This window comes from Populus nigra, chromosome 3, assembly GCF_951802175.1.
Source record: "Populus nigra chromosome 3, ddPopNigr1.1, whole genome shotgun sequence".
Classification (NCBI taxonomy): Eukaryota; Viridiplantae; Streptophyta; class Magnoliopsida; order Malpighiales; family Salicaceae; genus Populus; species Populus nigra.
In genome coordinates, this window is record NC_084854.1 from 3,774,960 (window position 1) to 3,905,790 (window position 130,831).

General features: G+C 33.5%; 17 protein-coding genes across 26 annotated transcripts; 8 read left to right on the forward strand and 9 right to left on the reverse strand.

The window, feature by feature from the left end:
* The first annotated feature begins 10,560 nt into the window (after positions 1-10,560).
* On the forward strand, positions 10,561-12,840 carry LOC133689078 (aspartyl protease family protein At5g10770-like). The gene is made up of 3 exons (XM_062108801.1): positions 10,561-10,891; positions 11,035-11,457; positions 11,657-12,840. The coding sequence occupies exons 1-3, from the start codon at positions 10,717-10,719 to the stop codon at positions 12,478-12,480; spliced, it is 1,422 nt and encodes a 473-aa protein (XP_061964785.1). The 5' UTR covers positions 10,561-10,716; the 3' UTR covers positions 12,481-12,840.
* Positions 12,841-15,370: 2,530 nt separating this feature from the next.
* On the forward strand, positions 15,371-17,320 carry LOC133689310 (aspartyl protease family protein At5g10770-like). Of its 2 annotated transcripts, none has more exons than XM_062109123.1 (3): positions 15,371-15,717; positions 15,825-16,241; positions 16,346-17,320. In XM_062109123.1, exons 1-3 carry the CDS (start codon positions 15,531-15,533, stop codon positions 17,161-17,163), a joined length of 1,422 nt encoding a protein of 473 aa, XP_061965107.1. In that variant the 5' UTR covers positions 15,371-15,530; the 3' UTR covers positions 17,164-17,320. The 2 variants fall into 2 exon arrangements, with proteins under 2 accessions (XP_061965107.1, XP_061965108.1); XM_062109124.1 differs by having other exon boundaries at positions 15,371-15,711.
* A 2,038-nt stretch (positions 17,321-19,358) lies between these two features.
* On the forward strand, positions 19,359-24,133 carry LOC133689308 (serine hydroxymethyltransferase 3, chloroplastic). 2 transcript variants are annotated; one of them, XM_062109122.1, is made up of 12 exons: positions 19,359-19,482; positions 19,635-19,887; positions 20,265-20,460; positions 20,548-20,722; positions 20,815-20,932; positions 21,025-21,137; positions 22,072-22,194; positions 22,430-22,534; positions 22,639-22,725; positions 22,806-22,913; positions 23,472-23,544; positions 23,646-24,133. In XM_062109122.1, the coding sequence occupies exons 2-12, from the start codon at positions 19,671-19,673 to the stop codon at positions 23,918-23,920; spliced, it is 1,590 nt and encodes a 529-aa protein (XP_061965106.1). In that variant the 5' UTR covers positions 19,359-19,482; positions 19,635-19,670; the 3' UTR covers positions 23,921-24,133. The 2 variants fall into 2 exon arrangements, with proteins under 2 accessions (XP_061965106.1, XP_061965105.1); XM_062109121.1 differs by having other exon boundaries at positions 19,365-19,500.
* A 1,898-nt stretch (positions 24,134-26,031) lies between these two features.
* Positions 26,032-27,485, forward strand: LOC133688706 (uncharacterized protein C6G9.01c). Of its 2 annotated transcripts, none has more exons than XM_062108280.1 (2): positions 26,032-26,172; positions 26,807-27,485. In XM_062108280.1, exon 2 carries the CDS (start codon positions 26,844-26,846, stop codon positions 27,303-27,305), a length of 462 nt encoding a protein of 153 aa, XP_061964264.1. In that variant the 5' UTR covers positions 26,032-26,172; positions 26,807-26,843; the 3' UTR covers positions 27,306-27,485. The 2 variants fall into 2 exon arrangements, with proteins under 2 accessions (XP_061964264.1, XP_061964265.1); XM_062108281.1 differs by having other exon boundaries at positions 26,035-26,172; positions 26,833-27,485.
* A 3,004-nt stretch (positions 27,486-30,489) lies between these two features.
* On the forward strand, positions 30,490-34,125 carry LOC133689219 (ferrochelatase-2, chloroplastic). The gene is made up of 9 exons (XM_062109009.1): positions 30,490-30,747; positions 30,888-31,245; positions 31,339-31,482; positions 31,682-31,783; positions 31,886-31,989; positions 32,084-32,210; positions 32,316-32,468; positions 32,655-32,755; positions 33,538-34,125. The coding sequence occupies exons 1-9, from the start codon at positions 30,677-30,679 to the stop codon at positions 33,851-33,853; spliced, it is 1,476 nt and encodes a 491-aa protein (XP_061964993.1). The 5' UTR covers positions 30,490-30,676; the 3' UTR covers positions 33,854-34,125.
* Positions 34,126-34,659: 534 nt separating this feature from the next.
* Positions 34,660-37,867, reverse strand: LOC133689221 (uncharacterized). Its single transcript, XM_062109010.1, has 3 exons — positions 37,721-37,867; positions 37,245-37,436; positions 34,660-35,136 (listed from the first exon to the last, which is right to left on the reverse strand). The coding sequence occupies exons 2-3, from the start codon at positions 37,424-37,426 to the stop codon at positions 34,950-34,952; spliced, it is 369 nt and encodes a 122-aa protein (XP_061964994.1). The 5' UTR covers positions 37,427-37,436; positions 37,721-37,867; the 3' UTR covers positions 34,660-34,949.
* Positions 37,868-41,264: 3,397 nt separating this feature from the next.
* On the reverse strand, positions 41,265-43,720 carry LOC133688368 (uncharacterized). The gene is made up of 3 exons (XM_062107837.1): positions 43,538-43,720; positions 43,260-43,448; positions 41,265-41,647 (listed from the first exon to the last, which is right to left on the reverse strand). The coding sequence occupies exons 2-3, from the start codon at positions 43,439-43,441 to the stop codon at positions 41,461-41,463; spliced, it is 369 nt and encodes a 122-aa protein (XP_061963821.1). The 5' UTR covers positions 43,442-43,448; positions 43,538-43,720; the 3' UTR covers positions 41,265-41,460.
* A 2,806-nt stretch (positions 43,721-46,526) lies between these two features.
* LOC133690207 (uncharacterized) lies at positions 46,527-53,191 on the reverse strand. Its single transcript, XM_062110432.1, has 6 exons — positions 52,770-53,191; positions 51,839-52,134; positions 51,439-51,528; positions 51,282-51,353; positions 50,949-51,065; positions 46,527-47,899 (listed from the first exon to the last, which is right to left on the reverse strand). The coding sequence occupies exons 1-6, from the start codon at positions 53,098-53,100 to the stop codon at positions 46,736-46,738; spliced, it is 2,070 nt and encodes a 689-aa protein (XP_061966416.1). The 5' UTR covers positions 53,101-53,191; the 3' UTR covers positions 46,527-46,735.
* Positions 53,192-55,821: 2,630 nt separating this feature from the next.
* Positions 55,822-58,553, reverse strand: LOC133689745 (NADH dehydrogenase [ubiquinone] iron-sulfur protein 7, mitochondrial). The gene is made up of 2 exons (XM_062109752.1): positions 58,038-58,553; positions 55,822-56,351 (listed from the first exon to the last, which is right to left on the reverse strand). The coding sequence occupies exons 1-2, from the start codon at positions 58,442-58,444 to the stop codon at positions 56,117-56,119; spliced, it is 642 nt and encodes a 213-aa protein (XP_061965736.1). The 5' UTR covers positions 58,445-58,553; the 3' UTR covers positions 55,822-56,116.
* Positions 58,554-66,531: 7,978 nt separating this feature from the next.
* Positions 66,532-68,800, forward strand: LOC133689019 (probable inactive poly [ADP-ribose] polymerase SRO2). Its single transcript, XM_062108720.1, has 3 exons — positions 66,532-67,208; positions 67,420-67,911; positions 68,498-68,800. The coding sequence occupies exons 1-2, from the start codon at positions 66,742-66,744 to the stop codon at positions 67,703-67,705; spliced, it is 753 nt and encodes a 250-aa protein (XP_061964704.1). The 5' UTR covers positions 66,532-66,741; the 3' UTR covers positions 67,706-67,911; positions 68,498-68,800.
* Positions 68,266-71,692, reverse strand: LOC133689018 (probable inactive poly [ADP-ribose] polymerase SRO2). 2 transcript variants are annotated; one of them, XR_009841243.1, is made up of 3 exons: positions 71,135-71,692; positions 68,863-70,672; positions 68,266-68,708 (listed from the first exon to the last, which is right to left on the reverse strand). XR_009841243.1 is itself a non-coding variant. In XM_062108719.1 (2 exons), the coding sequence occupies exons 1-2, from the start codon at positions 71,587-71,589 to the stop codon at positions 70,135-70,137; spliced, it is 993 nt and encodes a 330-aa protein (XP_061964703.1). In that variant the 5' UTR covers positions 71,590-71,692; the 3' UTR covers positions 68,266-70,134. The 2 variants fall into 2 exon arrangements, 1 of the variants encoding a protein (XP_061964703.1); XM_062108719.1 differs by having other exon boundaries at positions 68,266-70,672.
* A 6,007-nt stretch (positions 71,693-77,699) lies between these two features.
* LOC133689123 (pentatricopeptide repeat-containing protein At5g66520-like) lies at positions 77,700-81,933 on the reverse strand. Of its 3 annotated transcripts, none has more exons than XM_062108876.1 (4): positions 79,985-81,933; positions 79,728-79,867; positions 78,777-78,823; positions 77,700-77,954 (listed from the first exon to the last, which is right to left on the reverse strand). In XM_062108876.1, exon 1 carries the CDS (start codon positions 81,870-81,872, stop codon positions 80,064-80,066), a length of 1,809 nt encoding a protein of 602 aa, XP_061964860.1. In that variant the 5' UTR covers positions 81,873-81,933; the 3' UTR covers positions 77,700-77,954; positions 78,777-78,823; positions 79,728-79,867; positions 79,985-80,063. The 3 variants fall into 3 exon arrangements, with proteins under 3 accessions (XP_061964860.1, XP_061964858.1, XP_061964859.1); XM_062108874.1 differs by having other exon boundaries at positions 77,700-77,964; XM_062108875.1 differs by having other exon boundaries at positions 77,700-77,964; positions 78,777-79,623.
* Positions 81,934-83,222: 1,289 nt separating this feature from the next.
* On the reverse strand, positions 83,223-85,245 carry LOC133689201 (probable inactive poly [ADP-ribose] polymerase SRO3). The gene is made up of 2 exons (XM_062108990.1): positions 84,506-85,245; positions 83,223-84,057 (listed from the first exon to the last, which is right to left on the reverse strand). Exons 1-2 carry the CDS (start codon positions 85,018-85,020, stop codon positions 83,529-83,531), a joined length of 1,044 nt encoding a protein of 347 aa, XP_061964974.1. The 5' UTR covers positions 85,021-85,245; the 3' UTR covers positions 83,223-83,528.
* Positions 85,246-86,340: 1,095 nt separating this feature from the next.
* LOC133688367 (serine/threonine protein phosphatase 2A 55 kDa regulatory subunit B beta isoform-like) lies at positions 86,341-92,871 on the reverse strand. 2 transcript variants are annotated; one of them, XM_062107835.1, is made up of 14 exons: positions 92,307-92,871; positions 90,897-91,000; positions 90,710-90,808; positions 90,449-90,568; positions 89,953-90,159; positions 89,734-89,825; positions 89,243-89,361; positions 88,738-88,861; positions 88,446-88,569; positions 87,763-87,831; positions 87,561-87,652; positions 87,385-87,462; positions 87,100-87,167; positions 86,341-86,945 (listed from the first exon to the last, which is right to left on the reverse strand). In XM_062107835.1, exons 1-14 carry the CDS (start codon positions 92,440-92,442, stop codon positions 86,809-86,811), a joined length of 1,569 nt encoding a protein of 522 aa, XP_061963819.1. In that variant the 5' UTR covers positions 92,443-92,871; the 3' UTR covers positions 86,341-86,808. The 2 variants fall into 2 exon arrangements, with proteins under 2 accessions (XP_061963819.1, XP_061963820.1); XM_062107836.1 differs by having other exon boundaries at positions 89,956-90,159; positions 92,307-92,870.
* Positions 92,872-102,455: 9,584 nt separating this feature from the next.
* Positions 102,456-106,625, forward strand: LOC133690115 (uncharacterized). Of its 2 annotated transcripts, none has more exons than XM_062110306.1 (5): positions 102,456-103,376; positions 104,066-104,121; positions 105,012-105,178; positions 105,263-105,414; positions 105,765-106,625. In XM_062110306.1, the coding sequence occupies exons 1-5, from the start codon at positions 102,626-102,628 to the stop codon at positions 106,226-106,228; spliced, it is 1,590 nt and encodes a 529-aa protein (XP_061966290.1). In that variant the 5' UTR covers positions 102,456-102,625; the 3' UTR covers positions 106,229-106,625. The 2 variants fall into 2 exon arrangements, with proteins under 2 accessions (XP_061966290.1, XP_061966291.1); XM_062110307.1 differs by having other exon boundaries at positions 104,069-104,121.
* Positions 106,626-115,062: 8,437 nt separating this feature from the next.
* LOC133687786 (protein NDL2) lies at positions 115,063-118,705 on the forward strand. Of its 2 annotated transcripts, none has more exons than XM_062107108.1 (11): positions 115,063-115,271; positions 115,886-115,985; positions 116,451-116,548; positions 116,686-116,774; positions 116,965-117,025; positions 117,131-117,217; positions 117,316-117,393; positions 117,473-117,532; positions 117,671-117,726; positions 117,946-118,081; positions 118,173-118,705. In XM_062107108.1, exons 1-11 carry the CDS (start codon positions 115,212-115,214, stop codon positions 118,392-118,394), a joined length of 1,047 nt encoding a protein of 348 aa, XP_061963092.1. In that variant the 5' UTR covers positions 115,063-115,211; the 3' UTR covers positions 118,395-118,705. The 2 variants fall into 2 exon arrangements, with proteins under 2 accessions (XP_061963092.1, XP_061963093.1); XM_062107109.1 differs by having other exon boundaries at positions 115,068-115,271; positions 117,476-117,532.
* A 3,448-nt stretch (positions 118,706-122,153) lies between these two features.
* Positions 122,154-126,375, reverse strand: LOC133689328 (homeobox protein ATH1-like). Its single transcript, XM_062109148.1, has 5 exons — positions 126,294-126,375; positions 123,652-125,104; positions 122,950-123,305; positions 122,769-122,829; positions 122,154-122,631 (listed from the first exon to the last, which is right to left on the reverse strand). Exons 2-5 carry the CDS (start codon positions 124,870-124,872, stop codon positions 122,467-122,469), a joined length of 1,803 nt encoding a protein of 600 aa, XP_061965132.1. The 5' UTR covers positions 124,873-125,104; positions 126,294-126,375; the 3' UTR covers positions 122,154-122,466.
* Positions 126,376-130,831: the final 4,456 nt, after the last annotated feature.

The window sequence follows — 130,831 nt, forward strand, 5'->3', positions numbered from 1 at the left end:
AGGCTGGGACCCATCCATGCTCTCAACTGGCGGAAATCTATACAGTGTGCCCTCCTCGTGTCAGGATACATTACTTGAAAAGAGAAAATAAATGAATGTTCGGTCCCTCGCCAAAGCAAGAGTTGAAAAAAAGAGATGGGAGTTGACCCTTGACCAACTTGTTGCCCTAATTTAAAAGCTTGGATCCATGGAGTTAGTTACAAGTCATCTGACAGTTGAGACAGGTTCATCGAGAGATTCAAACAGCCGGTCACCCTATCAAGCTAGAGCCATGATGAATCCTGGTTTTGTAGAGTGGAATTATGCTTTTTAATGCCTTGAAGCAAGCATGGAGAAATAGAGCAGGGACCCGTCACACGAGCCATGCACGTCGTGAAGGTTAATCAAACAATCATGGCCGTAGAGAGTGGGGACTTTCTTCAAGATCATTCATCGAGGATAAATTGGCGGGTGTTGATTGTAAGAGATAATCGAAGTTGACTTGTGATTTGAGGCAGGTATATGGTAGCTTATTAAATCGTGGGTTCTACTCCCAATAATGTTGTGCCGTTGGGCAACCAATATTTTAACTCTTGCGTGATTGGGAGCTGGGAAAATACCATGTGCTTTTGGAGCCATTGATGAAAGGAGGAGTGGGTGGAGGGAATTTCTTGAGTAAAAAATCCTTTTTAGCTGGAAGCAGGAACTTATTAAGAAGGGTAAAAAACACTAGAAATACAAATGCTAGCGACATTTGAGGCTACCATTCCTTTTACAATGAGAAAAACCTTAGCCCCTAATGAAATGACAAGTGATTAGATGAAATGTATCGAAAGCTTTCCCATTCATGTGGTGGTGCTGTGATTGAATAGCACCTTCACTTTTACTTTGACATCATGATCAAGCTCGACCGGAAAAAAAAGAAGCCCGGCCGAGTGTTATTTATTTAGATAATAAAAAATTATTTAATATTTTTATTTAGTTTGACTTGGTTGCTCAATTTAGAATTTGTTTTATTTAATTTTTTTATTTAGTATAAGTTTAAAATTAAATCATATAAAAGTTATATCAATATAATCTAATTAATTTGTACAATTTAAAATTATTCTGTCTAATCGGTAAAAAAATATAAAGATAAAATTGACATAAAAAACCTCTTAACTCAATTTATTGACTCGCTTAAGTTTATGTGGAAGTTGTTCTGATGTAACTTAATCGATTTGGCCGGTATAAAAGTAATGTGGTCAATTGGTACAAAAGATGCAATGATGAAATTGAGAAAAAAATAATGAAATTAAAAGGAAAAAAATTTGTTAACCTGATAATCTAAAATAAAATAGTGTGAGAGTTGTTTTGATGTGATCCAGTTTACTTAATCGATTCGTAATTAATTTGGATAATTGTTAAAAAATTTGAAGGATGAAATTAAAAGAAATAATATTGAACAAAAAGGAAAGGAAATGGGCAAAATTATATAAAAAAAATATAAACAGTGAAATTCTATGATGATTTATAGGTTTTTTAGTTGGGTGTGCGTGTGCATTTATATATATATATAACTTAATTCTTGGAAATTTAATGAAAGCACGGGACCCCTTTTCTTTACAATTAATCAATGGTCGAGCTAGAAAATATCGGAAGTACAAACATACAGATTAAGGTATGAATCACCGAATCATATAATTTTGTGATTCTTCTGTGCTACAAGAAAGGTCGCCTCTTGTAATCTCTAGAGAGAAGACCCTAACGCCATTCAATCCACTCGAGCGACCGACCGACCGACCGACCGACCATGCCATGATGACGCTTACGGCTGCAACCCTAATATGCAATATCCTTTTGGTGCCAAACATTTTACAGCGCACTTGACACCGCATGTTCAATGACCTTGAATAATTCGGTGCGTCCGCCGAATGCCTTCTGCTTTCTTATCGTATGTAACCGTGCCATCTTGTCAAGAATTTCAACTCCATCCACAATGCTTCAGCTCTTTAATTTCCATCGAGGAACATGGTCCCTCCTCCTTTTATTCTCAAACGTTAATAAGAATCGAGATACACACAACTCATCTAAAAGTTAAGTTTAATTATTGGGGATGGCATCAAAATTTTGATGATAATATTGTTATGAGTTTTAATTTTATTATTTTTATTTATTTAATAAAAATTAAATATATGATAATACAAGCATGTGAAAGTTTCAAATTTAAAGAGTTTTCATTCAAAAAAGTATATTAAAAAATAATATAAATTATAATTATAATTTTACCTGAAAATTTAAATTTTTAAATTGAATTGATAGATACATATACTATAAAAATAATAAAAACTATTCAACTACTAAATAAGCTTGTTTGATTCCTTTTCGGTCACAGGTTAAATTTTATGGGGACTCTTATATAACTTAAGAATGTTTAGTGAAAAAAAAGGCAGGGAGACTTTATAAACGAGGGTAAAATTTATCCTTAAAATGGGTAAAAGTGGGGTTAAAGTTAGGGTAAACTTTAACCCTCAATTCTTTAATTTATATTCTCTCTTGAAAAAAAATTTTATTTCTTTTTCTCCTATTATTACTAATATCCTAACTAATTCCCTCTTAGCATGTTATCCTCTCGTTTCTTAATACATCAAGTATTTTAAAAAATAAATCAACCTTTACAACCTTAAAAAATGTTATTATAACAATTACTCATGTAGCAATTTAATTTAATTTTTTTTATCCTCTACCGAACACCATATTGGGGTTGAATTTTAACTTCCAAGTTTTATCATTTCGTTTCTCTCTCTCACTTACTTTTTACATTAAAAGACACTTAAATAATCTTAATTTCTCTCTCTCTAATCACTAATGATATTTCAATTATTTCTCTCTCTCTCCACTGCTAATTTACCCTTCAACTTATTAATCCAATAAACATCCTTGAAAACTAACTCTTATACCATTAATTTAATAATTACTCTATTAAATTTCTAATCTCATACCAAATATCATTTTAAGCAAATAAAATAGGCATGTCACGTGCGGGCCATTTACGTTTTAGCGGAAGTGGATCCAACGAAATACATGTCGTTCATACTAAGTATTGGGTCTAGGCTCCAGGGGAGGCTATTTGTTTATTAACCTAGGTAACCACTCCGATTGTCTTTTGGGCTCAGGGTGGCAGTGCCGCCACCATCTCCACCTCCCCAGCCCACTCCAGGGTGGCTATTTTGTCCATTAACCTCCTCTGATTATCTTTTGGATTAAAAGGGTGTTTAGTATCTAAAGAGAAGCCCAGTCCAACAACAACCGGCAAATTTAGCCGGGCCTATTATCTCGATTCTGTAAAGATCCTCCGAGACAGTTCTACATCTGGAAGAGGAGACCCAATTCAGACTCTTGGTGAAACATTTGTTGTGTTTTGAACTAAAAAAAAACCTTGAAATACACAAAGCATTTATGTTCCAAATTAAGTTATAGTTAGTCCTACCTTTGCGTGATTTGAAGACCAATATATTTGAAGCATGCAATAATTTTTACAGCTCATAGGATACATATGTAGATCAGAAACAACTAGTTTCACTTCAAGAATAAATACATATTTGCCTTATCATGGACTTGGGTCGACAAATACTTATCCAGTATTTTTAATTTTGTGTGATTTCACATGGAGATACCCTGATTCTTAAATTTCTTTTATGCATCTCCGATTTTTACTGTAATGTGAAGTGTGAGATATGTACATAGGCTGTTGGATTCCATTATCAATTAGTGGGTGATAGTGGGCTCAGAATGCACGTAAAACATTAGTCTCCCATTAAAAAGAGCTGAACACTTGGTTTAATTTATCCTTTTTTAGGTAAATTGGCATGCTTAAAGAAACTTCTTTGATATCTCCCGCATCTTGGTGGATATCACAGCATGGTGAAAAAATTGAGAGTTATCACCTCATAAATAGAGAAAAATTCAAAATCTTAAAATATATATTGTTCCAAATATTCAGATAAAGAGATTATTTATATTTAAAAAAAGAATGACGTTACCCTTATAGTATTATTTCTCATGAAAGGTTACCATTAGTATATGCTTTTCTCCTAAATTGATTTTGTGATTACTATTAATTATCTTTATTTTTATTTTTAATTTCTACTTATTAAATTTTTTTTTAACATCGATCTCTAAAAATAAAACTCATTAAAAAATAATTTTAAAAAGGGATATTAAATTAAACTTGCTAAAAAAAATAAGCATTGTACCCATATAGATGAAAAGAATTGGACTTTAGACCTCAGGAGTAATAAAAATAGGTTTTGGCCCTTTTGTAAAAAAAATCTTGTGAATTGAGAATTTTTGTCATTATTTATTTATTCATTTGTTTTTTTTTTAAGAAAACATTTGTGTTTTTATTTTTTTTGGTATATAGACCCAATAAACCAATTTATTTGACTTTTTAATGGGCTTGATAAACTTGTTATCAGGTTTAAAATACATGCAAAAACAATATACTTTTTTGAAGCTGGAATTTTGGCTGAATGTTTAGAATTTAAAAAGCTAAAATTAAGGGATTGTGATTCTAGGTTTAATGTTGGGATAATTTGGCTATAATTGGGAGATTGAAATTGAGTTTTAATAATAAAAAGATTTTGAAATTGATTGCTAAAAATATGGTTTAATTAATTGATTAATCTGGACTAAATTGAATCAATTAAAGACAATTGAATTGAAATGAGTTAATTTGGTATTGAATTGAATTAAATCGGTTCAATTGAAATAAATTGGATTGAATTGATTAGATTAAAAAAAATAAGATCGAAATGAAGTTATGTAAATAGATTTAATTGGTCCTCAAAATGTTTTTTCCTTTCCATTACAGTCCTTGGCTTTAAGATGTTTCCATTAAGATGTTTAATTTTAAAATTTCTTTTAATTTAAATCCTAAATTGAATTAATTGATATTTCCGATTAGTCTTCGGTTTCCTAAAATCCTTTAATCTTATTTTTTTTCTTTGATTGTGTCTTTAATTGAATCAATTTAGACCTCCATATTTAACTACTTATTACAAATTCATCCTTAGTTCCTTAAGTTATGCAATTTTAACAAATCTAATTCCTAAATTCAAATTACTATTTTGATTAGGCCTTTAATTGACTTCTAACTTTTCAGAATCATTCTTGAATTTCAAGTTTCTTTTAATCTTAGTCAAATTAAATCATTTTCTAAATTTTCTCTCCAATTGAAACGGCTTAAAAATTCTGAAACTCAATTTTTTTTTAATTTATGATGCTTAATTGTTGGCCCAATTTCAAACCCTAGTTATTTTTATATATTTTTATGGTTTTCAAGATTTGTTGACACACAAATATTAAATAGAAAAAGAAAATAATAAGATTATTAAAATAAACTAAATTACTGAAAATATATTTTTTGAATGTTTTCTATTTTTTCAAAACATATAGAAAAATAGAAGTAAAAATTCAGATTACAACAAAAAAGATCAAGTAATGAACAAAAAGTACAGAACTCCCTCCATCTCCATACATTCATAAAATGGGATGCTAGTGGCGCACTTGTCACACTTGGAAATGTATTTTTCTTTTACTAAAATTTATTAAATTATATATTTACCTTTTTTTTTTTTGTTCATGATGTGTAGCTTTAAACTATCATTTCACTCAATATTAATCTATTTATTTCGAACCCACAATTTCAAACATGAGTGAAGCTTCCATTTTATTGGATACCAGAGCTTAGACATTAGCTAGATAGTTAAAATCTGTTTGTTTAGTCATAGCAACACCAGAGAAGTGTCTATATAAATATATATACTTCGGTGGTGGTAAGGTTTAAGAATCCACTCGTTTGCTAATAGGTTCCTGATTTTCTGAACAAGTGAAGCGTTATCCCTGAGAACTCAAATATTGGGGTTAAGAATGAAATATATGATTGTATTCTTCAAAATGAGAAAATAAATCTTATAATAAGATGTGAAAAATTCGAGATTAAAATAAAATTATTATTAATATTTTTGGCATTAATTTCTAAAAGATGCTTTAGGAATCCATTTCTGTTTTTGTTTTAGCTGTTTAGATATAACATTAATTAGCTCGATCACAACCAGAGGGTTGTAAATGGCCATGTTTCAACTAGCAAAATGACAATGAGATCTGGGACTATAATCCTTTTTTTCTGTAATATAAGTCAATAATCAACATGTATTTTTTTTCCTGGAGTCTAAGAGCGTGTTTGGCAGTGTGGTTGCGGGTGCTTTTCAAATAACTTTCCGTGCCAAAATACATGCCAACGATGTTTTTTTATTTTTTAAAAATCATTTTTGACATCAGCACATCAAAACGATTCAAAACGTACAAATCATATTAAATTTTAGCAAAAAAAAAAAAATTTCAAATTTTTTAGGAACGCGGCCGCAGCTACATTCCCAAACGGTGCCTAAGTAGGACTAGAAGCTTGGAATTTCGGACAGTTTTGCAGCTACATGTGAATATAGGAATTGATTGACGTGACCTGATTAATTTTATAAATATAAAAAAAATTTAAATAATTGATAAAAACATGATTAAACTTAAAAATTATAAGATTATATTTTTTTTTTAAAAAATATTTAGATGTTTTTATGGTGACATATTAATTCGACCAGGTTAACTTATTAAATTCATAACTCGTATTATGAACATAACTATAATAAGTTAACTCGATTGAGGTATTTGTCTTTTTTTTTTTGTTATTTTCTTTCTTACTCAAATATTATTGGATTCAAATGAAATGAAATTTAAGGAATAAATTGAATATTTATTAAATAATCACATAGTATGTTAAAAGAAAAGAGTAAAAGTTGTTGGTATATGCAACACACATTAGCATGTAAGTATTAGAGAATAATATAAATCATATCTTGAGACCTTACTTGATAGCTTAAGTTATTGGGTTGATATTGTTCTTTGATATTGTATCAGAACCTTAATAACCCAACGATCACGAGTTCAAATCTTACTATTCCTATTTATTTAACAAAAATTAAGTATAAGATAGTGTTAACTTATATAAATTTCAAATTTAAAAAATTTTAATTTAAAAAAATATATTAAAAAATAATATATTAAAAAATAATATAAATCATTCACTATAACCTTTTCTGTAGCCTCCTCTGACAATTTAAACAATTAAATTAGAATAATTCTTTGTCAATAAGAAAATCCACTGCATTAGGGAGACACATACGACTCCCTCTAATATTTGATGGTGACCGTTTATGTTGTCATTGAAATCGTCTTGACGATGACTTTCTTACACAATGGCGCTACAGTGTGGCTATGACAACTCAATTTTTATTATTTATTTGTCTCTTTTTTCATTTCCCCTCTTATCGGTTTATGTGCCTGATTTGTTCTCTTCTTCTCTTCGGGGAAAAAAAGAGCTGCATATTTTTTCAAGTTTCAATTGTAGTTTTTTATTTTCAATCTTCTGAAAAATAAAAAATCTAAATAATTTTTTTATAAAATCAAGCGCCAATTCAATAATAAGATTTTTTTTTATTGCATGGAAACCCATATCAAGTTCATAAAACAAACTATAAAAAAAATCTCAAATAAATTAACCATGAAAGAATAAAATTAAAAAAAAAACTTCATGACCAAACAAAAAAAATTGTAATGTAAATCTACAGTGAAATTAGTTGGGGAGCTATAGCAATTGAAATAGTAGAATGCTTAGCTATTTTATTTTTTTGTTTAACGGTCAAATTGTCCAAGATTGGTTTCACATCAAACAACAGGCACGAACGAAGATCATAATATTTTATGTTTTAACTATAGTTTTGAAACTCGATTTGAGTTAATGGATTAACTCAAAATTAAAATTAGGTTAAATTAAAAAAATAAAAAAATAAAAAATTTAGTATGACTCGACGACGCAGTTGCAATTCGTTGTTTTTTGTTTTATTATTAAAATGATATCATTTTAATTTTTCTTTATAAAATAAATTAATCTAATGATTCGGTCAAAATTTAAAATTTAAATCTTGAATCAAGTTGATTATCAAATCGGGTCTAAAAACCATGGTATCAAGAATGACTTTCTTCCATTGCCATCATCATGACGTAGTTATATTGCTTAATTGGAAGAACTTTAATTTATTTGTCAAAAAACAGAGGGACTCGTTGCTAAAACTTCAATCAAGAAATGTGGAAGACTTGGAAGTAAACGTTCTTGTCTGCTCTTACACGCGTAATCCTTGACTTTGTACAGTACATATATATGCCTTCTTTTTTGGTTTTGCATGTAAATGTGGAAGACTTGGAAGTAAAAATATTTTTTAATTAAAGTTATTAAAATAATTTTTTTTGTTTTTTTAATATTAGTGCATCAAAATCATTTTAAATTTTTTTAAAAATTAATTTAATAATTTTTCAAGTAAAAACTAATTTTATAAAATATTTTGAAAAACAAATAAAGTTTGGATATAGAACATTAAGGAATTTAATAACTTTAAGCAATCAAGAAATTATTTCAATACTCTAATCAAAGAAGATAATGAAGAATATTTTCTGTAATTTATTTTATTTTATTTCTCTATGTATCTTGTTACATGGTTTTATAAACTCTATATAAAAATTAAATATACCACATATATCAAATTATTGAATGACAACATTATATTTTATTATAAATCTCTTCTTAAATCATATATTGATGATACACAGATTAATTTGGTCTAGATAGATCAATCCAGTTACAATAATCCATGTACCTTATGGAAAATCCAAATTATAGTAGACAATATAAATAGTATTAATTATTTTCTAAACAATATAAAAAGAGATTATGAAATTTAATAATTCTGAGCAATCAAAAAATTGTTTCAATAATCTAATAAAAGAAAATGATAAGTATATTTTCTATAATTTATTTTATTTTATTTTTAATGTGTCTTCTTTTATATATGTCATTATAAACTCTAGATACATCAATCTAGTTACAAAAATCCATGTCCCTCATGGAAAATCCAAATTATAGCAGCCAATATCTAGGCTTTACACTATTAAGAAAATAACCAATATAAATATTATTAATTATTTTCTAAACAATAAAAAAAAGACTAAGAAATTTAATAAAGCGATGGAGCTTGTATGATCAACAACAATTGAGAAATGCCGTGCACTGACTTTCAATAGTTTTAAGTCTTTCCTGTAATCAACTTTTATCCAAAAAAGGAGTAACGTGATCCTTACTCCCATCTGTTTTTTTCCACATAAATTAATTTTGTGGAAATAAAGTTTCCATGTATTTGCCTGCTTTAATCCGTTGATTGCGAATAAAGTTTCTAACATGACTTGTCATGTTAGAAATTGCAAACAAATTATTGCCAGCCATATATAAACGTCTTCAAAGGGTCACATTTACTGTTTAATAGTTGTTTCGTAATGTAATAATAGAGATTATTTATTTTTTAAAGTATTTTTTATTTTGAAATATATTAAAATAATATTTTTTTATTTTTTAAAATTTATTTTTAATATTAACCTATAAAAATGATCTAAAACTAATTAATTTTAAAAAAAAATCATGAAAAATAGGTTGAATGATAGATGTAAACAAGCATGTGTTCTAATGTTTTTAATTTTAAGGATCCTATCAACTCTTTATGATCAGAAGCTGGTCCAGTTTGATTTGAACTATTTGACAATTGGACCCGACAACTTGAGAGAAAAACTTCCACGCAACTTCGCGTAAAGGATCCTATCAATATATTTTTTTTGAATGTTTTTTTTTTCAAAACATATACAAAAATAGAAGTAATTAAAAATTCAGATTACAACTACAGAGATAAAGTAATGAATAAAAAGTACAGGACTCCCTCCCCCTACGTACATTCATAAAATGGGATGCTAGTGGCGCACTTGTCACACTTGGTTTAATATATAAATATATTTTTCTTTCTCTAGAATTTATTATCTTATATATTTACCCTTTTCTTTTGTTCATGATATGTAGCTTTAAACTATCATTTCACTCAATATTATTCTATTTATTTTGAACCCCCAATTTCAAACATGAGTGAAGCTTCCATTTCATTGGATACCAGAGCTTAGACATTAGATAGTTAAAATATATTTGTTTAGGCATTGCAACACCAGAGAAAGGTATATATAAATATATATACTTCGATGGTGGTAAGGTTTAGTAAATACCATTTAAGGAGGTGGATATATAATGAAACTAGAAAAGTTATCATTGGCGTAGACTTGTCGCCCACGATGGAGCTAAGCGGTGGATGAAAAAAAAACATACTGTGCGCATGCATTGTTTGGAGAGTGTGGTTGCGATTTGTTTTTTAAAATACTTTTCGTGTTAAAATATATTAAAATGATATTTTTTTTATTTTTTAAAACGATTCAAAACATATAAAAAAATTAATTTTTATAAAAAAGTAATTAAATTTTTAAAAATCACAATTTATACCGCGTTTCTAAATGTTCGAGCACGTTTTATTACAATGGAGCTAAAGTTCGAGCACGTTTTATTACAATGGAGCTAAAGTGGTGGATGAAAAAAAAAACAGTCTATTGCTGATAATGGAGACAAGACTTCCATTTATTTAGTTGATCATCTACATTTGATTAGGTCACTCTTCATGATTTGTATATTGTTCATCATCCATAGCTTATGGTTTGTAGTATATAAGGCCCCTATGAGCTTATAAGTTGTGGAGACACAATTAAGAGAAGAACTACTTGTTTGCAATGGTCACCCCCATTTCTTCCATCTCTCTTACATTTTTTGTCAATGCTTTTCTTCTTTTGTGCTCTTTGAATAAGGGGTATGCTGTTGGAGAAGATGAGATTACGAAAGGCTATCTACATATTATTAAAGTCAAATCTCTTCTGCCATCAACGGCTTGCAACCAAACTTTTAAAGGTTTAATCTCCATTTGAACAATCATATCTTGATTTATGCTGATTCTATATATATATATATATATATATATATTGGTTTAATTGCACATATTTAATTGTTTGATTTTTATATAATCACACTAATTCAAGGTTTATGCATTTCAGTTTCCAACAGTTTATCCCTGGAATTAGTGCACAGGAGTGGCCCATGCATTCAGATATTAAATCAAGAAAAAGCAGCAAATGCTCCTTCTAACATGGAAATCCTCCTTCGAGACCGACACCGAGTGGACTCAATTCATGCTAGGCTCTCAAGTCATGGTGTTTTCCAGGAGAAACAGGCTACATTGCCGGCCCAGTCTGGTGCATCCATCGGTTCTGGTGATTATGTTGTTACTGTGGGACTTGGCACACCAAAAAAGGAATTTACGCTCATATTCGATACTGGCAGCGACCTCACTTGGACTCAATGTGAACCATGTGCGAAGACTTGCTATAAACAGAAGGAGCCAATGCTAGATCCTACCAAGTCAACATCATACAAAAATATTTCGTGTTCCTCGGCATTTTGCAAATTACTCGACACAGGTAAATATTCTGAGAACTTCTCGATTTTAGATATTGCAAGTTTATAAAATGTATTTGTTAATGGCATTTTCCTCAAAATGTTGGTATGGTTCTCAAAGATTGCGCAAAAAGTTGATTTTATTGTAGCAATTCTTTTAACTATATTGCCCACATTTTAGTGTTATGCTATTATAGCTGTGTTTGCCTATTATATATGCAGAAGGCGGAGAGAGTTGTTCTTCTCCGACATGCCTTTACCAAGTCCAATATGGAGACGGCTCCTACTCCATTGGGTTTTTCGCCACAGAAACACTAACCCTTTCATCATCAAACGTGTTCAAGAACTTCTTATTTGGATGCGGCCAACAAAACAGTGGCCTGTTCAGAGGAGCAGCCGGTTTGCTAGGTCTTGGTCGAACCAAGCTATCCTTACCATCACAAACTGCTCAAAAATACAAAAAGCTCTTCTCTTATTGCCTACCAGCATCCTCCAGCTCCAAAGGTTACCTCAGTTTCGGCGGACAAGTCTCTAAGACTGTGAAATTCACTCCGTTGTCTGAAGACTTCAAATCCACGCCTTTTTACGGCCTGGACATAACCGAACTTAGTGTCGGAGGGAACAAACTATCGATAGACGCATCAATTTTCTCTACATCTGGAACCGTTATCGACTCTGGCACGGTCATCACAAGACTGCCTTCGACAGCATACTCCGCGCTCAGCTCAGCATTTCGAAAATTGATGACGGACTATCCTTCCACAGATGGGTATTCTATTTTCGATACGTGCTATGATTTTAGTAAAAATGAAACGATTAAAATACCCAAGGTCGGTGTGTCCTTCAAAGGCGGAGTCGAGATGGATATTGACGTGTCAGGGATTTTGTATCCGGTGAATGGATTGAAGAAGGTTTGTCTAGCTTTCGCAGGAAATGGTGATGATGTTCAGGCAGCAATTTTTGGAAATACTCAGCAGAAGACTTATCAAGTGGTCTATGATGATGCAAAAGGAAGGGTAGGGTTTGCCCCCAGTGGTTGTAACTAAAATTGCAAAAAGAATCTCCAGTAATTAGCTCCGTATAATTAATAAATAAATGCATGGGTGATCAGCTTATATGTGGATATGAGCTGCAATGAAATTTATAGGGCATACAAGAAGGTGTGTGTAGCTAAAGAATGATTGCATGCAACATATGTATGGCAAATAATCTCTACAAAGGATCTGGGATTCCTTTCTTTGTTGCTTTGCTTTGTAAAAGAATTACCAGAAAAGAATTCTAGCTGAAAAGAGGGCTAGGAGATGACTCATATATGTGGTAGAATTTAGTAAGAGTGTTTTAAGCTTAAATTTTCCGTGGAATTTAAGTTTGAAATCAATTAAAGTAATCATTTTTAATATTCTTAATCAACTTTGCTTACGAATGTATGCCAAAATTATAGATCGACCAGCTCTCAATAAACTTGTTGAAGCTGGACAATCCACTCGTTTGCTAATAGGTTCCTGATTTTTTGAACAAGTGAAGCGTTATCCCTGAGAACTCAAATATTGGGGTTAAGAATGAAATATATGATTGTATTCTTCAAAATGAGAAAATAAATCTTATAATAAGAAGTGAAAAATTTCGAGATTAAAATAAAATTATTATTAATATTTTTGGCATTAATTTCTAAAAGATGCTTTAGGAATCCATTTCTGTTTTTGTTTTAGCCGTTTAGTTATAACATTAATTAGCGCGATCACAACCAGAGGGTTGTAAAATGACTAGAAGCTTGGAATGAGATTTGGGACTGTAATCCTTTTTGCTTTAATATAAGTCGATAACCGACATGTTTTTTTTTTTTCCTGGAGTCTAAGTAGGACTACAAGCTTGGAATTTCGGACAGTTTTGCAGCTACATGTGAATATAGGACTTCCAGGTCTCTCTATCTTTGATAATTTAAGGAAATTTTATTAGAAAAAAAATCATGATACACGCGGAGAGTCCAGCATCGTAGGGCTAGACCGCTCCCTTTTTATCTTTTCCAAATATTCTTCTTTACTGTTGGGAAAACTAGGAATAACCGGACACCAACTTACCCGGATTAATTCAGCGGAATACAATTCTAATTTTTTTTTCCTCTTGGTGCAGTAAAACAGAATTAAATAATGAATAAATATAATGCAACAATCACACAAATCAACACCAAAATTTTTAAGTGAAAAACTTGATGCGGGAAAAACCACGGGACCATAGTCTACCTAAAAACTTTCACTATCACAAATAATGAGTTCACAATTGTTCTTCCTCAGATTCAACTAAGGGTTACAACATATATATCATCAGCAACAACCTATTCTTGGAATACAACAAGATTAAAGAGAGTAATCTTAGAGAAAAGCTCACAACACTGACAGCCTCGTTTTCTATCAAAATGACCAGCTTTCACACTACCAATCTTCAATCCAACCGTTTAGAATTAAGAATAACGTGTCTAGAAGATGCTTTCCAAATCTCAGTCCGATCCAACGGTGAACGAACTGAAAATTAAAGAAATAAGATAGACTGCTTTGCTGTCTCCTCTTCTTTCTTTTTCACGTTTTTCTCCTCTGTTTTTGCTCTCTTTTAATTCTGTTCTCTCACTCTCTCTCGTCTGCCTTCTACAGTGGCAGACACATTTAAATTAAAGAGGCAGCCAGCTGACTCTCTTCTTGATTAATACGGTGGTCCCCCAATCACATGGTGCAGGACACCACACAACATTTACCTAGTTCGAAGGTTGTTTGTCTTGCATTTGCAGCGTTGGATGATCCATTTGCAATCTTTGGAGATGCTCAGCCAAGTCCTGCAGTCTTTGATCGTAAAAAAGAAAGGATTGGATTGTCCCTCGGCGGCTGTAACTAAACCAATAGCAATAAAATGTTTTCGAGTTCGAGTTCAAGTCCGGTTGGATTTTGTGCTTCTATCTAATCTATTTAAAGTCTCATCTGAATGCAAGAATATTTATTTCTAGTTGTTGAAAAAAACAGGTGGAAGACTCATTGCTAAAACTTCAATCAAGAAATGTGGAAGACTTGGAAGTAAACGTTCTTGTCTGCTCTTACACGCGTAATCCTTGACTTTGTACAGGAAGTAAACGTTCTTGTCTCATCTGGTCACATTTACTGTTTAATGGTTGTTAGAGATTATTTATTTTTTAAAGTATTTTTTTAAAATATATTAAAATAATATATTTTTTATTTTTTAAAATTTGTTTCTAATATTAACCTATAAAAATGATTTAAAAATACTAAAAAAAATTAATTTTAAAAAAATCATGAAAAATAGGTTGAATGATAGATGTAATCAGGCATATGCTCTAATGTTTTCAATTTTAAGGATCCTATCAATTCTTTATGAGAAGCCGGTCCAGTTTGATTTGAACTATTTGATAATTGGACGCGGCAACTTGAGAGAGAAATTTCCACGCAACTTCGCGTAAAGGATTAGAAAATCAAAACAAAAGTGAAAAAGAGCCAAGATTTATAATATAATTCATATTTATATATACAATTTCCGTTTCTTAAGATTTAAGGTGTTTTTTTTACACACACACACCATGCACAAATCCATGGCACTTCTCAAGGAGATAGGGTATGCGTGTAAGTTTACTTCTAGAGTCATAGCACCCTTTCATCTTATTGCCAACGTGATACATCCTTTTGATTTTTTTTTAATTATTATTTGTTACAACAGGGGCATTAAGGCTTAAAAAAACAAAAAGATACTTGAAATTTTTTTTTATTGATATTCGAGTCAGTTTATGTGTAACTCGACTAATTTTATAGGTTTTAAAATAAATGATAATGTAAGCTTTCAATGACCCTGAAATTTATAAAATTCAAAATAATAATTTTTAAAAATCAAACTAAAATCTGATCAGTTAAATTATACCCTTATAAATGAGAATGTCCTTCCTTCAAGTCTTTCATTGCGAGCCATGCCTTGCTTGTATATGTGTGTGCGCGCGCCGTGTGTGTGTGTATATAGAGGATACAAGGCTAGCTAGGGAAGAAAGCAGAGCACTCATGAGTTGTATGAGAACATAATTAGCAGCAATACAACTTGATTGTTTTCCATGGCCAACCTCATTTCTTCCATCAAATTTACCAGTTTCATCTATGTTTTTCTTCTTTTTCTCTGCCCTTTCTGTTCTCTGAAGAAGGGTTATGCAGTTGAAGCAAATGAGCATATAAAAAAATATGTTCATACCCTGGAAGTCAATTCTCTGTTGGCATCAGATTCCTGCGACCAATCTAGTAAGGGTTCGTGATCGTGTGACAAATACATATGTATATTTTATGATGTTGAAATGAAATTAATTTTCTACCTAATGCACTAAGCAGCACTAACTATAGGTTATGTGTTTCAGTGATCGACAAGGCTTCATCTCTGCAAGTTCTGCACAAGTATGGTCCGTGCATGCAAGGACTGAATGATCGGTCACATGTAGAATTCCTCCTCCAAGACCAACTTCGAGTGGACTCGATTCAAGCTAGACTCTCCAAGAACTCAGGCAATGGCATTTTTGAGGAGATGGTGACAAAACTACCAGCCCAGTCTGGTATAGCCATCGGCACAGGCAACTACGTGGTTACTGTCGGCCTTGGCACACCAAAAGAGGATTTTACCCTTGTATTCGACACCGGCAGTGGCATCACTTGGACTCAATGTCAGCCATGCTTACGGTCCTGCTATCGGCAAAAGGAACAAAAGTTCGATCCAACCAAGTCAACCTCATACAATAATGTTTCGTGTTCCTCAGCATCATGCAACTTGCTCCCTACCCGTAATTTTTTGTTTTTTCTTGACGTGTAAATTTCATAATTGAAAACAATGGTCTGGGATAAAAAAAATATTTGAGGCTTACTTCTTTGTCATGTTCATATGTAGGTGCAAGGGGTTGCTCTGCCTCAAACTCGACATGCCTCTACCAAGTTATATATGGTGACCAATCCTACTCCAAAGGATTTTTCGCCACCGAGACACTAACCATTTCATCATCGGACGTTTTCACAAACTTCCTGTTTGGGTGCGGCCAAAGTAATAAGGGTTTGTTCGGCCAGGCAGCCGGTTTGCTAGGACTAAGCTCCTCTTCGGTATCCTTACCATCACAAACTGCGGAGAAATACCAAAAGCAATTCTCTTATTGTTTACCTTCAACACCTAGCTCAACCGGCTACCTAAACTTTGGTGGAAAAGTCTCTCAGACTGCGGGATTCACTCCAATATCCCCAGCTTTCTCAAGTTTTTATGGCATTGACATCGTTGGAATAAGTGTTGGAGGTTCCCAGCTACCAATAAATCCATCAATTTTTACGAGCGGAGCCATCATCGACTCCGGTACGGTCATCACTAGGCTGCCTCCTACAGCATACAAGGCACTCAAGGAAGCATTCGACGAAAAAATGTCGAATTATCCCAAGACAAAAGGGGATGAGCTGCTTGACACATGCTATGATTTTAGTAATTATACAACAGTTTCATTTCCTAAGGTCGGTGTGTCCTTCAAAGGTGGGGTTGAAGTGGATATCCATGCATCGGGGATCCTGTACCCGGTGAACGGTGTGAAGACGATCTGCCTGGCATTTGCAGCAAATAAGGATGATAGTGCATTTGGGATTTTCGGAAACCATCAGCAAAAGACTTACGAGGTTGTTTATGACGGTGCTAAAGGAATGGTTGGTTTTGCAGCTGGTGGTTGTAGCTAAAACGAGAAAATACTGAATATCAAGTTGGCTTGAAATATATAGCACTATTATTGTGGGGTTTTGTTGTAAAATCAAATTCCATGTCTGAGCTCCAGATCCTGGAGCCAAAATTAATAAAGTGCTAGTAAATTTTCCAGTTTATGGATACCGAGGTGAATTTATTGCTTCTGCGAGGATCGCTTGAAACTTCATCTTTTTTTTATATTTTTTATGTTCTAACACTTGGCTTTTAAAATTGTATAAGAACAATTCTAGCTTCTTCGTTTGTTTGGATGAACACGCACCGTTTCGGGTCATTTTTAACATAGTTTACCACTTGCCAGTCCTCTGTCATAATCGTTTTATGTGCGGCAACGACAGAATGTTTGCTTCTCTTTTTTATTTATTTATAAATGTTACACTTATACCCTTGTAGTTTATAAAAGATATTTGAATTCAAAACTTTTTTTTTTATAAAAGATAGAACTATATTCAGTAGAGCTAGCCACAGCTTATTCACGATAAAAAAAAAATAAAAAAATAAATTAGTAATGGCTTAGTGTTATAAACCTGGGATGTACAAAATTACAAATTCCTTTTGAGATATTTATGCTTTATTTTTAAAAAAAATTTTGGGGATTCTTTTTGGAAATGAATATGCTTGTATTTAATTACTTTGTCATAATTATAAAGAAGCTTTTATAGTGTGTCGTTGTAGCCAAGCCCTCTTATGGTTCATGCCTAAGTTTTGACCATAAATGATTACCTGCGTATTTTCTAATAAAATAATAATTATAAATTTAAAACATGGTGTATATTGGGAACGGTATCTGTTTTAAATATTGATTTAATAATATATTATATGATATTTTTTAAAAATATTAAGACTGTGATATATTAAATTAACTCGGGTTAACCTGATAAATTTACGATTCAGGTTATAAGATCGTGATAATCCTATAAAAAAATCAAAATAAATTATGAAGATCAATTATTAATCAATTTAATGTTGAATTATGAAATTAAAAAGAAAAATATTAAATAAAAAGGGATAAAAAAATTACATGAATCAACTCGGATTAATTTGACAAACCCGCAACTTGGATTAACTTGTCAAACTCGCAACTTAGATTATAAGATTAGAATAACTTCATAGAAGACAAATAAAAAAATTATAAAGCTTAATTTTTAATTATTTCATTGTTGAAGGATAAAATAAAAAAAATAATTAAAAAAATTTGAAGTTAACCCATACTAATTTGTTAAACTCTTAACCTAGATTATAAAATTAAAATAACTTCAAAGTAAATTTTTTCTAATTGATCCAATATTAAAAGTTAAATTTTTTAATCTTGCTCATCTACTTTCCAAAAGGAGAAAATGTTACTCATTACATAAATCTTTTTTATTCGATTATGAAAATTTTTAGGTTTTTAAGTCTGTATTTATATATGAGATTTGTTTAGGTGTTTTATGGTATTTTTTTATATGCACTGAATTAAGTTGATTCACATATACTCTTATATATATATATATATATATATATATTATGTGTGTTCGTGAAAAAGAAAAAGGAGAGTAAAATACAATGGATGAATCTTGGTTGAAACAATCCTAAATTCTACAGACCATCTTGGACGAGAAGGAGATGCTCTTCCTACTTTATCATCGCAATTGCAAATACAGATTAAAAAATTGTTTCAGTCATATCAATTAATTTTTAAAAATATATTTTGTTTAGAAATATATTAAAATAATATTTTTTATATTAATATATATAAAAATAAATTTAAACAAATTATTTAAAAAAAAACATAATTTCTGAGAAGAAAAAGGAAGAAGCAAGACACTTAGATTTTTTGGCATATATGGAATAAAGTTTTTTTTATTTTGGCATGTAGAATTTTTTTTAAGGAAGACAATATGTTTACTATTTCAATAAAGTCCTTTAATACATGTCACGGATATAAACTTAAGGATAAATACTTTGTTATTGAATTTGTGTTTTTATATTTAATTATAAATTGTGTTTAATTTTAGAATTTCACTAACTTATTAGCTCGTGGTATGTCACGGGTTATAATAATAATAAAAGTAAAAGTAAAAAAATATATAAATATTGATAATGTATTTTTTAAAAAAATTGACTTTAATCATTAAAGATAGTTTGATTATTTTTAAGATATATCCTTAAAATAATATATATAGATAGATTATTATTATCTTCTCAAAAAGCGCGGCTCACACTTTTCAAGCAAAGACTAGGGTTTTTAGCACAATTCTCTCCAAACTTGCTTTATAATCGACTGCACACACGGCTCGAGACCCAGAGAGATAAAGGCAAACAAGATTTTGAAGGCAAGCTAGTTCCCTTCATATTTTTTTTCCTTTTTCCATTTTTGTTCCTTGTGAAATTGATGTTACTATGCCTGATAGTTCCGTTAAACAGAAATTTAAACTTTCTGATTGAATTATTTGATTGGAATTTGTAGGTGCTTTTTTGGTGAGGTATTTGTAAAAATCTAGAAATGCAAGCCACCAGTGGAGCCGCAGTGATGGGTTCTTTGCAACAACCTGTTTTGTCAAAAGGGCCAGCCTTTCCAATGAAAAGGAGTGTTGTCATTGGGTTTCCATATCAAGTTAAGCTTAATTCAGTGAAGCCATGCAGGGCTTCTTCCCTTGAAGGAAGTTTGGTCACTGGCAGACCCCCCTCTTCTGTTTCTGTGCCTATCCCTGAAACTGGAGGTAACCATAATATCTTTTGTTCTTTTCTATTGTTCTCCTGCTCGTCTCTTGAAGTCCGAACAAGTGAACATAGACCGTATGTAATTGTTGTGATTCTATTGAAAGGGTTGGTTTCTTAAGAAAAAAGTTGTGCTTTGTTGATATATTTTAGCTGTATTTCAAATGTTATCACAGAGTGTCTAGGTTTTAAGGGCTATCAATTTTCAACTAGAATACGTCAGTTATTTATTTAACTGTTTGGTTTAACTGTTTGGTTGGCTTTATGCAACGAGAATGACAAATAGAATGATATATAATATGATTCTAGATAGAATCTGTTGGTGATGAGTGGTGACACTGACTCTTTGTGAATGGAATTTTTTGTCATAATTGCGTAGCTGACATAAGTAGCTTCAAAGATTATGGACTTGGTGAAGCTGATCCTGAAGTGCTTGAAATTATAAAAAAGGAAAAGGATAGGCAGTTCAAAAGCCTTGAACTTATTGCATCAGAGAATTTCACATCTCGAGCAGTGATGGAAGCAGTTGGTTCGTGCTTAACAAATAAGTATTCTGAAGGACTTCCTGGTAAAAGGTAAATTTCTTTCATTTAGATGCCTTTCTTTTTTGTGTTGAAAATTTGAATGTCTTTTATAGCCTGATGATTGTCTATATATTGCAGATACTATGGTGGAAATGAGTACATTGATGAGCTTGAAACCCTCTGTCAAAAAAGGGCTCTGGCATCATTTAACTTGGATGGAAAGAAGTGGGGTGTTAATGTTCAACCATTGTCCGGATCCCCTGCTAATTTTGAGGTTTATACTGCACTTCTTAAACCACATGACCGAATCATGGTAAATTGTTTCTGTCTCTCTCTCTCTGATTAATGCTTTTGCAGTTTCACAATGCAAAATCTTTATATTTATATTTAATGTGATTAAATTAGGGTTTGGACTTGCCTCACGGGGGACACTTGTCTCATGGGTTCATGACTCCTAAAAGGCGGGTATCTGGGACATCAATTTACTTTGAGTCTATGCCATATCGACTTGATGAATCTACAGGTGATATATCATTGTTATCAGAATAGGAGAAAATGGTTGACTATATTGGTTTGGTGATGTTTATTAATCCTTTTCCCCAACATTTGTTATAGGCCTGGTTGATTATGATATGCTTGAGAAAACAGCTATCCTCTTTCGACCAAAACTCATTATTGCTGGTGCTAGTGCTTATCCTCGAGATTTTGATTATCCTCGCATGAGGAAGGTAGATGTTACATGCTGTTAATCTTGTTTTGCTTATTTTTTGTGTCCTTGTTGTTCCGGGCAGAAACCACCTTGTGCCCTTGTATTTTCAACTTTTAGTCATATCAAACTCTTTACTCTATTTTGAGCCATGCCAACCCTTCTACTTCAACTTTTGACACCCTTTAACCCGTTGATGAACTCTGTCACGAAAGTCTTCTAGTTCGACTAATGCTCTCATTTGACTAGTCCTTGACCAATTAGATGTGAACACATGTCTATTCTAAAGGTCATCAAATACCCCCTCTGCCATATAAGTTTGAACAAATTAGCCCTTTTGCAATAAATTAGGCTTAACTAATAAAATAAAGCAAAAAAATGAAGGATTTAATTATTATTAGGTATTTAAATTAGTTTAGCTAATAAAATAAAGCATGAAAAATTATTAAACCTAACCTTATAATTTTTCAATAATTTTTATTTTTTATGCTTTATTTTAAATAAAGCGTAAAATTAATGACTTAAATATTTATTTACATTTTTTTAGGCTTAAATTTTATTTTTGCTGATGTAACTTGATAATCCATAAATTAATCAAATCAATCACTTTATGCTTTATTTATTAGTTAAGTCTAATACATAGCAAAAGTGTTAATTTGGCCAAAATTGTGTAGTAGAGGGGTATCTGATGACTTTTAGAATGAATGCTTGTTGATATTTGATTGGTTAAGGATTGATCAACTGATAGCATTAATAAACCAACAGACTTCCATGACAGAGGTGGATGGAAGGATTAAAAAGTTCCAAAAGTTTAAGCAGATGGGTTGTCATGATGGAAAATGGAGTAGAGGGTGTGATATGGCTCTAAATTAAAAATATAGGGGCACAAGGTGATTTTTGCCCAGATTTCCCCCTGCTTTAGCAGCGAACTAACTACAATCTATGTGCATTGAAAGATTGCAGATGTTGTCGGTGCTTTTCTCATGATGGATATGGCTCATATAAGTGGTCTTGTTGCCGCTTCTGTTGTTGCCAACCCCTTTGAGTACTGTGATGTTGTGACAACTACAACACACAAGGTAAGTCCAGATGACTATTCGAGAAGATTTTTCTGGTATTTACTAACAGTTTGGGCCCAATGCCACTTCATGTTTCCTGGTCTAGCATGGGATATAGCATTGCGGATTTTGTATGGATCTTAATTTGATGTGAATGTGCCCTGCATAATTTTGTTGTCAATTGACATGCGAATAGCAACGCTTGCTGTGTTGATCTGCAAATAGACGACCTGAAAATTCTCTCATTTCTCTTCAGTCCCTACGAGGTCCAAGAGGTGGAATGATCTTTTTCAAAAAAGATCCTGTTCTAGGAGTTGACATGGAATCTGCCATCAACAATGCTGTTTTTCCAGGCTTACAAGTGGGTTGCTAATGCATGTTAGAAGTTGATTTAGATTTTCTGCTTTATGGAGTTTCACCTTCACATCATTCTAAAACTAACAGAGTCTGTGAAATGTTGTGCAGGGCGGTCCTCATAATCACACAATTGGTGGACTGGCAGTTTGCTTGAAGCATGCACAATCCCCTGAATTTAAAGCTTACCAGAAGCAGGTACTGTACTCTCTTGGTTAAACATGGTCCAAGATACGTTTTAATTCATCCAAACTTATTCTTGTTGCTTTTCCCTGTAGGTCATTTGTAACTCTAGAGCACTTGCACACCGAATGGTTGAATTAGGATATAAACTGGTTTCTGGTGGGAGCGACAATCATCTCATTCTTGTAGATCTAAGGCCATTGGTAAGTGTCTTGTTGCTTCATTGTCTCCGTTATTTTCTGAGATGTATTGCAATTTTTTGCTGGTTATCCGTCACCATCAAGGTTTTTCCCAGCATATGAATGCCCTTTGCTATTACTTGGATATCATAATCTCAAGTGTAAAATCAATTTATGTAACATGGCTGCAAAAGGAGCATAAGATGTTATGGTCAATTTTCGGAAGAATCCTAACCATATATTGTTCATAAACACTGTATAAGATGTTATGAACCAATTCTCAGAATCATCATATCCATATGATGTCACTTGTCTATGAATGCGGCAATGTAGTTTGTGTTCATACCTGTATTGTTGAGAGCACTTCTGTCTGTACATGGTCATTGTAATGCTTATTAATTGGTTCGGCCTGATTTTGTAAGCTTTGATTTTTATTGCAGAGTTTTAACCTGAAAGGGCATGGTCACTATTTTGACCACATAGCATCTTACTATGACAAACTGTTTTATGCATCATTTTTCAGCGGTGGCATCTGTCCCCATTTACTTTTCGCATATTTATCAATATATGTTCTGTCAACAGGGACTTGATGGGGCTCGGGTGGAGAAAATCCTTGACATGGCTTCTATCACCCTCAACAAGAATTCTGTGCCTGGTTAGCCTTGTTCTATATTCTCTTTCCTTGTCTCTCTCAATCCCAATCTCTTTCCCTTTATTGCCGCTCCTTGCTTATGGCTGCTCTGCTAATTTCAATAGGTGATAAGAGCGCCCTAGTTCCTGGTGGCATTCGCATTGGATCCCCTGCGATGACTACCAGAGGATTTACAGAGAGAGAATTTGTAGCTACTGCTGACTTGATTCATGAAGGAGTACAAATAAGTCTTGAAGCTAAAAAATCAGTATCCGGATCCAAGCTCCAGGATTTCTTAAAGTTTGTTAAATCCCCTGATTTCCCTCTAACAGATAAAGTATCAGATCTTCAAAGAAGAGTTGAAGCACTTACAACTCAGTTCCCAATTCCAGGATTATGAGCTGTATGACTGCGCTAAGTTGATACTTGAAGTGCGTGTTGTATGGCCAGACGAGACCTATAATTTTGTTAGTTTTTATGAGAACAGAGTGAGAGTGAAAAGCCTTGTAGCGCTCCATGTATGGTGCAAGAACAGTTATTTGAATGGATGATATACTAAAATAAGAAATTTTGGAATCAATAGCATTATTGCATTTGGGAAATGCTCCCTAAACGATTCAGCCTCCAAGAAGAAGATGATGCGGTTTGGTGTTGCATTCCGAATGTTAGCAGACTAAAATCATTTTTGGCAAGAGTGACGTGCTTTGATTTGATTCTGCTTTTCCTTGTGCATTTTTTGGGAGTGTTTGTTATGGTATCTGTTTTTTTTTTTTTTAATAATTTTAATATTTTTTTAAAGTATTTTCTTTTAAAATATTATTTTAATTGTATTATAATTTGCCATTCATGTACCCAGGCTCTAGGGGTGGGTTGATTTGGGTGTGTGTGTGTGTGTGTGTGTGTATTTATTTATTTATTTTTGAAATCATGGAACTATATTGTTTTGATAAAATAAAATCAAGTTTTTCATTAATTTGTCCGTTCCAGGTTCATAGTAAGTAGAAAAAAATATATTTTAAAACAAAAAAAAATTTAGATTTTTAAAACAAAAAATTATTTTAATTGTACTATAATTTTAAATACCCCTTTCATGTTTGCCATTCATGACTTCATGTACTCAAGCTCTAGGTTCCAAGTCAGGTGGTTCCAAGTCAGGTGGATGGGTTGATTTGGGTTTATTTTTTTATTTTAAATAATGTAACTATATTGTTTTGGTCAAACAAAATCAAGTTTTTCATTAATTTGTCCGAGGTCTGCTTTCAGGTTGATAGTTAATAGATTAGATTGATCTGTCAAGTTTGGTCCGTGGGGTTTGATAAACACTAGTCCTATAAGCATATTTGATTGTATTTACTTTAATTTAATCACATATATATATATATATATATATATATATATATATATATATATATAAAAATACACACACACACGCGTGATTATGTTCGTCTTATATTCAAAATAATAGGTTGAAAGACAATTATTTTACCCTTATATTTTTATAGATTTTTTAATTTTTAAAAAAGGGCATTGGAGTAACATAACAGAAGCAACATGGAAACATCTTAAATACAAGAGTGCCCATCACTTCTTATATTCCTTTTGTTTTGCGTAAAATGTTTTACAAATAAAAAAAAATCATATGTAACATATTTTTATCTAATATATTTTAGATATAAAATATTTTCTAGCGGTGAAATGATAATATTAGTGAAAAAAACAATCATGATAATGGTGGTGAAAATAATAATAAAATGATTGTGACACTAATAAAAAAAAAAGAGATAATGGTAGTGAAATTATGATGATGATAAATAAAAAGATAGTGATAATATGATAATTATGAAATAGTAGGGGTGATATAACGGTATTAAAATAAAAAGTGATGGTAGGATGATGTTGAAATGATAATGTAATAATCGTGGTGGATAGTGGTGGTGTAAGAGAAGGTAATAGTGGTAATAATGGTGGTGATTGAAATAGTTAGATGATATTGTAATTTGATTACTATTCATAAAATAATATATTTTATAAAATTTTAACAGCTAAGAATATTTTTTAATTTTTTAAAAATAAACACAAAAAAATCTAAAAAATATTTTACATGAAATAAAGAGACTCGTGGTTGCTTTACTGCTGCTACTAGTCCATGCTTGTTGCAGAATCAATTTCAAAAAAGAAAATAAATAAATAAATAAATCTCTTACAAATTTTAAATTACTCGTATATTTATGCAGTATTGGAGTGTTAAAAAAACAATAATTTCCCAATTCCCTAAGTGACATTCTTTTTAACTCTAAACAGGAAAAAATAAATAAATGACATGGTTGTTTTAGTTTGCAATTATATTATGTATATAGTATACGACAATTATTGTAGAAAGCTGTGAGAAATTCGTTAAGACTTACGTGGCAGTCAGGCTCACATGATATTATTAATCTCGGTTTGATTTTTAGCATCCTTAACTTCCTGATCAAAATCGAACCGTCCATATTTAACTCCTTAAAAACCGCATGGTATTATCATGGGGAAGCGACTTGAATAGCGTTTCCTATAAAACCACAGAATCCTCGCTGGCCCGCTCGCTTCTTTGCCTCTTTGCCTCCCTGACTGTCTGTCTCCAATCTATTCTCCTTCTACAGATTGCTACCAGAGGTTAGTTCTTCTCTCATATCTTTTCACTCTCTTATTTCTTTCTTAATTACTACTTTCTATTTGATTTTCATGCTAAAAAACCTAAAATTAAAATAAAAATTCCCAACTTGTTTGTGTTTGCTTTCCTGGAAACGTAGCAAAACCGAATTTATTTTCATGCAAATGATGAATTCAGCTCAGACAAATTAATCTCTCTTGCTATTGAGAACGAATTTGATTAATTTGACAATGTTTTTTTTTTTTTAAATTAAACATTTGTAAAAATAAATTTACACCTTTTTTTTGGGGTGCTAAACAATGAAAAATCAAACAAGTTCTTGAGTTTCAATTGAAAACTTCATTTTTTTTTCTGCTACTGAATAATGAAGAAAATGGCATTCGAAGAAATTCTCGATTTTGAACTATTTGTTGCATTTTGTGGCTGAAAATGTGCGAATTCAGCTTACTGATTTTGAGCTAGATGTTCCATTGTATTTAGCTGTTATTTGTTTGTTCCTCTGCTATTCTCCAGTTGGCTGACTTATATCAGTAGGTCTTTTAAAACACGAGTAATCTGTGAATTATTAGTGTACATTTTGTTGGCAATTGAATTGGGCGTTTGATGCTTGGTGATCTTGTTTTTCTTGGATTCTAGTTAAACAACTGGTATCAAACTTTCAGTTTGATTCAGTATGCCCAAAAAGAGTTCTTCAAAGAAACAACGAAATGCTGATATAGAGCAGGGAAAACCTTCTCCATTGAATGTGCCCAAAAAGATTTATTCAAAGAAACCTATACAAGAACAAGAAAATGCAGACGTAGAGGAGGCAAAACCCTCTTCAACACCAATGAAAGTAGGTAATGAGATAGATGAAATTTTCTCTGGAAAGAAGAGGAAGAAACCTGAACAAAAGAAAGTTGATAAGGCAAATGTGACTGGGGAAGAGAAACCAAAATTGACGACAAAGAAGAAGAAGAAGAAGAAGAAGAAGAGTAACGAAGATGAAGAGGGAAGGTTTACAGATCCACCTTGTAGGTCTCGGAAGAAAACAGAAGATGGGCTGAACATATATACGGAAGAGGAATTAGGTTTTAGCAAGAGCAGTGGTGGAGATACCCCTCTTTGCCCATTTGATTGTGATTGCTGCTTTTGATGATCCTTGCTGATGGGTTTAGCTGCTTCCTTGATAGAGTGGACTTATTGAGATATTAATGTAGTTTTGTGATTCTGAATTTTTAGTTTGCAGAAAATTCTGTGAAAAAAATTCCCGTGCACTGGAATTTTGGTTGTATGAAACTTGGTATTTTAATCAATTTTGCCAGCTTTCTTAGAACTCTTTTGCCAGGGTGGATTTGTTATATCTTAGATATGCTTCTGATTTTGATCCACTAGCAATTCCTGTACATGTTCTTTTATGATGAATTGACTATTGAGAACTCAGTGGGGCACTATGCATGGTATCTGATAGCCATTATTCATGCTACTTGCAAATCTGATCTTGGTCATTTTATGGAAACAACTAATGCATGCCTATTTGCAATTGTGAATTGGTGAGAGTTCCATTTATCAGCATCATTTAGGCTTGTTCTGATTATAGGGCTTAGTATTATGAATGAACTTAAAGGTATGCATACTTGCAATTGTGTCTGAGGGATGGTTCTGCATATCAACTTTTAGGATTGGTTCGAGTATAATGCCTGCTTCTGTGAATCAACTTAAAGGCACTGTGTGAGTATAAAATGTACTTGGTAGAATCACATTCACTAGATGAGCATAATACTTGTGCATGCTTTTGTATCAAATGCAAATATTCTTGTACTTCCATTTTCTAATTGACTCTGCTTGACGTTTTGTTCATTGTGAATTTCCAGTCTGGTAATTGGCAATTGGGTTCTGAACTTTTCACCTGCAGTTGCAGATTGAAACGGGAAGACAATAAGAAAACTAACTACAAATCTTGGTAACTATGTTGGAACTCCAAAAATGTCCAAATGTTGTGCCTATATGACTCTTTTGTGTTTTCTCCTTGGTGACGCTTCCAACTTATCTTCTCTTGCCTATGTTGTGTGCTCTACTTTCCTTTCATCCATTCCTACTTGTTCCTTCCTAGAACTGGAGTGTTGTTTTGTCACAGCAAGCTGGCATACTTGACTCCCATGAACAACCGTTGGTTTCTCAGCTGGAAAGCCATCCCATGTTCAACAGTTCAAGCACACTTCAATTGGTGTATTCATTAGCAAACTAATGCATTACTTAAAAGAGATGAAATTTCTTGTTTGGTAGAAATGAAAGTTCAACTTGCCGTCAAGCTTTTCATGTACACCTGAATTTTGATGAACGGAATTTGATGTTACCTAACCAATTTTTTTTAGTTCGCCTTAAGGCTCTTAACAGTGTGGATTTGTTGGATCTTAGATATCCCTCTGATTGTTAACCATTAGCGTTCTATCGTGCATTAACTTAAGTATTGTCCTTTGATCCCTTTGCAAGCAAATTATTTTCTGAGCATGTTCATTCAGTAGTCATGTTTCGCCTACATCTAAGCTTGGAGAGTTCCATTCATCACCAACAATTAAGCTTGTTTCAAGTTCTACGAATGAATTGAAGCTGCGCATATTTTGCTTTCATGAGCTAGTCACATGTATCATTGCCATGGTGCTTTGCTTTTGTGAATTAACTTCGAAGATTATTTAGAAATCTTGGTAACCATGTTGGAACTCCAAAAACACTCGAAGTAGCTCCAACATAAATTTTAAACACTTCCTGCCTGGTTTAAAGTCATTGTTGTTCAACACCTGTATTTTGATTACATGTTCGAAAGCGAGAACTAAGCATGACAGTCAGCTGTTAAAGAGAGCAGCAATGCCGTCGAATTCAAAGGCTTAGCCTTGATCACGGAATGCCGCTGGCAAAATGGAGATCTATATAAAGATGTATATGTTAAAACAAGATAAAAAAGATTTTCAATAAGGGAATTGAGCACCAAAAGGCTGGTGGATTTACCCATTGGGTTAATTTCCAGATTTAAAAAAAATATATGTTTTAAAGGGCTTTGAGTTATTTGAAATGGTTAAAAAGAAGCACAGTCGAAGGAATTTAGCTGCTTAGAATTTGAAGGAAGCCATGATCAAGTAATGACTCCCTCCAATCGTGAAAGCAGCTCAATTTGGGCACCATGCAAAAGGTGATTTGGCATTAAATAAAACCAATAATCACCCGTGTCTGACTGGGCGCCGCCATTTTTGCAAAAAAAGGGAAGAGAAAGACAGTGGTGAATAGAGATGTAACCGGATTATTGTGTCAAGAAACAACGATGAGTTTCAAGGTATCTTCATCCGGCCATGACTGAATTTTGGCTCTAAGCGGCAGTCAGGTCGCCATTGATCGGCGCCTGCTGCTGACTCTGTTATAGAGCCCATCCACACCTTAACGTAATCAAATTCATTCTTGCATATAAAAACATTGTTTTACTGTACATAAAATCACAGCTTTAACCAATCAAAACTCGGCAAGAAAGATCTTGTTACAACGGAACAAGCGGCGTTCTATAGAAGAGAAACAGATTTGTATTGTGGGTGCCGAAAAACCACGCAGGATGTAGTTGTGGAGTTAAGCTTATATAGTGGTTCACAAAAACCCTAAACTAAAGCAGGTTATGAAAGTACCATCTTAGACAGGGTTTTCATCCAGATTAGCTTCTAAACGAAGGGTAAATTAAGGAACACAAAAGAAAGAAAGATTCAAAACTTATTCCATCAAAACGACGCGGATTTGTGCACCTTTTTTCTCAGCTACTTGAAAATCAAACCTACCCTCTTTGACTGCCACCGAGATAAGAAGACGACAAATTCTGGTTGGTACTCTGATTTTCCAGTCGTGTCAAAATGACATCCACGCAATAATAATATGTTTTTCTTTTAATTTAATTTTTTACATAAATAGATGTTAAAAATAAATCTTTAAAATATCTAGAAAAAAAGAATTTAATTTCATACATCCTGATAAAAAAAAAATAGCATCAATAATCATCAATGACCTACAGTCCCGAGTTAATTTACTCTCAGTTAAAATTAGATTCTTTTAATAATGTATTTTTCGTATTAATATGATAAATAAATTAAATAAATTTTTTAAATGCTATATTTGGTATCCTATGCGGAGTATTTTTTTAAATATATTAAAATATTTTTTTATTTTTTATATAGTATATGAAAATTATTAAAAATTATTAATTTAATATTTTTTAAAATAAAACATTCATCTAAATTAAAAATTTACATCACTCTAAAAGTTATAAACTTATGAGACCAAAGAGGGGTGATAGGGAGAGATAACAGTCAAATCCCAGCATCCTGGAAACCCACCTAAATACCAAAGCCATTTGCTTTCTTCTTTGACTTTTTCCCTTATTTTATTTTATAAAAACACCCAAAACTCCATTTGCATCCCAACCTCCCTTCTCTTCTCCTTGTCTTGACCGTCTTAGCTACTCTTTTCCTTATTGCTATTCTTCAAATCGGAGCCATGGACGCCACGTCGTTCTGTGGTGCGCTTCCCCAGACGAAGCTCTCTGCTTCCAATCGTAATTTCTCAAGGTAATTCGTGTTTTTTTTTTGCATTTTTTCTTGATAGATTTTATTTGTACTTGATTGATAATTCATGATGGTCTGGATCATGTCGGCTGATTTTATTCAAATGATCTTAATTATTATCGATATTGTTGGTTAATTTGCAGGTCGTGCCCGCGTGCGAGATCTGTTGTTTCAGTAGGTAGGCAATCGTCCGAGGAATTTCAGCAGCCGGATAAACTTTATTCTCGAGAATCGTTAGTGGTTTCGAGTTCTAGTTCGGCTAACAAGGGAATGACAGCTAGCGGGAGATCATACTTGTCTGGTCCGGTTATGAAGAGAAATCCGGTTCGGCAAGCATTCTGCGCTGCCTCTGTAGTTGGAGTGGGCGCATATTGTGAAGGTTTTGTTGATTCTCATTTGCATGTGACAGAAGAAAAGGTTGGCGTGCTTCTTTTGAATCTTGGAGGGCCCGAAACGCTTAATGATGTCCAGCCGTTTTTGTTCAATTTGTTTGCTGATCCAGTACGTCGCTTGTTCGTCGATTCTTTATTTTAGACAACATTCGTAGTTTAGGGTTTGGTGTTGATCTGACAGTAGTAATGTTATATAATGCAGGATATTATAAGACTTCCCAGGCTGTTTCAATTTCTTCAGAAACCTTTGGCAAAATTAATTTCTGTTCTTCGTGCTCCTAAAAGTAAAGAAGGGTATGCTTCTATTGGAGGGGGCTCGCCTTTGCGTAAAATAACGGATGAGCAGGTAGAATGCATGCCCTTTTAAGAATTAAGATTCCTGGCTTCTTCTTTGGGTGATCGCTGCTTGTGGCGTTAGAGTTTTTCCTTGAGAAAACCATGTTCCAGTTTTTACATTCTGCTTTCTTTCCTTTTATCAGTTTTATGTGTACCATTGCTTCTTCCTGAAGGCAAATACATTTAGACTTTTGAGAAAATTGTTGCAGGCTGATGGAATCAAAATGGCTTTGAAGGCAAAGGGTTTGACTGCAAATGTCTACGTTGGAATGAGGTATTGGTACCCATTCACTGAGGAAGCAATTCATCAGGTGAGACTCCAACTTTTGTATTCAATTTATGTATCCTTCGAAGTTCGTTGTGAATCTCCTAATAACATTTACTTGATCAATCATACTTGTTTTATTTGGCAGATCAAGAAGGACAAGATAACGAAGCTTGTAGTGCTGCCACTTTATCCGCAGTTCTCGATCTCCACAACTGGGTCAAGCCTCCGTGTTCTCCAGAATATATTTAGGTGTTATATCCGTGTCAATTTTCTTTCCTTCTTTTTGCAGAACATTGAAAATATTGCTTAACTTTAACCTCTCTGGATGTGAGTGAACTTTCAGTGAAGATGCATATCTATCAAGGCTTCCAATTGCCATTATACAGTCCTGGTATCAACGAGAAGGTTATATCAAGTCTATGGCTGACTTGATTGGTGAAGAGCTGCAAAAATTTGCTAAACCTGAAGAGGTGAGTTCAATTATTGAATATTATGCATAATTTTGTGAGGCACAAAACTGATCTTTTTTTTAGATTGTTGTCCCCTGGTTATTCTAATTTTATATGGGATCTTAGGTCATGATATTCTTCAGTGCCCATGGAGTGCCATTGACTTACGTGGAGGATGCAGGAGACCCATACAAAGATCAAATGGAAGAGTGCATCTACTTAATAATGCAAGAGTTGAAAGCTAGAGGATCTTACAATGATCATACTCTTGCTTACCAGGTTGGTTATAATCTAATTTAATGAGGTTTACCATACAGTATTGCGCTTGCTACCCTGGCTGCTGTCTATTTTACTTAAGCATTCATTTTCTTATTTCCCATCATTAGGTTTTGCCTACTTTCATGTTTTGTTATTGCTAACTTGCAATATGACCTATCATTCCTTTGATTTTTTTTCCCTGACCAGAGCCGAGTTGGACCTGTGCAATGGCTGAAGCCCTACACTGATGAAGTTCTTGTTGAGCTTGGTCAGAAAGGTGTCAAAAGTCTTCTAGCTGTACCAGTAAGGTATGCAACTTGCATTTTCCTTTTTCGTGCAGTTAATTGGTGTTATTCAAGCTTCTTTCAGTAGGTTTGTGCATTCCATATATTGATCCAAGTAATATTTACTTCGCCAACTTTAGCAGTTTGTTTGTCGGTGCCATAAACCATGAATATATTGATCCAGTAACTTCTTTCACGATGTTTTACTTGTTAATATACTGCAGTACAATCATTATGAAGGCTTCACTCTGAAGATAGAGTCATTTTGTTTGTTTTTGAAAAGAAAGATAATTGACTAATCCATGAATGTTTTGGAGTCCAATTATGCAAGTATGAGTTTCCATCAATCTGCTACAGATGCTACTTTGAAGAATTTATGATACCAAAATGCATGATGGTATTATAGGTCTTAAAACATGTAGCATGCTGATCTTTTTGGATGTTTCATGCATCTATGGACATGAATTATTCCTGTGTGTTATATGAAATTATTTTAAAGTAGGGACCCTTGGACCTGCTGTATGGATGATATTTTGGATTTGACAACACAAGCTAATATTGATGCGCACATATTGTGTCAAGGCCAGAGGCCCTTGGTGTGTGTTTTAAGTTCTATTGTTTTTCGAGTCCTGTAAGACTGTTCTCAATAAAGTTGTCCTAGTTTCGACACATCATTCTCCCTTTATTAGTGGTGTGGTAGGTTGAAATATGTTTTAACCGGACGGGACAACTCTTCCTGCTCAATTTTAATCTAAATCAGAAATTTAACATTGATATCCCTTGTTAACTCCGATTTAAAATCTCAGCTTTGTCAGTGAGCACATAGAGACACTTGAAGAGATTGATATGGAATATAAGGAGTTGGCTCTGGAATCTGGCATTGAGAATTGGGGTCGTGTACCTGCTCTGGGTTGCACTTCATCCTTCATCACAGATTTGGCAGATGCAGTGATAGAAGCCCTGCCTTCAGCTAAATCCCTTTCAACCACAAGGAGCACCTCTGAAGAAGCTGACCGTGACTTTTTGAGCTATGCTATTAAAATGATTTTTGGTTCAGTCTTAGCATTTGTCTTGCTTTTGTCCCCTAAAGTGATTACGGCATTCAGGAACCGTCTCTTTTAAACGTGGAGAGTTCAGGGGAATCTGATACAGGCTGCCTAATACAAAAATTCTAATACAGGCTGCTTAATTGAAAATAATAGCTGCAGTATAAACTTATACATAATTCCCGTACTCACCCCGTCCTGTTTTTGATGCTATACAAGGCAGACATGAGGATTTTGAGATGTAATTTTGCAATTAGGGTTATATAATTGGCGATCAGTGGAAAACCTATTTTGTTTGATGAACCATGTGTAAAAACTATGTACTACTTCTATTTGCATTCTTTGTTACATCCCTGCGACTGCTGGGCTTCCTCTACAGAGGAACAGCATATTAAAATTGTGTTTGCAGTGCGAACATGTTTTTTCTTTTTAAATAATTTATTTTATATTTTTAAATTATTTTAATATATTTCTGAATAAAAAATAATTTAAAAAATTATTATCACCACAATGCATGGAAAAACGTTCACGCAGGCCAACAGCACAAAATGCCACAAAAACAATTCAATCGGTTCAGTTGCTTTAGCCAGAAACGAATGCGGTTAAACAAGTTTTACAGGATGGGTCGGCCACGGATAATTTAACTGATAAACATATATCAATCATTCCGGGTGCTAAAGTTTTGACCGGTAAATCACAGCTTTGTACGGTAGGTGGTACACATCCTGAGCCGCCACGGTATATTTTCAGATTCAACATGGAAGTCACGCACAGGCTTTAAGTCAGTGTCATCCCCCGTACTCAAACAAATACTGGGATATGGTATCATAAGAATACATGATATTTGCATTAACAAATTCAAATGCTAGAAAATAACTCACCTTCAAGAAAAATGTTTTCCTTGTGGTTTTTTTTCAGAGACATGTTATTCTGAGCAAAAGGAATAGAGCCTGAAGGACAGCCGCATGGCATGAGCGAAAATGCAAGGAAATATGTGAGGTACAGAAGATCATCACGGAAACGAGTTTTCCTGGCCTAGTTTTTCAATTTTTATGAAGGATAGCAAATTTAGTATATATGCAATGGTCAATTGCAAACAAGATGAACGTGAAAAACAGAAATCTCAAGCTTTATCGGTTCAAGTCCGGAGGTGTGTCGTCTTGTTGCAGCACTTAGACATAGTAGCCAGTGAATGTACACCCTCGACCAACAATCTCACCAGCACAGTACCATGCAAAACACTCCAGCCCAAACAGAGCAGCAATGCCAGCATCCTCAACCTTCAACTCCTGCCTGTGTTTCCAAAGGTGCTTAGCATAATCAAGCTCCTTCCAAAATGCTTCATAACGCACAGGAATGCTGTTTCACATACCCAAATGAATGGATTAATATGTGAAATAAAAGTCTAAACACAAAGTGCATTAACTGTTAAAGTAATAGTGCCTCCATCATTTTTGCATACAAGAAATCGTCTATACATTCACTAAAAAGATGCTACTTCAGTAAATGCACGCTCAAATATTTTTTATAAGGAAGTATGTTTTTTTTTTCTTGGTTCACAATGCAGCAGTGATTTGAATACTTAAGGAATATGTGCTGTTCAAAATCACCACAGGTTCAGGATATTTTTATCCTTGTTTCACGTATACAGCTTGCAGGCAACTTTATGGAATCTATCCCCAGCATCTCTACAGTATTTCTTGTTCCTAAAAATCAAATCATATGCCAAAAAACGCCATGAGATTTAACCTGTTCAGTAGCCAAAACATTAATGATGTCACCTACGCCTTCCAGATGAGGAAGAATCAAAGTTATAGAAGACTATCTCAGTGATTGTGTACTCCCTTTTTGAAAACACATTGTCATGACTTAAGAAACATGAATATGAGAGGAGAAAGAAAACATGTATGCATTGCTATTCTGGTTCCATCAACAAGATCACTAATATGAGCCATCGACAACAATAATGCATAATCCTGTTTTGAAAAACACTAATTGACAATACATACAGCACAAAATTACATAACCTTCCTAGAAGAAAACGAGGGGGACATGCAATTTTCTAGCTGGAAATAGTAGTTTCGAAAAGTGTGTTCAATTCTCCATTTATAGTCGATTTCCTTATGTAAACTTTGATTATGTAAACTTTGATTCAATCATCTCTTGAAAGATTAATTTCCAATGCATCATCGTTTACTAGTTCAACAGCAATTCTTGACTGGTGCACATAAATTTTCACATTTCAAGGATCAGCGACGCATAGTATTATCAACAATTTTCCTTTCTAAAACTTCGATTCCATCAGCACTTGAAAGATTAATTTCCAATGCATCATCGTTTACTAATTCAACAGCAATTCTTGACCATGCATGTAAATTTTCACATTTCAAGGATCAGCAGCTCATAGTATTATCAATAATGCCTTTTTACCTTCAACAAGCTGCTAGCCAATTATTTAAAATGGACAACTCAATTTGAACATTTAAGTCCAAATAAGTGAGTTCTTAAAAGCATATTCTTTTCAAAGTAACCAATAAAGTTCTTAGCCAGTTCACTCCCCTCAAAATGCATTCTTTTAGCAGCAGGAAAGCCCTCCCTGAATGAGAAATGACACTACATGATGCAGGAGCTAAAACAGTAGTAGTCTTCATATAATTAGGGTTTTTCTTTTAATAGTTTATTTACATATTTTTTATTTTGGCAGTTTGGACGGCTAAGATTTAGTTATTTTTAAGGGCTAGGGTTTCTTTTATTTAGGATTTTGCTAGTATTTAAGGGCTACTACTATTGTACTAAGAAACACCTTTGATATTTTGATAATTTTATAAGAGGTTTGTTCTGTTTTCTGGTTGTTCAACCCAGACAACCAGCCTTTGGCTGTGTTAGCTAATTGTAGCTATATTTTTCCCTTTTCATCCAACATCACTACCCTTCTGTCTAATCCTTTTTCGGTGCCTACAATCATTAGTTGGCTAACTAGTATAATCCACCCAGTTCACATGGACACACGCAAGAGTGTACACAAAAGACACAACATATGATCTATCTAACATGTTTACAAATCGAGCTAGTTCAATACTGTTTCGTAGGCTAAAAAATCTACATCGCATTGTTATATTACTTGATTCCATACATCGGTTTAATTTAGGACTAAAATGCAAATCAAACAAGCCAAAACAGATCCGGGCTAGCTGGTTAAGATCAGACAGATCATCTGATCCCAAATTTCACAATTAAGCTTAAATAGACACACAATACAAGATTCCTCATAATTCTGAATTTCATCCGCATCTGCAACACTTGGGTACCGTAGCAATTGACGACATTTACAAGGTAGGTCTTTAAAAAGAGAGTCCACGTTACTCAAAATAAGAGAAACAACTACTAAAAGCTACAAATACCATAATTTAAAAAAAAATCGATGAAGCTTCGTATAAGTTAAATGAAATGGAGAAAGAAAGACGAACCTGGCGAGGCGAGTGTAAAGCAATTGCTTGGACAAAAGATTGCATTTCTCAACAGTGGGTGGATCCTGGATATATTGCTTGTTCTGTTCTAACAACTGCTTGTAATATGCACCACCATGCTTAGACACAAACTTTGAGGCATGACAAGCCTTCGATTGCAACTGAGCTAGCTTTGAAGCCATTATGAATTACCTAACCCAGTCCAAAATAAAACGTAGAACACCATCAAATTCAGATCTTGCCTCGATAAAATCAAAAGAACAATTAATTTTGAATGATTACATTAAGCTTAGGGTTTCGAATCAGAAACCAGCCCGTAATTAGATGAGAAAACCAAATGAGTCAAAACCAAGTAGGAATATCTAAGAGCAAGATTTGATTTGATTTGATTTGATTTGAGAGAGGAATACAAAATCAAAATGAAATGAAAGGATTAATGAAAACCATTGCAGATTATAGAGCGCTAAGTTTCATACCTCTCTCTCTATCTCTTCTGTTGGTGATGAGACAGAGAGCAAGCAGGGAAGAGAGTGTAGTAGGGTTTGAAGTTCTGTGTTTGGGTCGGCTCTTGTACATGTCATCGGATATTCACGGATGCTATCTATATCCGAACCTGACGTGATCAGGTTTTGAATATTGGACAAATTTGACAATTAACACATAAAATTAAAATAAATAGTAAATTAATATATAAGAATTTTGTTTCTTACAAAATAGCATAATTTGATCTTTACAAGTGCATTGTGGTTCTTGAAATATATTGATTGAGAATTTATTTACTAATTATATTTGATTTTATTGAAATAAAATTGTCAGAAAAATGACAGAATAATTAAGTTGAAAATGATTGTGGAAAAAACAAGGTTGTAAATGATCACAACAGCCAGGATAGAGTTTAAAATAAGGTTGTATTGTATGGTTTTATAGGACAATTTTTGCTTCCCCATGGAAGCTTCTGAAGCACCAGGAAAGGGATTGTAAAATTCAGAAGTAAAGGCATTGTTTGAAAAGCATGAATTTAAGTTTGCAAAACCAAAAGGCACCCTTGATATCGGGAGATAAAACAATTAATATCAAGCCATACAAAAGCTTTTTATGTACAAAAAATAAAAAGATAGAGGAGTTTGTAAAATAGATGTTACAAAATGGAATTATTCAAGATAGTTGCAACACATTTGTTTCTCCATTATTGTTCGTTAAAAAGAAGAACAACCCATTATGTGTTGATTATAGACAATTGATTAGCTTAAGAATAATTTTTTTATTTTATTGTTTTAATGATTTCATGGATTTCTTAATTATTTTCTGAGCTGGATTTAAAATCACAATATCATAGTGATATAAAAGAAATATAGAAAATATAGATTTTAAAACTTATCATGGCCATTATGAGTTCAAGATATTTTTTTTTTGTTTGATTAATGCACCGGTCACATTTCAAGGTTTAATGAATAATAAGCAAAAATTTAATTTGGAAGATTTGTATTGGAATTTTTTTTATGACATACTAATATATAGCTTTACTCTGAAATTAAATATCTATCATCTTAAATTGGTGTTGAAAAAATTAAGAGATAACCAGCTCTTTGCGAGGCAATTCAAATGTTTTTTAGCAACAAGTGAAGTATTTGGAGTATATCATTTCAACTAATAGTGTAATTGTTAGGTTCCCAAATATTATACACACAATAAAAATAATAAAATAAAATTATTCAGGAGTCTCTAAGATCCTTTTAGACGGAACTGGGTTGTTTTTGGATTTATTATCTAAAGATCTGATCATCTTCGACTTTAAAAGCTAGGTTGTCGCAAACCACAAGTCGTCCAATTGTCTGGCCTCCAATGATATCCACACGAATTACCAATCTCTTAAATTCCTATTTAGAAAAGAGGGGTTGTTGTGCCTATAATGCTAACTCTTTATTTCATGACTTATGTAGTTTTTCTATCTAATATACAACCACTTTCTTATAAAAATAAAAAAACATAACTTATTATTTTTAGAGAAATATCAATTTATCCTCTGATTAATATTTATCCAAGACAATTTTAGAAATTAACTCAATCAAGTCCTTACTTAATTTTTTTAAGTCTATAAATATAATATTTGTTTCAATTATATTGTAGTCCTTAATTTCTAAAAAGATATTTTAATCAAATCATCCCAATTTAATTTCCGACTAATGGTTCTTGATGTGTGTGACCCATTAGGTTTCTAATATGTTGGCCCAAACATAAATCCAAACATAAATTGTAATTGTAATTAAATAGAATTAAAAAAATTAAACATTTTAATTTATTATCAATTCAATAATTTTTTAATATATATTTAAAGATTAGGTGCATCGTCTGATAATGTGTCATGATCCTCTAAATATTAGAAAAGTTATTAATGATTTGACTTAACTTTTAAGTGACCGATTTCTTAGTGTAATTAATATCATTTCATCAATAATATTTCGATTTAACATTAAAGCATGAAATATGTCTATCATGTTAAATCATATTTGTTATCTACATAATAGTCACTGATTGTTTGAATAATATTTTAAACTCTTTTCAAATCTCATTTTACATTGGCTAAGGATTTCTCAGTCAATACCACTCGAGAACAGATGAGACATTTTCCCTAACTTACATAGGATGATAAATCATATCTTAATCACTCAAGTACTTTTATATAGTTCATGTTATACCCAATATTTGCCTTTTTGTTACCTCGATTGAGGCAATATATAACAAGATCAAAACATAACATTTTATATATAAAATAACTTAGTAATCTCAAGTTTAAAGATCATTTATACAACCGTCACATGAATCTTTTCATAAACATAGGTGATCTTTCCATAAGATATTATCATACGTGCCAGTTCAGTGTACATGTCTTATAACAAGCATCTACATATTAATTCTAAGCATCCTTTATACCTTGGTTTATGAGAACAACTGCTTTCTCTCATAAAAAAAAGAACATAATATGTATTAGTTTCTATCACTCAAATGAATACCCACTATTTAAGAGAGTATCGACCATAGATATTAAAGATAAATTATGTTTTTATTAATTATAAATATGTATTTATATAAATATAATAATATAACGTATAATCAACTAATTAATTATAAAACATATTAAACTAATAATAGCAACTTATTCAAAGAAAATAGAAGCCGTTAAGAATTAGTCTGTTCCTCGTACAGTTAAAGAATTAAAGGGTTTATTGGGTTTAACATGATATTACAAAAACTTCATCAAGGTACCTGGAATTATCAGCAAACCTTTATCCACCATTATCCGATACATTGATGAATCATAGTTTCAATTAGACAGGCCCAAGAAGATTTTAACAAGCTAAAAAAATCTTTATGTGCAACACCAGTGGAAATTGATGTTTATGTGAATGGATTGGGTGCAATCTTAAGATAAGAAGGGAGGCCATTAACCTTATTTAGCAAAGCATTAAGAACAAGATATTTAGGATTATCAATTTATAAAAAGAATTATATAACCATATTGATGATAACTGGAGGATGATCAATTCATGATTAAAATTAATCTTGGGAGTTTAAAACATATTTTATAACAAAAGATTCATACTCCAACACATAAAAAAGAGTTGACTAAACTAATAGGATTCACGCATCAAATTTTATACGGGAAAGGTAAAGAGAGTTTCGTAGCAAATACATTATCTAGAAGTATAAGTGGTGAAGAAGGTTCAACAATTAGAAGTGAAAAAATTAAGGTGGATAATGACAGTTTGGAAGCTCGTATATTCGATAAGCTTCAGGTACTAGTGACGACTGTTATAAATTGGTTGGCAGAGAAAGCCAACCACATAGCTAAGTTTTGACCAAAACTGCTTTTTCCAGTAAATGGCACTAATCCTGAAACCAAGGTTATGTAATTTCCAAGTATATGTTGGAGGACTTAGGGTCATCCCCTCCCCACTCTCCTTTAATCTTTATTTTTTTGAAAAAAAAAAAAAACTGCTCAAAAGATATTGCACCACAAGCTAAGATGATCAAGTGACAGCTCTCGATCCATGGGAAAATGCAAGAAAAAGGAAAATCATAGCTGACATGAGTTTCCTATACCAGTTTTTTTGCAGGATGGCAAATTTAAAATGCATACTTGGCCAATTGACAACAAGATGGAGGAACAAGATTTTATCAGTTCAACTCCAATGGCACATTCTTCTTCTTGCAGCACTTAGACATAGTAGCCAGTAAATGTAAACCCTCGACCAACAATCTCACCCGCACAAAACCATGCAAAGCACTCCAGCCCAAACAGAGCAGCAATGCCAGCATCCTCAACCTTCAATTCCTTCCTGTTTTTCCACAGCTGCTTGGCAGAATCAAGCTCCTTCCAGAAGGCTTCATAACGCCCAGGAATACTGTTTCACATACCCAAATGAATGGATTAATATGAAAAATATTGAAATTAATGTCCAAGAAATAGTCTGAGAATTGGCAAGAAGCTAAGCAAACACAGATGTTTTTGAAGAGGAACACGTAGTTTTTTTGCTTGTTAAAAGACAGCAGCAATTTTGATTACTTTTTATGGAACATTTTCTGTTAAAAACTACCAAACATTTTTTTTTCAGGGTCATATATATTTTTTGCAAACACTATTTATGGAATCAACTGTCAGTCACTATTTACTTGTTTAAAAACTCAAATTATATGTCACAATTCTCATGGTATTTTGTTCAGTGTTTAGAACATAAATGAAAGACAAGGAAGAATGAAAGATACAGAATACTATTATCTTAGCGATTTCCGATCTCACTTTCTGCACTAGGAACATCAGTACAGATATTAAAAGACACATTAATATGAGAGGGAGTAAAACAAATAAGCATTGTTTTACATTCTTGCACTAAAACTCGGAATTCAGTCATGTATCAATTAAATCTAGAAATAATAAAAGCAAAAATCAAACACAACAGTGCACGAGTACCAGCCAGACAACAGATATAACCTAATTGGCAATAGACGAGACACAATTACACAACCATCCTGCAAGAAAAATTGAAAATGTGTGCAACCCCTTGCCGAAAGAGTTGAAGTTTTGAAAAATGTCCGCTTCTCCATTCAATGGTTGATTTCATGATATCAAACTGTTCTATTTTGATCGTACAAATCACCAGCAGGTTCAACCTTCCATCAACTCTTTCAAGATTCATCTCCAATGCAACACCATTTGCTAGTTTAACAGCAGTTCTTGACTAAATGGCACGACTAATAAATCTCCACATTTCAAGAATTAGCAGGAGATAGAGATATCACTAACGCTTCTAACATGAAACAATCTGCCACCAACTACTCGACAATGGACCACTGAACTCCATCGTTTCAAATCTAAAAAATGTGAATTGTCAAAGACAAAGTCTTTACAGATGTACACTGTAAAGTTCTTAGTTAGTTAACTAGTCCCTTCAAAATGAATCCATATAGAATCAGGTAAGCTAATAATGAGAAACCAGGTCAAATTCCAACTAGAAAGGATGAAATATCCCAATTACAGACTTACTAGACTGGTATAGAATGAAAAGGTAAACAAAAAAACAAGAACACTGGCAACAGACTTGACCCACTAAACAATGGAATTCTTTCTCGGTTGCAATTACAATTAGTTGGCCTTATGAGGCAGTTCAAGCATAAAAAAAGGGCACACAAATGACCCGACGTGATATCCAAAACTTATATAGACTAAATATTCTATGGCAATCAACTACTTATATTATGACATTAATCCCTCCCGGGCAGCCTAAATTCAGGACTCGAATGCAACATAAACAACCCAAATAAAATCTTAAGCAGCCAATTGAGCCGGGTTATTTCAACCAAAATCTAACCATTATACTGCCTAATACGAAATAAAAATAAAAATAAAAATAGTCCATGTTATTGTTGTTGCCATTGCGAAATCTATAAAACACAGCCAAAGAATTAGCAGTCAAGCAATATTCAATTGAATTAAACAATTAAACATAGAAAACCAACCTGGCGAGACGAGTGTAAAGCAATTGCTTTGACAAAAGATTACATTTCTCAGCAGTGGGTGGGTCCTGGATGTATTGCTTGTTTTGCTCTAGCAACTGCCTGTAATAAGAACCACCATGCTTTGCTACCAACTGCGAGGCTTGAGCAGCCTTGGATTGCAACTGCGCTAGCTTCGATGCCATTCCTTTCCTAAATGTCATACAATCAGATCTTTGTGTCAAATCAAACGCAACATTTAATAGGAGAATACATTAATTTCTTAAGATTAATTCCAATACCTCAAATTTTCTACTGTTCGTGATGGGAGAGAGAGAGAGAGAGAGAGAGAGAGAGCGAGATAGAGAAAGAGAAGGTAGGGTTTTGTATTGGCCGGGACTATTATCTTGTTGATCTGCTGGAAATACTGTGCAGTGAAGGTGATACAGTGTCTTGCATTGACCACTATACTCTTGCCATATGTTATTTCCCTTACTTTTTTTTATATAATTTTCATTTTGGGCCCTGGACAGGTTTTCTATGCTGCATGGCAGCTTGCATCGAATCAAAGCCCAGCGAACTATTATTGTAAGCACTGAAGGACTTTTTCGGCCTCGACTTGCTTCCACATGTATCGCTTGCTCGATGCTCCAACAAAAATTCACCCATCAAAGCCTCAAAAACTTAATTTAAGATCCGGTGACCTATCGAAGCTGTTCTCCAAGCCCACGGTATCGGATTATTATGTTGCCTCTTTCGGCAAAACTTCCTTGTCCGCTTCTTGTTCCATAATTAAAAATCTAAAAAAAAACAACTAAAAGGCATTGGAGAAATACTGTGGAATGCAATTTTATATTCACCACAACAGTTCTTCTTGAGAAGCTAAAAAAAAGATAAGGATGATAAGATTGCATGCAAACACTTTGTCTAGAAAATAAGACAATCTATTATTCATCAGAATAATTCCCGGCTGCTTCTCGGCTGGTTTACTTTCATTCCCTTGGGTTCAAGTTCTGTTGATGAACTTGGGCGAGGGGCATGTTTAATTTTTTCTCTTGGGCTTTGCTTGATTGCTGTAATGGAATGATTGTCCATGAAATGCGCTACAAAGTTGTGCAGGATGCCATTTTGTGTTGGAGGAGGTGCTGATTGAACATGTTGTCCGCGTGCCCCTGGTTTTTTGGGTTAGCCATTCCATCTTCTTCTCCGTAGAGGGATTGTCTAGGTATAGTCTGCATGTGCCGAGGTTAGGTAATGCCTTATTTTCAGTTTTGATTGGTTTGCTTCTGTTTAATTTTGTTCTGTACAATGCTTCTGCCACTCCATGTCATTTCGTTTGGGAATGAGCTGTTATTTTTTCTATAGCTATCATGGCTATTGCCTCGTTTCTTGCTTTCCCATCATGTCAAGTTGTCTATTTTTATTTTTATTTTTTATCTTCTAAGAGAATACCAGGTTTTAATTTGTTGCTTTCTCTCCCAGAAAAGTCCAGTTCTCTCTTGGTTTCTTTCCTACGTTGGCTTTTATTTTAGGGTTTCATTGCCTGTGAGTTCTTATTCTTGCCCTACTATCGTTTCCTTTTAGGACTCATTTTGGTGAGTTCAATTGCTTCTGCCTCTGTTTTTTTTTTTTTTTTTTTGCTCAAACTCTATTGATTGTTGGTTTTGTTCGGCTGCGATTCAATCATCTTAGAGTAATTGCAGTTGCTACTTGAGTTAACCTGCGTGATAAATCTTTTGACAATGACTAATTAGGTGGTTGCCTTCGTTTTTCTGCACGGCTGCCATGGGGGTTTGCATTCTCTTCCTACAATGGCTGCTGTGTTATCTATTAATGTATATGAATGATGTCCATCCACATAAACATGTAAGCTTTATTTCTGAAGAAAAAACAGTAGTTCTGAAGGTATAGGCGATGATCCGTGACATTAAATCAGTTTAAGGATTGGAATTTCAAACGTAGTTTAATTATATCAGGAGGGACTCATGTAGAATCTAGGCGATGAGAAGCATACAGAGTAAATATGCAGATCTCTTCTTATCAAGTTGAGCCCTTCTAAAACAATTGTGTGCAAGCCCGTGGTGGCGAAGGTGGCACAATTCTGAAGATCACAATACTTAAATCAAAGATTTACATCTCAACTTAACTGAGCCTAAAGATAATTACTAATCATTTTGGAAGTTTCATAAAAATCCAATACTTTAAAGCCTGACATTTGTAATAATGAAGATAATTCATAACCTTTTTCTTCAAATTAATGGGAATTAGTCTCCTAAAAACAAATTAAAATGAATGCACCTTGCCTTATTTATTTATATTTATTTTTTTTGCAGTTTTTCGTGGAGAACACTTGTTGTTCCTGCAGTTCCAGCATCATATTCTTTTTCTACCCATGTGCAACTGTTCCACTTCTATTCCTCATGGGATGTTTTGTTACATCAGTTTTAAACACTTCTTAACTAGCATTGCAACCATAATTTGCATTTAAAATGTTTAAGGCTCAGCCCTTTTGAATTGAAATCGTAATGATAGCCTTCTCCGTATGGTTGCATATTTTAACATGGTTTTTTTCGGTTCATTATATTCTTTGCCTATTCATCTTCTTGAATTAATTTGAGTAATCTTTGACTTACATTTCTTATATTATTCATGTTACAACCCGCACGGGAATTCACCTAGTGTGTTCTTTAACTCTCCATACCCACGACTTTAAGAGACTCTCCTCGCTGGCAAATTAGGACAAACTTCTTCTCCTACTCGCCAAACTTGTCGTCATTCCCATGGTTATTCTTTAAACACATTGCTTTTGGATAGTTTTCAATAATAAAAGCAGTATAAACATGTATGGATGCAAAAATAAAAATAATAGCATAAAAACAAGAGTAAATCTATATCCTTATAAAAACAGAACATAAAGACATGTCTCAGCTGTTCAATTCCAAAATAATAATCAAATACTACCTTTATCATCACAGAAATTGTCGGAAGAGAGCGTGGAAGATAATGGTCATGTTAGAGGAATCAGGTCGCTCACGAAAAACTACACCCCAGAGCAATCGCTTGGCACGCTTTTTTCTATCAGTGCACGTGCTTGAGCAATTGGATGTACAGCTCCAAGTACGAATCCCAACTTTCTTGAGCTTTTGACGTCGTCATGACCACGTAGAACGATATACAAAGCAACAAAAATAATAATCAAATAAGGAAAAAACTTCATAGGAATAGGTCCTAAAAGGTTTCAGTCAGCTTTGCTCGCATGACCCGAGTCAGCAACCCATGAAACATTCGAAGTAAACAGCCAGAAAATAACAGTCGATAGTATTTGCAACACAGCAATATAACCATCCAAAGAAACAAATTTAAAAAGTACAAAAAAGAAAAAGAAAAAGAAAAAACACAGAATAAGAGCATCTTAAAGCACTACAAAACCTGTCTACACCCAAAGGAATTGTACATAAAACCCCATTCACCAGAAACAAAATGGAATCGTCCAACAGAAATCAACTTGGTGGCGATGCTTTAGCTACTCCACTCTGCTGAGCAGCAGTCTGTGATGCTGGTGCTAATTCATATGTCCCACGAGCATTGTTAGCTGCATTGCCATCAGCCGAATATGCGGCAGGCTGTGGATAACCACTACCATAAGAAGCATTGTATGGTTGAGCCCCCTGTCCATAACCTGGTTGGCCAGCTGGTGGCGCACCATAAGTAGGAGCATACCCTGGCTGAGCACCTGCGGCACCGTAACTGGATGGTGCAGCACGCTGGGAACCTGAATCTGGTTGCTGCACATAGCCTGATGGTGGTGGCTGGGAGGGTGGATATCCTGGCTGTCCAGCAGGCTGGCCATAGCCTCCAGGGGTGCTGGGTGACTGTTGGCTCTGCCCATAAACAGGTGGATTGGCTGGAGGTTTCTGTGATTGAGGTGCTCCATAGCTTGCATACTGTGCAGGTGGTTGACCCCCATAGCCAGCTTGGGAAGACGGGGGCAATCCATAACCAGGCTGAGCAGCTCCCTGAGATGGATAACTTGCTGGGTTTGGGCTAGGCTGCTGGCCAGTAGAATAACCTTGATGTCCCGTTGCAGATGGTTGAGATGAACCTTGAGCTGAATCTGCTTGAGCTCCATATGAAGGAGTATGTCCTTCCTGAGTTGGGTTAGCTACATTGCTATAGTTAGGAGCAGCAGTATAACCTTGCTGTTGATCATATGGTGGTGGCTGACCATACCCAGGCTGTTGATACCCACCATAGCCATCTTGACTATAACCCTGCCCTTGTTGGTTATAACCAGAAGCTGGTGCCTGACTGTAATTATAACCAGTGCTGTCTGCTGGAGCTGCAGAAGCACCAGGGGTTTGTTGCTGAGATGAAGGTGGCTGACTATAGTAATCATAAACTTGATTTTGCTGATTTGCTGAGACAGCTGACTGGTCCCAGTTAGAGGGGTATCCACCAGATGGCTGTTGTGGAGGATAGCCTTGATAAGCCGGCTGAGACATATTATACTGTGCTGATGCGCCAGGGTATGCTCCAGTCTGCATGTAGCCATAGCCAGCTTGCTGCATTGGTGGAGCAGAAGATGGACCCCAGTTTGTAGGTGGCCGAGCTTGATATCCTTGCTGGGGATAACCTCCACCCATGTTTGGATTCCTCATACGATTCTGCAGAAAATAGACGTTTCATATAACCGAAGGGAACTTGAAAAAAAACACATTTCAAACCACATATTACCAAGATACATGATGGGTACAAATATAAACATCTTTTATATGAACATGAAAACAACTAAAATGAGAAAATTTGTTGTGCATGTACAGATAAAACATGAAACAACTAAAATGAGAAAAATATAAAAAACTGCATAAAACATAACAAACAAATAGGTCCAATTAAGGGATTAATGGATCTCATATTTTACCAGGAAGAGGTATGAACGCCTACATACCGTACTTGGATGGAGGAATTACTGAGTTACTCCAGCAGAAGCTCAACCTCACCCTACTTGAAGTGAATGGGTACAACAAAATCCACAAATACCATACAAGCTATACCACAAAAAGAAAGAGAGATGCATACTTATTGATATGCATCCTTGAAAGACCCTATCTATGGAAACTGGACACGGTCTCATTAATGATGCATCAATTGATTTAAATGAACCTTACAAGATTTCAGTAATATACCAGTACCATCTTTCAGGGAACCATTGAATAGATAATGCAAGCATGCCATGGTGATTCTATAGCTCAGAAACTGCATATGGCTATCAACCTAAAGGAAAATGCTTATTAGAAAGCTGTCTAATTAGCTTCACCACAAGGCCCTTGACAACAAGACAAACATATTGCAAACTGAATGCATGTGAATCACTCCAGAAGAATACAAGAAAGGAAAGCAGGATGGAGACGGATGGAGACAACACTTCTGCATGAAATAGCAAAGAGCAATAGAATGCATAAATGTGATATCAACCTTTATAATTCTTCAACAACATAATACCCTTGAATAAGGGGGGCACCAACAGAGATTGGAATCCACATTGGAAAAGCATGAATAAAAAAAAATATAATGGTATGCAACTTGATAAAGAACTCAATTGTTAACTGTTAGGGACTTTTACCGATAACATTATTGATAGCAGAAACAAATTCATAACAACTGCCAAAGATACCACTAAAACAGTTTTAAACTCAGATGAAAAGATTGACAAATTAAACATTTAATATCTTCAAGATTCATTTTTTCAAAAGAGAAGTCCAAACTACCAAAGGTGACATAATAGTTATTTCCATAATAACCTTGAAGTCAAACACTCAACCGGATACCAGAAGAAAATCTTTAACAAATGAAATTACCCCAAAGGCTCATGATCCAACACCAAGTTATCCAAGCTAAAGGAACACCTCCATCACAAGTAAACTTTCAGCTCCTCTCCATAAATATCATTTACTAAATATTAGAAAACAGGATTCAGAACCATACCAGGGCAATGCCGAGGGAAACACCAACACAAGGGAATTTATGTTGGTTTCACCAAAATTCCAACAACACTAACCCTACAATAGTTCCCAATAATAATATCAGTCATATGACACAATCAAGAAGCACATATGGCGGCAGAACAAGCTATATCCAAGAACCATTCACTCGGGAATACAACCAAGAATGACCAAATATTTTGCTCAAATAATCACTGGCTAAAGAAGCTTTCACAGTGCTCACCAACCTAAGCAGGAGAGGTATGAGAACTTGTATCATCGAAGATTCAATAGATCAACAAAGTCCTACCAACTTCATGACAGTTGTAATCACTCTCAATAACAACTTGGCACTTTTAAGCTTTCAAAATAAACCTCTGCCATAGCCTTAAACCATATATCCACCATCCACCTCAAGAGATTTAGTAAGGAGACACTAACTGCATTTATATAAGAAACTGATGCAGTTGCAACCAGAAAACAGAGACGGTTTATAGTTTTTCTATCAAGTTGATCTATGAGAAATCCAGATGTATATTGAGGGGTACAATTTAAATTCCATCCAATTCCTAAGCGAACTATTAACCAGCAAAATATTAATAAACAAGCCAATAGTATCCACCACAATAGTTAGCATTGCACAGTCAACACTCTTCTCCGCGAGCTCAGATTGCCAAAGGCAAAAGAAAGAAAACATCAGCTAAGCATATACATGCCAAGAGGTGCAAGCACAAGCTGCCTGCAAATCTGAATCTTGATAATCCAGTAAGTGAATAATAACAATTTATATGATTATGTCCAATAACCAGGGCTCATAGGTATTCAGCATAACAATAGGATAAGAGAAACAAACATATCTATGAAATTTGATTTGACTTTGAAGCATAAATAGAAAAGTTAAATCAGCTTCTTCCTATGAAACTTGTAAAGGAAAAGGAAAGACAAAATGATTTCCTTCATTATAAAAGCGGCCAAAGTTCCTTGGACAACACAGGGACAAAAGTTTGATATATGGTCCAAGCTCATAATGAAATATTAATTGAAGAGCTCAGAAAACAGCCTAGCTAAATACAACAAGACTAAAACAGATTCTCCGATGAAATGCATAAGAAATAAATAGAAAAACAATTAGAAAGTGTATAACAAAGCAAAAACTATTTGACCTGTGAAGAAACAAAGAGAATTGCAAAACCCAGACTGTATTATAAACTTGAAGATATCCAAAAGATGTTTAGAAATATCTCTAGAACAATGTATAATATCATTAAAAAAAGCCAAAAATGATTTATACGAGATGTTTTACCAGACAAACAGTAAGAATCCCCTTGTAACCTGCACTGGAACATACAATATACACAGACCAGTCTGAAAAACATACCCAACCCTAAAGCAGCACAATAAAAGAAAGCTACATTGACTTCCACAATTTCTCACCGTATGAACAGAAATGTACATAATATTTTTTTATATCATGATTAAGAAACTATATTGTCAAAAAGAATGGCATAGCTATCAGAATAATATATATATATATATATATATATATATATATTAACCACATGTTCACAGCCAAATCACTAACCCTACAAAAAAATCCAAAAGAAGCAGCTATAAAAAAAAGTCATAGGCATGCATATGGAACTGTTTCCTGAAAGTTTAATGTTCCAAAACAACAAAACTTGGGAGTTCCTCGGGGCCAACTCTGCAAACTAACATCAACAACCAAACATACCTCACTGGTGACTTCATTAACCAACTGTTTTGCAGTCTCGACCTGCTCACTGGTGCCCTCTATGTGAACTGTTCTTTCTGCAGATGTATCACCTGGGGGCAGATGCAAAGGTATAACCTGCAGAAGTTCAAAAATAATGAGCTGAGTAAATGACAACTGAGAATTTTACTCAACAAGAATAATAGACAGCATGAAAAATAACCAATTTACCATTCACTAAAGTAGCATACTTCAAGAGAGACACCTCTCACGAAGAACAATGATGAAATCAAAAGATGTGAAGATGGTTTCTATATAAGAAAAAAGGGTGAAGATGTGATTCAGAAAACAAACCTGAATACGAGCTCCAGACCTAGCTTGCATATTCTTAATTGTCTCACCACCTTTGCCAATAACCAGACCAACCTGAATTCATTGTAAATCACAAACTATCGTGAACCAAATCACCCAGAATAGAAACAAAAATGTTAATTGCAAAACGTTCACACACCTTGTTGTTGGGAATCGTCATTGCAAAATGTTCAGAACCACCATGACCTGAAAACCTTTGGGAAACTGTACCAGAACCCCCTGCCTCAGCCTGGACAGCAAAACATTCAGCACTATAAGTACCCTAAAAAATTTTAAAATCAAATTAAAAAAAAATATAGTTGTAGGAAGAAAAACCTCACTGGAAAAATAACATATAAAGCATAAGTCAGCCACTAATGTGCACCATGATAAATCATCAATGACAAAAACCTAAAATACAGGCATCTAGAAATGCATGGTATCAACTGTTTATCACTAAAACCTAAAATCACTGAACTATCCCATGTGGCTGAAAAGCATGAATGATTGTACCAGCCATAGCAGCACGTACAAGTTTGAATACAAAGTCAGTTGCCTACCTCTGCAAGGACATCATTAATCAACTGCTCTGCCTTGGCAATTTGTTCAGGAGTGCCCATAAGCTCAACCATCCTGGTTGGGGAGTTGGGATCTGCATCCATATCTCGAGTGACCTGAATTTTTGCTCCAGACTGAAGCTGAAGGTATTTGATAGTCTCTCCACCTTTACCAATGATAACACCAACCCTGCCTTGAGGAATATCAATTTTTTTACTCGAACCAGAACCACCCAGGTATGAGCCATATGAAACTGGAATTGATGAAGGGGCTGAGTTTGACATGGTAGACTTCATATCTGTTGTCAATCAAAGAAGTTAGTTGAAGTTCCAAATCAAACCTAAATTTCATCTTGAGTTGCTTGCTATACAGCTAAAAAAAAGAATGAACCTGAGAAAAAAGAATGAAAATCAAGTTGGCGACCACAAATAAGAGATCTCTACTACAAACAGTAAATATCAACAAAAACACGATATTTCTAAGAAATAGAGTATCAGAAACCGTAAAAAAAAAGAGACCCTGGCTAAAATATACTTACATAAGCAACCATTACATATACCTACAGCATCTTAGCTGAATAGAAACACCCATTAGCAATGTTTTTTAAATTTTACATAATCAAAGAGAGTCAACGCCACACAATGGATGATATCCAAAGGCATAGAGTATAAAAAACACCAAAACTCCAGAACAACAAAATCCTAACAACGATACTTGCATAAATAGCCAACAGAAACAGTATTACAAAAAAAAACATTGAAAACAGAGGTTCATATAAGAAATACAATAAAAACAATTAAAAACTCAGAGTGTAAAATTCAAATAATTAAATAAGATGAAAGCGCACAGATCCACAAACACGTATTCATACACATACATAGAGAGCCGCTCGAGAGAGATTATTCAAAAAAGATAAATCAAGAGAGATGGAACCTAGGGGAGCAGAGCTGAATCCCTTGTTATTCTCACTGGAATCAAACCCACTCGCACCGTTGTCAGCCCTGGGTCGCTTAATATCAGCACCAGCACCACTCATTATACGGGCGGCGATCTCCTGAGCTTTCTGTTTAGCCATCTGGATCTCGTCAGCAGGCGGCGCCACGCTGTTGTAAGATGGAGGTGGAGCGGGGTCAGAAATCGGAGATGAGAATCCAGTTTGCCTACGTGTTGACGGAGGCGGTGCTGATTGGTCATCATATTTGCGTTTGTTGGATGATGGTGGTGTGGTGTCAGTGGCCGTCGAGTATTGAGATTCGTCTGCCATTATTGAAAGAAACCCTAGGGGATTGAGAGAGAGAGAGATGAGAGATGAGAGATTGATTGGGTGATGTAGGAGGGAATCGAGACTTTATACGGGAAGGTGGTGGTGCACGTGATCTTTTGGATATTATTATAGTGTGTGGACAGATTGTTTTGTGGTTGGGTGTGCTCTAGGTCTTGTGGATGGTCCTCTCGGCTAGCGGATCTTGATTAGAATTCTGGGCGAGCTTTTAATTCTGTATTTTTGCTTCTTCTTTTTTTTTTTTTTTAGAGTATTGTCAGACTCGAGGAGGCCGAATAAGGCGGGCTTATGAGATTTGAGCCCACTTGCGAGTTAATGTATTTAATTAAGATGGTGTTTGGTAGTGTATTTATAATTATTTTTTGATATAAATATGTTAAAATAATATAAAAATACCAAAACAATTAATTTAAAAAAATAATAATAATAATAATTTAAAAAAAAAACACATTTCAAAGAAAAAAATAAATAAACAAACCTAAAAAAAACTTACTTACCTAACAGCTTCGAGTCCACTGAAACAATACTTTGTGCAACTAACAAAAGGAAAAGGGTGGACTTTATTTTTGCCCCAATATTTCACTTCGATCCCTTCAATTTTGATGTTCTAATGTTACCCCTTCTAGTTTCTAAGAAAGCTCCAATTTTGCACCTAGTCCTCAAATAGCCTACCTTCTAAATTGGATTTTTGAGTTCTTTTTTTCTTTTTTAATTCTTAAGTGTTCATATGATATATCATAATAGTTCTGGGATCTGAGAGGAAATATGAAAGAGATTAAGAAAAATTAAAATAAAATATGAGAAACCAACTTATATTTAAGTTATATAGTTGTAAAGAAGAAATAAAAATTTTAAAAGAATTATACAAGTAACATTGGAAAATTCTAACATGTGGGGTTAGAAGTGAAAAGACAAAAATACAGATTAGCCAAGAAAAAATGCCATGGAATAAAAGGAATTTTAAAACTTTTTTTAGATTAAAAAGGACGGCAAACCCAGTATAAGCTTTCATTCTCCACCATCAACATCGAACAAATTAGCATATGCTATCATTAGTGGCATGTAATACAATTTAGTATATGCATTTTCCATGATCGCAAATGGTACAAGAATAATTCGTGGGCGTGGACTCATCGGGGTGTTTGGTATTGAAATTCAACTTGTTTTTTTATTAAATTTAATTTATTTTTTATTTTAAATTATTTTTTAGTATTTTTTAATTATTTTGATGTGTTAGTATTACAAATAAATTTAAAAAAAAAACATATTTATAAATAAAAAATATTTTTAAAAATAACATATATTTCTCAAATATTCATTGGCAGGTCTCTTTAAAAGACCAAACCGAACGTACCAACATAATCATGAATGTGCCTGGGTGGGGGATTTGCCTCCTCCATCACCAGGTCTTGGCACCAGACACAAGGCAAGCTCATCAAGATCGCTGAGGGATCTGAGAGCCATACATCATGTGAGGATAAGATTTAATTTGATATTGTAATATTTGTTATTTTTAAAAATATTTTCTTGTTTAAAAATATATTAAAATAAATTTTTAATTTTTAAAATTTATTATTAACACAATAACATTAAAATGAGCAAAAAATTAAAAATTAATAATTAAAAATTAAAAATTAATTTTTTAAAAAATATTTTTTCAAAAAAATTAGTAGGCTCTAAACATCTAAACATTGCGGTAGAAAAAACGGTTTTACTGTAACTTAACTGACCCAACTAACACAAACGTTAAGGTGACCTTGTTCACCTGATTGGCACCACTTACAAGGAAACTGATTGGTTCACCTAACCCATTACAACCCTTGTTTAAACTCGGGTTAATGTTAGGTGGGTAAGCCTGGATACAAAGCTATCACACTAGGGCACAAAACATTCAAACCCAATTTTATATACTTGCTCTATATAGCTGATAACATTAAATGTTAACATGACTCTCCTATTATAGTTGGGCTTAGAAAATGGTGTTTAAGTAAGTGCAACACTGGAAGCTCACAGACACGTATAATAAGTCCTTTGTGGAGATTTACGGACCCATGAAATACACAGCTCGCATGGAGAATATGATATATCTGGGAAATGACCTAGTTTATGAGCAATTATTTAGAAATGATAATATCAGGTGGCCTAACTTTCAGCAAAGGCTTGGATCCAATGAGGTTTGTTTAAGCCTCTTCAATAATCCAGTAAACGCTAGAGCCTAGAAGCCTCTTCACACCTTTGCTGATCTATTGCCTTACCTGTCAGGAGAGATCATGTCCTCCCAAGACATTCCCCTACCTGTGTTTTGCTTTGTCATTTATCCTCCTCGAGAGCTGAACCAGTCTAAACAAAACCATTGAACTTTTCATGGTTATCCTGGCGAAATCTACACTGCAAAACCTTATTTTTTTAGCAGAGATGCTCAAAATAGGTATACCTTTCACTTCCCGGTACCAGATGTCATATAATGGGGAGCCTGTATTCTCACTCGGAGGTTTTTCATAATTGCCTCGTAGAATTGGCTAGTTTACATGTAACTCTGCTCATCAGATGTTGAAGAAAGGCACCCTCATACATATCAAAGTGCGTATGAGCAACATCCTGAGTAAACAATTTTTCCAGCAACAGTTCGTGGGTAAACTATATACTTAGAAGCAACAAGACCAAAGAAGCCACTGCCGAGACTCAAAAGTCCAGGAGCACACATAAAAAGAGTAGCTTTACACAAGCCCTTTATTTAGTCCACAGGTTATCGAAACAATACAGCTTTCGGAGAAGTACACATACAAGCAAAACAACAAAAGGGCAGTTCAGCACATCAAAGTTACAAAAAAAGGTTTTAGAGAATCTGCAGAAACAATAAGAGCTCCAGAGAATATAGGAGGTGGATCCATGACTAAGGAGTGTATTAATAACAGCCTCTCCCTTCACACAGCACTTAGAACAGGAAACAGATACCATTTCTTTTATTAGGTCATAAAAATGCAGCCAGGGCTTCCACTTATCTGGTCCACCAATGGAGGAAGTCCTTGCGCCTGTGGATCTTTTTCTGCAGCTGGAGTAATCCATAAAGTAGGGCCTCAGCAGTGGGTGGGCATCCTGGAACATAAATGTCAACAGGGACAATCCTGTCACAACCACGAACAACAGAGTACGAATAATGGTAATATCCACCACCATTTGCACAGCTGCCCATGGAGATGACCCACCTAGGCTCAGGCATTTGATCATAAACCCTGCAAACAATTTTCAAAAGCAGTCAGAAACTCACTCCCCTTTCACTAGACAGATATGCATGTGCTGACAGAAAGGAATCTGATCTGAACACCTTGCCTGTGCTAAATGTATTTTGAAGCAAGTCCCAATTTTTCAAATACAAGGCATTTGGCATTAGAAGAGAAAATTGGTAAATTAAGTCTTACAAACTTGGAATAAAACCTAATGTTCCAGAAAGTTGGTGCTTTTATCATTGAGTTGCCATCTTGAGCAGCAGAGGCGGATTTACCATATTACAGATAATTATGCTTGTTTTCACAATTCAAGGATCTAAACTATAAAGCTCAGGCAAAGACTTAAAAAACAGAGTTTTCCCATATACTGTGGTGGAGCAATATGCTCATTCATCACATCTCTTTAAGAGACATACAACAATCAAATGAGTTTTACTCAACCCAGGTCTGGAAGCTATCTGAGAATGATCAACCCCAAGCTCAGATTGATACAGCTTGTGAAGTGGTCAAGGATGATTCAGATACATCAGGTTCAAGAACCCAGAAAAACTTTAAGATTCACTCTAGATGGCTATAAAGGCCACAAAATCTTATGGATGTTGATTGATCGCTTGTAAAATCAACAACCATACAACTTCAAAGCAACTGAAGTATTTTAACATTGAACTCAGAAAATATGTTATTGTCTAATTTGGGTGATCTGAAGCTCAATTTAGATTAAGCACTAACAAATTAAGCCAGAAAATCCTTGCAAGAGATTAGATAAACTCAAGCTCTGGTTAAGCAAAGCTAGAAGACAACCAACTCCTCTCTTAAGCATGGTTTAATTAAACAGATTCTAGATTCAAGAATTCTACCAAATAAACCACTTTTTGATGCATCATTCGAGCTACACCAGTACTATACTGCACTTGCCAATAATCAGGAGTAAAAGAGAGCTCTTTGTCTCATCCCTTTCCTGGAAATGTTATCCACTATTGAGAGCATGAACAAGGTTTATAATCAATTACCTCTCATAGTAGTGGAATTTCAAACTCGATAAAATAAATCAAATTAATACAGCTAAGCTCATCCAACACAAACCTTTCTAAAACAGCATCAGTAATGCTTTCACCATTTATGCATAGTAAGCTATAGCCATAAGATAAAAAATGTCAAAAATATCCACAGAACACTTCAGAGTATGAGGTCGACATATTGTATTATCGAGAAAGAACTGCTTCTGCACTCTAGGTAATCCTTCTGAACCATTTCTCCAGTAGATATCTAAACAGTACTCTAACCTATTTATTGGCCTCCTTATCCTCCATAAATAACTATTCCACATATCCAAAATCCTACATGAATCTATCCTGTATCGTTATCTTGGTATTTAAGCCCCGACAGTACGAGACTAGCAACACAAACAAAAAAAAATTCTTGAAGCCGATCAATGCCTAGGAAACATTCACTTTATCCAAAACCACGCTCCAATTATCCTTTTCACCTCTTTATTTATTTCAAACACAACAGCAGCCACACTCTAATTTAACAACTGCAATCAATTAATCACTCTTAAAAGCATATAAACGATATACAAATTAACGCAAACCAAAAAAAAATCCATAAAAATTCCACCACAGATCCAAATCAAACAAAATCAATCACAGAAACCCAAACCCTAAAAAAAATAGTCAAAAATCAAAGACTTACTTGCGAAGGGCAGGGGCCATTTTGTTAGTAAGAGTACCAGCAACAATCATACAGTCAGACTGCCTAGGACTCGGTCTAAAAATAATCCCGAACCGATCCAAATCATATCTGGCAGCACCGGTATGCATCATCTCAACAGCACAACAGGCAAGCCCAAAAGTCATAGGCCAAATAGATCCAGTGCGAGCCCAGTTCATCAAACTATCAACCTTGGAAATCACAAACTCCGCCGGCTTAGAAAGACCTGTTAGTGAGGATGAGGAAGGTGGCGGTGCGCGAGTGTAGGGAGCTGGTGTTGGTTCAGGGGAGAGAGATGGGAGGGTGGTGTGGAGAGATGCGGTGGCGGGGCGATGGATGGAGAGGAGGTGTGGGAGGCGTGTGGCGGTGTTTCTGGTGATCATTGCCATGGTTTGTGGAGGACACGGACACACAGAGTTGTGTTTGATTATACGACACCTAGCCTACTCTCTCTCCGTTTATGCGTGTGGTTGGGTTTGTTAAATGAGGTTTGGAACTTTGGATTTTACATTCACTGTATATATTATTATTTAGTATTTTTTTACCGCGGTTAAAGGGGGAATGAGGATAGATGCCAGTCGTTTTCTCCTGGAGTGGAATTTTATGCTAGGACCTGGTTCTTGTTTATGTTTTCAGTACTTTTTTAAAATATTTTTGGTTTTAAAAAATATTAAACTAATATTTTTTTAATTCTAATTAAAAAAATATTTTAATAAATTTTTAAATAAAAATTTCTTTTTAAAACCATCGTAATCTCAAACACTCCTCTACAGCTTTTTATCCTTCTTTTTTTAAAACAATTAAAAACAATACAAAATCCTCAATAAATCAATTTAGCCCCTAAAATAAATATTTTAATAATCGAGTCCAAAATCAATATCAAACAGTTTCACCCCCTCATCCATTGATATTTATAATTTTTAAATTTCGTCCAATTTCCACGTGATCATTGCAATGTTTCCGTCTAAACTCTAAAGTGTAAACATAAGTCCCAACTTGTAGAATAATTTTAACGCAAAGTTATACTAAATCTCTCTCTATTGTCCTTTATTATAAGCTATTAAAGTTGAGCGAAATTGATTATGATTTTTTTTTTTTGATTTACGTGGGGTGTCCGGGCCAGCTTACGCGCACCACGACTATTCCCCACGGCCCGCTGGACATCCTGTAAGCCCAGGAGCAGGTAAGGCACCGCGGGGGTAACAGGCGTACACATAGAGGGTCGAACCCGGGACGGGGGCGGAACAAGTCACACGAATTGACCACAGCAGTTAAACCCTCATGTGCTGGGTACACATGAGAGCTCGAACCAGGGCACTCAGGCAGGGCAAAGCCTGCCAAGACTACTGAGCTACAAGCCTCTGTGTGAAATTGATTATGATTTGATAGTAGTGGTTGTGTTTGTTTATACGATGGCTTTAGTTTTTAAAATAAATTATGTAAACCAGATGTTTGATAACATGAAAAAAACAGATTATTGTTTGGTAGACCTCATAAATTTTTTTATCAAACCAGCGTTTTGCACATAGCAGCTAGGAGCTGCTTCTCTTGTAATTCACTTGAACACTATTCATAACAGCGTCCATGTCAGGTGATGCCAGGTGAATTAATTCACTTTCGCATTGTTCACTCAAGAAGTGATAATGCCCTTATAATTCACTTGTAACGCGATAAGCATTCACCTGGCACTGTTCACGTGCACCGTGCCAGGTAAATTTTTTGGGACTGTTCATATGAACAGTATTCATTGGACCGTGTCTAACCTGGTAAAAAAAAATTTAATTTTTTTAAAATTGTGTTTTACTAAAAAAACTAATATTTAATATTATTTAATAACACTACATAAATTAGAAGAACATCGCATAATAACGTAACATTTGTGGAATTTGATCGCAATTTCAATTTTGTTTCTGATGATATTTTACCTGATTTTGTTGCACGCTCAAAAAACCATGAAAATTATAGTTCTTATCAAATGAATTTCATACGTGATGAAATTGTAGATAAGTTAATGGAATAATAAAAAATATTTGATATAAAATATTATTTATTAGTGATGTAATAATGGTAATTAAAAACCATATATATATATATATATATATATATATATATATATATCTTTTTTAGTTATTTTATAACCTCAATTTGAAAAGTATATTTAACCAAATATATTAAACTAATTTTTATTCAATCTCAATTTCAACCACAGTTTTAACCAGATATATATAAATACCAAATCAATCTCGATCAAAAATACTTTTTTTTAAAATAACTTTTTCAAACCATAATCACAACAATTACTATAATATCAAATACATATTAAGATGTGTTTGGCACTTTAATTTCTAACACCTAACTAGCACGTATAAATCAGACAAAAGTTTTTAATTATCACCAATAATAAATGAATTAATGCATGACATTGTCTAATATTAATTATATTTGAGAAACAATTAATAAAATAAAAATATTTGAGATTGATGGTGTTTGAGAGTTTAATAACCGTTATTTTTTAAAGTATTTTTTATTTGAAAATATATTAAAATAATATTTTATAATTTTTTTTAAAAATTATTTTTAATATTAACACATCAAATCAATCCAAAAAAAATAAAAATTTAACCGTCTCGTTTTGAAGATAATATCAAATAGGGTCTCAGTTGATAATATAAAGTAACATGCTAAGAGGTTGGTTGGAGTTTCTCCTAAAAAATAGTTATTATTCTACTTTTATACATATAATTTTATTTTCAGAACAGTTTCTGTGAATTGAGACTAAATCATATATGACTTGAATAGTTTATTTTAGAATTATTCTTTTAAAATTTTGTTTTTCAAACCAGTTTTTAAGGGTTGGGATTAAACTCTATCACCCTTCTTGTTATATTTTATTATACCCTAAAATAGGATCCATTACTTCTTATTTTTTAAGCAAAGTACTGAGATTAAATTTCTTATTTTTCTAATTGAATTTTAGGTAAGTTATCCAGCTTTACATCCATGCATTCTTATCGTAATCTTTCATCCTCAAGTGTGGAAAACAATCTCAATTTAACGCATGAATCATCACCCAAAGAGTATTATTCTAATTTCTTCCACCGTTTTGACCCTATGATTAATGATCATGAATATATTAAAAAGTATGATAATTTAACTTGACCTGAAACGTATTGTTTTTTATGGTAGAAATTGTGTTTTATAAAATTTTAATTTTTTTATTTTAAATTAAACTTTTTAAAATTTTTTTTATATACTGAAGTTAAAAATATATTATTTTTAAATAAAAAATATTTTAAAAAACAACTACTATTATAATTACAAATATTACCTACCTTGTACATACATAATCTAACATGGTTACATCAAACCAATGTTTTCTCTCTAGACCCCCCCCCCCAACAAAAAAAATAAATTAATATATGCCTTTATTAATTTATGAACTTTTTATTATACATGTTGTTATTTTACTATGAATAAGAAGTTTATGATGATTGAGAACATATATAAAAAATGGTTTAATATTTCTAACGTACCTTGAACCTACGTTTTAATAATTGTGTATGAAGATAGATTATAATTAGTAATGCATTTTACTATAGAAATTTTGGTAGAAAAAAATAAGATGTAAATACTTTTTAAACTTTGTTTTTTACATAAATAAAAATTAAAAGAAGGGTCAACTCGTGATTTCTCTCTCTAAATTTTATTTTAATTTAAGTATTTTTTTTAAATCATATTTTTAGAATGGAATATGTAATTTGATCAGTTAGAAGATTTTACGTATTGTTCATTTACATGTATTTATCAAAAGTGATGCTTGATGTAGAGCTTCGTACTGGGTCAGCTATTATGCCCATCGTATCAGCAAAGCAGCCAACAAAGTAATGAAACTTACATGCATTTCAAGATCAATACAAAAAAAAAAATTTTAAAAAATATGTTGTAGGGGTTGCAATTGGACCAATATGTGAGTATCACAAGAAAAAAAAATGAAAATTTTCAAGTCATAATTGAGGTATGAATTGAAAAGAAATAGGTTTAAATTGCTTTAATTTGACTAAAATTGAAATAAATTGAAGTTCAATGATGAATTTAGAATAAATAACCAAGTTAGAAAATCAATTAAGAGCTTAATTGAATAATAAAATTAAAATTATAAGTCAATCTAGCTTAAAAATGAAGAATTAAAGGATCACGAACTAAAACAAATAAAATAAAGAATTTAGAAAACATATTATAATTCTGTAAAGGGTATGATTGAATGAAATTAAGAAAAAAAAGATGGAAATTGGCCAACAATAAGAAATTTAAAGACCATGAACCGAGGAGCAAAAAAACATCGAAATGGAAGGACTATGATGAAGTTTGACACAATTAAATCAAAGAAAAAACATAATTATGTTATAGAAACTAAAATGATATTGTTTCACTCTAATTGGAATCATGCACTCTACTTAAAGAGGAAGGAACATGTCGATAAAAATCAAAAGGAAAAGATGTCATTTCATTTTTATTCTTTGTAAAAAAAAGAGAGGAAATGGCAAAAACGAAAGCTTTTCATGCAACTTTAGGGCTTGATAGTGGCCTTGATTAAGTCTCTTGATGGCGCAAAAACAAGAGAAACGTGGCTATTTACAAGTATTATTGATAATGGTTTTAGTATTTAACATGTGAAAATGATTGTATAAGAGTTTGATTCTTAGCCTGTAAAAAAATTGAATTTAACTTCAAGTTTATAAAAAAATTATAATATGTATGATCCCTAGTGCATAAAAGGATTGGGTTCAATATTAATCTTATAAAAAGACTGATAGGTTTGATTATTAGCTCGTTAAAAGGATTGAATTTGATTTTAAGTTAAAAAAATTATGAAATTAGTTTAATCTCATCCTTTAAAAAGATTTTTTGTTAGTAAATATTTGAATAAAAGTTCAAAGAGTAAAATAAACAATTGTTTAAATTACTGTAGAATCTCAATTCATACTCTTTTAAATTTATCTCTTCATTTATTGTATTGATTGATCTAGTGCATATTTAAATTTATTTATATTATTATTTAAGCTTATTTGTATTAAGTTGAGCTGCGTATTATTTTAAGTCAAGAAAAACATTTTTAATTGGCAACTTAATTTACTCTTTTCAGTTCACGTGGACTTTTAGATGTTAACTCTAGGATAGTAATCAAGTAAATCAAGAAATGAAACATACTATCCATCTAGGTGGTGACTCAATGGTAAAAACTGACTTATGGTTGCTTATATAATGATTACTGAAGGCTTATATGATTGTTAACTTCAGGGCCCGTGGGATTAGTTGAGGTACGCGTAAGCTGACCTGGACATCTATGTTAAACTAAAAAAAAAATAAAACATACTTTCTAAATCGTAATGTCAATCTTTCTTCCCTAATTTTATGATTTCTAATTTCGGGTAAACATTCTTCAAAATTTATTAGATTTTTTTAAATACACCATACTAATATAGAGGTTGCCATTTTAAGATCCCTTGATGAGAAAACTTAATGTCGAATAAATTGACTTAAAATACCTTTTATCTTTAAACAAAAAAATAAATAAATAAAGTTTCTTCAGATTATGAACTATCGTGTATGTTTACTTGTTATTGTCCTGTAAAAATGTTACTTTCTCGCTCTATAAGTTAGGTAGTTTCTATATAATTATGCTATTTACAAATGATATAGTGACATTGATAAATGATAAGTATAAGTGCTTGATATGTTACAGGGATGGGTATTTTCGGTTCGATTCGGTTTTTATTAAAAAAAAGTAACTAAACTAATTTTTTTTTAAAACCGAAACTGGTTGGTTAGGGTTTTTTTAGACAAAAACTGGTTCAAATCGGTTTGGCTCTATTTTTTCAATTTGGCTCGGTTTTTTTCCAGTTTGGCTCGATTTTTTCGGTTTCAGACTTATAAAACTGAAACCGAACCGAACTGGTTGATTTTTTTAAAATTTTAATCGGTTTTTTCACAGTTTAATTTTTTCAGTTATTTTTTTTATTTTCTTGATTTTTTTTCTTACCCATACCTGTACCCCTATCAATACTTTAATAATTACTGAGTTGTGTGAAAGGATCAAAACAACCCCAACACCAAGGTATTTAATTTTTTTTTTAAATGAAAAAAAAAAAGTAATTAGCTTGTAGCACTAAATAGTAAAACGTGTATGTAACCGGGATAAATTTACCTTGCGCTCAAGTTTTTTGTTACGAGGGGCGACAAGTTAGAGGATATTCCTTGACCACGGATCCATGGCAGCTGTTATTTGTGCCTATACAAGACAGATATGAAAATCAAATGATCAAGAGAACGGCCTCGCCTCCCTGTATCATGGTTATTTTTAATTTAGTTTAGTTTTTATAAAAAAAAAATAATAAAATTATTTTTTTAAAAAAAAACCGAAACCAGTTGGTTATGATTTTTTAAATAAATTTTGATTTAAATCGGTTTGGCTCGATTTTTTCAATTTGACTTGGTTTTTTTCCAGTTTGACTCGAGTTTTGTTCCAATTTTTTTCAGTTTGGGTTCGGTTTTTTCAATTACAGGTTTATAAAATCAAACCGGTTGGTTTTTTTAAAATTTTAATCAGTTTTTTTTCATAATTCGGTTTTTTCGGTTTTCTCAATTTAATCGGTTTTTCAATTTTTTTCTCACCCCTAATATGTTATAAAAAAAATGTCTTATCATTTTATGATTAACTAATTACTCTACAATTATAATTATAATTATTACCTGAAAAATACCATGTTAGAAAGAACAATTCTATCTAACTAGCAAAAAACAATATTATAAAATGATTAGGAACTAAGAAATACTTGTGTTTCATGTATGGTGAATCTTATCTTGTTATCTTCTTAAATTTAAAGGCGTCAGAATAACATACTCGTGACCAGTACTTCGTTATTTAAAATTAATTTATTCTTATCAAACCAATATTCTTTACATTTTATAGTATATTTTTTTATAATTATTAACAAAACAATAAAAAATGTAACTAAATTACTCTAATCATATCTGCAAAACACTATTTATTATAATAATATTTTGTATTTTTTTTATTATTTTTACCTTTCAACAAGTTAATCTTATCTTTATTTTTTTTTTCCGGTATTATCTTTTAATATTAGATTGTTTTGAGATTGCACACTATAATTTTTTTTTCTATCAAGTTATATATTGATCTCATTAATTTAGTTTATTTTTTCTCGATTTTAACTTTCAACATTAGATATATGAGAATTAGAGCTTTATATTATTTTTTAATTTTGCTTTTTATAAATTTATCATAATCTCATAGTTTAGATTGCGGGTTTAACATATTAATCCGAGCTGACTCAGTTTATTTTTTTGGGTCACCTTTTCTAAATGATTTTTTTCTATTTCATTTTTTAATATCATGTTGGTTAGAAATTAGGCTTCGTAATTTTTTTATTTTGTTTTCTATGGGATTATCCTGATCTCGTGACTTAAATCACGAGTTTGGTAAATTAATTTGAGTTGACTCAATTTATTTTTCTGAGGCCTTTTTTAATTGGGTTTTTGTAATTTTTTTGATTCATTTTCTACGAGGTTATCCCAATATCAAGACTCAGATCATGAGCTGGAAGGTTGGCTCGAGTTGACTCAGTTCATTTCTTTTTATAAACCTTTTAAGTTATTTTTTTTTATTTCAATCTTTAATAACTTAATATTTTTTTCAACAATTTCATTATTCAATATTAGGCCATAATTTTTTTTAATTTTTTTTTGGAGTTATCACGGTTTCATGAATTTTTTTTTATCTTGATTCCAACCTTTAACATTGGATCTCTGGAAAACAAAGCTTTTTAATTTTTTTAATTTGATTTTTATAAAATTATTTTAATCTCATGATCAAAGTTGTGAATTTAACAGGTTAGCTCGAGTTGACTTAGATTTTTTTTTTTTGATTTCATCCTTCAACATTGGATTGTTTTGGAATTAGGTTATGTAAGTTTTCTTAATTTACTTTCTATGAAGCTTTCCTGATCGTATGAATTGGGTTGAGATTTGACATGTTAATTTAAGTTGATTTATATAATTTTTTTATTTAATATTTTTTTATAATTTTATCTTTTAACATTGGATCAAGTAAGAATTGACATTCATAATTTTATTTGACCTGTTTTCTATATGGTCATCAAGATTTCACGACTCGGGTTATATATTTAATAAATTAACTAAATATGAGATGTCATAATCTTAATATTTTTTAAAAATATTATTCAATATATTATTGTATTAATATTTAAAATAAAATGTCATTCAATATGTTTTATGATTTGAGTAAAAAAAACATGTTAATAATAGTTAAATATATTTTTATGTTAAAAAATTAATTCTACCCGCTGCATATCACGTATGATTCAGTTAATATTAATTTGTGACAAATGGTGTGTCATTTTGGTAATCTCATCACTCTAGAATCCCAACCGTAAAAGAAGGCATGGCCACCTTTCAGAAATCCCATCCCATTCCATTTGGATTAGTAACTGCAACACTGAAACAACACCTGTACATACTTGTAATTGTAACAATCTTCCAGAGGAGCCAATAAATATACAGAAAGGAACCCTTCTGTCTTTTATTTCAATCTCTCTTCTTTTCACTCCATTTCTACACTAAAATCTTGATTTGGTCAAGAAAGAAGATGGAGGAGCAAGTGTCGATGACAATAAAAGATTATGACGAAGAAGATATTTTGGACGACGCTGCTAGTTCCAAAACCGAAGATTCGTCTGATCATCACGATATATTCACGCATTTCGCTCGAAATGGAATGATCAAGATTGGAAAAGAAACAGAGGAATACGTATCAATGAAGACTCAATTCCTTATGGGCATGAAACAATATGCTAACGACACTGAGGTTATTGCCTTAAACAAGAACATGGGATTTACTCCGCTCAAGCTAGCTAGGTTTTTTGGGTTTAAAAGTTTTGAAAAGGTGATTTTGCAAAAGAGAGGAGCCCTTGGAGATGCAAAGGTTGACCATGGTTGGTTTGGTGCTTCAAAGGAGGAAATTATTCAAATAATTTCTTATGGTTTTAGTCGGTGTAATGGTCAATCACATGGCCTTGGTGTTTATTTGTCTCCTTTCGAGTTTCTCCTTGATGCGTATGTTTCTTTGATTCCGTTACTTTAATTTATAGCTAAATGGTAATTAAGGACACGGCCCATTTTTGTTTAACTGTTCCTGATAATGGGTTGTGTTGATTTATTGCTAATTTGATTTTGTATTTAATTTTACATTTATTTGTTGCAATTTGTTTGTCCAAGAAGGAGGCGTGACTCATTTTATAGGGTATATTAATTCACTTCAATGCAGGGTGAAATTTACAATTGCTGATGAAAATGACATGAGGTATATGCTGTTATGTCATTTGACAATGGGGAATATGGAAGTGATTCCGGCCGGTTCGAAGCAAGTATATCCGAGTTCAGTGGAATTTGACACCGGTGTTGACAATCTTGAAGCACCAAGAAGATTGATTGTGTGGAGTGCTTTCATGAATTCTCACATCTGCCCTGCCTACATCATAACTTTTAAGGCCCGTTTTTTGGTTTTGTTTTGTCAAGAGATCAAATCAGTGAACTCCCTGGAATTACTTTAAGTTTCCACGGAAGTGCCTTGACTTTCCCTGCTTTGTTTCCTATACTGGTGAAGGTTATTGGTCCAGCCAAGGCGGGTTTGATTTACAAAAGTCTTGTAGACCGTAAAAAATGTAAGATTACCCAAGAGCAAATGATCCAGACTACGAGGCGGATCATTGGGAACGACTGGCGGCTGATTGCAATGATTAAATCCAGCATAGACAAGGTGTGTGTACTTTCTTTCATTTCTTTGATCTTTAATGTTTCTAAAGGGTTTTGTTGTCCTGCTACATGCTGTTTGAACAGAATAACACCGTCGCATGGTGTCTTGGTTCATATGCTTGGCCGTGTTAATGATATTTTTATAACAAAAATCCATTCTTGTACTTTATATTAGACAGATCATAGTTTCATCAATATTGCTTGTGATCATAAGTGAGCTCTGTTTATAACAAAAATCTATTCGTTCCTTCACATGCCTTATTTTTTATTTTATTTTTTTCACACTTGCATGTCAACCATGAAAATGGGGAGCCTTTGGAATTGTTTTCAGATTATAAGTTGAAAATAGAGTAAGAAATAGAGACAAAGGAGAAATAGGCCTGTATGACAGCCAATCCAATTATTCTTGAGGTTTTGGCTTGCTTCTGTGCAAAACGTTTGACAAGACAAGCATGGGCTTGAATCGATCTAGGATTTCACGGGAAGTATGGTAATACATTTGAAGTTCAATTTTGTGTTTGCATTGTTGTATAGAGCTAACATGGCCTGAGAATATCGAAACAAATACTGACCACCCTATTCCGGAACAGGCTGCAGCGAGCGCATCCAGCAGCAAGGATGGCGGCAGAGTCAACAAATGATAGCAGAAGGGAATGGCATAGCTTATTGATGGCCCTCTTCTAGAACATGTTACTAGAGTTGTTTGTGGTGTAATAAGGCTTTTTCATCACTTCATTCTGATGCCAGAATCATGAAGTAGGTAGCATCTTTTTCTTCAAAAAAGGAAGCGAACATCAAACCCTGTATCATCTTCCAAAAAATCCATTTAGTTCCAGAGTAATGGATGTCAATATCCAGACAGGCGGAAAAGAAGTATCAATGTTGCTATAAAATGGTGATTTGACTATAATAATCCCTGAAAGATAAAGTACCAAGGAAATTGGAATTGGCTTACTGAAAGATAGAATTTATTTCCTGGAACAGGTACAAGGCAGTCGATACAAAATTAATCGTCCAGAGCTAGAACTGCAGTATCCAGTCCATGATGCGATAAATGGCATAGAAATGAGAACAGTGTTTGTTCCATCCTTGTGGGCTGCCACATTTCCTGAGCTAACTTGCTCAATCCTCAGCTCAGGGTTCGGTTCAGGTCACAATTGCTCACCACTGCTAGTCTTAGTTTAGACTATGAAAAGCCCACAAAATTCGCAGTCATTCTATCTCGACCATAGCAGTTTTCTACCACTCCATGCAAAAGAGCGTGGACATGGACCCAGAGTCATATGCACTAAACAGACAGAAGTGCAAGTTTTCGTAGCGCATTGACAACTTAGTAACTCGCAATATTATCATCTGGTCTAGCCTTCCATCTTGTTTATCAACAGTACGATTTAAACCCAAAATACCTCCTCTCTGCCAGTGACTTGCCATTCTGCAACCACCACAGGCCAGGTGGTCAGTATTCACCTTGGATCCTTGTGCTGTATAGCACTTATTTTCAGCCAGATAACCAGGCTAGATATCTGTCCGCATTCGGAACTTGTAGTCCAGCTGCCAATACTACCTCCTCACTGCTGCCACCTTTCTTTTCAAGCTAGTATTTTTTAATGAGAAAAAAAGAGTAGCACGACTCAATGCTTTAAGAATCAATCTGCTTCTCTGATTTATAAAAACGGAGTCAGCAATGTGAGAGAATCTCCATCAAGAACTAGTTCTTAGATTAATCAACCACCAGAGCCAGAAATCCATTAGGTTTTGCATCTCTTTAGCTTATTGTTGAACTGGTCATCAATAAGGAGTGATATTCTTGACACAGGCGCTTGAACAAAAATCTCAGGAAACAAATCCTCTTGCACTTTTCATGTTTTGCTTTCTGGATTCAGAATAAAGAGACGATAAAGCCTGTTGCACCCTCGTAACAACTTCAATAACTAGAACAACGCCATATGTCAGCAAAGCACTTCCCTTTGTTTCTTTTTTTGTGATATATGAAGTTACTTTGTCACTCAAAATTCAACTTCAACTGGAACATCCTGCTATAAAGCATGGAAAAACTCCAAGCAACAAGACAAAAACAACCGAACACAATTACACCTATATATCTATATAATAAAAAAAATAAGAGCTAACAAGCAAACTTGTAGTTCCTGCATAAAACTGAAAATCTTGGATGCATCCATAAAATCCTGATAGAATGCATTCTGAATCAAACACTATGCTAGCTTGCTTATCTCCTTCTCAGCTCAGCTGCTGCCTGAGCTGCACAGGTTCTCCTTGTTGCTCGTCTCACACGCTTGTTTGTGCTTGATTTAAAGATCTCAATCAACAGCTGGTCGTCCCCAGTGATCTGCCTCACAGCCTGGAACAGTTGCACTCCAGTGACCTTGCGTTTGGCAAAGTCGTCATAGGTTCTGGAAATCAAGGCTCCCTTGGCAGGACCCAAAAACTTTACCATTGTGAGATGTAGAGCAGAGACACTCACAAAACCCAAGTTTCTTATTTCACTGATCCGATTTATTAGCAAAGTAGTGGAAGAAGGTGCCTTGAAACTTATGATGTAAACAGGAAGAATGTGAGAATTCATGAAAGTGGTCCAGACAACCAATCTTCTTGGTGCTTCAAGATTGTCAACACCGGAGTCAAACTCCCCTGAACTTGGATGTCTTTGCTTGGAACCAGCAGGAATCACTTCCATCTTCCCCATGATCACTTTACATAACAAAATATGCCTCATGTCATTTTCATCAGCCCTTGAAGATTCCAACCTGCAGTGAAAAAAACTAATTCTGTAACTCTTAAGCCGAAAGGATTTATCCTAAACAGATTTGCTAAGGCAAAAGACTCACGGATCAGAAATACATAAGGATATGTAAAGGAAGAAGCATGCTGCATACACTACCAAGGAATAATGATCCACATCCACTCCAATTTCACTTCCACCAACAGCCTTTGAAGATTTAAATGAAATAAAGTCAAGAAATATCACTTTTCCATATTGATCACCTTATATTTTCACTACATTTCAATATTTTCTATTCAAAACAAGAATGAAATGCATACATCCAGAACATCAAATTGACCCAGAAATCCACAAATTTTCAATCTCAATTCTTGAACAAACAATTAGCACTAGTGATTAACAAGAACAGCAAAGAAAATATAGTCTCTGTATTGATTACCATTTAGTAAAGAATCATTAGTACTTGAAAAAAGAAGGAAAAACATACCCATCAAGGAGAAAACTAGTAGGAGACAAATAAACACCAACGCCATGTGATTGACCATTACACCAACCAAAACCATGGGAAATGATCTGAGAAATTTCCTCCTTCGACCCACTATACCACCCATACTTAACATTTGCATTTCCTTGGCCTCCATTCTTTTGCGAAACGACCTGTTCAAAAGCTTTAAACGCAGCAAACCTAGCCTTCATAGGCGAAGTAGAAGCAGAGTTCTTGTAAATGGCAACAACCTGTGTGTCTTTAGCATGCCCTTTCATTCCCGTTAGAAAAGTCTTCTTCACTCCATCATACTCCCTTGTTTGTTCTCCAATCTTCAACAGTCCAGCGAAATGCGCGAGTTGATCGTCGGTTTGAGAACCAGCTGAGTCCTCCAAAATAGCTTCTCCTCCGTCGAAATCTTCTACTGTCATTGACACTTGATCATCTTGCTCTTCCATCGTAATTCTTTTATGGTTTTGGGAAGGGAGAGAAGGGTTTTTCTTTGTGAGTAGAGATGGAATGAGAGAGAGAGTGAGAGAGAGAGATATTTATAACGGCAGGTGGACAGTTATAAAAGTAAAGCTTTTGTGCCACGGTTTCTTTCTTTCTATTGTAATCCCAAATAGGAGCAGGAACTGCAAGGGCCAAGTGGCAGCCATACCTTTTCCTAGTGATTAAATTACCCAAATGACCTTGTTGTCTATTAAATAAGGTCAAAATAATAGTTGTCTGACCGATTCGGAATCTAATCGGAAAAAAACCTTGTGTAAGTCGATTGAATTTTTATAATTTATTTGGGAATGTATTAGTTTTTATTTTTAGATATTTTTTAAAAATATATTTGTTTTTAAAAAATATTAGATTAAATTTTTTTTTGTATTTTTTTTGATGATTTTAATATTTTAATGTAAAAAAAAATTATTTGATCATGATGTTAATTTAAATTTATTTTTTAAACACTAAGATGAATCTCTTAGCCATCATGTTAATGATATATATATATATATATATATATATATATATATATATATATATATATATTATTTTAATACATTTTTAATTAAAAATATTTTTGTTCAAGCATCCTACACGTGTTCTATACAACTCGATGATCTTAATCCCACGTACATGACTTTGGTTACCATTTTATTTATTTATTTATTTAAACAAAACAGCAGTCTCTTGTAAAACTATGATGACTTTAAAATCTTGAGACTTAAATTCAAAACAATTATGCAAGCAATTTCAATAACTCAAGCAATGTTTTTTATATCACTGCAATTAGCATTAGCATGTATACATTAATATCTTAATATAGTTAGTCTTTCGATTTCGAATTTGAGCATATATAGATCTCACCGTGCAATGTCTTTCGATTTCGAATTTGAGCATATATAGATCTCACCGTACGTGCAATAACATCAAATTAGGACTGGAGAAAAATCTCGAGGGGAAAGAGGAAATAAAGAGAAAAAACAAGAAGAGAGAGAGCGACGAAAAGGAAAGAACAGCGTCATCATAATCAAGAGAGAGTAGATCATTTTTCATCTCTTGTTCTTTTAGATTTCTATATATATCCTTTTTCTAATTAAGGAATTAATATATTATATATACATTGAGCTCTCACCACGTACGACAGGTTGTTTGAGGAACATGAGATGCCTGGCTAGGGTATTTTCTTGGAGATGATCGGCTCCATCTCAGACATGGAGGCTGACAAGGATGCGTAGGACATGCATTTAGGCATGATAGACTAGATGGCCTTACTCTCAGGGTTCATGTTCTTACGTTTTGTGTTTGCTTCTGAAATTTAGGTGATTATAAATTTGAGTTTAACTTGTCCAAGTGGAGGTGGATCGAGCTATGGACGCTACTGCAGGTGAGCTTTGGATTATTGTTCTTTCATGGTCCATGACATTATCCTGATTAAATAATGCCTAAACTAGCACCTGATGATATGCTTTCTGTGATTTTAAAACTGAAATTTAGGTGACGATTATTATACTCAACTCGATAATAGATTTGAATTATTTGATGGAAATGTAGGACAGTCGGGGATGAACTGTGTGTAGTCAGTCATATACTTTCCGATGGAGCTTTTTTTTTTTTTTTTGAATTGAGATAATAATTTCAATTCAAGAGCCGAGTAACAGTTGGGAGAAATGAACTTGAAGAAGATGGCTGCTTTTGAACCTCAAGCTCACCATGCAACTATTGAGTTTTTGCAATAAACCACGAGCGATATCACACAAAAACATCTCAGCAATTCATTTCTTTTAGATCTTCTTGCCTTCTCTTCGAAGGCGAGGAGGTTAAAATTATGAAACCTCGCCATATTTCACACCATTTCCGCACTCACAAGGTGACCACACCCTCTACTATACCTGGTTTTAAAGGAACAGTCCAAGGGGCAAGGCCCAAGCATCAAACAAAACTTCATTGTCAATCACTGAATGATCTGTCATTATTTAATTTCTCCAAGTTTGTCAGCTGCTTTCTCCATGGGTGGTGGTCACTGAATGAAGTTTACGAATATTGATTAGTAAGTGACAGAAATCCCATTACATGAATCGCATATACTTTCGTGGTGATTTCTGTTTTTCTGGCCACTTATTCTCTGTCGCACATTTCACGTACACTTTCTTCCTGGCTTGAACTGCTTCGGGATCATCCCTAATGCGAGAAGAAGAGCTAGGTGTGTTCCTGTTGTCCTTGAGCGTCCCTTGCGACAAAATATGAGCCTCCTGGATTCAGTACAAGATGATATTTAAAAAAAACATCAGCCTCGAGCAAAATTCTTAGGATCATCATGTTATCAGATCTCAGCTAGTAATATAATGGCACTCTGATATGTTAATTAGAAAGAGAGGGGAGGGTGCCATTAAATCTTATTCAAGTGATAATATACATCTAATCCATCCAAATTCGAATGCATACATACCATTAAATCTTATGCAAAAACAGATCCTCCAGAGCTGAAAACTTGTCAATCTTCCAAACATATTGTGGTTCTTTCGCCCAAAAAAGATGCTCCCGTTGATGAGAGCTTTTGATAGCAAAAACTTCCACTCCAAACATGCAACAGTCACCAACCAGGAAGCCCCTGGAAGGGTCAAGAAAAGCCTCATGGGAAAGCACTTTTGGGAAACCCTGTTCAAACTTCATCTTATGAAGCGCCATTCTTTTCCATCAGCATCTAAAATTCTGAATATACGCATTGGTTTCTTGAATATGAGCAAACTTTGGCAATGCTATTCTGTTCCCTGGTTTGCATTCCAACTAATGCGCCCAATTCAATAGCCTGATGAAATAGACTTTGACAATTACCTGCTGCCCAACAATGAAACAATCAAAATAATCACCACTGCTGCCTGTCTAGAGGTAATAAACAGAACAACACACATACGCCACCAAAAACCTGAAGATAAGCACCACTGAGAAGATGAGTAGCACATTAGAAATACTTTCTTGCAATTCATTCAAAAAAATTTAAAAAAGAAAAAAAAAACAAAAGAAAGAAAAGAAAGAAAAGGAGTAATCTGTGTAGTTGGAATTGAAGGGAAACCAAAATCCACTCTCTCCTGCACTCTCTGGCATTTCATCAAACAGTTCCAGTATAAATAAACTAAAGCAGCACAATTTAACCCAACCTGTGTCCAAAATTACAGAGCACTCTCTTTAAACCTCTCTGGTTCACAATTAACCCTTCACGGCATCGAATCCGACTCGAGACCTAATTCTTCTACATCATAACCAATTCAATTCCACACTTAATTTCTAACACAAATTCTTACTTACTCCACACAACGTATGCCTAAGCAAACAAACAATAGTAGGAACTACAAGCAAGGAAAGGAGACAGCAAGACCCATTAAGTTCACAAGGTTCTTACCAATGAATGCCAATTGATTGCAAGAACAACAAACCCTACCCTAGCAATCAATCACGGCACAGCAAGAGAGTCATTAAATCCTGATACCATCAAACCCAGGACAAAAGGGAATTCCACTTGTTGGGACCCACAAAAAAGTTTTTTAATGGAGCCCACAAATGTGAAAGACCCGAGGTCCCCCGCCAGCCATGATCATCAGCCAATCCAACCCCCTTTATGAGCTTCTATTATAGTAACTTGGTATGTGTACTTTAGTACGTTACCGTACTACGTTTGCCTCCATAACACCTTTGCCACGTCAGCAGAAACAGATTAATAAAAAACAATTTCAAAATTTAGTTACCGTTGAACCGCTACCGCCTCCGCCTCAACAAACAAACCGTTTTTTCTTGTATAGGTTTCAATTCATGGGCTTTGCTTTTCAATTACGCGTTTCCGTTTTTCTTTCTGCAAATTTTTAGGGTTTTATAATCTCTTCTCTCCCTCCCTGTTGCGACCAATTATGCTTTCTTTCTTTCTTGATCATCAATAAGTAGCCTTGCCTCTGTCTTTCAAATCTTCAAGTTCGCTGGTTTTCCCTGTTCATCCATCCTCTATTCATCGATAAAGTTTCTCTCTTTCGTTTGAATCCGATCCTCATCAATTCCTTTTCTTCATGTAATTCAAATACACGATCTTAGCTTTGGCAGAATGGCCATGTCGATATTACAAAACCCAGAAACGATAACCCCACAAATGCCTCATGGTTATCGATTCCACCCCGATGATCAAGAACTGGTTCGATTCTATCTTTATAAAAAAATCACTGACCCTGATCTCTTCACCGCCATCAATGTTCCGATTAGAGATTGCCCCCTCTTTGGCGACCAAGCCAGAGAACCTTGGCAAATCTGGGACTCCTTCCCCAAACGCTATGGCGAAGATCTCTTCTTCTTCACACACCTTACTAAGAAAGGCAAGAACTTTGTCCGCAAAATCTGCCGTGGTCCTGGAACATGGCACCAGGAGTGCAAACACCCTCCTTTCAATGTCTCTATCGACCACACTTGCCAAGTCGCAGCCATCAAAAAGCAATTCACTTACCATAATCCTAAATCTGACCAAAACGGCTCCTGGTTCATGTTTGAGTATAGTCTGCCATCTCTTTCAGAACAAACTGTCTTGTGTCAATTGAAAAGGAAAGAAGTCCACGCCTCCGAGAAAGTACAAACAACATGCACAACCACAAAAAAGAGGAAGAGGTATGCTGACGGTCTTGATGGTGCAACAAACACCATGTTTCAAAAGCCCAGGGTTGACGAAGACGCCCAGAAGCAACAAGTTATGGGTTTCAACGGGGCAGCAAAAATCGTATCTCAAGTGGAAAACCAGCAGCTGCACTTGGAGCTTGAACCAGTCTTTGATAATGGCGTGCAACCCGACAATTTCGAGTCTTTTTATTGTGAACCATCAGCTGTGCTTGAATATGATCTGATGGATGCTGATTCAGGTATTACATCCACTTGCAATGCTGCACCACCAACTGTATTCATGTTAGATCCTGCAGAGAACTTGCAGCCAAGTGACGATGATGATTTCCATCCAGAAATTTTTGGGCTGCTAGATTTGAGTGGTTACTGTGACGAGGAAGATGGCTTTCCAGCAACTCGGGAAACAGCAGAGGCTAGCGCTTATTGGGTTCAGGCTACACCAACTATTGATCCATCCTTCACTGCTGATGCTATTGATTACTATCTTGAACGTGGAGTTTCTGATTCCAGCCTTACCAATTGCTCAGGGTCATTTTTGCAAATGCAGCTAGAAGCAGACCCTACAAGCCCGATTCAAGAAAAAGAGATTCAGATGATTTCAAATCCTTTCCACATGGAGCGTTACCGCTGATACCATTTTTTTCTCTCAAGAGGAGGGCTGGCTGGTGACGTCCAAGGAAGCTGCGCTTGGAGATTTCCAGTCGTCTTTTTTCTGTTTCTTTAGTGAACACTTCTCAATTTATTAATTCATGCTCGTGGCTGCTAATTTCTGATTCTCTTCATAGTAATGTAAGTGCCAGTAGAAGTTTAATTGATAAGATAGCATTAAACAGAAGATGCTCATGTAAATTCTGAGAGTTATTAATGTAACACCTGTTTCCATATTCCTCTACAAACTTTTAGCAGAAGCTATTTGTAGATTGTCTTTCTGTCCATGTTTGAAGACTTGAAGGAGATCAAAAGCAAGAGAAGAGGATTGTTGTCCTATTTTTATTGCTCATTGTTGTTCTTTCTGTCCTCATAGTTATGATTTCTGTGTACTTTTGCTTTATCTTTTTTTCAATGATTATCGATTCGCCAGCCAGTCCGTGAATATGCCTCATTCAAATCATCCATTCCCTACCAAGTGATCTCTTGATGCTAGAGATTATAGACTGACTGGTTAGGACCACCGTTTTGGCTGCAGAGTAGCAAGCTGTAGCAAATCTTATTAGATTTTTTTGCCTTCTTTAACAAGGTCATAGCATACCATAGCATTAAAACTCTCTTTTCAGGTTCAGTAATTAGCACAACGAGAATTAAATGCTTTCACAAATGAATGAGCTTGGTTGTTTATGTGAACCAGACATCAAAAGCAACTCGATTTACTTGGATTTTTTACACATACACATCCACGTGATACTAAAGAAGCACTTGTTCATTCTAATTATAAATCTTCACCGAAATCTTATTTAAAAGAGAGAATTTACATATTACAGCCAACAAATTGCATCATCTTTTTCAACATGGATGACTGTTTTGAACATAAATAACAAATGCTGTTACAATCACTGAACAAACAAACCACTCTCAACACTGTTTATAATTTAAATGAAAAAAAGTCTCCAAGTCTTGAACAGTACCTTCTCATTGTATCCTTCTGAATTCTGAATCACCTCCGGAGCTGTCCAGAATGGTGTTCCTACAAAATTCTGTATTTGTTAACCGAATTAGCACATTGCTGAACAAATTTTTCATTCATAATCGAATGCCAGCACAAAGCAAAAATAGTTAAATGATAAATATCAGAAGATGATGAGTTCCAGTCATCCAAAGAATCCTACGAACTTAAATTGCAAAAGAGAAAAAAGAAATGGTTAAATGAATATATCAGAAAAGGAAGATAAATTCCAGTCATCCAACAAATGCTACCAAATCCAACAAATGCTACCAACTTGAATTAGAAAACTTCGGAAAATAAAAGGACAGTCAACAGGTATGTGGCCCAAAATGGCCATTGCAGATGAGCCAACTAGGAATGATAACCACAAGGGAAACCACACCACTCGTTCCTAGAGGATTTAATGGTGATGTCTCCATCTTCTAAATAGTTTCTCTCTTGGTCCAAGATAAAAGGCCACTACAGAAAGCAATAAAAATGAAAGTTTATTTTTCAATCAGATAAGGGGTTCATTTGTTTATTTATTTTAATTTTCTATGAGTTGAACATAGATTTAAATTGTTTTAATTTAACAAATGAATTGTGATCTATTATCATTTTCTATGAACTCCAACAACAGTTTCTGCTGATCCACTATTCTGCAAAAGCAATTATTTGCTCTTCCTTCACAATAGTTTAACAGACAAAAAACATACATGTGCATATTACGTGTTTGGCGAGGAATAGATCCTGAAACAGGAAACCTAACAATAAATGATAAACAGAAAATCCACAAGGCACATTCCAATAAGCGACACTCCATACTAGTTGAAGAACAAAGCTTAGATGAATACGATGCAGTACCTTTCTCCTAGATATTGTTCTTGTTAACTGTGCAGAAACCCCAAAATCTGCATGTCATATACCTCTATTGTTAACTCTGATATCTAACTGGAACTTGAACAGAAATGAATGGTGAACAATACTGGTCAGAATCAATGCAATTACCAAATCAGCTGAAAAAGAGAGTATTTAGTCATTTAATTCACAAAAGAACTTGATGAAGTTGTGCTAAAAGTACTCTCCGTTGGAAAATTGTTAGTACTTTGTTTTTAACTCAGAACACAGAAGTAACAAAAATAGCTAATGAATCTAAAATAGCACAGATTATCTACAATCGTAACCTTATGGAAATGTCTGATCAAACAACTTGCCAATACACTTGAATCAAATTCAAGCCAGTAAACATACTTCTGTATACAGACAGCTATGGGCTAATCTAATTAAATTCTAATGAGCAATAATTATAGCTCTGTTTAAAATACAAGCTAAGAGATGATTGCAACTATGTAAAAGAATCTTCTAAAGATAATTTGCTACATGATCTATTGCTGATCATTCTAGCACCAAAAATAATACAAAAGTCAGCACTATCTTGAATGAGAATGGCAAAACTCTCTTCATAGGTTTCCTCTCTTTTGACATTAAGATAAAATACAGGTATTCTATTTATAATATAGGCTACTTCAGAAATAAGATTTCACAAAATCATTACGAAATAGCCTGTTCCAGGGTTAATAAGGCTTACTACTGCATTATGCAGAAAGTTTGTGGGTGGCATATGGCACGCATTGGTAAAATTGGAAAATTTGCTGCCCCATCATTATGTAACGAATATTACGCATTGGAAGAAACATACCAAAAAATGATGCTGCAAACAGTCCAAATGAAATTTCTTTATGAAGGTATAAATAAGATGGCCTGTCAACAAGACAGCCAAGATAAATCATGATAGCACCAGGATGGTACACCAACCTGAAAACCCTAACCTTTACATTGCTAACAAGACAACTCCTTTCATTCCATGCTATAAATAGGGTAGCTACTTTTATGCTGGAAGTTAATGCATTTGCAGCTTCACAATTTTCCCAGAATTGGGTCCAGCTACGCTGCACCTGGCAATAGTCAAATCAAACAGAGGCAGAGTTACGGATCAGCTAGCAGTGACTTGCGTAGCAAAATGGATGTTACAACAAAAAAGCAAAAAAGAAAGGTTCGTTCATCCTTATTACCTGCCACACAGAGACTAAGCTGGAAACTTCCAGCAAAGACCTAATGAAAGAAAACAAACTAACAACGAATACTTTTACTCTACCAATAATCTAGACATGAGCATTTCCCTTCCTTAAAATGATGAAATCTGCTCCCATCCCTTACAATTATCTCCCTTCCAAACACTCTTGATATCATCTTGGTCACCTCATGACAATCCCAACAAACCCTCAGGTTCTTCACAATCCGAATGCAACTTCCAGGCCCTGTAACCAGAAGACCAAATGCAATAGCTAACCTCTCACTGTGCACCTTAATTGCATTCTCCTTTTCTTCCTCTCCAATATCATGTAAGACAGGTGAAACGTTGGGAACATAGCCAGCTGCTGCTAACCGAGTTTCAATTATTTCAAGCATCTTTTGTATCTCTAGAGACTGCTCATGCTCTCTATGCCCTGCAACAAATCGATGTACTTTTCCTCGGGCTTCTATCAAGCTCCAACCTGCAACTTTACTAGTGTTTCTCTCAGCCATCAATCTTCGAACTCTAACTACATCTTCCCATTTCCTGGAATTGGCATAAATACTAGCTAATTGCACATAATGTCCATCATAGGTTGGGTCCAGTTCTATTAGTCTATTCCCAATTTTTTCACCCAATTCTGCTAATCCATGAATCCTACAAGCACACAGAACCATTGCCCACAACACCGGGTCTGGTGAGATAGCCATGCTCTCAATCACTTTGATAGCCTCAAATACTAAACCAGCTCGTCCTAAGAGATCAACCATGCAGCCATAATGCTCCATCTCCGGCTCAATGCCATAGCTATCTGTCATCATCTGAAAATAATGTCTGCCCTCCTTAACCAAACCTGCTCGACTACAAGCATTCAGAACCCCCACAAAGGTTACATTCATGGGATGAAGTCCTTCATTTAAGAACCTCTCAAAGAGTGTGAGAGCATCCTTTCCAAGTCCATGCGAGGCCAATCCACAAATCATAACATTCCATGTAGAAACATCTCTTCGAGGCATGTTTTCAAACAAAAGCCTAGACTGTTCAATGCATCCACATTTTGCATACATGTCCAGAAGCGCAGTCCCGATGCTAATAGTCATCGGGAGACTCAAAGAATCTATAATTGAATGAATCGACTGACCATGTTCAAGCAAACTTAATTGTGCTGATGCTGAGAGCATTGTCACCAACGTGGCCTCATCTGGTACTAACCCACTCTCTCTCATCCTCTTAAAAGACTCTAAGGCTTCTCCAAGCTTCCCATTATGAACATAGGCCATAAGCATCGTATTCCACGAAATGACATCTCTTTCAGGCATTTCATCAAACAATTTCTGTACAACACTAACCTGCCCATCTCTTGCAAAACCAGCCAACATTACATTCCAAGTAACAACGTCACAATGATGCGGACTTTCATCAAACACTTGTTTTGAACTCTCAGTTCTACAACAAGAAGAATATAAATGGATCAATGCATTTCTCACATAAACATCCTCACCAAAACCAAGTTTAAGCACATGCCCATGAACTTGAACCCCTTCATCCAAACCCAAACCCTTACTACAAGCTTGCAAGAGAAAAGTAAAACTATAGTTATTGGGTCTTACACAGTTTCTTAAGACACTAGAGTAAAGAGCAAGTGATTGTAGAGGCATGTCGCTCTTGGCAAAGCACCGAATCATGTTATTGGAGGCAAAAACGTTTGGGTTTTTTATTGTACGGTAAATAGAGAGGGAGTAATCAAAAGGGCTGGAAGGGAATATAGCAAGGAAAGAAAGGAGATGACCCATAAGGGATGCTTTGCCTGCGAGACCGGAGACAATGATGCGAGCATGGGCTTGCTTTGTTTGGGATAAGGATATTAGGTTTCGAGACAAAATCATTTGTCGAGTTTTTGAAGAGGACTACCTTCTGGTGATGTTTAACTATATTTTTAAAAAGTAGGTAAGGATGGCGGGATTTGAATGTAATACATTTAGTTTTTCATTTTTTTTGTCAAAAAAATTCAATTTGACCCAAAACAAATTGAGAAAAAAAAATACTTTTACTTTTCATTTTGGCTCAAATTTTTTTTCTCTCTGAATTAATTCAATCTCTAAAGGGTGGAAAGTTTCCTCAATTTAAAAAAAGAGTTTAGTTTTTTTATACTTGGATTCCTAAAACTGAAATTCTTATCCACTTTAATTTTTTAAAAAATATATTTTAACATAGTTTTTATTTCTTTTAATTGATGTTTCAGAATAGAAAAAATAAAATGTTTTTAATTGGAAAAATAAAAAAATATATAAAATAAATATATTTTTAAAATAATTTTAAAATTAATTTATATTATTTTAAAATAAAAAATGAAAGAGAAATGTCTTTATTATTTTCATTTCTTGTGTTCGAGATATTAAATCGAATTTGAACATTGAATTTAAATTCATATTCCAATTTTATTCATTTTAGAAATAAAAAAATTAGATATACTAAGCTTAAGCTTATATTTGGTAGCGCATTCAACTTGATTTTAAAAATACTTTCTACTTGAAAAAAAAATTAAATTAATATTTTTTATATAATTTTTGGTGATTTTAATATACTGTGCTATTATAAAAATAAATAAATAAATAATTATAAAAATATTATTTTAATATATTTTTAATTAAAAATATTTTTGCAAAACCACTTTGCAACGCATTACCAAGTCATAATCATTTAACATACCGCTAACAATCACATTTCTATTCTCCCAATTTCCATCACTCTTTATCTCTCGATTGGTTTCTCAGTTCTTAATACCTCAGCACCAATCCTAACAATAGATTTCTCAAGCTCGCAAGAAGCCACACCGTTGCAACTTAGCTTCATGTTTTTTAACAACAGATCGCATATATACTCGGATTCAATATAACAGAATCAGCCATCAGCTACTTGAAATAATCTTCCATTAATTCCAACTAAATATTCATTGGACTTGAATCTCTCTAGCTTAATGTTGAACTGGTCATCAATAAATTGGGAGAATAATAAATTTGGCAGAGAGTAATTGACGCTTAACATAAATCCAAGGAAACAAATACTCTTCACACGTTTCAGAGTGAAGTTTGCTCCCCAAATACCTACATGAATTTCCATTAGACTTGAATTACTTTAGATTAATGTTGAACATAAATACGAAGAAACAAATACTCCACAGTTCATGTTTCGCTTTCTGGTTTCAGAAAGAAGTGATAATAAATCCTAATGTCATATTCTAGAAGAACACCATCAGTCAGCTATGCCATTTTCCATCTTTCTTTCCTGATGAATGATTTCATTTCATTAGTCAAAAATCAACTACAACAGGAATATCCTGCTACAAAGTATGGAAAAATACCCAACAGCACAAAAACAAATGAATACAAACCAGCTATACAAAACAAACAATGCAGAAGAGATAACAAGCAAACTTCTAGTTTGTGCAAAAAACTGACAATAATATGCCACCAGTAAAATCATGGTATCATGAAATCTGAATGTACACCGAGCACCATCTTGCTTATCAGAACATTTTCCTCTTATATAAGCTGCTGCCTGTGCCCCACTTGTACTGCTTGATGCTTTCTTACCGCAAGCTTGTCTCGGTATGACTCAATGATCGCAATCAACAGCTGGTCGTCCCCAACAACCCGCCTCAGACTCTTGACCAGCTGCAGTCGGGTAATCTTACATTTGCGCAAGTCATCAAAGATTTTTGCCATCAAAGCCTTCTTGGTAGGACCCAAGAACTTTACCAGCACAGGAAATAGAGCAGCAACACTAATAGGACCGTGTTTTTTCAGTTCACTGATCTGATTTCTTAGCAAAACATGGAAAGAAGGGACCTTAAAACTCACTATGTGAATAGGGAAAATGTGAGAATTCATGAAAGCACTCCACACAACCAATCTTCTTGGTGCTTCAAGATTGTCGACACCGGTGTCAAACTCCTCCGAACTTGGATACGTTTGCTTGGAACCCGCAGGAATCACTTCCATCTTCCCCATTAAAACGTTACATAGCAACATATGCCTTATCCCATTTTCATCAGCACTTGAAGATGCCAGCCTGCAGTAATACATAATTGAGCAACTTTTAAAGATTAGGAAATAAAAACTATTCATATAAATGCGAGGAGAAGAAGGATGCTGCATTCACTAACAAGGAACGATCCACATTCGCTCCAAACACTACCACCAAAATTTCATCAGCATCAAATTTTACTTTATACACTAAACTGTTTAACACCGAATGCCAACTTCCAAGCTCGGAGTTCAATTCCTTTTCAACTTTTTCTCCCTTTAGGACAAGATCATCAATTACTTGCTACATGAATTTAATAAATGATTTCCAACGTGAAACACGCGCGCGCGATGCATTATCACTAAACTAACACTACCCAATATCAAAAACACTAAAACATGTATGGGTTCTGTCCTAAATTAGCATTAATTTTCCTATAGTGAAAAATAAGTGGTAGTAAATTCAAACTAATTTATAAAGAAAAGAAACATACCCATCAAGGAGAAAATTGGTAGGAGACAAATAAACACCAACACCATGTGATTGACCATTACACCGACTAAACCCGTGAGAAATTATTTGAGTAATTTCCTCCTTTGAACCACCGTACCAACCATACATTATATTTGCAACCCCTTCTCCTTCTCCTTCTCCTTGCCATTTCCCTTCACTCTTCTTTAAAACGGCCCCTTCATAAACCCTAAACGCAGCGAACCGAGCCTGCACCGCCAGAGTAGAACCCGAAATCTTGTGTAAGGCAACAACATCTGTGTCCCTGGCATATTGTTTCATGCCCGCAAGAAACCTCCTCTTCACTGATTCATATTGGCTGGATTCTTCTCCAATCTTGATCATTCCATTTCGAGTAAAATTCTTGAATTGATCAGCGGCAGCATCAGGTCGTGGATCAGACGACTCGTCGGTTTCTGAACTAGCATCCTCCACGATATACTCTTGATGATCTACTGATATTGACAATTGATCTTGTTCCTCCTCCTCCTCTATCATTTTCTTCTCTTTGTCAACAAGAATTGACAGAACCGAACCGAGATTCTTATGTAAAGGAAGAAAACCCTTCTTCAAAGATTTGATGAGAAAAGAGAGAGAGAGAGAGGGAGAGGGAGAGGGTATTTATTACGGCAACAAGACCGTTACTAACTCGGATTGGCAATCGCAAGTGAAGAGGCGGTCATCTTCTCCTCGTGGGATTTGGATTCTGAACTTGCTCAATTACTGAAATGGGGCTATTAAAGTCAATTGTTTTGGTCAAAGCAGCTTTAAAAGACATCGTTTTGTCAAAAAAATTAAGGATATTACAGTCATTTTAGAAGAATAACAGTTATTGACGAGAGCACGTATGTCTGCGTCTGCGTGTTGGCTAAGGCTTACTTCCAGTTCAAGTAATGGGTGAAATCTATTCTAGTCCCTTAGTATTTAGAGGTGTTACATTTTGGTTATTAAAGTAAATTTTATATTTTAATCCTTTATTTTCAAAACATTTTCTTATGGCTGAAACAGTTAAATAGCTACATAAGCTAATGTCAATCCCACCTTTTGATTTATTTCTCTTTTTGATTTTTTATGAATTTCTTAAGTATTATTACATAAATAGAGCTTTGGAAGGGGAAAAAACCACGAAAAAATGATAGAAAAGACATTAAAAATGGTACTTTCATTTATCACTACTGGAAAAAACCTCCCTTTTCAACCATTTTCAATTTTAAACTATAAAAAACTAATATATCTTAACTAGCATCAATAGATATTTTCTAAGTAATAGAGCAGCATTTTCAAACAAGATTAAACAAAAAAAATTGAGAATCAAGATTTTCATCTAAATTTCCTCGGGCCAGTGTTTGGTATTATAATTGAACAGCACTTTTTTTAAGATTCTATTTATTTTGTGCCAGGAATTGCGTTGTCCAATACATTGCGGGTCACTTGGAATAAATTCATAAATGAGTTATAATGACGACAGCAGTATTATTTCATCCTGGCTTGAGGAGGCATTTCCTGAATTAATCTAAGAAGCATATCTACTGCTTATAATTCATGCATGCAACCTCTATGGCTCTATCGCATCTCTTACAGGCAAGCAAGGAAAGAGCAGTTCAGAAACCCAACAAAAGAAAACGGTGACTCTTCAACTCGTGGAACGCTGGGTGCCCTCAAAATCATTAATACTCAGTCTTACATAATTTGACAATCATAAATGAGCTACCAAGTGAAGAACCATTCGCATTAGACTTTTGGTTCTTCCCAAAAGGACCATTATTTTGCAAAGACCTAAAAAACCAGCAAACTCTGTGGAAGGAAGGGGAGAAAGAATGGTTAGAATATGGAATAACAATAATCATGATAAAGTTTTCACAAGCCTCGAGTTCTAGGTTCTAATGGTACACATGGTTGACGCCCAAAGTATCAATGAGGATTGATTCGACCTAACAGCTCCTTTGCCCAGATTTGATTTAAGACCTTATAGGCCCAAAACGTTGCAGCACTGCAGCACTATGTAGAAACAATTGTTTAAGATTTGATTTCCTTTGACCTAAACCAACAAAAAAAATATGAGGATAGAACTGCACTTTCCTTGTGAAAGAATATAATTAGCGAGGCATGCCTCCCTGGGAGCAAAAGTCATAGTACTTCCTTGATATTTGAACAACAGCAACATCAATCTCCGTTAAATGGTGAAGCTTCCAAATGTGTGCTGGGAGAGTAGGCAGCAAGGCCTTTGCAGAGAGGTAGCACCTAAAGCTTTTCCTAGCCAAAGTACATGTTCTTCCAGGACCAGTTTCATGCATAATACATGTAAAGGCTGTTTGAAGCAGCACAGGCGAGTGAGTTCTCGGTTGGATGCCATGCTAGATGCAACAACTTGGTTGTGAAATCAAACGCATTTCCATTTGTATCAGCTCCAGAGTTGTCAGCTCCTTTGCAAGTCATGAAGGAAAAAGGATGTTAAACTCGAGAAAAAAATACATCTCTAGAGTTAGCTCAGATGATGGACAATTAAGTGAGACCACAAGGAATTATTAAGGGAACTTAGCAAAAAGGAGCGGTAAACTTCCTCCAGCATATACAGACCTCGCCTAAAACCACGGGAAAGGGTGCCCAGAGATCTAGAAGGCCTTGATGGGGTTTGAACCTGTCTCCTGTTCAGTTCATAATATAAATTAACCACATGAAACAAGAATTTGGCCAGCAAGAGTCGTATGAAAACCAACAGTCATGTTCAATTTCAGGTTCACATAACAGAGGAAGTGATCATCAAGAGTGTTTCGACACAATTTTGCATATTTGGAGTGTGCAAAAGAATGCTTCTTATATTATCATTTACATGAAATCTCCTTAATTCACACTCAAATGTACCTCATTGGATTCTTGCTGGCTTCCAATGTTGTTGCTTCAGTGCTTCCATCAGTACAACCAAACACTCGAAATAGGTTGCTGAAATGACAAAGAAAGAGTATCATGTGATGTGTAACGCATCCTTTAACCAGGACAATGGTAAGGGCTAATGGATCATTCAAGTATATGAAGCACACCTGTAGGAACCAGTTGCCACTCGAAGTCCATCTCCACTCAGACAACACTCGAATTTGTCAAAGATGGAATCGTTTTCATACAGATCACAAAGCTGATCAATAGCAAAAAACAAAACCACATCACATTGGATTAGAACACAGCATGATCTCTACTAAATGCCATCTAAAATTGCAAAGAGGATTCTCAAGAAGAATATATCACCTTAGGTCTAAGGTATTCATGAACCTGGAAGGTGGAAACTGGTCCAGAGTCCATATTTATGTCCCACAACTGACAACCAAGAAATCCAGACTTCGTGAAAACAGGCGCCACAGTGGAACAGAACAAAAGCAGAAGGAAAGTACAAGATTATCAATTTTTAATATTCTGTCAATACTTTTTCACTCTTAGATCCGGTTGGTTGGGAGGCTTATGGGTGGGTAGTAATCCCAAAATGAGGGTGCCCAAGCCCCCCTCATGCACACAGAACTATTATATTTTTTCCCCTCTTCCTTTTCAAATAAGTTAATAAAACTCAAATAATTTTTTGATCATCACTCTTACAACTAACAGTATTTTAATCCTTTTTTTCTCTTTCTGCTAACAACCAAACAACCAACCTTTACGTTTTAAATGATTACTAATAAAAATTACAAATCTGACAATTCACCTCCATCTTTTAACCTCATGACAAATGCACCATTCGCATTAAAAATAAAAACACACGATTAGGTTTTGTAGTGTGCAGCTTAGATTAAGTGATCAACTTCCACAAGCCACATAGTTTAGAAAATCATCCAGCACAAGGTAATATATACTATGAAACAACAGCAAAGTCCGTATTGAAATAGCGTGCTTAAATTGAGAAATAAATACCAAACATATATATAAAAAAAAAAATCAACCTTGAGAGTCATGTAATCTCGACTAAGAATATATCTCCCATCCTTGGCAAATTTAATATCTGAGATTGAGGCAATTATCTCTGTGAAGAAGGATCTTGAACCAGGCACTTCTTGTTCCTCAAACCTGGGCCAGTAGAGAGCATAATGTATATATTCATGAGAAATGTAACTCCGTACAAGATACACAAAAAAAATCCCATGCTACGTTCATAGCTTCAAGCTGTTATATAATACATGAAAACTCAACAAAAGGGAAAACCATGTTGACAAAAAGAAAACCTTAAGTACTTACAATTTGCTATGAGAATCACATAGAGCTGACTGTCGCATGTCAACTAAACGAATTGAGCCCCTTGAACTACTATATGCCAACATATTACAATGAGTAGGATGAAATTCTGCTGAAGTTATCACCTCTGCATGCATGAATTCAAATGTGTGAATATACAAAGACAATTCCATATAGCAAACAGAACACTCAAGTGATTTTCAATATTGAAATCTACTAGATAAATACATGCTTCAATCATAAAAAAATTATATGAATAAGAAGCACAGCAAGAGCAGAAAAGTTGGTCTCACGCCAAACAACCCATGCTTGCAGGAAAAGTGATAAGAGAACTAAACAACAGCACATACACAACAGGAAAGATCATATATCAATCTCAATAAGACTCTAAACAGAATCTTTCTAGAATCTATCCAAAAAAAGAGTACCCCTTAGACAACATTTAAAACCAAAAAACATCATAAAATACTTGGATGTTTAATTTCATGCAAAATACAGGGGTTCTCACCAGTCAGATCCTCCATGTTTGCAGGCTTTACATCAACAATATTGAAACTCTGATTGCTTATTTCCAAATTCCAAAGATTTATTCGCAGATCATCAGCAGATATAAAAGTTTCACCATCACTGCAAAAGAAAAAACAAAGGAATAGCCGATAATGCATAATGTCATGACTATTGTAAACAAGCATGCTTTCAGATTTGACAACGTTCTGGAAAATTTCAAAACATGCATTATGGACAACAATATAAAACTATCCAAAAAAATCAAAATATAGCAGACTTGTTTCTTCATAGAAATACCATAAGATTACATTGCTCTTCGAAGTCAAATGTCATTACAAGATCAAATACTCAATTAAAAGGAAATGATAGCATAATCAAAATGGATATTAAGTGAAAAGGCACAAAAAACATATATATTAAACTTATTAAGGGATGTTAAAGACAAGGTATGTAGAAAATGGAGTTACACATTCATGAAATAAGGGGGTGCACCTGTTGTTAGAAATGGAGTTAATGTGATAGTCATGGGCATGAGCATATATTCTCCGACACCTAGGCACAAGGCTCGTTTCAATACTGGTCAACTGGATAACAAAAATATAATAGGTGTTGGAACCAGAGATCACTAAAGTAGAAAATATTATAATAAGCATTTCCAGATGTCAAAATCATGATTTCCATGGACAGACAGTATATTAGAGCGAATACAACTACCACAGGTAAATGTAGAGACGAGGCACCCCCAGGTGGGAAAGAAAAGTCATTGCTCAAACCCAAGGGTTTATCCAAACATCCTCCGTTGGCAGTATATGGTTTGGAGCTTGTTGATATGCTTGGACATACAAGAGGACCATTTCCAGCAGCTTTTGCAGGGTCAACATTCATGTCACATATTTTCTTGACCTTCTTTTCTTGAACCTGTCCACCACAAGAGCAAGCCATTAGATAAACACCACTGATAAAAAAATTCTATTTTTCTTCAGCTTTCTACAACTCGTCAAGTTGTTCTATTAGTTAATAAAGATGCAAAACATTAAACAATACAACATAGACTGATCCTTATGAGATTATACTAAACGCATTTCTATTGGTTAGAAACTTGAAATGAAACCACCGAGAAAGCTAGAGGAATACAAATCACCTACTACACTGTAGCTAGAAATTGATAATAAAAAAAATCAAAAATATAAAAAATGTTCCACCCTACCTTCCAAAATTTGATGGTTTTGTCATTGGTCGACAGAAGAAACAATGCACCATTGGCTGACTGGCACCATTTAATCTTGTTGATCTTCTCCTCAATTTCCAAGCTCTTTAGATAATCAAACTAAGATATATGGACAAAAATGAATACTTATCAAATCCTGAATCCGGAAAGATTAAAACAAATATACCAGTATACCTGAACAGATGTGAATCTCAGTGATTAACAGGGGAAAAAACACCTGAAATGGGAAAAATCTAATACCTCCGGTTCGTGGCTCTGAAACTCTGTTTTGTAACGGAACTCAGGGTGCCTGTTAATTGGAAAATCCATCCTCTCTAGATCTCTCCGATTTCCACCATGCTAAACAATGTAAGTTCATGTCATAGAGCTATATCACCAAGACAGGAAGGGGAAAAAATGCTTTAAAGATATGCCTATATTTGCTTACATCTATTGTGTCAGTTCTTTCAAATAAAACCACTCGACCTCCACGATCACCAGTAGCGAGATGATCGCCAGTTCTATCAAATTCAATGGCAGATATGATATCGACTGCAAAAGCCCATAACTAAAAGAAATAAGAAGGTGAGGAAGAGAAGCAACAATTCCAAGGAAAATCTAGGTAAAAGAGATTTATGGATAAAAATGTCTTCCAGATTGACTTTTACTTGGTTTCCATGTTTCATCCCGCTGGGGAAGGATATTGGGTTGTGGGGAATAATTCTTATTTCTTGATTACCAGCCACAAGAAACCCCAATAAGCATTGCGTTCATAGAGAAGCTTAGAATCCTCTTGTCTGAATACCACCTACCCGACAAAACAGTGGACCAGTAATCTGACTGTTCAGTACAGCAAGTCTTGGCTTGACACATTAAAAGCCCACAACATTCAGTCATTCTGCTATGACTGTTTCATTTTTCTACCTTTTCTACACCAACTAGTGGGGCACAGACTCAGCTCCAAACGTACCAAATTTACAGTAAAGCAGGTGTGCATTGACAACTTACAATGTTATCATTTGATATAAACCTTCTGTTTCATTTATCAACAATAATATTTGCGCCCAAAATCCCTCGTCTCCCTACCAGTGCCTTTTCCATCGTGTTATCACAATACTGGCTATCATTGGAAGTGTTTTCCATGTATTCATGAGATATGTGACAGTCCACAAATTTTGAGCCTGATAACCAGGCTACACATCAAACCAACTAATACTTAAAAGATGACTTTTTCTCAAAAAAAATACAAAAAAACAATATTTTTTTTCTCACAAACATTGCAAAAGATAACTTAAATCGCCAAATTTCCTGGCTTGCAAGAACCCATGCAGAGACTGCATACATGAAACTAAGTTTATTAGATTGATGCATGATTCAACAAGCCCTTTGTTACTCTGTAGCAGGTTTGCACGACATAACACACAATCCATGAGCCTTGTTACCATCAATAAACGGTTCAGCTAACCATCCAGACTATCATCCACAACATCAAAACAGGTAACCACCGTCGCATGACACCAGTAACACACCCATGCAACAATATTCTAATTTTAGCTGTAAATCCCTTCCTAACGACTAATCATTATTCGCATAATAACTCCGAAACTTCAGTTACACTGCATTGCTTCAGAGCCACACTTCTACTGCTACAAAGACACCAACTTTAATACCATTCAATAGCACGAACACGTTTCAATCATCAAAATGAGACCAAATTAATCTCACATGAAAACAAAAACAATAACTGAAAACTAATTTCACATGACAACGAACATTTAAATCCACAATTAAACAAGAATCAATAATTAATAATCCAACAGCACAAAATCACAAACCCTAACCACAGATCGTATCGTACCTTCCTGTACTTCTTCACCGGCCGTTCGCTCTCCAAAAACCTGCGCGAATTTCCATTCAAGCTGCAACGGCGCTCCCACCGGTGCTGCCGCTGCCGTCACAGCCTCCGCAGCTTCTTCGCTGCCGCCTCCGTTCATTTCAAGCTAAATCTTCGTTATCCAGGAATTAAAAAAATAAAAAATAAGAATCGATCTGATGCTTAGATTTGAAATAACAGCATCAACGGCTAGAAACCATCTCCATTTAGAATGCTACTTCTTGATTAATCAACCATTAGAACTGTAAAAAAATCCACAGATTTCACATAGAGAAATGCACACTCTCTCTCTATCTTGTCGATGCCTTTTCTTTACTTTTTTCTATTTTTTTTTTCTCTATCTAAATCTCACGCACGGACACCCTCTCTCTCTTGAATCCTGATATGTTGAAAGAATGATTTGATTTCACACGCACAAACAAACACTCTCATTTCTCTCTGTTAATTTTCTCTTCTTCTTTTTTTCCTTTCACTATAACAAAAAGAAAAAAGAAAAAAGAAAAAAAATAGATGGAAGATAATGACGAAGTGGGAGATGCGACGTAACTTTTTAGGCTGATCACTAGCTATTTTCTCTTTCTCTCTCCTCTTAAATTTATTAAATTCTTTCAAGCTATGAATTATTATGTTTATAATCAAACTTATTAAATCCATATTAAAAGTTAAGCGGGTTAAATATATCAATCTAATATCATTTCAAGATTTTTAAATAAATAAAATTAAAAAAATATTGTTTAAAAAATTTTAAAAATCAAAACAGTTTTGATTGTAATTTTAAAACTCGTACTGCTCGAGCGAGTTTTCTTGTGCGTTGCCGACTTAAGATCTAAAGTAATTAAAATGTTTAAAAAATAAATAAATGAATTAACCTCACAACCTAGTTAAAAATCTGAATTGATTAGTTAAATCAATTAAAACTTGGTTAGAAACCAATTGATTTTAAAAAAAAAAAAACTGTTTAAAAGATCCTAAATTGATTTTAACCAAAAATAAAAAATAAATTGTCGTTGTTTTTAACAAAAAGCTATAAAAAATAAATTGATTGGGTTAAATAAGCACAACATGGTTGGAAAAAAAAAGAGAGTGATGAAGTAGAGAAGATAATAATGAATGAGTATTTGTGTTGAAAATAAAGCATAGGATCATATTATTGGAGACAAAACGACAACGATGTAGGAACATAGTAGTATTTCTTTTCGGAGTTTCTTTCTTCCACATCCTTGCGGTAGAAATGTGGGATGTGATGTTAATTGTTGAAAATGACATGTATTATTACTACTTTTATTTGTTTTCAACGTTACTAACCTATAATAGTTGGTTTGGCATTGTTTACGTTTCTTAATATATTTTTTATTTAAAAATATATTAAAATAATATTTTTTTATAAAAAATAATTAAAAATTAAAAAATTCAATATTTTTAAAAAATACTTTTAAAATAATAAAATAAAAGGGTTATTTATTTATTGATTACCGTGGATGTTCCAGCAATTTACGCTTAATTTAACTAATTTTATAAGTTTTAAAATTAATAATTATTTAAATTTTTAATGACTCTGAGAATGATTAATATTAATTAAATTATCCAAGTTATAAAGGGATTATTTATTCATAGGGTTTGAATTGATGTTTGTTGACGTTAACAATGGTATTGCGCAACTTTTTTAAAGAAAAAATATTTAAAGGTTGCTGGCGAGGATGGAGAGAGAGGGCAAGTGGAATATTTGAGAGTGGTTAAAAAGAGGAGCCCTTGCCTCCACATGGGTGCTTCATCGATCTACGGCGATTTTTGTCCATTTGGATAAAAGTTACCATGACCAAATCGACAGAAAACTATGGATTATGACCAAAAATAATAATAATAAAAAGACGTGAGCGCTCTAAGCAAACCATAAAAAATAGTATTCGAACATGAATGATGCAGACCTTCAGTAACTCATACATCCAAAAAATATATATATATAATTTATTGAGTGAATGTCTGGTCAGCTGTTTCTTTGGCACGAGATGTCGTTTTTCTTTTTAATTAAGATTCCCTTGCTCGAGATGGAATTTCAAGCCAAATCCGCAACACTTTAGAACTAGAATATTGATATATTCAAAATAACTTAAATAAATTTATTTTAATGCATATTTTTTAAAAAATACTCTGGGGTTAAATTGATATATTCAAAATAATTTAAATAAATTTATTTTAATGTTGATATCAAAGTTTGAAACATTTAGATTGGTTATTTTTTATTCTAGAAAACAATATAATTTTTATAATCAAATACATATGTTATTTTGATTGTGTTATTGCAGTTTCTGTAAATTAATACTTTACCATAAACCGTAAAACTCCAAAAAAAAAAATGTAATGACTATGACATGTGAATTTCCATGATGTCAAGAAATTAAATTAAAGGGCGCCAGCTACAGTTGCTTTTTGTTTCCTTCTTTTATAAAATGGAGCGCCAACCGCGTAACAAGAAGAAATTGTTGAGACTAGATAATTGCTCACGTAGTTGTTAGTTTGTTTTTTTAGTATAAAAAATTACATAGAGATTGATTTAATATAATTTTATCAGCTTTGTAGGTTTGAAAATGATTTAGATAATTGGTAAAAATATAATGTGATATTTTAAAAAATATTAAAATAACAATATATTAGTTCAACTCGGATAAACTTTGGCTAACCTGTCAAGTCTGTTACCAATACAATGATACTCTAATAGCACTATAAAAAACAAATAAAAAAATTATTTAACATAAATCTCAATTAACTTAGTATTAAAGGACGAGATTAAAAACAAAATTTAACTAGAAAAATGAGTTGAGTAAATCTAGATCAACTTGTCGGACCTGAGTCATAAAATTGGGATACTACCCTAAAAAAATCAAAACAAATTATGAAACTTGGTTCTCAATTAATCTAATAATAAATGGTCAAATTGAAAAAATAACATAAAAACTACATAGTCAATCAATCAAACTCGTGACCTAAATCATAAGATTGAAATAACCTTGTAAAATGCAAACCAGAACATATTATGAACTCTAACTCTCAAACAACATAATATTAAGGGATGAAATTGAAAATAAATAAAATAAATAACAAAAAAAAACTTTGAATCAATTGGATTAACCTACAACCCAAGTCATGAAACTATAATAACCCTGTAGAAAGAAATTTTTGTAAAAAAACATGAAGTCTAGTTCTTAATTAACCCAATGTTGAGTGATTAAATGAAAAAAAATAAAATAAGAAACGATAAGAAAATAATCAATATCAATATAGGTTAACCTACCAAAACCAGGTCAAGAGAACAAGATAACTCCATATAAAACAAATAAAAAAAAATCTAATTCTCAATCAACTCAGTGTTGAATCATGAAACTGGAAAAAAAATAATATCTAAGTTAACCCGACTAACCCACAAAACTAGCGACCCAGATCATGAGATAATTATGACTCAATGAAAAGAAAATAAAAAATAAATTATGAAACTCAATTCTCAATCAACTAAATGTTAAAGGATGAAGTTGAGAAAAAAATAATTAAAAAAACAGCAAAAGAAATAGCACAAGAAAACACAACTAGCCCGCAAAACTCGTGATTTGGGTTGTGAATATGGAATGATTCTATAAAAAGCATGTCGAAACAAATTATGAAGTCCAATACCTAGTAAAAGATATGTTAGATGGTGAAATTAAAGAGGAAAAAAAACCAAGTTTTAAATTACATGATAAAAGCCCTCAGAAATTTCAACAACAAAAATAAAAAAAGGCCTTAGCATTTTCACTATAGTAATTGACTAAAATCAACTCAAGTTAACATGTCAGATCTATCATTTAAATCATGAAACCCTGATAACCCTATACAAAGTAAATACAAAAATAATATTAAACCCAATACTCAATTAACTCAGTGTTGAATGATGAAATTAAAAATAAAATTCAACTAAAAAAGCAAGTCGAGTTAAACCGAATTAACCTGTCAAGACTTGGTTACGAGACCATGATATCCCCTAAAAAGTAAATATAAACAAATTATGAAACTTAACTTTCAACCAACCTAGTGTTAAAGGATGCAATTTAAAAAACAAAAGAAATCAATTGAAAAAAGGGCACAAAAAATCATACGAGTCAAGCGACCAAGCCCGTGACTCGGGTTCTGAGATCAGGATAATCTCATAAAACATAAACCGAAACAAATTATAAAGTCTAATTCTCAGTCAACCTACTTGTACTTGAAAAACCAACTAAAAAAGATAATAATAAAAAAAAAACCTAAGTCAACTAGTCTAGCCTGCGACCAAATCATAAGACCGTGATGATTCCATAAAAAACAAATAAAAAAAATCATGAAACCTAATTCTCAATCAACTCAATATTTAAGGACTAAATTAAAAAAAATCAAATAAAAACACAACAAAAAAATATTTTGAGTTAACCTACCAAACCTAGGTCATGAGATCAAAATAACTATATAAAAATCAAAATGAAAAAAAATTATAAAGTTCAGTTCTTATCCAATCTAATATTGAGGGGTGAATTTGAAAACAAATATGTTCAATTAAAATCACAAAAAAAAATTGAGTCAACCTAATCAACTCACAAAACTCGTGACCGAGGTTATAGGATCGTGATAGTCCTATACAAAGCAAGAATAAAATAAAATCATGAAGCTTAATTTTTAATTAAAGCAATGTTGAATGATTGAGTTGAGAGGTAAGTTAATTAAAAAACAACTAAAAAATAACTCGAGTTAACATGACTAACTTGCAAAACTTGTGACTTAGATCATGAGTCAAGATGACCCTGTAGAAAGCAAACAAAAAAAAATCATGAACTTCAATACTAACTAAACTCAATATTGAAAGATGATATATAAAAAAAAAAATTAATTTTTTTTTTAAAAAAGTTCTTGAAAATTTAAAGGATCAAAGTGAAAAAGGCATTGACTTTTTACTATTTATTGTTTTAGTGAAATACCAAGCCCTTTAGTACATGTCAACTAGCTAACTTTGAATTAATTTTTTTTTAATAAAAGTGAATTAAAAGTTATTTTTTAATAAAGTGCAAGCATTGTTAATACCTTTAACTTTTTGTTAAGAAAAAAATACGAACACCTTTTTTTATGAAATAAATCAATAATTACATACACAAATAAATTTTTTTAAAAAAACATTGACATGGATCAAATACTAAATGAGAAAACTTAGATATAAATACAAGTCAAAATATTCCATCACAAGTTGTTGGGAGCTATTCACATATTTTTTTCATTATGTGTCGGTAGTTTTTCTTATACACAAGAAATATAATAATTTAAATTTCATCAAAATAAAACAATTCGTTAGTTAAATCTTTAGTTTTCCTATTAATCTATTTCTCACAACAAAAAAATATAGTTTTCTTAAAAATGTATTTTATTTAATATAAAATAAATATCCAATAGACTTTAAAGGATCGGAAATAATGATAAAAATGTATTTTTTTTAATTAAAATGTCATTTTCCTATCAATATGATTTTTTTTTAGAATTTGTTCATCAATTGTTTTTTCAAAGAAAAAATTTACTAGAATTATAAGATAAAAAACAACGGATGATTTTATTATTATGCAGTGGGTGCATTAAAAAAATATAGAAATGATAAACTATAATTATTTTCGTATATTTTCTATGTAATTTTATGATAATAAAAAAAACTAAAAAAATATTTTTTTAAAAAAACACAAAGTGTGGACAAAAAAAAATGCGCATTAATCTTATAGACAAGTAACATAACATACTGTTCTGGATATATTTTAAAGTTATTTATTTTAATAAAATTTAATTAAAAAATAAAACATAAATGGTGTAATAAAAAAGGCTAGGTTTGAGATGTCTGGCTCATTTTAAAAAATGACACACATGTTTTTTTTTATAAGAAAAATTACAAATAAAATGTCATTCATCATTTTTTTATATATATAAAAAATAAAGGGCACGTCATTCATATCCCCATCGTTCAACTATTAGAGAGGTGACTGTAAAATTATGTTGAGTTTTTTAATTTAAAAAATTACTTTTCAATTATTTTCTTATAAATTATCTAATAAACATTATTATAATGTCAATAAACTAATATATGAACTTAAAACATTTTAAGTTGATCAAAGAACATAAAATGACGTGCCCTTTATAGAAAAAAATCTTTTCAACCTGATTTTTTTTTCCAAGCAAGATAAAAATTTAAAAACACCTTGGTATAACTTTTGCCGTCAAATAAAACTTGCTAATACTAAAATTGAATGTTTTTTTTTGTTGTACTGTAGTGAATCAACTACTTTATCTTAATCATTGTTTTATAGTAAGTTTTTTTTTTTATCTCTCAAACCCAAACATTAAAAACAAGCAAACTCCTTTCTCTTTTTAATTTGAAATTCGCCGTATTTTTTTTCTTTGTATTTTACATTTTGATCATCTTTCTCTTTTTATATATATAATTTCAAATCATTTTTCATGAAAATATACACAAAAAATTCAAAAAAAAATCTCAAAGAAGAAAATTGAAAAGGAAAAGAATCCAACAAACATCATTCGTTTGGAATTACATTCAAACTTTTAATTGAATTAACCTGAAGAAAAATCATGTTGAAGTTTTATTAATCATAACGGGCCGCAAACTCCTCCAAAATAAAGTCACTTGGACAACATGACACAAGCCCCGAGGCCCTTGAACCTTCTACTTAAGTCGAAAGCTCTCTTTCATTTTTTTTTCATTGGATTTTTGGTGTTTAAATATATAATAAATGTTATTTTTTTGAAGTATTATGTGATTGTAAATATATTAAAATAATAGTTTTAAAAAATTATTTATAATATGAACACATAAAAATAATAAAAAAACACTGAAAAAATTCTAGTAGGACAAACAGTTAAATATTGTTTTTCAGATTTGTGATTCTGCTTCCTGTTCTGGTTTTTATTTCTTTATTTTTTAACGAACATATTCTAGTAGCATTCATCACTCTGTGTTCCACCTATTTAAACTTTTATATGTTAGCAATTACATTAAACTCGATATAACTTATTATATTGCTGGATTTTGTTGGAAAACTAATAAAAAATAAACATCTAATATGAAAAGTTAAAGCACTAAATTATCTGTATTATATCGATTCAATTTAATATATCTATATACTATAATTTATTTTAAAACACTAAATATATTTTATTACCTCGGTATATTTCTAGTTTAAGATACACGACACGCTCGTAAGCTAACAAGTGTCCAAGATCAAAGGTTTTCATAAATAATGAAAAACCTAAAATAAAAAACAAAAATTCTAAAATAAAAATATTTTTTTCAGTAAAATAACAGTTTTTATAAAATAAAAAATAAAAGAGAAGTGATCTTCTTATATTAAAAAAACAATAGATAATAATAAAATTAAGTTCAATTAAAAAAAAAACAACCAATCAAACTCATAAATTGAGACAACAACTTTGGTTATTCTAATAAATCTGTAAACTATTTTAACCCTATAAAAATATAAAATTATAAAAAAATTATAAAACTTAATTCTTAATCCCTCCAATATTAAAAGATAAAATAAATAAAAATAAAAATTTTAAATGATAACAAAAGATAAAAATACAAAAAAAAATATATTTTAAATTATTATGTAGTTCATAGTGAAATGAACGAGAGTGAACAATAATTACCCCACATGTTAATGACAATGCTTAATAAGAGGAAAAAAGAATTTATGAGATAGAAAAATCAATAGTCATCTTGCGATCTAATGCTAGGGTCTTGTTTATAGTTATGATCCAACCATATTTTTTAATTTTTATAAGTTTTAATTCTTTTATCATTTTAATGTATTAATGTTAAAAATAAAATTTTAAAAATAAAAATAAAATTTTAATACATTTTCAATAAAAAATAAACAATTTCTACCCCACTCTTAAACTTAATAAATCATAACATTTAAATTTATGAGATTGCATTTTGTTTTTGCAGTGGTGACGGCCTCCTCTTTTTATCTAATCATTGATCATGGACTGCATGACCCTATCCATAAGAAAAAAATGTAACAATTTTTTTTTTAAGAGAATTTTAACTGATATCCCCATGCATGCACGCACGCACGCGGGCACATTATTAGAGACAATAAATTTATAAAGATTACAACAAAGTACCAAACATATATTCTCAATTTTATTATTGATATCTCTAAATAACATCAATCTGATTACTTTTATTTTTTATAGAATTAATTTAAAAAAATAATTTAATAATATTATTTTAATCCTTCATCAATAAATTTTGATTTTAAATTAAAAAACTTGCAGCTTTAAATACCACCCATTCCTCGTCTAAAAAAACACCACTAGCCTTAAAATATTATTTTTAAAATTAAACCAATTTTTTAAAATAGAAAATTAAAACTATGATATTAAATTTTATTTCCGAGATTTAAAATTAATCTCACAGAAGAAACTTAAAATTGACTGTTCAGTTTAAAAGGTATTTAAACTGGTGTTATTTAAGTCTTTTTATTATCTCGTATGTAAAACATGAAGGGAACAAAAGATTTTGACGTCTAGTATATAACTAAAGTGGTGAACAACGCTACGCCGCAGACCGAATCAAATGTTTTTTAACTAAAATTTATTTTAGAAATAATAATGTCTTTAAAAAGTGAGAAAATTTAATAATTAAAATAAATTTTGATTAACTTAATAATACTATAAAAATGAGGATGCAATAACAAAAAAATAAATGAATATTACTCCAAGCAAAGCTAAGTAAACATGCAAAGTTTGTAATCTGGACATAAAATATGATAAGATTATGTATTTATCCAGTTTCATAGATCATGAGGTTAGAATAATTCGATAAAAAAAGAAATAGACTTTAAATAAAAATAAAATTGCAAAACTTATGAGATAATTATAGATTAAGATATTTAATAGCGCAACATAAATTATTTATTCGGTTGTGTTTAATGAGTTTGTTTATTAAAATCAAATTGTAATAGAAATTGATTCACGTATAAAATTTATTGAATAAAATAAAAGAAAAAAATACCAGACTGCATATATTAAAAATATTAAAAAATTAATGTATAAAAATTGTAGATGGATCATATATATATATATATATATATATATATATATATATAAATTGCAGATGGATCATATTAACCTCATGAAAAATTAAAGACACCCAATATAATTAAAAAATAATCATTAATTAAAAAAGTCTAAATAAGCCAAAAAAAAACATAGAAGGGATATTAATTTTAAAAAAAAACTTTTAAAAGACATCAATATAAGGTATTAATTGAACAAAAAAATACCAATAAAAGAAAAACTCAAACACATAAGTTTGATATTTTTTTTAAAAGGACAGACAATCTGTCATTCTCTCTTTTTTTTTTAAAAAACAAATAGATGGCACGTTATCTGCTATAACAAACAACTTGTTTTTGCCAGTATAAAATCTAACCATCATTGTGATGGTTAAAAATCAGGCCTACAAATTGTTTACATTCAACCATAAAATACTCTACAAACACTCTTAAAGGCTTAAACCAACCTATCAATCTAACAAACCCAAAAAATAGTTCAAATCACTAAATCAAAATAAAAAAATATGGCATCATTGACATAGATTTAGTTTTTTTAAAACAACCACTACAAAAACTCCTTTATCTAGTAGGATAGGTTAATACCAATCTTAACATGTTTAATAGTCGAGATCGGTACCAACAAATTTTTTTTTTTTTTACCATAACAAGTCAACTCTTCTCTCATATTCCATAAAAAAATAATTGAAAAATAAAAAAATAAAATTGAACATTAAAATATATATTTTTTAAAATACAGAACCAGGTCACCTTATAACAAAAATAAAATAAAATAAAACACTAAAATATATTTCACAAACAAATTTAAATACTCCACCCATATTTACCCTCCTTTTCACTTTAATTCTCTTTCTTTACATTAAAAAAAAAGAACTCATTTATATAAAGAAAAAGTTGAACAATCAAATTGAGAATTTTAAAAAACATCCAACGGTGATTCGTGAGAGCGTGAACACTGATTTCAGCTGAAGTCTAGTTTTTGTTAATTTGACTGCTAAAACCGACAGATTCAAAATCAAAATGTGGCCGAGTCTCCAAACGCCCCGAATAACTTCCCTCTTCTTTTCCGCTTCCCACACCACTCCGCATACCTAGGGTTTCTCTCCCATTTCACCAAAACGCATCCCTTTCAACTGCAAAAAACCACCACTCATCATGAACCAACACTCCCCAAATTCAAATTCCAACTCTCTCCAACCGCTCCTGAAAGAATCAATCCACAGGTTCTTAATTGAACACCAAAACGGTGCAACTGATTTTTCAAATTTCACCTCAATCTTCTCTCGTTTTCTCCACAATTTACCCGACCCACCCCTAGAAATCGTCTGGTTTTACTCCGCTTTAACTTTTCACTCCACAAAATTTACTGACACTTCAAAGCAAGTCTTATTAGTTAAGGACCTATTTCAGTTACTTGTTTCCTGCTCTTCCTCATGCAATGCGGTTAGAAAAATTGCCGTACTCGCTCCGGTTATTCACGAGCTGTTTACTGCAGTGAGTGGTAAAAAGGATTTGAGAGAAGAGATTGAGAGTTTAACTGAAGGGATCATCTGTTATGTTAGCATTAACTGTGCTGATAATTCTGATGAACATGAAGGGTTTGGGGATTTAGTTTCGTGTTACAGGGAGCTAGTGCGCGTGTGGATGGTTGGGAAAATTGGGGGTGACTGTAAATTTGGGGAGGATTTGAGGTTGTTTTGTCCGGTTGTTAGCGATGGAGTACGCGAAGGAATGGTAAGTGAGGGTTTTGGAGTTGGGTACTTGGCTGGGGTAGTCACGTGTGAGGCTTTTTTGTTGAGGTTGTGCTTGAAGTTTGGGTGTGGGATTTCAAGAGTAGAGCTGGACAAAGAATTGCTTAACTGCGCGGCTCAGATGATAAGTGCTTTTCGGAGTTATTATTTTGTCGGTGAGAATGGATTTCTGTTATTTAGATTTTATCAGGTTTTGTTGATCATTGAATTTGTTCATTGGCAGTATTGTTATGCTTACATTTATGAAATATGTAGATCGTGGCATGTTGTATATTTATCTAAATTTTCAGCATTAGCAATGGTGAAATGATGTCTCAAGGAGTTCTTTCACATTTAGATTTTGGACTTGTCTTCCCAGGGGATATTTTGCAAGCTAATGTGAAATCCATTGTTGTTAAACCTAGCCGGGACTTGGCCGCCCGGCTTGGGCTGGGTGTAAGAAAAAGTCAACCTGGAGTTGACTTGGTTTGACCCGTCCAACATGGCGGGGCAACCCGTGACTTGGCTTACCTAGTCAAAAACTTGATTGAGTTTTTTATAAAAAAATTTTCAAAATTAAATCCTTTTGACCTTTTTAAAAAAATTGATTGACATTGGTTAACCCGTCTAACCCTGACCCGGGCCTTAAACTGTGTAATTTCTAAGCTATTTTGTTTTGTGAAGTTATGTTTCTATTTTATGAGATGCAAAAGTATTTAAACAAAGAAAAAAAAATGAGGCAGTAAAACTTAAAGCCATTGAAGTGATTGCGCGTTTTTTTGTCGTTCTATATATATATATATTTATTTTTATTTTTTCATTTTTTCGATTGATCCTTGAGTTCCTTAAGGATTGTTTTTGTTAGCAGATATCCTGCTCAGGATGCTGCTGGAGCCAGTTTTACCTGTCAATGCAATGCTGGTAAGTGTTGTTACCCTTGCTGTAGTTAACCATGGTAAAGCTGTCTTAACCATTTTTTTTTATCCAATGTTTGGGCTATGGTGGAGGGTTGCCTTTGTCTTTCCTAGAACCCGTATGCGTTGTGATATGTAGCTAATATGGGATTCTCCTGGACTTGACATCAAAGGGGTTGCCCTCACCATTTTTGTAGCTTCTATTATAGGAATAGCCTGTGAAGAACCTTTTGTTATTCCTGTAGGCATTTTGCAATATCTAAACTACATGCTGTACACTATAGAAAATCTTTTAGAATGGAATATAGGGCCATTTTTTTTTCTCTAACTGGTACAGAATGCAGCAAAACATGAGTATGGGATTATAAATGCATGGGACTTGCATTCCCTCGCCTGGTACTCATGTAAGATATAACAACTCATAGTAAGTATAATATAACATGCTGCGTACAAGTAATTCATGTGCCAAAGTCAACTGTATACCTCAAAAATATGTGAGCCATAGCTAGCTTAAGCCATAAGTTGACTTGTTCAGCTTTATTCAATTCAAGGGTGGTTTAAGCCTAAAAGATCGTGCATAATCCTGGCTCATATTTATATTGATCAAACCTTAGCTGACATGTTGCATTTCATGACTACAATGTACCTCCAGAACTCATTCCTAGTGCATTTTCTATGTTTCCATGTAATGAAGATACTAAGGACTCAATATAGGCATGTAATATGGAAGGTATGAGACCCTTTAGTTTTGTGATTTGATAGTTAGTTTTCGTCACATGTCATTTGGCTAGCCGTATTGAATTGAAAGAGTCCATCTGCCATCAACTTCCCCCAGTGAATGAAACATGCATCTGGTTTTAATTCACTGTATGTTCCTTTTTTTTTGTGTTCTCTCAGAATCCCAAAGATGAGGTCATTTTACGAGAAGTCTTGTATGATGTTGTGATAACGATGTCATATTCCTTCTCTATCCCTCAAAAAGGGATTGAGCCACCTGGTGTACAATTGAAAAATCTTGCTCTGACATGGTTGTTTGTTGCTGACAATGCCATACGATTTGTCAGGTATGAGACAATAAATTGTAGTTGTGAGGCAATAGTTTATTAGCACCTCTTCTTTGATCCACCTCGTAATCTTATTTGCTGTAGGGAAAATGGGGACCGGACAAAAGTCATTTCTTATTTGCAAGCCTTCTCTGAATCTTTCTTACTCTCCCATTTGATCAAGTGGGTTATGAGCCAGCCTGGTGTGCAGAGTAAAACAAACGCACCGGATATTTTCACTCCTGTTGCTGTCATCAGTGAGTTCCTTTGTTACCTCTGTCTCCTTGTTTTTTCCTCATATGTCAGGGTTTTAGGACCTTTTGCACCTTTTCTTGTCTAGTTATGATTCTCAGCAAGCATGTTATGACACGGAGAGGCTTCTGCTGTATGATTGTTTAACTGGAGCATTAGATTTCTTGATCAGCTGTCCTTGGTACACTGTGAGCGCCTTCTGTTCTGAAACGTGTCCCACTGTCATTGCTAACTGGAAAATTTTGGTAGGAGCTACTTAGAAAGGGGCTGTCGACTTTGCAGTTCTTTTCTATTTCAAGATGCTTTACGACATTTTTATTAAATTCTCTAATTTTTTGAGTTTACTAATTTCCAGAGTGGCTACTTATTGTTGAGGATGAAGGTTCAAGGGTGTTCGATAGTGGCATCTCCAAGATATATGCAAAGGCCATTATTTGTAAATCAAGAACAGAGTGTGAGCTTTTGGTTGATAAGTCAGGTGGCAAGAATTTGAATGAAAATCACTTTTTTTACCCTGGTAAGGAGCTTAAAGCTGAAGATAAAGTAGATGGTGATCTAGAGATGGTTGATTCTGCGGACGCTATGCTCCTTGGTGCTCCTGGATTGATGAGATTGACGGAAACTGATGGTATAAGGAAACGCAAAGAAGGAAGAAACGACGAAGGGGATAAACGAGTTAAGTTTTTCAAATGTCAGCTTGGTGACAAGTTAACAAAGGAGGAGAAGGTTTGGCCATTGTGTGATGGTGGTGGTTTTTGCAATGGGAGTGAGGTATACAATCCGTTGTCTGTTGAAAATGCAGTGTCTATGGAGCAATAAGCTTGACTGAGGCAGCAGCTGAGAACAGTGGACAGGCTAACCACAGTGGCAGTTCTTTGCGAGTAGATGATGGAATGAGAACTTTTGTCTTTGCGGCATGACTTGCAGCTCTTGGATTGTGCTATCTTTTCCTCCTGCTGATGGACGCTCAGAGGCCAAAATTTCTGCATTAAATTTGTCTGCGGGTTTTAGATTTATGCCTCCATGTATCAATAGATGCTCATAAAAGTATATATGCTAGGATATTATCTTCTTGCAAACATTGAAACTGGAATTAAAGTCGGCTAAGCACTATATAAGCCTGGTAATAGTGCAGGCTTCCATGACGGTAGTCATTCATGGTTATCTTGTATTTCTAGATATTTTTCTCCATTTAAATTCCCTTTTTCTTTGGTTTCGAATGGAAAAAAAAAATCAACGGATGAATGATTATGCCTGCATAGTTTTTAGACCTGGTCTGGTTTAAGATTCGGATTTCAGGTTTTGACTGGGTTAATTTTTTAAAAAATTTAAAATGATATTATTTTAGTTAAAAAATAAATAAAAATTTTATTTTATTTTATATTTTAACCTGGCCTGGTTTTAATCAAGTGTTGATTTGCTGGCCGAATTTTAAAAGCTTAAAAGCTTTGATCCTTTAAATTCTCAGTGTATGAGGTTACAGAATCCAGAAAAGCCCATTCATTTTAGGAAAGATCCTAGCCCATAAGCAAAAGTTTGTGAGGCCCATATCAACATTAAGGCACAGAAACCGCATGGGCTCCCAGTTGCCATCCATTTTGGTTTGGGCCTCTTGCGTCATAACTAGTACAATCTTAGCTGCACTTGACGTTCCTCTGATCCAGCTGTGAGGAGGGACCAGATACTCTGCCGACAATATTGCCTAGGTTCGATTCTCTGACTTTCACATCCAGCCATATGCAATCAAGTCCTGGGTCCTTTTATTTTGAATAAATAAATAGATAAATAAAAGGGGAAAATGAGGAGGAGCCATACCAGCCGAATTTTCTTTTCGAAGGCACTTTTCTCCAAGCGTGAATACTAACTCTGTGTCACGTGTAATATATGCTGTAAGCTCCCACGAGTCAATGACACGGGCGGGTCCACCGTGATTTTCCTCCACGAATAATGACGATATCATGATCTCCATGTATTTTCGTTTATAAGCTAAACAATCTCTAATAGAGAAGCATCGTGGCAAGCAAGTCCTACTACACCCTATAAACTATTGCAAAAAATCACATTTTTATACGCTATTTGTAGAGCTCGGCAGGCATTACATGGCTCAACACCTGCGCCCAAAGCAACATCGCCCTTGTGATTGTAATAGCTTCAAACGTGAGACACACGAGAGCCCTGAACAATCATGAAAAGCCTCGCCAAATCAAGCCTTTTCGCCTCCTTGGACATGCCACACAAGCTAGCTTAGTCTTCTGTGAAAGTTTCTGCACTGTTCTTGGAATGAAAATCATGTCACCGACAGGTGTGTTTTGGCTTTTAGATTAAAGGGTTAGTGAAACAATGATGATTGAGAACAACAATATTCAAAGAATTAGTGATAAAGAAAGAAACTTTCCTCTTCAGCAATCTATCTTTATAAATCTCTTTAGCAATTTGTTTAGTGTACAATGCTTTCAAAGGAAAGGATGACCAGGCCACCGGTGGGCCCTCTAAAATTTAGAGCCATAAATTCTATAAAAATCGGACTCAATCATTTATAGACAGCGCTAGTGAACACGGTTTGAAAAATATTAATTTTTTTTGTTTGAAATTATTATTTTTATATATATTTACATCATTTTAATACAGTAATATTAAAAATAAAATTTAAAAATAAAAAATATTATTAAAACCCATTAAAAAAACAACCTGTAATATTGCACTAAAGGCTACTCGAATTTGAATTTGAGGCGAGGAATTGTCGGTGCTGTGATTATAATTACGTCCTGCAACCCCACCTGAATTTGGTGGCCAGAGACGTACACAAAACTAAACGAAAGACGTGTTTTAAATTCTGCAAAAATGGGGGTGTAATTAAGCCTCAAGTTAAGCTATAATAAGTAAAATCTTTAAATAAATTCTCTAATCTTTATATAAACGGTCGAGGCATAAAAGGGTTTCGATGCACAAAATTTAATCAATATAATTGTAATAAAAACAAACATTTAAACTTATTAGGATGAAAAATCGAAAAGAAATGTAAAACACGCAAGGAGCCTTGTAATTTATTAGGGAATCTCACGGGGTACTTGTGGATCTGCACATGTATAAAAGAAAAGGAGCATTCTATTGCCTTATGATTACAAACTATATATATATATATATATATATATATATATATATATATATATATATATATATATATATATATATATATATTATACATATAACTAAAGGGTGTGGGGAAATCACTGTTTCCCCACACCCAAAAGCACTGTGGATTACAACAGTAATCCACAGTGCTTTCCTTTTTCTTTTTCTTTTTTAAACTTTCCCTTTTCTCTATTTTTTTGTTTTTTTTTCAAAATTACTTTTTTTTATCAATTTTCCTATTTTTTTTTCATTTGTTTTTTCCAAAACTATTTTTGTTGATTTTACTTTTTAAATATTGAACTGGTTAAAATTTTTGCTTTGTAATTTTTTTCTTTAAAATATTGTGAATTGCTGCGATGTTTTTCCACATAATTTTTCTATTTTATTTCTTTATTTTTCAAAATTATATTTGTCGATATTTTTTAATATGGAGCTGATTGAGAATTTAGTTTTGTAATTTTTTTTCTTTAAAATATTGTTGATTGCTATAGTGTTTCTCCGCATGATTTTTTTTAATGGTTTTCTCATAAATTATCTTTTGTTATTTTATTTTTTTAATATTGAGCTGGTTAAAAATTACAGTTACAATATGTGAGGAAAGCACTGTAACTTTCCTCAAAAATTACTGTTGATTGCTACAGTGTTTTTTCCCACATGGTTTTTTTTCTGTTTTTGTTATGTTTTTCCTTAAAATTATCTTTTTTAATTTTATTAAGCTGGTTAAAATTTGTAATTATAAGTAAATACAAGTTTTTCCTCACAAAACACTATGGATTGATACAGTTTTTCCTCACATGGTTTTTTTCCAGTTTCTTTTGTGTTTTCTTTTTTTGTAATATTTTTTTCTAAAATTATCTTCGTCGATTTTCTTTTTTTTAATATTGAGTTGGTTAAAATTTAACTTTGTAATAAAGCTTAGTCATGTGGGGAAAGCATTGTAGTTTTGCTCATAAAACATTGTGGATTGCTATAGTGTCTTTCTGAATAGTTTTTTTTGTTATAATTTTTTTCAAATTATCTTTTTTAATTTTATTTTTTTAATACTAAGTTGTTTGTGAATCAAAATTACAAGTCATTACAAATAAGGCTAAATCATGCGGGGAAGCACTGTAGCTTTCATCACAAAACATTGTGAATTGCTACAGTGTTTCCAACATGATTTTTTCCCTTTTTTTGGTGTTTGTTTTGTTATTTTTTTCCCTAAAATTGTCTCTGTCGATTTTGTTTTTTAATATTGAGCTAATTAAGAATTTAGCTTTGTATTTTTTTCTTTAAAACACTGTGAATTATTGCAGTGTTTTTCCATGTGATTTTTTTATGATTTTTTCCAAAATTATCTTTGTCGATTTTTTTTTTGAATATTGAGTTGGTTAAGAATTATAACTACAATAGAGCTAAATTATATGAAGAAAGCGTTGTAGTTTTTCTCACAAAACACTGTGGATTACTACAATATTTCTCTAAATGGTTTTTTATTTTATTTTATTAGAAAAAACGCTATAGTTTTCCTCACAAAACATTGTCAATTGCTGCAATGTTTTTTCTCATGGGTTTTTTTCCTTCCAAAATTATCTTTGTTGATTTTTTTTTTAATATTAAGTTGGTAGAGAATTTAGCTTTGTAATTTTTTTTATTTTTTATTAACTGAAAAGCTAAATCATATGGCGAAAGCACCATATTTTTCCTCACAAAACACTGTAGATTGCTACTAATCATTTTGTTCAGTCTCTAAGTTTTTTATCACCAACACAATTTTTTTCCCGTCATGAAATATTTGCTCCATCATATCTTTAATTTCTATTAGTTATCTAGAGCTGATTCACAATTATAACACTATTAAGTGCATTTGTTTTATAAGCACGCGGCAGCGCGCAGGCATGTTATCTCGTATATATATATTTGTTGTTGGTGTGTTAATGATGTGATTTAGAGAGCACATTCCTGGATCTGGTCAAAGATTAAAATAAAATTAAAAATTAAAAAAAAAATTGGGGTAAGGCTTAAGAGTGCACCATAAGTTACGAATGCTGCCAAACAACTGTACTTTTTTTTTTCTTTTCTAGTGGGATTGTGCAAACCATCAAGCAAAGACTTGCCTCTAATTCCAAGTGTGTTTGGAATTACTATCGATTTCCGGTTAAAAAAAATAATGTTTTTTTAAAAAGTTTAATTATAATTTTTAAAAATATATGTTTGGTTAAAAATACCGTGAGATGGATTTTTTAATATAAAATAAATTTTTACTAATAAAAACAGGTTATTTTAATTTTTATAAAATTAAGATTTGAAATGTAATTATATACAACATTCAGTGTAAAAAAAATAAATTCTTTGATAATCAATTTTTTTTTCTAGTATTAACAAAAAAATTAAAAACTATTACACTATCAAATACATCTTAAATATATTATAGTGAGCTAATAATAATTAATTAGCTTATGCTGGTCTTATATATTATCATTTTCAATAATCAGTATCTTTCCTTGTTAATTTTATCTTTCCTGTTTTTTTTTTATTTTGTATGCTTTTTCTAGCTAATTTTTTTCTATTTAAATAAAATGATTTTTTTTTATCTTTCTCATTCAATAATAGTAATTATAATTTCTTAGTTTTTTATGTATAAAGAGTAGTAATGATATTTTAACAAGCGGAACATGAATTCGTAAATTTAAATATGATAAAAATCTTTCCATGATTATAGTATTATCGATTTTTAGAAATTAAACTTATTTATTTGGAAATTTACATTAAAAAATATGTTAAATAATAACATAATACCAATTATTTAATCATTCATTGGTTAGAAAACAAAGGAAAACATATACTTCACGAGGCGATGCCATATGAGCTTTAGCAAAAGAAGATTCCAGAATTAAGGGACCCAAAAAAGAGAAAGTGAAAATATCCATGGCCATGTGAAAAGTTTCGAGAGTCAAAATCAAGTAATTTACAAATGACAGTGAAAACGATGGCGACCCCGTATCTACAAATTAAAAGAGGCTTCTTTGAATCAAATAAATTCCTTCCAGTCTGTGTTAAAACGGCAATTTTTGCTGAAACCCTAATTTATTTATTTTTATATAGAGAACGTTTTTGGTGGGTGTCTGCATTATTGTAACTTTTGTTTTTGCAGTTTGAAAAAAAAAAGGGATAGATTTAAGAAAAACAATTTTAATTACAAGTAAAAAAAATAAATATATGATTAAAACTATATAAAATAAATAAAGTATATTTTCATAAATAAAAAAGATATTATTTTATATTTTATAAAACCAATATTTAAAACACTGTGATATACATATTTCCAATTCAAAAACCTAAAACAGTTTGGGAGTGTTGTTATGGTTATTTTTCAAAGTATTACATTAACATATTAAAATGATCTAAAAATACAAAAAAATATTAATTTAAACTAAAAAAAATAGATTTTTATATAAATATTTTTAAAACACAAAAATAAATAGTCCCTAGTAAGCTGAATAATTTTTTTTATATTAAAAAAAAATAAAAATTAACCGACAATACTGAATAGTCCTTTACAAGGACATGGAAGCAGCAGCATCTAGAGGGACTTGTGGGTTACTGTCTGGTGAATGCCAATGACAGATACCAACTCAAATGGAGAGTGACATTCTTGCTCATATAATTTTGCATGCAATTTTTTGGCTCCCACTTCAATCTAACCACATGATGATGTCTCAACTACATGATCCTGTGGTTGAAAGAGCGACTTTGCATCTCAAAAGTCCCACAAAATCTCTCCCTGTTTTATTACACTATCATTAAAAAAAAATAATAAAAAAATTGAGAAATTACTGTGCACACATATTCACTATTCTGCTTTTATTAAAAAAAAAAAAACTCATTTCACGTGGCCTCTAGGTACAATAGAAATGGTAAATGTACCCATCACTCATTATTATTGTCTTTTTCATTTTTAATTATATAATGTAACGACTCGAATGCCCTTGAAATACAAAAGAAATTGCATTGATGCAGGGGCAATTTTGTCTTTTTGCTTAAAAAAACCTATTAAATTTACTTTGTTGCTCCTTGAAACAAATATGTTTCAGCTAGGGTACGGGGATTATTCATCTTTTCCTTTTAATTTTTTTGTAGTTATAAGATCAAGACAGAGACACTCGGATATTTTTCAAAAATAGATTTTTAAAATAAATTTGTTAGCTAGTTGTATTTATATGTGCCAGTATGTTAAACCACTTTGTATGCTTCAAGGAGCACGTGTAGAGAATTTAGGTAGTGAAAATTTTCTATCCACGACGACATTAGAAAGATCATGATATTCTCTTCCAAATAAGATGACATGTGTGGTGGTTCGGGTGGCGGTTTGGCCCTGATAACATTTTCTTTTTTTAATTTTTCCTTTTCTCTTTCTTTACCTTGGAAAACATGTTATCTAATTAGAAAATCCATATTTTCCTCTTATTTTGTCTTAGTATTTGATATAATCCTCTTATTTTCTATTGTATGATTTTTGTCTTGATTTTTTTATAAACTTTAATTTTTTTAATCCATCCTTGATTAAAATGTTACTTTTCCTCTTATTTTGTCTTGGTTTTGTGTTTGATCCTTTTTTTTTTTTAGTTTTTTATTTTGATTTGTTTTGTCAAGTGCTTGTTTTTTTCAATTTTACCCGTTAATCAATTAATTTTATTTTATCTTTATTTTTCTTATTTATCATTTGGTCCTCATTCTTTTATATTTTTTTTTTATTTTGAGGCCTTTTATCAAATTTTATTTTTCAATTTCTTCCTCCAACATTGAAATGTTAATTTTCCTCTTATTTTATTTTGATTGTAGATTTAATCATCTTTATTTTGATATTGGGTTTTTGTTTTGGGTTCTTTTGTGAAATGTTTGATTTTTTTTATTTAATTTCACCATTTAATCAATAAATGTTATATACCCCCTTAATTCTTTGTTTAGAATTTAGTCCTCGTTCTTTTATATTACTATTTTTTTGTGCTTTTATCAAATTGATTTTTATTTTCATCTTCTAACATTGAAATGTTATTTTTTTCTCCTGTTTAGTTTTGATTTCAAATTTTATCTTCTTTATTTTGATTTTAGAATTTTAAATTGATTTGTCTTGTTAATTTTTTTTTGCTAATTTCACACCTAAATCAATCAATGTTTTTTCCACCTTTTTTTTGTTTAGCATTTGGCCTTTATGCTTTCATATTACTATTTTTCTTAAGGGATTTTTGTCAAACTAACTCCTTTTTTTTCTTGTTTTATCCTCCAATTGGTAGTGAATTGAGAATCGTGGTTATCGCTAGTAGGTTTGTGTCGGGCTCATAATCGAGGTGACAGGTTCAAAAAGTTGACTCGGGTGATATTGATTTTTTTTATCCTTTGATGCTGCGTATTCTATCATTTTTTCAGGTTTTTTTAAAAATTATTATGGTCTCATGCATGAGCAGCATGCCGATAAGCACGCTTAAGTTTGTTTGAGTCATTTCTTCCCCTTAGATTTTTTTACCCTCTTTGTTGTTTTTTTTTTAAATTAACATTTTTTTTCATAATCACTCCTATTTTGTTTCTTTGTTTATTATATATGATGCCGTGGGATAAGATAAATTTATTCAATTTAGCCCAGTCTATGACTTAAATCCCAATTTTATTTTTTTTTTTTCTGTGGTCTCTTATTTTTTTTTTTTAGTGCCAAGATTTTTTTTTCTAGCTCGCCAGGTCACATACTATGCAATAAATGGAACAGTGTGCGTGTAGTAGTGTAAGAAACAATAGAAACAAGAGGCTGTCGTCCATGTAAAACTGAGACGATGAATGTAGCTTGAAAAAAATCAAGCTATAGCGAGAAAAAAGAAGTATTTATACAAGAAAAACCAATAAATTCAAACGAATATCGTGAACCTAGTAAAGGAAATGTTTCAACAAGAATTTAATTAGTAGTAATTGTAATATAAAATACTATACTGTACATCATTAAATCTATGAAATTAATTATGGGATGCAAGATAGTCACATAATAAACAACCCATTGTAGCAAGTTAGTGCCCGCGTGACACTGTGATGATTTTTATTTTTTAAAAATTTTTTTATTTAAAAAAATATTAAATTGATATTTTTTTATATTTTAATGTATTTAGATTAAAAGTTAAAAAATATAAAAATATATTTTTAAAAATTAACCTGCTTCATATTAATATCTTTATATCAAGGGTTGGAATTATTGATCAAACGGTTCTATGCCCCACAAGTACCCAAACACTCGTAATTATTAGTCAAAAGTCAATAATCAACCGTATATAAAAGAACCCCAAAAATAAATAAAATAAATTAAAAAAATCCTTAGAAGTAGCAGATGTCCATTGAAAAAGGGACAAAATAGTAATTTTAAGAAACTGTCGGTCTCCAACCCAGGTTAAAATTAACCAGAGCTTAAGTTAGATACGGGCCTCTCGTGAGTCCTCTGCGAGCGTCGGTGACTCGCTCTCGAGTTAACTCTTTCTTTTATTTATTTTTTTTTCAAAGAAAGAGAAAATGAATAAATGATTGACAGAAGGAAAAATAATTGATATAAAAAGCAGGGAAGACAAGCCCACCGCACCCTCAAATTAAGAGAAGGAGAAGGCAAAAAAAAAAAAAAACACAGAGGGAGAGAAGAAAACGAGGGAAATATCAAGAAATGGGAGATTCAAGTGACTCAGTCTCCATTGATATGGAGACTCCTTCTCTTAGTGGAAAGGTACATTCACATTTTTATTATAATTTCTTGAAACTTGTTTGGTTTCTGAGAAAATGTGGGATAAGGAAAGGAATCCTGGCAAGGTTTTCTTTCAGTCTTCTTTTTCTTTTTTCTTTTGAATGATGTGAAAATTAATTAATTCTTGAAGATTTCCATTTCCGTTTCTGTTTTTGGGTTCTTGGTTTGGTAAACATTAAACAATAAAGAAATGTTTTTGTTGTTTGATTCTTGTATTAATAAATGATATGGTTTATTATGTGAAGACCTGCATTTCGTTAATTGAGTAATGATTGTATGCCAAATGGGCAAATTAGTTAAGGTTTGTTTTTGAAAAAGAAGTGATGCACATGGAAGTTTCCATCTGCTTGTAGAATATACTTAACTTGGGCATGCCTAAAACTTGCTTTTTTTTGTGGAGCAAGTGAGAGGTAAAAGGAAGTGGTCCTTTTTTCATCAAAGGTTTACCTTTTGAATGCTTTGTATCTGTTTAGAAAAGGGTTTTGGTTGGTTTATGCATTGATCTTGTTACCAAATTCGATGAACCTGTAATTATGAAGGTAGTGGTTTGTTTGTTTGTTTTTGAGTGTTTTGTTGACTGAATTTCAATTTTGCAGGAGTATGTTGTTGAAACTTGCTGTGGTTATGTGTCGGTTTCTGTATATGGAGACCAAGACAAGCCCGCTCTTGTTACTTATCCTGATTTAGCTCTAAATCGTAAGTAAACTGCGATTGTATATTTCATTTCATTTTTTCCGTCTGTCATGCTGATTATAGATATTTGGTTTTTATGCATATGTGACTTTGCATGCTTTTTTTCGCATTCAACTTCTCAAGTTTTCATTAACTGGCATTTGGCATATGTCGAAGTAGCTTTTGTTTTGAAAAATACATGTGGAGAAATAGATCAAGTTGTCCAATCATGTGGGAACTTATAGAGATTTATGTCCATGTCTCATTAGAATATTTGCTTCTAAGCTCACAGATGCAACTTGAATGAAAATTCACACATTGTGGATTAGGAACTGAAGATGGAGGTGGTTTATTATTTTTATTAGTTCTATCAGTGCATGATTCTGAAAATACCATAGACTTTACTGAGCTTTTTTTTTTTTTGGAGGCACGCTGCCAAGTGTCAACCATGCTCTAACTTAAACTTCTTTCTATGCACCCTGCAAGCAGATGTTTCTTGTTTTCAAGGATTGTTCTTTTGTCCTGAAGCATGCTCGTTGCTCCTTCACAACTTTTGCATATATCACATTAGTCCTCCTGGGCATGAGGTTTGTAGCTTGACCACTGATTGCATATCTCAGTTCTGAATGTGTTGCATGCCCACACTGCTTTAATTTCTGGTTCTGTGGAATGCTATGCTTTCCCTGTGTTTCTTATGTGGCACTTTCTTCAAGAGTTATTGCAGTTGGGAGCTGCCACAATTAGTCCTGATGACCCTTTGCTTTCTGTTGATGACTTGGCAGACCAAATTGCTGATGTTCTCAACTATTTTGGGTAAGCACATGTCGTTAGACATGCTTGAAATTTTCTTTAGATGGCCTATCCAGGCATAGCACTGCATGCTCAGAAGGCCTCAACTGTCGCCTTTTGTATATCATGGACATTGTTGTTTCTTTATTTAGTTTTTGGTGGGGAATAATCTGATGGGTTTTTTTCGTTCTGTCACATTTCTTTTCTTTTTCAGACTTGATGCAGTGATGTGTATGGGGGTTACTGCTGGAGCTTACATTCTTACCTTATTTGCTGTATGCTTTCATCCTTGGCATGGTTCACATGATTTTCTACTTAATGATTCGAAGTTCTGTTTTGACCTGGGATTTACTGGTGTTTTTATTTTGCTTTGGCCACAGATGAAATATAGACAGCGTGTTCTTGGCTTGATACTTATTTCCCCTCTATGCAATGCACCCTCTTGGACAGAATGGCTGTATAACAAGGTTTCTTATTCTTGTAACAGTTCTTTTTGTGATCTGCTGTCGGTCAAGTTATCCTATTCTCATTCTTATTCTTACATCTGTTCTTAAATTACTTGCAGGTCTTGTCTAATTTACTATACTATTACGGCATGTGTGGAGTGGTGAAGGAATTATTACTTAAGCGGTATTTCAGCAAGGTACTCTTGTGCTTCTAGTTCATAAATTAAGTCTATCTGCAATTGGTTTGTTCTGATGGTTTGATTCTAAACAATGTAGCAGGAAGCTCGTGGTAGTGCTCAAGTACCAGAATCAGATGTAGTCCAGGCCTGCAGAAGAGTTAGTCATCAGCCTTGCCTATCCATTTGTTTATTCATTTTCTGATTCCATTTATAAAACCAGAACTTGAAATCAACTGATTATTGGCAGTCGAGAACATATACTCACACTTGATGGTGTGTGTGTTTCTTTTGTCAGTTGCTGGATGAGAGGCAGGGTTTAAATGTGTGGCGATTTCTTGAAGCAATGAATGGGTAATGCCTGTTCTCCTTTTAGTTTTTCTTGCATTTGCACCCATCTAACAAGCTTAAATCATACAAGCCCTTTGTGTTTGTTGAGTTTTGTTTTTTATTCCATGGGGCACTGCTTTGTGTTCATCATGCCCATAGATAGGTGGCACATGTTATGCAGCAACTATGCCAAACACATGCTATGCAATGTAACTTAAGTCGTTATTCACTGGTTTCTTGCAGGAGACAAGACATTAGTGATGGACTGAGAAAACTACGTTGTCGCTCACTATTATATGTTGGTGAGAGCTCTCCGTTTCACTTTGAGGCTCTTGACATGAACTCAAAACTTGACAGAAGATGTAGTGCCTTAGTTGAGGTATGCATTACAGGTCTATTTCCATTACTTTTAAAATTTGGTTTCCGGGACTCTGGAATCACGTTTTATTTATTGAAACTATTCCCTACAGGTTCAGGCATGTGGGTCAATGGTGACAGAGGAGCAGCCCCATGCCATGTTAATACCACTGGAATACTTTCTCATGGGATATGGTATGTACAGGCCACCTAAGTTGAGTGTTAGTCCAAGAAGTCCTCTGAGTCCAATTTGCATCTCACCAGAGCTTCTATCGCCGGAAAGCATGGGTTTGAAGTTAAAACCAATAAAAACACGCATATCTCTAGAAGTTTAAAAGGATATGAATGGCCGGGGAAGGGGAGAATGCTTTTTGTAATCTATTTATTGGAGGAGTTTTTAATTTCTTTGATTGGTTGGGATTATAAATGTTGGAGGATTGCTAGAAGAATGTAGATAGAAGTCAAGAGGAAAGATACAAGGGAAAAATATTTAGAAAGAAGCAGATGTTGCCATTCTTTTATTTGTATCATAAACGTTAGTTGAGGTTGAGAGGAGGGGGTTCAGTTGTAAATCCTTGAAATAATTTTTTTTACACTGATAAGCAAATAATGATAGCGACAATAAAGGTTGGGCGTTGAACTTGCATTTTCACAGGTTTTAAAGTATACATATTTCTTCTTGTTGGGTTCCATGTCAATTCAGCTATGTCTTTCTTAATAAGGTAAGAGAGCAAGCTTTTTGGCAGGTTTTTAATCCTTTTGTTTTTGGTAATTTAAGCTTGCTGATGCCGTGACTAGTGGAAAGTCCCTTTCCTATTACAGATGGTATTGAATGATGGGGACCTTTTTGGAATTTTAATATTTCCTTCAGCCTCATAACTGCGACAAGACCTGAGCACCAGTGGTGTTGAGTTTGGTTTGGATTTCTTCTAAACTATCTTCTTTGTATGAGCCGAGCTGGCACTTAAAAAGTATAATGAGTGGTTAACTGTAGCCAAATGGAGTGTCAATATTGTTAGATATCATAGCAGGATATTCTTCTAGCATGAGGTATTATTCTTGCCTGGCAAAGCTGGAGAAGTTTCATGAACAACATGGATCTTGATTGGTTGCATTTTGGCATAAAAAATGAAATCACAACCCGCCATGAAATGTCCAGGATGGTGGGGCTCTCCTACCACTCATGACAACGGGGTGGTTGAGGGTGCTATGTGTGGTTCAAGGCTTCGAGTGTTCTTTTGTCATTTTCTGTTTCTCAATGATGATAAACTTGTCATTAGCAAAGTCATTTCTAAGAAAATCAGTAGCAAAATTGATGGCTTAATACGTGTTATCTTATTTAGTCTAGCTATATATAGAAATATTTATTATATAGGTATATAATTGATGGACTTTATTCTTATCTTGTATAGTCCGATACCATTATTAGGCTGATTTTTAGCCTTGTAATGTGCTCCAGTCTCAATGTAAATAAAGAAAGCAATTCTCATAAAGAGAGTATTCACACCAAAATCTTGTGTTTGACATGATATTATAGCCTCAAATTCTCTTTATAGTATTCTCTTGGCCTGGTTGAATTTTTTCTGGTTCCTTTTTCTTTTCTGGTAACGGTAGAAAACAAGACTATGGTATTTTTTACTGGGTATTGACAGGAGGTACTTTTAGTAAAGCCAAAATATCCTCAATTCTTTATTCCAGCCTTGTTTGTTGAAAATCCCCTAGCTAGTTTTTCTCATTTTCTAAATTCAGTGATCATCCTAAAGAGTTATTTTTCAAGCACACACGAGCTGCCGCTCTCATGCACAGCAGCAATTAGAATTTCTTTTAGTGGGGATTAAAAACGCCATCAGAGTGGGAACTAATGAACTTGCCTTGCACATATTGGGAGGGCAAATGATGTACATATGAGAAGATGACTTGTTGCTTCTTTCTGCATCAACATAGCTTGGGTTTGTGTTGATCTCAGAGAAGCAATCCATCAGTCCATCAAGAATGTCTCTATAAAGAAGTCATTCGAATCGCTAAATCACACCCGAGCAATCCATGCATGCAATGTTTTTTTCTTTTCTGTACAGCATTAAGAATTTGTGAGCTGATACATCATATACTCGAACCCCTAGGACATAAACTGGCAAAATCAGAATATGGGACAGTCCTGGTATCAACTCTTAACCTGAAAGACCAATTGTGCAATTTATCCTAACATGGTTATGTGTATCACTGAAAATAGCAGTTGAGGCATGTCTCAAAGGCGACACCTAACTGTGAAGAATATCATTCCACTAGGAAGTCTCAGGTTCAAACCAGAACCCTGGAAGGGGTGGGATTGGAGTTTAGGGACCGAGGAAGGACTAGCCTGAATCCCATTGACTTGAGCCTCCCTCTGGACCAAAAAAGAAGAAGAAGAAGAAACAGTTGTGTTACAGTACCTAGAAGCACGGGCTGATTTAATTGCAGAGATAATCCTGGGACTTTTTTCAAACACTCAGCAATATCCTGTATTGTCTTCCCTCAGGAGTTAAGCTCCATCATCATCTTATCCTGAAAAATACTAGCTGCATGTCAGTCTCTGATATTTACAAAGAAAAACGAATTTTAGAACTAAATAATCAATCCCTCTAATGTTCCAGAACCAATAATAATAATAAAAATTATATAGAGCAGACAAAAAGCAGCAACATTTATTTGTTTTTTCCTTAGTAAAACAAACAGGAAATCATTCTCCTACTACTATATATCAAAGAATCAAGGGTGTTATGAACCCCGTTTGTAAAAAGGTCATTGCCAATTACATGCAACATTGACATTAATAATGTGTGATAAACTAATGTAAATCAGTGATACATATTTAAGAACTAACCATGAGATGGTTCCAAGGCAAAGTAGGAAGGAGCTGAGCGAACAAGTCATGGAAACCTAACTCTTATACGACCCAATTATCACTATCACAGTCAATAATGGTCTTGTCAAAGTCGAAAACCACCACCACTTTCGCCATTGCCACTCCTCCAACTCCCTGTTTCTGATCTATTGAGTATTGACAGAGAGTGGTGTGGCAACTGGCAAGGCGGGTTCTTATAGGGCCGGCGTGTCCAGAAATTGCTGACAGCTTTGCATGCACTACAAAGACATGGCGCGTATGTAGTGGAGTGCTTGTGTTTTTGTTAAAAGTTGAACTCCTAATGGGACGTCCACGAGTTCACTGTCTGAGTTTGGTCATAGTTTTTCTGGGTAAAGATTAGTGATAATTAATACGGTTTAAAGGCCAAACATGCATGTTCTACCTTTTGTTTTAAGGTTAAAAGGATAGTCCATTGTTTTTTGAATCGACATCCTCTCCTGTCCCCTTCAAAAACTGACCTACACAATAGAGATCAAACCTCATGCATCTTCTTCCTTGCCGGCCCTGGGGTTTGAAACCTTTAAAATATAGATAGTAAATAATCAATTTTTTCGCAATTACTTCCTTTTTTTTCCGAGAGCAATTAAAATTTACAATCCATAAAGTTCTACCTAATTATAAAAGAGTCATCAATCATCCATGCAATATCATCCCTCTTTTCGTCAGCCCCATTCGCTTCACCAACACATGTAATTTGGATCATTCAATACACTGCACCGCACACGTTGAGAATGAGAAGAGCTTTTATCACTTCCCTTCCCAGGTATGTGCTTCAATTGTTGAATGAACAAAGATATGAGAGCTATTACAAGACTAGAATCTGTTCTCTTTAGGTAACAGAATTGAGTCTTAATTCCTTTTTGCGAAGGAGACAAACTTCACAGGGTATTCCATGGAAGCGTCCAAGTAAAACAACTTCCAGCAGATGGTGGCTCAGATAAGCTCATATCCCAGTAAGAATTCAAGACGGCTGGTATAATGGTAAACGCAGAACGTCCATTCATAAGGTCAACAAAAACAGCTTACATTACAAATTATACACAATTGTACTGTACAGACATGGTAGACAGATTGCAGGTTCTTGATCATGTGTAGTATAAAATAACGATAGTGGCATTATTTTGATACACTACCTCGTAAAAATAAAAGCAAGGAATTAGTTGAGAAGACACAAACATGATTCTACACTCGCTACACGCTACACCCACTCTTTAGTTATTTATGTTGGCATAAGTCAAAAGAAGACTACATAATCTGGTCTGCAATAAAGAAAGGTTGGGCATGGCATGTCCAACGCATACAAAATAATTCCACTTAATTATCCAGGCTAATGGAGGACTAATACTGATAATACATGATTAAATTGTGAACCCCAAAACTTTGTGGAACATTTATATACTATTATATCCAGCTGTGGATGTCTTTCTCTTTTTCATCTATTAAATAATAGTAATTAACAAGTGGTTCTTTATGCCATTACCATGTCTAGTTTTACTTCCCGCTCTCTAATTCACATTAAATCTTGGATTGCAGATGCTAATCTGGCCTCTGTGATTGCTGTAGGTTCCCTCCTCGATTTGGTGCGCCTTTCTTCTGTTCATCTCAGCATACATTTCCTCTATCAGCGGTTTCCATAGACGAACACGAGCATTTATAAACCAATTGGATACCTGTTCATTTCCGGAATTTAGTAAAGGAAAACAAGAGAACTCGGCAAAAAAAATCTATTTAATAGTATCAAGTGAAGGTATCAGCATGTCCTTAAGATTCTTGAAATATTCAAGCCGACTGTATAATCTTTATGTACCTGGCTTCTTGTTAGTCCACTTTTTACTGCTAGCAAATGCTTTTCTGCATCTTTAGGGTACCTGAAAGAAATCAAACGGATAACAAAACTCACTTTTGACGCATGGTTGTCAAACCTGGCTAATGCATTTTACCGATACTAAAAGGCTCTTGACAAGGTTAGTTAGGAGAAAAGAGCTCACGGGTGAAGAAAGTTCTGAAACATCCAGGCACGCAGAACTGAGACAGATCGTTCTGGCAATCCTCTCTGGGGTCTCCACAGCGGATGATCTTTTTTCTTCAGCTGCTGTAGAGTCCATTGCTTCTGTAAGTACGAACTTTCAAAAGATCCTTCTATCTCTATGGTGTCTCCACTATCTAACTGAGCTCCCATTGCTAGGATTTGGTTGCTAATCCTATCCCTAAGGCGTTTGCACAAGAAAGAGATTGTTTGGAGAGCAAAACGAGTGTGAATCTGTGGGTCCAACTCAGTTGCAGCATGGAACGCTGATATAACTGTATGTATTTCATCCAAGCATTGGCTATATCGTTCATCAACCTGCGCAAACAATAAATAGGGTGCGTTATTCATGCAAATATGTCATGTCCAACAAACCCAGACATAGTAACAAGAGAAAAGCTAGCTAGCTTCAACCATACAAGTGGTAATAGAATAATCACGAGTTAATCCAAGCAATTTTTTAAGTAAATATGGCCAACGGAAAACGAAGCTTGAATTCAGCAAAATTTTCAATTGCAACTTATTTGCATAGCATGTCTACTCCAAGGATTATAATGAAAAAGTGAAGATTTACTATCATCATTTCAATCAGAAGCATGATTCATAACTAGACTAGATTTTACGGCTTCATAATTAGTCAGTACCAATAATTAAATCGACATACCACTTGTAGTAGGGTTAGCAATTGTGTTCTCTTTGCTTCTAGCGCCCGTTTCTGAAGTGCTGGATCCATTTGAACTTCGAATCTACCATTCACACCAGGAGATTCATCAGAACCCATCGACACCATACCTCCTTCAGTAGGGTAACTTGAAGAGAATGGTGTACTTGCTCCAGTCTTGAACCAAACAGTAGAAGAGCTTATCTGGTCCACATTCTCTAGTGAATAGCTTGCAATTTTAGCAAGTATTTCCTGTATTACATGAAGATATCTGGATCCTACTAATACTTGTGAAAATTGACCAGCGTTATAAGAATTGCAACTCAAAGAAAGCTCCTTACTACTAGAAGAAGTCTGTTCAGAGCATGACCTTGTTTCTTTCAAGCAATGGCGTGTTAAATGATTACAACTTATCTCCAAGCATTGATCTGGGATACTTCTATCTATGACAGAAGGCTGGGATGTGGAAAGACTTAAAGAGAGCTCGTTAGTAGGTTTACCAGATGCAAAAGGGTCACCTGCACTCACATTCACACCATTTGGCTCTACCCAGCTATTCAGCTGCAGGCTTCCAATGGACGAATATGGTTGAAATCCTGCTCTTACAGATGCTCGTCCACCAAGCTCTACAGGAGCAGGAAACCTGTCAAAATCCTCCTTACTATTCATGTTACCAAATACTTCACCACATCCATAATTCAAAGACGATGCAAATGAAGAGCTCAAAGCATTGGTGCAGTCATTTGAAACAAAAGACCTAAACTCGTCTAAAGGGTAGCTTGATGGTCCTGAAATTGCCAAGTCATTCGGATTTTCTTGAAGACCACTTCTTGTGGCTAAAAGAGTAGCAAGTGAAGAACTAGAAATTGTTGTTCCACCCCCAAATTGCTCATCAAACGGAGTGTTACTAATAGAACGTGAACAGCCAGGTAAAGCATCTCCCACTATATTCCTTTCAAGAGATGTAATTAATGCCTCTGAGTTCATAACTGAAGATCGATTGGCCAAGTGAATGTTCGCATGGAGATCATTGATAGGTTCTCCTTGCAATGTCGGAAGCATGGTCAATCCAACCACTGTCTGACTATGGTTGTTAAGGTTGAATGAATCAAACTGGACAAGTGAGTTTGGGGTTCTCTGTGATGATCGATCTGTAGCAACAGAATTCCTTCCTGCCATATCTATTGGAACACCAAACAAACCATTCTCCATGATATTGTGCATCGATCAAATCACATGGCAAGAGGCACAAAAAACTTGAAAGTCAGCTGAATGCTTCACTTGTATGTTAGGCCACTTTCACTTGCAAAACAGCGTTCTTTGCACTTATGGGGAACTCTTCTCACTAAGGATCATGAACAACAGAACACTAACATGCTTTCTGTAGCTGATTCTATGTTGTTTTTGCTGGCAATCTCTTTGAAGTTTTTAATTTCCGATTTCAAGTAATATTCAACTGGAAAATTGCAATGATTTGAAAAGGTCAGAGAAACTTAATGTAAACCATAGAACCACAATTAAAGGAGGAAATTAAAACAATGTTCATATGTATACAGAAAAAAGATGGATGATGAAACACAAGCAATATCTGGGTGTGAAATTGCAGATTTCTTTCCATTCTTTATCTCATTGAGAAACCATACCAGAATATCAGAATTAGCCTACCGATAGCTTCCTTAAGTGAAGCAAGGTCCAAGTCCCAGTGACAGCAATTTCTAGTGTTATAACAATGTAATGTAGGAGGCTATCCCTCATTGTGTAGTCCTAGGTTCATTGGAAAGTGCATAAAGATTCCAGCATAGATTCATGTTCTAATTTGATGAAATTAAATCAGATCTTTCATCTCACACATGATCAATGACCACTCTCAATCTTCCATGCACTGATTCACATATAGAGACAAGGTGAAGAAAATGTTTAAAGTCGAGTAAATTATCATTGGTGTCAACTAGTTTAACCTCCCTCGAAAAAAAAAACACTCTTTGTTCTCTTGTTCAATATCGAGTCACAATTTGACTGAAGCAACAACCAGCCATTAAAACACGTGAAAGAAGACCTGCATGTGTAATTTCGTTCAGATATCTGACTTAGGGGCTGTTGAGTTTGCAGTTTAGTAGCAGTCACCACAGCCCAAAATGGGCCTAGCCTAGTTGTATACAAGTGAAAATGCTCTCATGACTTCCAAACTATACATGAGGAAAGCATGGATCAACCTTTTAAGAGTTAAAGGAGGGACCGAGATGGACAAAATCAACAGCATAAGGGAGATGATAGGTGTAATCTAAGAATGTTGTATAAATGACTCCTCCCCCGATGTTGTAAATTGTAAGCTATAGGAGAAATTTCAGATGTGCGTACTTTAAGCTTACAAAGCTCTTGTGCACTATTATTCGAGTAAAAGCACAGATGGGAGAAGGATGCAAAGACCATGTAACTGAAGCCCAACCCTTCTGTATTTAGAACACCAAAATAGCATCCGAGGAAAGCAAGGAGAAAAAAGACCTAAAGAACTCTGCACAAGCATGCTAAAACAGTTGAGATCAGGAGCAAGGAAGAGCAAAATTAACGTTCAAGTTTGTCTTGAACTAATGCATGGACATAGCAGGGGTGCTGGAATTCTAAAAAGGCATGTGAAAATGACCAACCTTCTTGTCATTTGCTGAATAGCGATCACCCAACAAGAGACAGTCCCTGGGGACACAATGTTGTCCAGCATACCTAGCAGACAAAAAAAATAATGAGAGTTAAGAATTTTCATGAGATTCATGGGATTTCCCAAATCAGACATAAGAATTTTATTATGCTCGCAAGACAAAGTGGAATGTTATTACACTGGTTGACACTATATGCAGGTTCCCTCAAAGAACCCAAGACAAGCTACAATCAAAAGCCACAACCATCCTATGAAATCATTGGTTTCTCTTTCTCCATGAAAGAGCATGATTCATGATCAAAAGACAGAAAATAGTGGTGACTTTTGTTAGGTAACAAAAAAAAAGGCAACAGGTGCTCGTGCAGTAACCCCACCCTTCTCCAAGCATTAAGTGATCAGAAAAGTAAAGTTTTTTTCTTTAAGAACCCAAAACCAAGAAACTGAGATTTAGATTTTTAGACTGACTCTAACAAGATTTCATGATTTTTCTCTCCTCGGTAAGATTTTAAAAGCTCATAAACACGAATGAGTGTTGAAAATAAAGGACAAAAAAATTCAGAAAACCCACTAAAAAACAAGGAAGAGGGTACCCAAAAGCCAAAAAAAGCTTCTGAGGGCCATGTTAAATGTACCTATGAGACTCAAGCTGGGGAGAGAGGAGCCACACAAGAGTAAAAACAAGGACATGGAGAGAGAAAAAGGGAAGCAAATTTATCTCTGGCGCAGTGTCACTCATTTCTCTTGCAGGCTTTTGAGGGCCCATTATTTCCCTCTCTTTGCCATCCCCACCACCTTTCATTATCTGCTTCTCTGCAATCATCACAATCAAAATATGTGGATTCTCTCTGTTACAACTCCTGTTCATGGCAGGTTCTGGGCACCAATTTTCAGAGGAAGTCCTTCGCTCTTTTAGCTATTTTAAAACAACAAAGGTAATGAAGTAAGGGAGTTTTATACTTTCTCTTCAGAATCTAAAAAACTAAAGGTTTAAGGCAAGCGTGTTGTGCTGTAATACTGTAATGCTATGAAATGAACAGCGAAATACACTGTTCCAGGTTTTTTAGCAGCGTACTTTACAAGAAATGGTGATGCAAGCAAAACCAAAAATGATGAGAAAATCTAGTGAGGAGATCTTTGACATAGTTATTGAAGCAATTACAAGCCCTATCTACCTGTTCACGTCTTTTGGATTTCCACGTGGGCCTTACCCTACTGTTCCAGTGATAATTACATTTAGCAGACCATTATGATCATATCTCCATCTCTATCTAGCTATGATGGGTCATGGGAAGAGACCTGTGCTGTGATGATGATGTAACACTGGTATCAGGTGATTATCTTATTGCATGCTCGTTGGATCATGATCAAGTTGTGCTCCAAGTAACTCAAGATTCATCAAATCCATGCGGTAGAGTGACGGGATTGACTTTTTGTATCTACCTACCTGCAGCTATTTTTTTTCAATAAAAAAATAAATACATAGACATTTTTTACAAGTTTTTTATTTAAAAAAATCAGTAACAAATCAAGAGAGTTATACTGGTAGTTATTAAATAAATTAAAAATTATTTGGATTAATAAATAAAAAATTATTAATGATAATTAAATATGCACTTGAAAAAGTTAGGAGATAAATATTTATTAAAATATTTTATATTGTAACATGATCTATTTAATTGATTGTATTTAATAACTATATTTATTAAAATTATTTTTTATTTAATCAAATGAGAGTAGAAATAAATATATACATAAAATTTATTAAATAAAATCTAAGTGAAAAACATATCATATAAAATTACACTTATTATAAATACTATCCAAAAATAAATATTTTTTATTTTTAAAAATAAATTTCAATTATATAAAACGTTAAAAAATTAGAAAGAATGTATATTAATTTAAATATGAATTAAAAAATCATTTTAAAAATACATGTAAAAAAACATGATTTGTTTTTTAAAAAGCCAAAATTACCAAAAAAAACTAAAATGAATTAAAGAAAGAGGTCATATGCCACTGGGCTTGGCCCATTTAGAAGGGCTTGCACGCGAACACATTTTCTTAATGTAATTGGGTTTGCCATAAAGTTTTTTGAGAAAAAAGTTAGCAAACACATCATGTGATTTATCTAAGATTTCAATCACTGTAATGGCTAGAAAATCAAGGTTAAATGTTTTTCACAAAAATCTATTTTTAACTCATAATATCTAGATAGCGCTTGATTATTGTCCCAAGACAAAAGAGATAAAGACACTAGAGACTAATGAGACTAAAACATAATTGTGTTTGATGGTGATATACAAGACAAAATGACTATCTTTATATCCTTTTTAGTTATAGTGGATAAGATAAAATAAAATATAAAAAAATATATTTTACCTTTTATATGTATTGTTACCAAACTTATATATTTTAAAAAATAATTCAACATTTTATTTTTTGTACTTTAATTTATATCGAGTGTTGAATTATTAATATTATAATAACCTTAGTTATAAAATCAAAACTAACTTGACGGGTTAATCCGAGCCTAAACTTGTCCAAGTTTAAAAAATTTATGGACAACTCAGGATAAATCCAGGTCTGTAGAGTTGACTCTCCCAATCCATGACCTAAATCTTGCCTTGAGTCGACTCTCAAGTCGAGTTTTAAAACTATAATAATAATCATTTTTATTTATATGTTGACTCGAGTCAACTCATGTTGACTCTCCCAGATTGTGACCTGGGCCTTACCTTGGTTGACTCCCAAGTCAGATTTTAAAATTATGATAATTGTAACTTTTATCCTTACATTGACCCGAGTCAACCCAAGTTGACCCACCAAATTCGTGATTGGGGCCTTGCCCCAGGTTGACCCCTGAATTAAGTTTTAAGACTATAATAATAACCACTTTTATTTTGTATTGACCTTGGTCAACTTGGGTTGATCCTCCTAACACATGACCTGAACCTTACCCTAAGTCGACCCTGTAGTCATATTTTAAAACTATGATAATGACTACTTTTATTCATATCTTAACCCGGGTTAATGGTCAATCCCACTCGTTAACTGGGCCTGCCCGGGATCGACCTCGAATCAAGTTTTAAAACTATCATAATAACATTTTTCACTCTTACGCTGACTTAAGTCAATTTGACCCATGACCTAAGCCTCACCCATTGACCCAGACTTTGCTCCATATTGACTCTTAAATTGGATTTTAAAACTATGATAATAATCAATTTTATTCTTACGTGTCTTAGTTGAATAATTTTGGAATGAAGAGTTTTTTACAAGGATATTTTAAGAATAAAAAATAATAAATATTGTCTTTAAAGCATGTCTCCTTTGCACCTCTTGTTTTAGAAGTATAGAAATTCACTTCAAAATTGTTTTGATGACATATTTATTCTTATTTTTCTATCTCTATCTCTTCAACCAAACATGTTTTTGTCTTCATTGTCTTCGTCTCTTCTATCCTAAACAGTAACCAAGCGCTATTGTAGAAAACACTCTAAGAACCTTGATAAATTCATATGTGGCCTCAAAACACTATCCCATAACCTTAAATCAACTCGAAACAAATATCTACACAAGCTCATATCTGTTTTTTTATGCACTTTCAAGGTAAAAAAATCTAAGTTGAACTTCTTTCATCAAATGAAATCATTCAACACAAAGATTGATCATTTTAATGGTCTGAATCGGTGTCAATGATATATTTCTCTTTCTATTGCCATAATCTAGCAATCTCTCTCTCCTCTCTCTTGAACTATGAACTAAAAATAACAAAAATAAATTATTGTTCCAAAATTGATTTAAAAAAATATCAAGGGACTAGACATGTATATTTTTTTTAAGTTTGAGAACTAAATTAAACTTTTATGTGAACTTTGAAACAATCACTCATTCATGACACCTTTTCTACTTTGGTCTCATGTCTTTTAATTTTATTTTAAGTTGGAAAATTTGATTTATTTATTCTTGAATTTGGCTAAAAAAATGCAATCGTACAAAAAAAAGATTTGAGGATCAAATTAAAAAAATAAAATTGAACAATGAATTCATGGTAAAATATGAAAGGGTTAACAATACACATATATGTAGTGTTTTGAACACAACTTTTAGATTTTTATCAATGTAATGATATAATCCTAATATTTATTACTGTGACAACTTGAGTATAATTAAGGTCGGTAACTGAAAAAAAAAACTTTGGTCATATGTGAGATCCCTAGTCTTTTTTCCTGTGATGTTGTTACTATTATAGTTATTTATGTCTTCTTACTTTTATGTCCAACTGATTATTTATTCATACACACACTTGTACTGACTTAAAAAACAATAAAAAATTAGTTTCATTATTATACATTTTTTATTATTAACATGGGTGTCCGGACCAGCTTGCACGCACCTCAACTAATCCCACGGGTCCTGAAGTTAACGACCATGTAAGCCTCTAGTGGCCATCATATTAGCAACCACATGGCTCAAACTTAAAACTATAGGGGAAGCAAACCTCTTAGTCCCAAGCTCTTACTATTG

Bases quoted from the DNA above. Each gene is read 5' to 3' on its own strand.
- LOC133688367 (XM_062107835.1), bottom strand. From the start codon at position 92,442: ATGAACGGAGGCGGCAGCGAAGAAGCTGCGGAGGCTGTGACGGCAGCG. The intron at 90,809-90,896 runs GTAAGCAAATAT...TACATTGTTTAG, and splicing joins AAAGAACTGACACAATAGAT to CATGGTGGAAATCGGAGAGA. The intron at 90,160-90,448 runs GTAGGGTGGAAC...TGTGGTGGACAG, and splicing joins AAACCATCAAATTTTGGAAG to GTTCAAGAAAAGAAGGTCAA.
- LOC133689328 (XM_062109148.1), bottom strand. From the start codon at position 124,872: ATGCACAATATCATGGAGAATGGTTTGTTTGGTGTTCCAATAGATATG. The intron at 122,830-122,949 runs GTGAGCTCTTTT...GATTTCTTTCAG, and splicing joins TTTCAGAACTTTCTTCACCC to GTACCCTAAAGATGCAGAAA. The intron at 122,632-122,768 runs GTACATAAAGAT...GGAAATGAACAG, and splicing joins GTGGACTAACAAGAAGCCAG to GTATCCAATTGGTTTATAAA.
- LOC133689019 (XM_062108720.1), top strand. From the start codon at position 66,742: ATGGAGGAGCAAGTGTCGATGACAATAAAAGATTATGACGAAGAAGAT. The intron at 67,209-67,419 runs GTATGTTTCTTT...ACTTCAATGCAG, and splicing joins TTCGAGTTTCTCCTTGATGC to GGTGAAATTTACAATTGCTG.
- LOC133689745 (XM_062109752.1), bottom strand. From the start codon at position 58,444: ATGGCAATGATCACCAGAAACACCGCCACACGCCTCCCACACCTCCTC. The intron at 56,352-58,037 runs GTAAGTCTTTGA...AATTGTTTGCAG, and splicing joins ATGGCCCCTGCCCTTCGCAA to GGTTTATGATCAAATGCCTG.
- LOC133689018 (XM_062108719.1), bottom strand. From the start codon at position 71,589: ATGGAAGAGCAAGATGATCAAGTGTCAATGACAGTAGAAGATTTCGAC. The intron at 70,673-71,134 runs GTATGTTTTTCC...TTTTCACTGCAG, and splicing joins ACTAGTTTTCTCCTTGATGG to GTTGGAATCTTCAAGGGCTG.
- LOC133688706 (XM_062108280.1), top strand. From the start codon at position 26,844: ATGCCCAAAAAGAGTTCTTCAAAGAAACAACGAAATGCTGATATAGAG.
- LOC133689221 (XM_062109010.1), bottom strand. From the start codon at position 37,426: ATGGCTTCAAAGCTAGCTCAGTTGCAATCGAAGGCTTGTCATGCCTCA. The intron at 35,137-37,244 runs GTTCGTCTTTCT...TATGTGAAACAG, and splicing joins CTTTACACTCGCCTCGCCAG to CATTCCTGTGCGTTATGAAG.
- LOC133690115 (XM_062110306.1), top strand. From the start codon at position 102,626: ATGAACCAACACTCCCCAAATTCAAATTCCAACTCTCTCCAACCGCTC. The intron at 103,377-104,065 runs GTGAGAATGGAT...TGTTTTTGTTAG, and splicing joins TCGGAGTTATTATTTTGTCG to CAGATATCCTGCTCAGGATG. The intron at 104,122-105,011 runs GTAAGTGTTGTT...GTGTTCTCTCAG, and splicing joins TACCTGTCAATGCAATGCTG to AATCCCAAAGATGAGGTCAT.
- LOC133688368 (XM_062107837.1), bottom strand. From the start codon at position 43,441: ATGGCATCGAAGCTAGCGCAGTTGCAATCCAAGGCTGCTCAAGCCTCG. The intron at 41,648-43,259 runs GTTGGTTTTCTA...TATGTGAAACAG, and splicing joins CTTTACACTCGTCTCGCCAG to TATTCCTGGGCGTTATGAAG.
- LOC133690207 (XM_062110432.1), bottom strand. From the start codon at position 53,100: ATGGCAGACGAATCTCAATACTCGACGGCCACTGACACCACACCACCA. The intron at 52,135-52,769 runs GTTCCATCTCTC...GATTGACAACAG, and splicing joins ATTCAGCTCTGCTCCCCTAG to ATATGAAGTCTACCATGTCA. The intron at 51,066-51,281 runs GTTTGTTTTCTG...GAACTTCTGCAG, and splicing joins GGTCTGGAGCTCGTATTCAG to GTTATACCTTTGCATCTGCC.
- LOC133687786 (XM_062107108.1), top strand. From the start codon at position 115,212: ATGGGAGATTCAAGTGACTCAGTCTCCATTGATATGGAGACTCCTTCT. The intron at 115,272-115,885 runs GTACATTCACAT...TCAATTTTGCAG, and splicing joins CTCCTTCTCTTAGTGGAAAG to GAGTATGTTGTTGAAACTTG. The intron at 116,549-116,685 runs GTTTGTAGCTTG...GAGTTATTGCAG, and splicing joins TTAGTCCTCCTGGGCATGAG to TTGGGAGCTGCCACAATTAG.
- LOC133689078 (XM_062108801.1), top strand. From the start codon at position 10,717: ATGGTCACCCCCATTTCTTCCATCTCTCTTACATTTTTTGTCAATGCT. The intron at 10,892-11,034 runs GTTTAATCTCCA...TATGCATTTCAG, and splicing joins TTGCAACCAAACTTTTAAAG to TTTCCAACAGTTTATCCCTG. The intron at 11,458-11,656 runs GTAAATATTCTG...TTATATATGCAG, and splicing joins TTGCAAATTACTCGACACAG to AAGGCGGAGAGAGTTGTTCT.
- LOC133689308 (XM_062109122.1), top strand. From the start codon at position 19,671: ATGCAAGCCACCAGTGGAGCCGCAGTGATGGGTTCTTTGCAACAACCT. The intron at 22,535-22,638 runs GTGGGTTGCTAA...AATGTTGTGCAG, and splicing joins CTGTTTTTCCAGGCTTACAA to GGCGGTCCTCATAATCACAC. The intron at 22,914-23,471 runs GTAAGTGTCTTG...TTCTGTCAACAG, and splicing joins TTGTAGATCTAAGGCCATTG to GGACTTGATGGGGCTCGGGT.
- LOC133689310 (XM_062109123.1), top strand. From the start codon at position 15,531: ATGGCCAACCTCATTTCTTCCATCAAATTTACCAGTTTCATCTATGTT. The intron at 15,718-15,824 runs GTTCGTGATCGT...TATGTGTTTCAG, and splicing joins CTGCGACCAATCTAGTAAGG to TGATCGACAAGGCTTCATCT. The intron at 16,242-16,345 runs GTAATTTTTTGT...GTTCATATGTAG, and splicing joins ATGCAACTTGCTCCCTACCC to GTGCAAGGGGTTGCTCTGCC.
- LOC133689219 (XM_062109009.1), top strand. From the start codon at position 30,677: ATGGACGCCACGTCGTTCTGTGGTGCGCTTCCCCAGACGAAGCTCTCT. The intron at 31,990-32,083 runs GTGTTATATCCG...GTGAACTTTCAG, and splicing joins GTTCTCCAGAATATATTTAG to TGAAGATGCATATCTATCAA. The intron at 32,469-32,654 runs GTTGGTTATAAT...TTCCCTGACCAG, and splicing joins ATCATACTCTTGCTTACCAG to AGCCGAGTTGGACCTGTGCA.
- LOC133689201 (XM_062108990.1), bottom strand. From the start codon at position 85,020: ATGATAGAGGAGGAGGAGGAACAAGATCAATTGTCAATATCAGTAGAT. The intron at 84,058-84,505 runs GTATGTTTCTTT...GTATTACTGCAG, and splicing joins ACCAATTTTCTCCTTGATGG to GCTGGCATCTTCAAGTGCTG.
- LOC133689123 (XM_062108876.1), bottom strand. From the start codon at position 81,872: ATGATTTTGTCTCGAAACCTAATATCCTTATCCCAAACAAAGCAAGCC.